Source organism: Ovis canadensis, chromosome 17 (genome assembly GCF_042477335.2).
Source record: "Ovis canadensis isolate MfBH-ARS-UI-01 breed Bighorn chromosome 17, ARS-UI_OviCan_v2, whole genome shotgun sequence".
NCBI classification, from domain to species: domain Eukaryota; kingdom Metazoa; phylum Chordata; class Mammalia; order Artiodactyla; family Bovidae; genus Ovis; species Ovis canadensis.
The window spans coordinates 15,411,091-15,549,053 of record NC_091261.1 but is presented as its reverse complement, the minus strand read 5'-3'; the positions used below and the strand labels follow the sequence as shown (position 1 = coordinate 15,549,053).

Here is a 137,963-nt window from a genome sequence, read left to right as displayed (position 1 = left end):
GTGGCACTAGTGGTACAGAACCCACTGCCAGTGCAGGAGATGTGAGAGACTGAGTTCAACCCCTGGGTCAAGAAGATCCCCTGGAAGAGGGCATGACAACCCACTCCAGGACTCTCGCTTCTGGAATCCCACAGACAGAAGAGCCTGGTGGTGGGCTGTGGTCCATAGGGTCACAAAGAGTCGGACACGACTGAAGTGACTTAGCACATAGGCATGGACAGATAGATAGATGACTGCTTTGTTGTCGTGATAAGCAAATAAGTGATCCCAGGCTAGAAACTTGGATCTTACTGATAGTTTTCAGGTTTTTTCACTATGACAATTTTTTTAAATGCACTGAAAGAATAGTATAACTTCTTTTCATACACCTTCCACCTAGATTCAGTCATGGTTAACATTTTGCTATATTTGCCTTATGTACGTTTTCTGAACCACCTGAGACTAAATTGCAGGCATCCTAATGCTTCATCCTTTTCCTTAGGCAATATTTCAACAGATATCAATTAAGAAAAGACTATACCTAAGCCCAACCTTTAATCAGACCTAAAAAATTAACAAATCTATATCTAAATTTAATTCCCATTTAAATTTTCCTAATTGTCCCAACAGCAATTTTTTCCAGCTTTGGTGGGATATAATTGACAGATAGCATTGTATCACAGTGTGATGATTTGATGTGTCTGCTGCTGCTGCTGCTGCTGCTGCTGCTGCTGCTGCTGCTGCTGCTGCTGCTGCTGCTGCTGCTGCTGCTGCCAAGTCGCTTCAGTCGCGTCCGAGTCTGTGCGACCCCATAGACGGCAGCCCACCAGGCTCCCCCGTCCCTAGGATTCTTCAGGCAAGAACACTGGCGTGGGTTGCCATTTCCTTCTCCAATGCATGAAAGTAAAAAGTGAAAGGGAGCATACTGTGAAATGATTACCACAATAAGGTTCACAACGTCATTACCTCACATAGTTCCCTCTGTGTGTTTGCTGGGGTACTTAAAAGTAGTTTAAGGTCTGCTTTTTTAGCAGATTTCAAGCATAAAATACCAACAGTATTTTTGATCGCTTGTGTCCTGCCCCCAACTTGATCCAATCAGGGTTAACATAATGCATTCTTCAATTATATTTAAATATTTAAATATAAGTATTTTTAGGGAAACTAAAAACTGGACTCTCCAATAGTATTTGGCTTTACATTGTATCATGTTTTAATGTTATACTTTAGGTCCACTAAGAGCATTCTCTAATTTTAGTAAAAGGTGGTCTTTTCTTCAGTGGCTTTTTCACTCACCTTTGACTCCATGCAGCTTTAGTAGTTGGGGGAGTCACTCACTGAGGTACTAAGCACTCCCCTGCCTTCCAAACGTTACCTGTACATTTTCTTAGATGCTGTTTCCTTCCACCTTTGTCCTACCATGCCTCCCCTGGAAGGCCCTGCTCTTTATCCCAGACAAAGCCCTTATTACCTCTTTCTTCTCTCCTTGAATTTGTCCTGTCTTTATAGGCACCCTTTCAAGAGCATCTAACTCTCAGTTCTTAGGTTCTCTTCTTCTCTACCCGTCTTTCAGGTTACCGCAACCTCTGCTTAACTCTACCAGTGTCTGTACCTGATCTTCTTCACCTTCACTGGAGTCCTTTGTAACGGAACCCACCACCACTGCAACCTGTCACCAGTAGAATGTGCTTAGCTTATTATAAAGCAAGGAAGAGCATACTTGACAAGACCCTAGAATGTGCTGTCCCTTCATTTAATCCTCACAAACCTTTCAAGTAGATGCAAGAGGCCCACGTGCCTTTTTCCTCTTCCTGGTCACAAAGGAGAACTGTTTCCCAGCCTCTCTTGCAGTTAGGCTGGAGCCTCGTGATTAGTCTGGCCAGCAGAACATGGGCAGAAGTAATGTCTGTCATGTCCAGGCTTGATCCCTAGTTTCCCATGAGATAATTAGCTCCTCTGTCTATAGGCTTAGAAGCAAAGGATGTTCAGATATTGGCTCACATGCCAGAAGGAGTCCAGATTCCTTAGCTGCCTCTTGGAGAAGCGTTATCTGACCTAAATCAAACAGTGAACAGAGCAAAACATAAAGTTAAGTTGCGGAGTTTAATTGCAAGTCCTGAGAATGCAACCCTCTTTTGTTATATTGTTTGTATAGAAATAGGAGTTCTGAGTTCCAACTCAAACTATAAAATGACTTTTAGGGAAAAGAAAACAAAAACCCTAGGGATTGACTTTTCTGTGAGAGAACCACATATGAGACCATCAGTCCCCTCCAGATAGGTGTTCAAGGCTTCCATTTCAAGGATGAAGCTATCCTTGGGTCCTTCAGCCTTTCATTCCAGGACTGACATTTCTTTTAATAACCAAACAAAATGTTACGACCTACCATCTTATATGTTATGAAAAGTTTAGAGCCAGCTGTCTCCACTGTGGCTGGCATCCTCAAATTATTTCAGTGCCTTGCCCCTCACTTGCCTTTCTCATTTCATCAACATAAGACTGTTACATGCAGCCGCCTTTTAGGTTGAGGGGTGAGTGAATGAAGTCCCTCAGTCATGTCTGACTCTTTGTGACCCCATGGACTGTAGCCTACCAGGCTCCTCTGTCCATGGGATTCTCCAGGCAAGGGTACTGGAGTGGATTGCTATTTCCTTCTCCAGGGGATCTTCCGGACCCAGGGATCAAACCCAGGTCTCCTGCATTACAGGCAGACGCTTTACCCTCTGAGCCACCAGGGAGGCCCAAGAGCCAACATAGCAGAGGAAACAGTTCCAAAACCAGTGTCCCATATAGCTTTAAAACCTGTGGCCAATTGCGACCTGAGTGGGCTTATCAGTGATTATGTCTTTCCTTAGGTCTCTTCCAATCACCCTGAATTTGCTACCCTAACCCCCATATCCGGAGAAGGCAATGGCACCCCACTCCAGCACTCTTGCCTGGAAAATCCCATGGATGGAGGAGCCTGGTGGGCTGCAGTCCATGGGGTCACTAAGAGTTGGACACAACTGAGTGACTTCACTTTCACTTTTCACTTTCGTGCATTGGAGAAGGAAATGGCAACCCACACCAGTGTTCTTGCCTGGAGAATCCCAGGGATGGGGGAGCTTCATGGGCTGCCATCTATGGGGTCGCACAGAGTCGGACACGACTGATATGACTTAGCAGCAGCAGCAACCCCCATATCCCCTTCACATTTCTGCAGAGCAGTCAGTCTCAATATAAGCTTCCTCTTACTTTACTAAAAACAATTCAACTGTCTTGGGTCTCTACCTTTTATTTTAGAAGTCCATCAAACTCATTGTTAATAATGTATACAGATGCAAATAACAGAACCCAACTGGCATAATCAATGTAGAGACTTTACTGTTTCTTTTTAAGAAAAAATCCACTGGTAGGGAGTTCAAGGTTGGCACAGCAGCTCAGTAGTGCTTTCCAGCACCCAGGCTCTTCTCTTTCGTTGCAGCCTCATCGCCATCTGTATCATGTTGACTTTTATCATGAAGCCTGTTGCTTAATGAATCACAAATTGGCTTCCTTGGGCTGTGCTTAGTTGCTCAGTCGTGTCTGACTCTTTGCAACCCCATGAACTTTAGCCCCCCAGGGTTCTCTGTCCATGGAGATTCTCCAGGCAAGGATCCCGGAGTGGATTGCCATGTCCTCCTCCAAGGGATCTTCCCAACCCAAGGATCAAACCCAGATCTCCTGCATTGCAGGCAGATTCTTTACCATCCAGGCCACCAGGGAGCCACATCCACATTGCAGACAGGAAGGAAGGAGAGAGGGTGCTGCCTGTGTGAGGAAAAGCCGATTGATTCTTCTCCAACACTTCCAGCACATCTCCATTTAGGTCTCATTGGTAGAGTGGTGCCTTGGGGCCACACAAAGATCTAAAGAAGACTGAGTAGTATTTTAGCTGGGCAACTTGTCCAAGGAGAGGTTGGCGTTCTGTAAGTAAGGAAAGTGGGAGGATAGACAAGGAGTAGGAAACTAGCAGTGTCTGACCCACTTGTCTTAGTCTGTTCTGACTGCTACAACAAATTACCATAGACAAGGTGGCTTATAAGCAACAGAAATTGATTCCCCACAGTTCTGGAGACCTGAAGCTTGAGATCGGGGTGCAGCATGGTCGGGGGAGGACCTTCTTCCAGGTCGCAGACTGCTGATATCTTGTGTCCTCACATGGTGGAAAGCAGAGGGCAGCCACCTCTCTCCTAACTGTAAAAGGCACTGACCCCATTCATGAGGGCTCCACCTTCGTGACATCATCCGGTCCTCATCACCTGGCACCATCACAGGAGGGAAAGGGGAGGGGGTGGAGGGACAGAATAGGATTTCACCTTGTGAGCATTCAGTCTGTAACTCCCTTAAAGACGTTTTTCTTAAAAGGACCACCTATCCCAGAGACAAAATGCTGATGTCAAAACCCCAGAAATGACTAACTTGGTTTTTATTTCATATAGCAATTTCCCCAGTGCTTGGCATGCAAATATCACTAATATGTAGAATTTTCTTTTTGGTTTCTTATAGTTTAAAAGTTCTAGCAATATAATTCAGGCGCATTTTTAATAAATGAATTTGTGATTTCCAGATGGTTGGCTTTTAATCTCTTACATCTTCATTGCAAAGTGCATCTTATTGGTTGCATTTTAAGCTCTTTTTTAGACCCAAGTGAATTATTAAATATTCATTTCCCTTTTAAAATCCAAAATAAGCATTATTTGTATTTAGTTTTAAACAATCTGAAATTTACAGAAAATTGCAAATACAATACAAATAACTTTTTTTTTTGTCTTGAACTACCATTTGGGAGTAAGCTGCCAACCAGATGCCCCCTCACCCCCAAATACTTCCTGGGATGCTCCGTCATTTTCCCACATAATCACAATATCACCATTAAAATCAGGAAATAAACACAGGCCATTTCTATTACCCAATCCTAACACCCCCTCATTAAATTTCATTTTTCATCCCAATAATATCCTTTATACAAAAAAAAAAATACAGTTCAGAATCGTCACATGTCTTTAGTGTCCTTTAGTCAAACATGCTTCCTCAATCTCTGTTTGACTTTCGTGACCTTGATACTTTGGAGACCACAACTTGTGTGGGGCCCCCTTCGGTTTAGGTGTGTTTGCGTTTGGCAGGAATACCACCCAAGTGATGCTGTACTCGGACGACTCTCAGTTTTGATTTGTCCCATTACTAGCAATGCTCTCTTTAACCGCTTGATCAAAATGGTGTCTGCCCAGCTTCTCCAAAAGGAAGTAACTCCAAAATAAAGTTACAATAAATATTTTTCTGTTTTGAATTAACAAGTATTAATTTTGTGAAGAGACAAGTTGTTGTTGTTTCGTCACTGAGTCATGTCCGACTCTTTGTGACCCCATGGAGTGTAGCCCACCAGATTCCTCTGTCCATGGAATTTCCCAAGCAAGAATACTGGAGTGGAAAGGAAAGTGCCATTTCCTTCTCCAGGGGATCGTCCCATCCTAGGGCTCGAACCCACATCTCCTACACAGGCAGATGGATTCTTTACCACTGAGCCATCAGGAAAGCCAGAGAGATACATTAGCGCTAAGTAAATACTCCATTCCTTATCAAGCCTTCACTTTACTTTTCTTCACACCAGTGTGGGTTCCTGGTTTCCTATTTTGTTCAACAGATTTTTTTATTATTTGTTGTGATGCTTATATTGTCTCATATTCCACCAGTGGGAACCCTTTCAAATTGGCTCATCTGTCATTTTGTCCCATCCTTCTGTATTTTGTTTTTTTCTGGCACAACAAAATGTTCTCCGCTCTTGTTGTCTTTCCCCTGCCCCAGTGTTGCAAGTGGCCATTTCTTCAAGGAATAGGGTTACCAAATATAATAGAGATTAATAAGTTAAATTTGAATTTCAGATAATAAATAGTGAAGATATATCCCATACAATAATTTCTTGTTTGCTTACACTTTGCTTTATTTTCATTTGGTAAATTTGGCACCCTACCAAGAAATCCTGGTTCCCTGAAATGGCAAATAGTATTTAGAAAACCACAATCAGCATAGGTCTGCTGGTTGCAATATGAGTTCACAGCTCTCTTGATGGACAGAGGTAGAGAACATGTCTACACACACACAGGCACATTTACATCTATATTTACATACCAACATTGATGCCAGATAGATATACACACATTGCAGTCCATGAGCTCTCACTGATAACTTCTCATTCCAAGCCTGCAGGTGTATTCCGGGCCCTCCCTTTCCATGTTTGTGACTTCATGCTCTGAGGGCAAGAATCCTTTCTCTCATTACTGTTAACACGTACTTGTTTGATCAATGCCTTGGTGCATCACCGCCCCTGCCCCTCCCCTGGGGGGATGCCCTGTTTGTGCTCAGATTCCCGAGCTGGTTCATCCCTACAGATGGATACTCTCTCACCCACCTCAGCGCAGGCTACCCCACAGTGGGGGTGACCTCTTCGCTTTGCTGAGGTCTGCCGCACCCCCGTGGGGAGTCTCGCCTCTCTCCTGTGCATCCACCCCACCTTGGGCCAATCTCCACATGACTCACACCCGCCTGTGTGTGAACCCTCCTCCCCTTCCTCTAAGGACATCAACATACAGACGATGCTTAAGTAAGAAGTTTGTGTTACTTTTCTTATTCAGGACACTCATAACTCATAACACGGGGTTTTCAAAGTAAAAGAGGCTTTGACAAAGGCAACTGGAAAAACAGGGATATTTTGTTCTTTTGCATTGAGTTGATGGTAATTAACCATTACTTACTGACTAATAGTAAAAACCCAAGAGAAGTCAAAATTAGAAATGCAGACTTCTATTTAAAAACCTATATTTGTCTCCACTTCCTCTCAAAAGCCCCTAAATTAACAGGAAAGGAATAAAAAGGCAGAAGAAATACAGAGAGCACAGGAGGTGAGATGAGAGCAGAGAGGACATTATCAGGGAATTCTAGGAAATAGAAAGATAGACAGGGGATGACTAACTTAGAGAAAGTGAGGCTAAAACTTATGTTCCTTCAGCAGACATTCCCTCAGCAGAGTGTCCAGCAGTAACCAACCAACCCCTGACATGAAACCCTAGAAAATGTCAAAACCCGAAGTCACTGGTTACTCTGACATACAGGATAAAGCGAAAAACAGTCTTATTCTTAAACGTGAATGAGCAATCAAGAATCACCAGACACTTGAGGGAGGTCTTCTATGAAAGCAAAAATGAAAATTAACCTGGAGAAAACTGAGACAAAGCAGAAGAAGAAAAATACCAAAGATAGTGAAAAAAAGATGAGAGTCATAGGATAGTGTGTGTGTGTGTGTGTGTGTGTGTGTGTGTGTGTGTGTAGATAATTAAGACATCTTTAGTAACAGGAACTTCATAGATGACGTCTTGGTTTGAAAAACCGTGACATGTCTGTATCAGTATGTTATTTAGTCACATGTTCTAAGGGGAGAAAAACCTAAAGAGTTAAAAGTGGTTACCTCTGGGGAACCACATTAGATAAGGGAAAGACAGGTGAATCTTGATACTTTCAGAAACCCATGTAGTACTTTGTTAAAAATAAGGATTTGATTTAAAAGTTGTTTGTATAGATTGAAACATCTTTAATGTCAGAATCTGACACCTAGATTCAATTCAGTGAGCACGTCTACGCTTTTACTGTTTACGTAATTCTGTACAGATCTTAATCCCTGAAACTCAGTTTACACATTTATAATTTGCGGATAATCTCTTAATCTGCCTGGGCTGCCGTAACAAAATACCACAGACCAAGGGGCTTAAACAATAGTAATGTATTCCTTAGAGTTCTGGAGATCACAAGTCCAAGATGAAGGTGTTGGTGGGTTGTTCCCTGGGGCCTCTCTCTCTGGAGTTCTCCCTGGGGGGCTAATCGCTAGGGTTGCTTACTCTCCTTATAAGGACAAAAGGCATGTTCCATTAGGCTTACACTAATGGCCTCATTTTAGCTTCATCACTCCTTCAAAGACCTTGTCTCCGAATGCATCCTGAAGTCCTGAAGACCAGGATTTCAGCATGTGAATTGTGGGGGAGCACAATTCAGTCCACTCTGCCTGCCTACTAGATTCATTCACGTGCCAAGATTTATTGGGATTCCTTTAATGTTCCAGCCTGTGCTAGAACATGTTATAACATGTTCCAGCATTCCTGCCAAAGCCATTATTCAAGTCTTGTGTTTACTGACCTCTCTCTCACACACACACTTAAATGTTCATCCTCTGTGCGTGTGTGTTGTTTGGCTGCGTGGGGTCCAGGCTGCTGTGAGCAGGGGCTACTCTCTAGGTGCGTGTGGGCGTCTCAGCGCGCTGGCTTCTCTTGTTGGGGAGCTTGGGCTCCAGAGCGGGCGGCTTCAGTCGTGGTGGCGCCCTGGCTTAGCTGCCCTGTGCACCAAACAATGTGTCATCTTCCCAGACGAAGGTTTGAACCCATGGCCCCTGTATTGACAGGCAGATTTTTAAACACTGGACCGTCGGGGAAATCAATTTTCTGTGTTTTTAAAATCTAAATAGCTTCTGTGTTTTTCAGGGATTCACTTTACCCCCATCAATGTCAGGCCCCTAGGACTTGTGATCATAATTATCTCCCTGTTCTGATTACCTGTTGCTGCCAGCCTGACCGCTAGAATCCTGTTATTCCCATTCATGCTGGGGCAACAGTCTTAATCCAGCAGCAGTCCCCCACCTTTTTGGCACCAGGAACCAGGAACCGGTTTCACGGAAGACAACTTTTCCATGAACCATGGGTTGGGGGTGGTTTCAGGATGATTCAACTGCATTACATTTATTGTACACTTTAATTCTATTATTATTATATCAGCTCCAACTCAGGTCATCAGGCATTAGATCCTGGAGGCTGGGGGCCCCTAGTCTAGAGGACCAGTAATTCTAAGATTCTCAGAATTTATCAGCACTTTCCATATAATATTGAAGCTTGTGCTAAGTTGCTTCAGTCATGTCCAATTCTTTATGACCCTATGAACTGTGGCTCACCAGGCTCCTCTGTCCATGGGATTCTCCAGGCAAGAATACTGGAGTGGGTTGCCATGCCCTTCACCAGGGGATCTTCCTGACCCAGGGATTGAACCCACGTCTCTTAATGTCCCCTGCGTTGGCAGGTGGATTCTTTACCGCTAGCACCACCTGGGAAACCCATTTAGTGAAGGAAGTGCCCTCTGAAGCCCCCACCCCAGGGAACCTTGTTACCAGGTGGGTTCCATGGTATTATGTAATAAGTACAGTCTTAAATCTAGTCTGTTTGAGTAAGTTTACCCCTTCCTCATCTTTCTTCTAAGAGATGCAAGCACCTCCATTCAAATACATTGTTTTCAAGTTTCAAAGAGCAATTCCTGCTATTTACTATGGACAGTTCTAGGCATCCTACCAAGATATTAAGTTTTGAGTCACTAAATAATGCACCCATACGAATAAATTCTCTTCTGTCCAACCTTATAGTCTGTCCTCCCTGATCCACCACCTTTAATATCTGTTTCTAGGCAAATTCTTCCAGTTCCTGGTGGTTCATGACACTGCCAAGTTCTGCAGTACTTTTGGTGAATACTCTCTTTCTTCAAATAGCAGTATTTTTCTGCTTGGCTCACAATAAGGAGCAATAGAGAGAGGCAAGGAAAGATCTTGCAGACATGCATCATCTTGCAAGGCATCTGCCCCAGTGAGGCCTTTGCACAGTCTCCAGGCAGCTGGTTTCCTCTGGCAAGAGGGAGGGCTCCAGAGAATTCTGGCTCAGATTATTCAGAGGAACCTAGGCAGTCAAGTCCTCAACCCCATCTACCCAAAAGGGCTTCTCTCCTTCCCTTTCAGTCTCCTGACTTTAGCATAAGAACCCGTCTGGGCTGTGAACTCAACCTCCTTTTTTTCTTTTTAGCTCTGCTTTATTTAGGATCAAATTTGAAATCTTACTGTTCAGCTCAGTCTACCTTCTGTCTACAGGAAATGAGACTCCCTTTAAAAGATGACATGGAAGACTTCTGACTGTCTTTCAATCCAAATTCTAAATTAATGGTTACCTGGCCTGAGTCTGTTTGTTACTTGCTTCTTTCATGCCTCGTCTAGCAGTTGATAACAAACCAACTCCAAAATCCTAATAATTGCCATTGCCCCCTATTTGGTTCCAAAGCTACTCTATAGTCTGGGACATTTTCTTACACCAGCACATGAGCCCAATTTACTGCAGGTAAGATTCTTAGTAGCAGTGATGCAACTCCAGGCCAGACACTATCCTGGCCTCACTCACCGACAGCAACAGCGTCTCAGCTGTCATCTGACCAACAAGAGGTCCAATTCTAGAACCTTGTTCTGAGAGTCTCCTTTGTTACCTCACTGCTAGGACCTACCCACTTTCAGACGAGTTTCCTCCAAAGCTTAGGGATTTGAGTTTGCAAATAGTGTGTCTGGAGAGTAAAATGTGATGCCAGGAGGTAGCAGGAGAGGAGTGAAGAGAAGGAAGCCACCCGGAGCACTTTACTGAGCAGGTGACAATAGCCAGGGCTAAGCCCACAGGAGCCTGCTGGGAAACATAGGCTGCGCGGCAAAGACGTCCCACCCCGGGGGCCGGCAGGCGGGGAAGTTGGTCCTTCCGCTCCTGCTGGTCATTGGCTAAGGACTGTTTGTCAAGCACGAACCTGTCACACAAACGGAGAGACACTCCCTCAGGCCACAGGCAGGGTCACATGTGCTTCCAGTAAGATTGAGTTGAACTGGATCATTCCAGAATGCCTGCGGAATGTGGGCCCGGCACCAATGGCCAGAATGCCTGCGAAATGTGGGCCCGGCACCAATGGCTGTCAGCTACGCCTTCCTTGACTTCCTATCTAAAATAACACACACCCCATCATTACCCTTTCTCCCCCACTGTTTTCCTTTTCTTTACAGTAGTATTTCTACCTGACATTCTATTACGTTTGTTTACAGTTTCCTTCTTATATACCCTACAATATAGGCCAGAGACTTCATCAGATTTATTCACGACTATATGCCCCATGCCTAGACAGTGCCTAAAACACGGCGTGGACACAATAAGTATTTTTGAATGAGTAAGTGAATGAAAAAAGGTTAACAGCTGCAACATGGCTTGAAAACACTTAGCTTCTGTGGTTAGGAAGCTAGGAAGGAGAAGATTAGGGGTTCAGAAAAGGGGCTCATCGAAGGATGAGCTTGATGTGTTGAAAGTTGTTCCATTCAAAAACTTTTCAGTCTCAGTTGATTCGGAAGAAAGCCAACTAATTCACTGAGGAGGAATCATAGAATTTTTTAAATTAATGCTTTAAAAAAACTAATAAAATGATCATTTCTGGCAAGGATTATCCATGAATACGGATGAGATGTTCACTTGTTGCTAACGTACAGTCCTTACTTTACTTGCTAATTGCAGAGGAAAAATATACCTCATGGAGGAGAGAGCTGGCATTCACCGCCTTAAACAAATGATCAAATTGAGAATCGTGTAGAATCTACTTACCTCCTTATGCGATGTAGTATGAAGTACATAGCATGACTGATGAAATAGTCTTGCCAAACATAAGTCAAGCCTTTAGATTAAACTTCCAAATCATCGAGGTATAAGTTAAACGCCACCAGAAGCAGATAATCAACTAAGTCTTTTTTTGTCTGGCTTCTTTCACTTAGCATGATTTTTTTTAATTCAACTTTATTTTTTGAAGCAGTTATAGGTTCACAATGCAATTCAAAGGAAGATACAGAGATTTCCTACATACACCCTACCCTCAACAGGCACAGCTCCCCCCATAATCAACATCCCCCCATCAGACTGGTACACTCGTTACAGCTGATGGATCTACATTGATCTCTCATAGCCACACAGGGTTCACAGATTACATGAGGGTTCACTCTCGGTGTCATATATTCTGTAGGTTTGGATAAGTGTATAATGATATGTATGCGCTGTCATAATACATACAGAATCTTTTTACTGCCCTAAAAATCATCTGTGCTCTACCCATTCATCCTTCTCTCCCTCTCTCCCTGCTAAATACTAGTAACCAATCTTTTTACTGTCACTATAGCTTTGCCTTTTCTAGAATGTAATATCAGAGAAGGTAACGGCACCCCACTCCAGTACTCTTGCCTGGAAAATCCCATGGACGGAGGAGCCTGGTGGGCTGCAGTCCATGGGGTCGCTAAGAGTTGGACACAACTGAGCGACTTCACTTTCACTTTTCACTTTCATGCATTGGAGAAGGAAATGGCAACCCACTCCAGTGTTCTTGCCTGGAGAATCCCAGGGACAGGGGAGCCTGGTGGGCTGCCAGGTCGCAGAGTTGGGCACGACTGATGCGACTTAGCAGCAGCAGCAGCAGCAGCAGCAGAATGTAATATATTTGGAATCATACAGTGGGTAGCATTTTCAGACTGGCTTCTCTCACTTTGTACTAAGCATTTAAGGTTCTTTCATGTCTTTTCATGACTTGATAGATTACTTCTTATTGGAATGTCCTGCAGTATATTTACCCAGTCACCTACTGAAGGACATCTTGCTTACTTTCCGATTTTGGCAGTTATGAATAAAGACGCTCTAAATATTTGTGTGCAGGTTTCTGTGTGAACATAAACTTTCAGATCCTTTGGGTGAATACCAAGGAGCACAACTTCTGTATCACGTGGTAAAGAAACCACCCCCAAACTGTCTTCCAGAGTAGCTGTGCCGTTTTGCTTTCCCACCGGCAATGAAGGAGCGTTCCTGTTGCTCCACACCCTCGCCAGCACGTGGTGTTCTTGTTGCTCCAGCTTTGAGACTTTCTAATAGGCGTGTCTTGGTATCTTGTTTCAATCTGCAGCTCCCTGATAACATATGATGTGGAACATTTTTTCATATATTTACCTGCCATTTGTATATCATTTTTGGTGAGGTGTCTGTCAAGGTCTTTGGGCCATTTTTAACCTCGTTGCTTGTTTTCGTGAATCCTGTTATATTTTGGATAAGTCCTATATCAGATTGTCTTTTGCAAATATTTTCTTACAGTCTGTGGCTTGTCTTTTCATTCTCTTGATATTGTTTGTGGAGCAGAAGTTTTTTGTTTTGATGAAGTACAGATTATTACTCTTTCATGATCATGCCTTTGGTGGTATATCTAAAAAGTCATTGCCTTACCCAAGGTTATGTAGATTTTCTCTTGTATAATCAATTATTCTGAAGATCTTTTTCCTTTTCCTATGTCAACAATTTGTTCTTTTTCATTGTTGAGTTCCATTGTGTGGGTATACCGCAGTTTGTTTACCTGTTGATGGATATTTGAGTTGTTTTCAGTTTTGGCTCTTACTATGAACATTTGTGAATAAGTTTTTGTCTAGACAAATGTTTTCATTTCTCTTGGGTCAATATCTAAGAATTGAATGACTGAGTCATTTGGTTGGCACATATCTAACTTTTTATGAAGTGGTTCAATTGTTTTCAAACCAACATCCCGTCAAGTTTCACGCACTGTATTTGTTTATTATGGCTCTTCTCTTTTAATCTAGAACATTCCTCCACTTTTAAAAAATACATCTTGTAGAATGAATCATGCTCAGTGCATGCTGTATGATTCTGTACATATAAAACTCTGAGAAATTCAAACTAATCTATGGTGATAGAAAGCAGATCAGCAGTTCCCTGGGGATGGGGCAGAGGGTGAGCGGAAGAAGGGATGCATCCCCTAGGTTTCTAATGTGATGGGACATGCATTGTTTGATCGAGGTGATGGTTTCACGGTTGTGTGTATGTGTCAGAACTGATGAAGCCTACGTTTTAAACTGTACATCAATTACAACTTAACAAAGCTATTAAAAAGTTGGGGGTGAAAAAAAAACAGAACCAAACAAACAAACTGAAGTTGGGGGTGGGCACAGAGTACTAATGAAAGTGCTAGGACAGAAAACTTTGAGCTGGGAAACTTTAAAATTCAGGCTACATAGAAACTGAGTTTATAATCAGTCACCAAGGCTTTATCCAGCTTGTCTCTAGGTTTCTCTCTGATATCCTGTTTTTGGTTCCCTGGTGGCTCAGTGGTAAAGAATCTGCTTGCCAATGCAGGAGACATGGGTTCGATCCCTGGGTTGGGAGGATTCCCTGGAGGTGGAAATGGTAAACCCATTCCAGTATTCTTGCCTGGGAAATCCCATGGACAGAGGAGCCTGGCAGGGTGCAGTCCATGGGGTTGCAAATGGTCAGTCACGACCTAGTGACTGGGCAACAGCAACAAACATCCTAAATTCATTCACATCCTTTCATGCTGGTTTTGGAAGAGGCATATATCTTGAATGACAGTAAAAATACATTTTAAGTTTTAAATGACTTCTATGAAAGTGCTTGAAAATAATTTAAGAAAACATTTAAGATGCAACTTAATTTAAAAGCCAAAAGAAAAAAATTGTCAATAGCTCCCCTTTGCCTCCTGATTTAAATTTGGAGGCAGTTCACTGAAGGATCTAAGTGTCTCCTTTCAGCTTTTTTTCTCATCCTTGCCTTCTCTGTAACCCATTCCCAGACTGCCTGGCCTGCCTGCTATTCACAGGCCACGTGCCTGCGCTCCTGGTGCCCTTGTCCATCTCGTTCTCTCTGTGGGAGATGTCTCTGCTCACATGTGCCCCCCAACCCCCACCTGCCACTGGCAGGCAGAAATGCTACTTATCCTCTAAGGCTTCTGAAAACCTTGCTGGTAACTCTCAGCAAAAATGAGTCTTCATCTTCACTAGGTTTAGCCTAGTGGTTGGTACTGCCCCAGCTGACCAACTCCAGGCTGAAGCAAGTGAGGTGCTCACCTGAAATATACATTGTTAAAAGGATGCCAAAAACTCAGGAATCAAGTATTTTCAGCTGAGTACCCAGTCAAGTTTCACTCTGCATTTGGTTATCTCTTCAGCCAGTTTTTAATCTGTAACATTCCGACCACGTCTTGGAACATGTAGCTTACAAGAATGTACCCTATCTAATACACCTTAAATAGCTCCACTTTATAATATTTATATATGTAACATTTTATGTAAACACTTGGAAAATAAAAATGCAAAGCATGGATGATGATATTTGATGATGTCAGAATTTTAAATAAACACAGGATCAGCATGACTGATTTCTCCTGAACCTTGGGCTCTAGGATGGCTCCAGGCGCTCTGGCTCATTCCCCCTCTGCTCGTCACCATGCTCATTCCCCCTCTGCTGATCACCGTGCTCATTCCCCCTCTGCTGATCACCGTGCTCATTCCCCCTCTGCTGATCACCGTGCTCATTCCCCCTCTGCTGATCACCGTGCTCATTCCCCCTCTGCTGATCACCGTGCTCATTCCCCCTCTGCTCGTCACCGTGCTCATTTCCCCTCTGCTGATCACCGTGCTCATTCCCCCTCTGCTGATCACCGTGCTCATTCCCCCTCTGCTCGTCACCGTGCTCATTCCCCCTCTGCTGATCACCGTGCTCATTCCCCCTCTGCTCGTCACCGTGCTCATTCCCCCTCTGCTGATCACCGTGCTCATTCCCCCTCTGCTCGTCACCGTGCTCATTCCCCCTCTGCTGATCACCGTGCTCATTCCCCCTCTGCTGATCACCGTGCTCATTCCCCCTGTGCTGATCACCGTGTTCATTCCCCCTGTGCTGATCACCGTGCTCATTCCCCCTGTGCTGATCACCGTGCTCATTCCCCCTCTGCTGATCACCGTACTCATTCCCCCTGTGCTGAGCACCGTGCTCATTCCCCCTGTGCTGATCACCGTGCTCATTCCCCCTCTGCTGATCACCGTGCTCATTCCCCCTCTGCTCGTCACCATGCTCATTCCCCCTCTGCTGATCACCATGCTCATTCCCCCTCTGCTCGTCACCGTGCTCATTCCCCCTCTGCTCGTCACTGTGCATCTCCTCAGCACCTCTGTTAGGTCTGGCAGATCCCAGACACCCATCATCTACTGCAATTTTCTCTCCTTCTGTATATTACTTCCCTCATTAAAGGAAGGGTGGTATAGACGATCTTATTTGCAAAGCAGAAACAGAGACACAGACGTAGAAAACAATGTATAGATGCCCAGGGGGAAAGCAGAGGGTGGGAAGAAGAGGGAGACTGGCATTGACACAATATACACTGCTGTGTATAAAACAGGAACTAATGAGTTCCTGTAGAGCGCTCTGTGGTGACCTAAATGGAAGGAAATCCAAAACAGAGAGGATATATGTGTACGTTTCGGGCTTCCCTGGTGGCTCAGATGGTAAAGACTCCGCCTGCAATGCAGGAGACCTGGGTTCCCTCCCTGGGGTGGGAAGATCCCCTGGAGGAGAGCATGCAGCCCACTCCGGTATTCTTGCCTGGAGAATCCCCATGGACAGAGGAGCCTGGCAGGCTTCAGTCCATGGCGTTGCAAAGCTTTGAACACGACTGAGTGACTAAAGAGAGCACAGCATGTATGCGTATAGCTGATTCACTTTGCTGTACAGCAGAAACTGTCACAGCAGTGCAAAGCAATTAAAAGGAAAGGAAAGGAAGGGAAGAAAACAGCAGCAGTGATTACGACATCTAAGGATAGAAGGCTAAAGAAGGAAAAGGAACACTTAACAGGTCTGTAAGCAAAAAAAATACAGATTGTCTCCAAGACAAGGAGCTTCAGCTGCATCCTGCGTGCTACAACAGACCACAAGGGGGAAAACAAGCTATTATTTTAAATAGGCCTCATTTTTAAAGTGCTCTTTTTATATTAATAATAATCATCCTGAGTAATTGAAATCATCATGTCCCATTCTTATCCTTGATACAGAATTTTTTAAGTCATAAACAGATGCACATTCTTTGTATAAAATTAATGTATAAAGCCCTTTTCCAGGGTTTCTTATCTTTCAGTTAAAGATTTCTTTCTTGCAGTAGAAATGAAAAAGATTGTCTGTTTGTGGGCATTCGTGTTCTTTGTGATTTAATAACCATTTTGACAGTCCTCTTTTGTGGGCCTAAGACTGTAAAATAAAATCCATGACAGTACCTGGAGAATCCCGGGGACGGGCGGGCCTGGTGGGCTGCCGTCTATGGGGTCACACAGAGTCGGACACGACTGAAGCGACTTAGCAGCAGCAGCAGCACGCAGTGGCAAGTCGGGTATCTCAGTATAACCATCATGTTTGTATATTAATCAGAGACTTAATTATTCATTTTTTCAGGTATCATTATATCATCATATCCAATCTATTTTCTAACCTGGTTAAAACTTGTTTGGTTCTCATGACTCTGTAAATATACCTTATAGTTCAGAAAACCTCAACACATGAAGAGAAAAAAAACCTAACAAACACTGATCTGCTTGCTGTACATTTTCATGTCCTTAGCAGTAGTACTTCTAATTGTATATGAAATATTGCTTTGTTTGGTAATATATTCTTCTCTCTCTCTCTCTTTTTTTTTTTTTTTAGCATTTTTGGTATTATTAGAAGATAAATATCCCTGCTGGCTCAGAGGGTAAAGTGTCTGTCTGCAATGCAAGAGACCCGGGTTCGATCCCTGGGTCGGGAAGATCCCCTGGAGAAGGAAATGGCACCCCACTCCAGTACTATTGCCTGGAAAATCCCATGGATGGAGGAGCCTGGTAGCCTACAGTCCATGGGGTCACAAAAAGTCGGACACGACTGAGTGATTTCACAATCACAATCAATCGATCAATCTTGCTGCTACCTTCACTGAAAACTTAAATGACTATGAATTTTTATTGGAGTATTATTGTCTACAATGGTGTATCACGTCTGGCTGTACAACAAGATGAGTAGGTCGTGTGTATACACGTGCCCCTCGCTCTTGCACTCCCCTCCCGCCCCACCCCCCACCCACCCCCTGGATCACACTGAGCGCTGAGCGCCCTATGCTGTGACAGCAGCAGACTGCTATGGATCGCGATGGAGGTCGTCTCCTTGGTTCCATCTTAAGAGTGAACAAGAATAAACAAACAAAAACCTTTATTTTTAAATGAAATAGAACTGATTTGAGTCTGGGACTCGATTCCTTATTTTGTTATCCCAATGAGATCTAGCACATACAAGATGCATCTTGCCCATCTCAGGGAAAGGGGCCAGCTCATGAATGTGGAAAATGCCTTACGTTTTCATTGGCATCAATATTATTGGTGATTCATAAATTATCTAAGTCCAAATGTAGACTTTATTACTGGCTATAAGCATAAATAAATTTACATATGTTAGCCGTTTGGTAGGAAAAAAAAGGTCCAGATGTATGCCAGGCTAAGGAAACAGGTGGAGATCACCATCTGAGAAGGGGCGATTGCCTTTCTCCTGCTTCATCAAATTGTGTAGCCAAGAATTAGAACAACATCTACATCGTGAACCAGAGGGACTCAGGCCTTCCCCTGTATGGAGAGGGAACTGGTGAGTAGGGAACACAGTGACCCATTTGTGGGCACCACAGGTCTCCTCCCGGCTGATGATGTAAGCAGATGATTTTCTCAGGGGAGCCAGAGAAGGCCTTTAGTGTGACAGGTGCCGCACCTGTTGCCTTGCTGCGTACTGAATATCTGACAGTGTTGAAGCTTAGGTCAAGGACAGCAGTCTTGCTTGTCTTGTGTACCATAGTACTATTGTTCAGTTACCCGGTCATGTCTGACTTTTTGCTACCCCATGGACTGCAGCACGCCAGGCCTCCCTGTCCCTCACCATCTCCCGAAGTTTGCCCAAGTTCATGTCCATTGCATCATACTTAGCACCTCACCACTCTGCCTGGTGTTTAATACATATTGTTGATAAATTTTTAAGTCTTATAGTCTTGAAAATACATGGAGGAAGTTTAAATGCATATTGCTAAGTGAAAAAAGCCAGTTTGAAAAGGGTATACACTGTGTGAGTCCCACTACACGATGTTCAGAAAAGGGAAAACTACAGAGGCAATAAAAGATCATTGCCAGGGGTTTGCAGGAAGGAAGGATGGAGGGATGAATAGGCAGAACAGAGGATTTTGGGGGGAGTGAAACTATTTTGTATGATACTTTGGCATATATGCCATTATATACTTGCCAAAACCTGGTAGAACAGTACAATGCAAAGACTGAAGCCTTATGGAAACTATGGACTAAGTATATATTACTATTGGCTCATCAGTTACAACAAATGTATCAAACTAAGGAAAGATGTTAATAATAGGGGAAACTGAGGAACTGAAGGAGGTATATGGGAACTCTTTGTATTTTCTGCTCGTTGGTCTGTATATCTAAAACTGCTATAAAATAAGGAAATCTATTAATTTTTCTTTAAGTCTATGAAGTTTTATTCTGCCCCTGACTTACACTCCAGCATAATATAAAAGGAACTACCAGAAACTAGGGGAGTGAATGAATGGGACATTCTAAGGAGGTAATAGTCCTTAGAATATATTTTATTCTGAGTAAATAAATCTCTATTGAGTGCCAACTAAAGTGCTGCTAGGGAGTGTACAGTAAAGAAAAAAAGAAAAACTGCCTATTCTGAGAACTACAAAGAAGAGCTCTTTTATTCTCTCGATCACAAGATTCTTCAGGAGAAGAATTGTTTACCTGCCAAAGAAGGAAAAAGGGAAAAACTCTAGGAAGTGTAACAATTAGCCAGGAATTTAAGATAAATGGATCGGAACAAAGACAAAGGTTCAAAGACTAAGTAAATGTATAAAGACACAGAGAGCACCCTGACAAGAGTGAAGGTGAAACAGTCCGTGTAGTATAGAAACGGGTGCAAAATCGCGATCTCCTGAAGCAGTCAGAGGAGAGCTCGTGTGTGATGTTTAAGTCATCAGAGGAGACGTGATATCATCACCCAGACACACACACACACACTCGGGCTGTATTCTTGCTGAGGATTTCCAAGTTATAGTCTGTTGGATGCAGCCATGAAAAGGAGACAAGGAGGTGTCTTACTTGATGCTTAAAACAAAACAAAGCAAAACACAGGCTTATACAATTAGGACATCTTTCCCGTCACCAAAAAGGCAGAGAGGTCCTACTGCTCCTTCCTGCTTCCGCACCCACTCCTCTGGCTGACCTGTGGCTCCTCCCTTTATTCTTCACACCTGGCCAGGGCACGTGTCTCAAGCTGGTTTTATCTGTCTACCAATTGCAGCGCATCAGGTGATAATGCAAGATGACACGAGGAAAGCAACATGATTTTCCCTAAATCCCGCCACGCAAGGAGAGCCCAAACTTGAATATAGCATTTGGGACCGAATCTCAGAACTCAGCCTCTGTGCTGAATCAGACCTCAGAGACAACGTTTTGAGTGTTTTAATCTTTTGGCTGGGCTTCCCTGGTGGCTCAGTGGCAAAGAATCTGCCTGCAATGCAGGAGATGTAGGTTCGATCCCTGGGCTGGGAAGATCCTCTGGAGAAGGAAATGGCAACCCTCTCCAGTATTCTTGCCTGGGGAATCCCATGGACAGAGGAGCCTGGGGGGCTACAGTCCATGGGGTCACAAAAGACTTAAACACAAATTATTAACTCAACAACAACAATCTTTTGGCTATGCTTCTTGGGCTTACCAGGTGGCACTAGCAGTAAAGATCCTGCCTGACATTGCAATGAGACATAAAACATGCAGGTTCAATCCCTGAGTCGGGAAGGTCCCCTGGAGAAGGGAATGGCAACCCACTCCAGTACTCCTGCCTGGAGAACCCCATGGACAGAGGAGCCAGGCAGGCCACAGTCTAGGGGGAAGCAAAGAGTCAGACACAACTGAAGTGACTTAACACGCACACACTTGGCATGTAGGATCTTAGTTCTCCCACCAGGGATTGAACTGGTGCCCCTTGCATTGGAAGTGTGGAGTTATAATTACTAAACCATCAGGGAAGTTCCTCAGCCATGTGTCCCCCTTTGCCTAGCAAAGCAATAAAGCTATTATTTTCTGTGTTGTGATGTGCTTAGTAGCTCAGTCCTGTCCGACTCTTTGTGACCCCATGGACTGTAGCCTTCCAGGTTCCTCTATCCATGGAGATTCTCCAGACTACTTCACCCAAAACTCTGCCTCTGAGATTCAGTTTGGCACTGGTGCGCAGAGGTCAAGTTTTAGCATCGAGTTAAGCCACAACAGAAGCCTCTCCTAAAATGCAAAGTTTAAATAATAACGCCATGAGAACAGGAAACTTTCTTCCTCATGCAAGTGAATTTTGTTCTCAGAGAGAGCGAGTGAACTGACAAGAGGGGAGCAAGGTCTACCTGATGGCAGGGAACTCTGATTCTAGTGATCAGATCTTTTCCAGAAGTTTTCTCTCTTAAAGTTCACGCAGTTCCAATCAACTGCTCAATAGGATCTTTTTTTTTTATTTCTTAAACTTGGAAGCTCTCCTAACCTTCATATGGAAGAATAAACAAATGAAAACAACATGGATACTCTAAAGAAAACTGAGGCAGAGAGCGAACTTCATCCCTTCTGTCACTAAAACATAAAGCAATAAGAGGGAAAACGTTCTGGGGCTGGTATGATGAATCAACGAATCTCTTATGGGAACGCAACCCAAATGGATACTAGTACGTATAGAATATGAATTGTGTTATTTCACAAATCAATTGGGAAGGAAAGATCATTCCATAAATTGTATTGGGCTGAATAGCTAGCAATTGGGAGAAAAATCAACTCACGTCTTCACCTCACATCATAAATTAAAAATAAATTTTAGAATATGTAAACAGACAAAGAAAAATCAAGCTTTAGATGCATTAAAAGAAAATAGAATTAAATATTTTACAAACCTTGGAAAAGGATGAATTTCTAAGCTTGGAAACAATAAAAGAAATAAAAATCTAACAACATAAAAACAATTTTGAAAGTTAAAAAGGCAAACAGTAAACTATCAATAACTTATGGGAAGACGCTAATAACTTTAAATAATTCACAAATAGATACAAAAATTACAAAGACTTTAATAGATAAATCAGCAAAGGGCGTGGGCAGAACACTTACAGAAGAGCAATTACAACTGTTTGTAAACAAACAAGCAAACAAAAAGCTCACCAGCAGCTGTGACTTTAAAAAGCAACAAATGAAACAGATTTATACCATTCTTACCTTTCTAACTGGCAAACTTAAAAAGTGATGACACTCATTAATGTGCAAGGCACAGAGACATGGACATGCTTGTGCACTCCTAGTGACACTTCATGAGGACACAGCCTTTTAGAAAGGAGTAAATTTGACAAAATGTATCAAGAAGAGAAAAAGATCTCATGCCTTTTTATCCAGGGCCCCTTTTCTGGAGATAAAGAAAATAAAAAGCAGGGGAAAAAAAACTATATGCACCAAGACAACCGTAAAATAATGTTTATAAAAGATTTCAAGCAACTGAATTACATAGCAAGAATAAATTCATTCAGTAATGCATAGTATATTGTATGCATAGTAATGCTGTACATTGTCACCCTGCTTATTTAACTTGTATGCAGAGTACATCATGAGAAACGCTGGGCTGAAAGAAGCACAAGGTGGAATCAAGATTGCCAGGAGAAATATCAGATATGTAAATGACACCACCCTTACAGCAGAAAGTGCAGAGGAACTCAAAAGCCTCTTGATGAAAGTAAAAGAGGAGAGCAAAAAAGTTGGCTTAAAGCTCAACATTCAGAAAACGAAGATCATGGCATCCAGTCTCAGCACTTCATGGCAAATAGATGGGGAAACAGTGGAAACAGTGACAGACTTTATTTTTTGGGTTCCAAAATCACTGCAGATGGTGACTGTAGCCATGAAATTAAAAGACTCCTTGGAAAGTTATGACCAACCTAGACAGCAAATTAAAAAGCAAAGACATTACTTTACCAGCAAAGGTCCGTCTAGTCAAAGTTATAGTTTTTCCGGTGGTCATGTATGGATGTATGGATGTGAGAGTTAGACTGTAAAGAAAGCTGAGCACTGAAGAATTGGTGCTTTTGAACTATGGTGTTGGTGAAGACTCTTGAGACTGTCTTGGACTACAAGGAGATCCAACCAGTCCATCCTAAAGGAAATCAGTCCTAAATATTCATTGGAAGGACAGATGCTGAAGCTGAAACTCCAATACTTTGGCCACCTGATGCAAAGAATTGACTCATTGGAAAACACCCTGATGCTGGGGAAGATCGAAGACGGGAGAAGAAGGGGATGACGTGGATGGTATCACCAACTCAGTGGACATGAGTTTGAGTCAACTCTGGGAGTTGGTCATAGACAGGGAGGCCTGGCGTGCTGCAGTCCATGGGGTCTCAAAGTGTCAGACACAACCGAACTGGCTGAATGCATGAAGAAAGAAAGTGAAGTCAGTCAGTCACGTCCGACTCTTTGAGACCCTGTCGACTGTAGCCCGCCAGGCTCCTCTGTCCAAGGGATTTTCCAGGCAAGAATACCGGAGAGGGTTGTCATTTCCTCCTCCAGGGGATCTTCCCCACCCAAGAACCCACTTCCCTTACAGCGACCTGCACTGGCAGGCGGGTTCTTTACCAGTAGCACCACCTGGGAAGCCCCAAAGTGCAGGTAGAGAGAGACACTCTTCCTTTTGGATGACCTTGGATTATTGACAGCTCTCCCCTCCACTGACGGGATCCAAAGTGCAGAGGGGAAGAAGGAGGCAACATACAAAGAGAAACAAAATTCATTTTTCAAAAAATGTCTCAGGACATCCTCCTGCAGCCATGAAATTAAAAGACGCTTACACCTTGGAAGGAAAGTTATGACCAACCTAGATAGCATATCCAAAAGCAGAGACACTACTTTCTAACAAAGGTCCGTCTAGTCAAGGCTATGGTTTTTCCAGTTGTCATGTATGGATGTGAGAGTTGGACTGTGAAGAAGGCTGAGCCCTGAAGAACCGATGCTTTTGAACTGTGGTGTTGGAGAAGACTCTTGAGAGTCCCTTGGACTGCAAGGAGATCCAACCAGTCCATTCTGAAGGAGATCAGCCCTGGGTGTTCTTTGGAAGGAATGATGCTAAAGCTGAAGCTCCAGTACTTTGGCCACCTCATGCGAAGAGTTGACTCATTGGAAAAGACTCTGATGCTGGGAGGGATTAGGGGCAGGAGGAGAAAAGGACGACAGAGGATGAGACGGCTGGATGGTATCACGGACTCAATGGATGCGAGTTTGAGTGAAGTCCGGGAGATGGTGATGGACAGGGAGGCCTGGCGTGCTGCAATTCATGGGGTCGCAAAGAGTCGGATACGACTGAGCGACTGAACTGATCTGAACTGAACTGAACTGAAGGACATCCTCCACATCCCCGGATGTAGCCCTACCTAAACCCCTTATGCTTCTCACTTACATGAGTTTTCCTGACACATGGTTTAGAATGATGATGCTGATTTGAGTTGAGATTCAGTCCTTATCATGTGTGTCCTCATTTGTGCAGAAATAATTTCTGTGCAATATCTTTGGTGACCAGAATACTTTAAAAAGTCTAGATCAGACATGTCACTTCCCTGTTGGGAATCTTGCAACAGCTTCACATTGCTCTGAGGCCAAGAATCTCCTTACCATGTCCTATGTCCTTTTACACACATGCACACCCACACCATACTGCCAAGTCACGACACAGAACCATGATGAGTTTTCTGTACGTACACGTAAGCTTACATTACGATATGTCAAAAATCAGATACCGTAATAAAAGGTCTTGCGAGTATTTGTCCCAGTGCTACAGCCAAGCACATAAGAAAAAGGGCCCATTAGTTATTATCTGTAATATGGGAGCAGATAATTGAGAATAAAGAGGCTAAAGCATAGGAATTCTACTATTCTTAATTTAAAGTAGTATTTACAATTTTTAAAATTTAGCATACTGCAAAAGCCTAAGGTGATCCTGCCTGGTTTTTAAATACAGAAAAGTCACATTTCTCTTTATTTCCAGTCCTCTCCTGGCTCTTTCATATGTGTAGACCTTGATGCTTCTACTCTCTCAGAGCCCTCACAATCACGCTCCATGGTTTGAGAGTTTCACCGATTTTTCAGCCACCAAGCCTCACTTTGATGGATAACTTCATCCACTTTTTCCACAGATAGTTGTGGAGTGCCTGTATGTATTAGGTCCTGGGCAGAAATAAGGCATCCTGCCCCTCTTGAAACTTGCTGAGAAGAGCAAGCGAAAACAAGGGAACAAACAAAAATTGGTAGGTTCCAGGGAGAAAAAAAACTAGGGTTTTTTTTGCTAAGATGATCAGGGAAGGTCCTTCTGAAAAGGTAAATGGGGACGTGAAGCATGAGGAGACAGTCAGGGGTTCTGTTTGAGGATTATTACAGCTGGAACATCACAAGCAAGACACTAAGGGATGCATATGGTTAGACGATGTCCGATCAAGCACAGCCTTTACAGGTTGGCTTTTATTTAGAGTACAGTTTGAAACAACTGAGAGGTTTAAATGTGGAAAGTGGCATATCTTATTTACTTTTCCTTTTGCTTTACTCTTCCCCTTTATTTTGTTGCTGTTCAGTTGCTAAGTCATGTCTGACTCTTTGAGACCTCATGGGCTATAGCCCACCAGATTCCTCTGTCCTCCAGTATCTCCTGGAGTTTGCTCAAATTCATGTCCATCTGGAGAAGGAAATGGCAACCCACTCCAGTATTCTTGCCTGGAGAATCCCAGGAATGGGAGCCTGGTAGGCTGCCGTCTATGGGGTCGCACAGAGTCGGACACGACTGACGTGACTTAGCAGCTTAGCAGCATGTCCATCAAGTTGGTGATGCTATCTAACCATCCAATCCTCTGCTGCCCCCTTCTCCTTTCGCCTTCAATCTTTCCTAGCATCAGACTCTTTTCCAGTGAGTCAGCACTTCACATCAGGTGGCCAAAATATTGGAGCTTCCTTGCCTTCCAAGGTATTCTCAAGAGTCTTCTCCAACACTACAAGTCAGAAGCATTAATTCTTTGGCATTCAACCTTCTTTATGGATCAAATCTCATATCTGTACATCATTACTGGAAATCAGTTTTCAAAATAATAAGTGGGCTCATTAGTATCAAAAAGATATAAACTTTAAAATCAGTTTGTTCACATTCACAAAAATCTGGTTTAGATTTTCATTGGGATTTTGTTGAATCTATAGTTTGAGAAAAATTGCCATCGTGAGTCTTCTTGAAAACATTGGGTCTTTCTGTCCATGAAAGTAGAATGTCTCCCTCTTTATTTAGATCTTTCATTTCATTCATCAGCGTTTTGTAGTTTTCCTTATATAGATCTTGAACATATTTTGTTAAATTTATACCTAAGTGTTTCTTTTGGTGTTAACATATATGGCATTGTGTTTTCAGTTTCAAATTCATAGCTGGTATATAAGAAACCATTTGACTTTTATATATTAAACTTGTATCCTACAACTTTGCTATAATCATAAATTAGTTCCAAAAGTTTTTAAAATTATTTTTGAGGTTTTCTATGTAGATTGTCATTTAGTATCCTTCAAAAGTTATGGTTTTTTAAAATACATCATCATAAGTTTCACCTTGATCTGTTTCAATATCTTGCAGCTCTTTTTATCAGCATATGACTGTCCCACGTGGGGCCAGTGGGCATCTCTTCGAGTTAACCCTTGAGTCCTTTTGACATGTCCTCAAAAGTCTTAGTTGCTTCACTGATACTGGTATGGCAAGATGTTCCAGGCTAATCTTTCATATTTCTTGCCCTAAACTTGTAAACAGCTTATTCTGCAAGGAGCCCTAATTTTTTTTTATTGGTAGTTCAAGTAGATTACCACACTACCTCCTAACCAGTTTCTCCAATTCCACTCAACTCACTTTCAGTCCATTCTCTATTTAAAAGCAAGATTGAAAAAAAAAAAAACCCAATAAATAAAAGATAGCAAGGATGAGTTTAAAACACACCCAGAATTATTACTTCTAAATACCATTTCCCAATAAAGGGTTCCTTGGAGAAAAAAACTCAAGAAAAACTTCCATGTTTTAGGTGAAGACTGATTGAATGTATTGAGATTAGAATAATGAATATTCTGGGAAAGATTTGAAACAGGATATTAAATCACTATTTCAGATTGCCGGTGGTCTAAATTTTATTTAAAAGACATTGTATAAACAGTGTTTCAAGAAATCCCATACACTTAGTGTTCACATTGCTTTGTATACTCTTCCAGTCTTTGTTGACTAAATCTACAATTCAAGAGTTGCAAACAGTATGTTCATTTTGCTTCATGGCCTGCATTTTTTCACACGGACAGTTTGAAACCTCATCACTTTAAAATATACTCAGTTATATGCCAGATAGTAATTCATTTAATAATTCTCTTATTTGGAGTTGGGTTGCTTCTGATTTTTTATTGCTGTGTCTCAGTTAAGACTCTGGTTATAAGCAACAAAAAGTGATTCAAGCTGCTTTATGTTGAAAGGGTTATTATAAAGATGAGGGGTGTGTCATGGAGTCAAAGGGAAAAAATGCAGTTTGGGCGCTGGAAGAAGCCAGAAAGCTGTCAGTCTGTTCTTTGTTTATCTCCATATTTCTTGCTGAATCTGCTTCATTCTTCTCTCTCCTACCCTGATTATCTCTCCTTATAGAGGAACAGAATTATATCAAGGCCTGCTTCATTTTACCACCCTGACCATCTCCAAAGACTGGCCTGTATTCTGCTTTCCAGTTCCACATCCTAGCTTGCATTAAATCCATCTGGTTGATCAGGAGGTGGATGCCAGGGCCCCTGAGGGTGGGGGGTGGAGGAGTTCCTTGAGAAGAAGGGATAATTCATGGGTTGGGTTGACTCCTAAAATGTGAATAATTGGTGGAATTATTATAAAATTAAATAATTAATCATTAAATAATTTAAATTATGTTTCTTTCTCGTTGGAGCCTGTTCTTCAAAGTGGACTTACTGGGTGTCAGAGTGAAAATGACTTATTTTAGTCAGTGTGATCTGGGCCATGCTGATGACAGGAAGGTCAATCAGGGTGCTGGGAAATCCTGGTCTGGTGCCCTTGTGAACTGCGTGTGAACTCAAGAAGTTCTTGCTCATCTTCATGATATGGCTTTTAAGCCCCTGCCTGTCCCTCCCTGCCCCAGTAAGCACTAGAATCAATATACTTTCTTTGCATTCTTTATTTGGTTAGGAGTTCATTAGTATTTACTGAACTGAAGAAATGAGGGGACAAGACAAAATGGCAATTCTCATGTAATAACATCCCATTCTTTTTTTAATTTTTTAAAGTTAATTTATTTATTTTGCTTTACAATATTGTATTGATTTTGCCATACATTGACATGAATCCACCACAGGTGTACATGTGTTCCCCATCCTGAACCCCTCTCCCACCTTCCTCCCCATCCCATCCCTCTGGGTCATTCCAGTGCATCAGCCCCGGGCACCCTGTATCGTGCATCAAACCTGGACTGGTGATCTGTTTCACATGTGATAATTTACATGTTTCAATGCCATTCTCCCATATCATCCCGCTCTCACCCTCTCCCACAGAGTCCAAAAGCCTGTTCAATACATCTGTGTCTCTTTTGCTGTCTCGCATATAGGGTTATCGTTACCATCTTTCTAAATTCCATATATATGTGTTGGTATACTGTAACATCACATTCTTAAAGGGAGTCAAGAAGTTGCAAATTAATTTCTTCTCACAAATAATACTCCTCCATTGTTTCATCTTTCCCATTGGTCCCATTTTCTAACACTTTCCAGATTTTCTGGACTTTGCCACTCTCTCTCTTTCTCCCCTCAGACTAAAGATCTGAATGCTTTCTATCCAGAATGCAGTTCTAAGAAACACTTACTCTCTTAAACTGTCAATTCCTCTGAGTAAATGTTAACTTTTGAGGATATGAATTACCTCAGTACTTTAGATGTTTTTGCATTTTTAACAAAATTGTAATTTTTAAACTGGGGCCAGAATTTTGATCTGCCTTTCAATTCGTTAATTCATGAGTTTAGGAAACTGGAGTGGAGTCAGAACAAGAGTGCAGGAGGCAGGGGGAAGCATGGGCTACAGGGAAGCAAGACCAAGGATGTCCCAGGGTGATACTGTCCTGGCTGATCAAGCTTGCTGCTGCTGCAGCTGCTAAGTCGCTTCAGTCATGTCCGACTCTGTGCGACCCCATAGACGGCAGCCCACCAGGCTCCCTCGTCCCTGGGATTCTCCAGGCAAGAACACTGGAGTGGGGTGCCATTTCCTTCTCCAATTCATGAAAGCGAAAAGTGAGAGCTAAGTCGCTTCAGTCGTGTGCAACTCTTGCGACCCCATGGACTGCAGCCCACCAGGCTCCTCCATCCCTGGGATTTTCCAGGCGAGAGTACTGGAGTGGGGTGCCATTGCCTTCTCCTGACCAAGCTTAGAAGACCATAAAATAGGCCACATGCAGGAAGAAGCAGAGTGAAGCATATGACTGACCTAGAGTGAATCTAAGCTGGGACCTCTGGGCAGGCAAACTAACTACTGAAACTAAGGATCCCGAGTCGGCAAGAAGGCAGAGCTTGGGGGCCAAGGGTCCAGGTCCAAGGAGTGAATGGGAAGCACATCCAGCTCAGTGGACCAGAGGATGACCAGAGATTTGACTCCACAATCAGCATTGAGGGAAGCTTTCCCCATGCGCTTCCAATACATTATCATGACCCAAACAGCCTTTTTTCTTTACTTTATTGTAATGTTCCCTTATGGCTTATTTAAAATGACTCAGTTCACAAGGGCACCGTCAGAGCACGATTCTTGATTCCAAGTCAGAAGTCCCCCCTGTTTTGTTTTTAAATGCAAGTGACAAGGGCTGACACACCTGGCGGGTGTCCCTTCAAGAGGGGGCTCTGCAGGTGCCATTGGCTGGGGCTGCCGTCCAGTTGGGGCAGGGGCCCCCCAGTCCCTCGGTCCCCCAGGTGCAGTGGGGAGGGCTGGGGCCCTTTCACTAGACCCTGAGTCACCTACACACTCCCACCTCGGTTTACAGGTGTAAAAGAAGTGGCAGCTGGTTTCTGAGTTTGCAGGGAAAAGTGCTAAAAGCAAACAAGCAGTTGGGAAATCGTCTTGAGGTTCATGGAATGAACCAGGCATTGATGTGTAAGAGAGGGGCTAATAACTGTTCCCGGAACACTCCGCCACCACGGTAGAGAGATGCTGGCCATTTGTTTTCAAAAATTCAAAGAGCAGCAAAAACCACTCTAGCAGTTTAAGGGGAATGCTGTGGGCAAAAATTACAAAAGAGGAGTGAAAGGGGGAGTGCAGGAGGGCCATTAAGCAGCTGTCTGTTAGGGGAGATTTAATTTAAAATAAGATAAACATCCATTGTGCTATGAAACAAATACTTCTGCCACATTTCCATCCCTGCCTCCTTACGCAGCTTTCTTTCGGACTTTGCTAGAATGTAGGATGGAAAACCAATGTGAAGCTCAGATGGAATAGGACTTGATCCCCCTCATCAGTACAGAGGGAAGTTTTCGGCATGTGTTTTCAATACATTATAATTCCCTAAAATTGCCTCTTTTCTTCACTCCATTGTCATTTACCCCCATGTTGCTTTATTTAAATTGTATAATTCATAAAAGATTAAGGCTTGCTCCTTAATGAATATGCTCAAATTTCTCACTTAACATAGAATTGCATGTGTTTCTGTCTTTGTTAGTGACTAACCCCCCATGAATACTTAATTCTTAATAAATACTAAGCGGTGTACTTCCCTTTATGTTTTTGGCTAGAAATTACCTAATCAGGCATACTCTCAAATTTTGTACCTTTTTGGATTATGTGCTTTTTGTGATAATGAATTAAAATAGATTTATATTCAAATGCTCCCTTGAATTCAAAATAGGAAGGGATTCTAGGATCTTCAAAACACTGGAAAAATGTGGCTCTTCAATGGAATTGCATCAGATGAAACCTGGAGAGTAAACTGAAGAATGTTCTTCTGACCATAAACCCTGGAAGCAGAGAGAGAGCCTTTAAAACAGAAGAATATCTCAGACAAGGTATTATTCACACGTAAATGATAGTCATTTCAGTTATTCAGGTCATCTATAATAACATGAATCCATCAAAATGAACACAACGGACTCTGATAAACTAGATGGGACTACAGGTTCAAAGCAGTGAACTTCAACTTGTACATATTTAGCAGAATTTTAAAAAAATATGCCACTGACCTACTTTCAGACGTGGACTCACAAATCCCAGGCCCCTAGGAGAGTAAGGAGAAAAGTTACTTGCTTATATTCTGCAATTTATGACACTAATTCATGGTCCTTCAAGTCTGGGCAGGGGATGGGCTGTTCTTGTTTTATAGAAGAACCTTTTTGTCCTTTGTTGGGGATGTTTCCAGAAATTTAACAATTGACTCTAATAGAATCTTATGAATAAAACTAATGAAAACATGAAGAAATGAACTCTAGAGACCAAACATACAGTAGCTTATTGTTCACTCTCTGGAGAATAGAAATACCTTCCCTCACAAGGTTCAATGGTGCAAACAGGAACTAACACTTGGGCTTCAATGAACAAGGCATGCAGGGTCAGGAGGAGGCCAGTACTGCTGACCCGAATCTGGTCAGTAAGAATAAACTCCATCAACAGGTATAAGCAGAGGAGAAGTGTCTTTCAGCTTTTGCTGTGTTCAGATGATTTTCAAAGTTGTTTACAGAGAGAAGCAAGTTACAGATCCAATTCTCTCTCCTCTGACCCACCTCCATGTGTTTTGAAAGGGTGATATATATTAAGCAGTGCTTTCTCTTGCACTAAAGCCAATCCTTATTTTGCCCATTCTCCTAGATCTTAGGGAGTAAGAAAGGAGAGTTGGTCTAAATGAGATACCTAGATGGTTTTTAATCACAACATTCTTCATTGCATCAAGACTTTTACTGGAGTTGCCATCACAGAGAGACTCAGGGCAAACCAACCCCCGCTCCCCCCTCCTGGGTCTCAGTTTTCTCATCTATGAAGTGAAGAGTGCATGGATCAGTGTTTACCCAAGTGGCCACCGGGTGTAGAACAGATGATTTTAGGTGATATGTGAACAATTGCTCTAAGTTATATCTTTATTTACTAACTTTCAAAACCCATGATGTTTATGAATATTACTGGTTAAAGTAGATGCTGAAGTCGGTGAATAGAAAGAAAAATATTAAGTAAATGATATAAAATGGTCATAAAAGAGTGACATGTTATTTTTGAATGAGAAACATCTGGAAAATACTAGACTGGATGATCCCCAAGGTGTGTTTTAGCTCTGACTCTAAAATGTCTATAATTGTTAAGTCCTTGTTCCAAACCTTGCTCACGTTAATGCTACTAAAGAAGCCAAAATTAAATAAAACAGATGGAAGTTAAACAGCAGAAGTGCAGAGGGCTTAGGTAATTCTCAGACTTGAGACTCACTCCAAAATTAAAACTGGATACATTTCCTTTGATTCTGACATGGAATTTTAACAATATTGTCTAAGCAACTCGATGCAACATTTTCATAAAAGCATTTTGCAAAGCCCCTATCTTGACTTATACATTCTGTAGCTGTGCCCCAAATATTCATGGTATGAATGAACAACACTGGTGTCCTAGGAGAGTTGCAAACTCTGCTGTGGTTGTCCTTTAACTGCTTCTTGGAACGGAAACATACATACCGACTTCATTTATTGAGTGCCTAGCAATGGCCTTGCACTTGGTAAACTTTATCTTGTGTAATCCTCACAACAACCTTACAGATTCCTATTTTTAGGTTAAGAAACTGCAGCTCTTCGAGTTTCCTAACTTACCCAAGGGCTCAGAGCTAGTCTGTGCTGAGAATTTTTAAAAGTGCTACCCCAGTCTGTCTCATTTCTAGGCACACACTTTTTCTGCACCATTAAAGCTTCATGTTAGAAATTTAAAGAACATCCCTCTCCCTCTCCCTCACTACCTGTGAAGTAGAGAGGCCTTTGGACTTGATCAAGAAAAGCTTGTGGAAGAACCCACATTCCTGAAGAGCAGGCCAGAGACTCAGGCTGAAGTAGCATGAAGTCGCTCAGTCGTGTCCGACTCTTTGCGATCCCATGGATTGTAGCCTATCAGGCTCCTCCGTCCATGGGATTTTCCAGGCAAGAGTGCTGGAGTGGATTGCCATTTCCTTCTCCAAGTAGCAAGTACAGGGTGGATTATTTCAAAGAAATGTGACCCTCAGCTGTAGAAAACAAATCTGTGGTTACCAGAGGGGGAAAGCGGAGGGGAGTGCTGAATGGGGAGACTGGGACTGACCTACACACACAACTGTATGAAACAGATCACTAAGAAGGACCTGCTGTGAGCACAGGGAGCTCTGCGCCATACTCTGCAATGGCCTGTATATGAAAGGAATCTAATAAACCGTGGGTATACATATATATACAACTGATTCACTTTGCTTACAGAATAAACTAACACAACATTATAAATCAACTATACTCCTACAACAACACAATATTTTTAAAGAAAAGAACTGTGATCCTGATCTCTGCCCTCTCCTTCTTGACAGTTTCTGCCTCCTGCTCGGTCCCCAGATGGAGACCCCCCTCCTCTCTGAGCCTCTGCAAATATCCAGCCCTGGGCCTCGCCACTCCAGCCAGCCGGCGGGAAAGCTGGCATCTTTCGTGACTGTGGTAGAGCCTTATCAGGCCACATCCCATGGGTGAGCCTCTTCTCTCCCCGCCGCTCCACCAGCTGATAACTTTCAGCAGAAAGTGACCACACTGTCTGCCAAACTCCCACAGATCACCCCTTGCCCTTTCCTCCCCTTTTGTCCTCAAGGAATTCTCTTCAGAATGCTCTAAGAAAGACCAGCTCTCCATTCCTTTTCTTTGAGAATTCTCTCTGTCATCCAAAAACAATGTGGGAAAGAGCTGAAGTTATAAGACATGTCCCCTTTATCCTTCTGGGAAAGTTCTCATATAAATTCACTTTAAAAAAAACTACAGTAAAAGAAATATCTTATCAAGTGAGGAAATAAAACTGAAAACATTTACAGTATTTGGAAAACAGTCTTAGTCATAAAGGTCTGAGGAGAGAAGGAAGCTCCCTCTAAGCCTACTTTGTTTCAAACACAAAGGCTTCAGTTACAGCCAGCTGACAGGTGCCCAGAGCAGTTGCTCAAGGGCCAAGAGCCCAGCAGAGAAAATATGGACGTGAGTCTCAGTTTAATCCTGTTCCCCATTGTCTCTGTTATCAGCACCTTTCCCATTTAAGGTGAGTCCTAAAGGAAACAGTGTCCTCAGAAGACCTCTCTAAGGCCCAGCCAACCCATCTGTTGGTCTGTCTATGGGACTGCTGGGCTCCCTGGTGCGTCAGTGGTAAAGAATCTGCCTGCCAAAGCAGGTCAGGTCAGTTCAGTTCAGTCGCTCAGTCGTGTCCGACTCTTTGCGACCCCATGAATCACAGCACGCCAGGCCTCCCTGTCCATCACCAACTCCCAGAGTTCACTCGGACTCACGTCCATCGAGTTGCTGATGCCATCCAGCCATCTCATCCTCTGTCGTCTCCTTCTCCTCCTGCCCCCAATCCCTCCCAGCATCAGAGTCTTTTCCAATGAGTCAGCTCTTCGCATGAGGTGGTCAAAGTACTGGAGTTTCAGCTTTAGCATCATTCCTTCCAAAGAACACCCAGGACTGATTGCCTTTAGGATGGATTGGTTGGATCTCCTTGCAGTCGAAGGGACTCTCAAGAGTCTTCTCCAACACCACACTTCAAAAGCATCAATTCTTCAGCGCTCAGCTTTCTTCACAGTCCAGCTCTCACATCCATACATGACCACTGGAAAAACCATAGCCTTGACTAGACGGACCTTAGTCGGCAAAGTAATGTCTCTGTTTTTCAATATGCTCTCTAGGTTGGTCATAACCCTCCTTCCAAGGAGTAAGCGTCTTTTAATTTCATGGCTGCAGTCACCATCTGCAGTGATTTTGGAGCCACAAAAAAAAAAGTATGACACTGTTTCCACTGTTTCCCCATCTATTTCCCATGAAGTGATGGAATCAGATGCCATGATCTTCGTTTTCTGAATGTTGAGCTTTAAGCCAACTTTTTCACTCTCCTCTTTCACTTTCATCAAGAGGCTTTTGAGTTCCTCTTCACTTTCTGCCATAAAGGTGGTGTTATCTGCATATCTGAGGTGACTGATATTTCTCCCGGCAATCTTGATTCCAGCTTGTGCTTCTTCCAGCCCAGCGTTTCTCATGATGTACTCTGCATATAAGTCGAATAAGCAGGGTGACAACCTTGATGTACTCCTTTTCCTATTTGGAACCAGTCTGTTGTTCCATGTCCAGTTCTAACTGTTGCTCCCTGACCTGCATATAGGTTTCTCAAGAGGCAGGTCAGGTGGTCTGTCTCTTTTAGAATCTTCCACAGTTTATTGTGATCCACACAGTTAAAGGCAAAGTCAGTAAAGCAGAAATAGATATTTTTCTGGAGCTCTCTTCCTTTTTCCATGACTCAGCGGATGTTGGCAATTTGATCTCTGGTTCCTCTGCCTTTTCTAAAACCAGCTTGAACGTCTGGAAGTTCACAGTTCACGTATTGCTGAAGCCTGGCTTGGAGAATTTGGAGCATTACTTCACTAGCGTGTGAGATGAATGCAATTGTGTGGCAGTTTGAACATTCTTTGGCATTGCCTTTCTTTGGGATTGGAATGAAAACTGACCTTTTCCAGTCCTATGGCCGCTGCTGAGTTTTCCAAATTTGCTGGCATATTGAGTGCAGCACTTTCACAGCATCATCTTTCAGGATTTGAAATAGCTCAACTGGAATGCCATCACCTCCACTAGCTTTGTTCGTAGCAATGCTTTCTAAGGCCCACTTGGCTTTACATTCCAGGATGTCTGGCTCTAGGTGAGTGATCACACCATCGTGTTTATCTTGGCCATGAAGATCTTTTTTGTACAGTTCTGTGTATTCTTGCCACCTCTTCTTAATATCTTCTGCTTCTGTTAGGTCCATACCATTTCTGTCCTTTATTGACAGAAAAGCAAGTTCGATCCTTGGGTCAGGAAGATCCCCTGGTGGAGAGCATGGCAACCCACTCCAGTGTTCTTGCATGGAGAATCCCAAGGACAGAGGAGCTTGAGGGCCAGTTTTGTGGGTCAAATCCACCAAATAGCAACCCGACCTATCCTTTCCCTTCCCATCCAGGGAGGGGCAGCCCTGTCTTGTGCTTCGTCTCTACCTCATTTGCTTTCCTGGGACACCTCTCCTGGATCGTTCCTTTGCAGGCCAGCCCCACACCCAGGGGCCATCTTTAGTTTGGACTGATCCCTGCAACGCAGTCTGGGCAGGAGCTCCGCCCTGTGGCCCCTGTCCCTGCCCTGCTTGCTTGGGAGGGGGCTGGAACTTAACCAGGACTGTCTCCTGGGAAGAGCAGGGGCAGGATGTTCCTCAGGGAATCCCTTCCACTGGACAGTCTCTGGCCCCAGAGCCCACTTAGTTCATGCATACCCCCTAAAACACAGACCACCTCGCCACTGCTACACGCAAAGCAGCGCACCGGAATTCTCTGTCTTAATTTTCTTCTACTTCACATTTCTAGATGCTGGTAACTACCCACTGCATTTATTCTGTGGCCCACTAACGGTCATGACTTACTGTTAGAGACATACTCCGAGAAGGCCTTCTAAATACATCCTTTGAGCACGGATGAAAACTCTCCTGAGCGTCACGGTCCAGTCCTTCTGGCCCTGCCCCGCTGCCTCTGTCGCTCTGACTCAGGGTGGTGTCCTGATGGAGGGGCCTTGATCAATGCTTTGCTAACCTTGACCACCCTGGCTCACGCCTCCACTCCCCAGCCCCGAGCCAGGCTTCCTGTCCAGAGTTTCTTGCCCCTTGAAAATGTGTGCTTGGTGATGACATGAACCTGCAGCTTCAGCGGTTCATCTGTTTGCGATTTTAATGATTTCATATTTTAACCCAATTTGGAAAATGTAAGATGTATTTGGTACAGTTTATCTTAACAAATAACACCACCCACAAGGGAGCCCAAGTACGAACATCGTAACTGTCAGTTTTGAAAGAGATTGAGATTGAGAAATGGCAAAATTACACTTCCAAAGTGTAATTCTTCAACATCTGTTCTAGTTTCCATGATTTAAAAAAATCAGATTATTTCTTCATAGCTTTTATTATAGACTCTGTTATTTATTGTTGCTTATTTGATTAATCACAATGTACTCCATGAGTCCAGGTTCAATGAAAGCAGAAACTATTTAGCTCACTCCCCAGTACCTAGCCCAATACTTGCTTTATAGTAGGTTTCAAAAAATGTTTCCTGAATTAATAAATGTATGTTTCCTTTAAGAAGACTTTGGTAAGATTTCTTTCTGTGCAAAGGCTTTGAAATTTGTCTCTAAATTTGTCTTTGAGATTTGTAAACTAAAATACCTAGTGTGAATTTGTCACAGAATCAAAAAATACATGTACAACCCTATGCGTCTGAGTTATCCTTAGACTCCCAATTGGAGCATAATCTTACAACTTCCTAGTAATAATAGCTGCATCTATTACACTCTTTGTGATAACTCTAGGAGGTGGATATTGTTATTACCCCATTATATAGAAGGGGAAACTGAGGCTCAGAAGGGCTTAATCTCAGTCTCTAGATTCTAAGCCACTTGCTTTTATGCCACTCTTTTTATGTAACATCGTGTTATCTTTCTTTAAAAGTGTTTTTTCTCTGTGTCCTTCTGAGAACCTTTTGTACAAAGAGAGCATTAAAAGATGTCATGGAAAAGGAATGAGCTTTAAAAACCAAGTTATTAAAGGAAGGGAACTTGTAATGTCATAATGGAGTGGCTTCTTAAAGATATTTACACACATTTTGAATATGCCATTTGAAAAATGTATCTTTTCTCAATGCAAATAAATGAACCACCTTTCAAAATAGCATCATTATTGCCTGATCTTAGGTTACATTCTTTCAAATATAAATGGATGTCACAATAACTGAGAGAAGTAGCTGGTTCTACAATAAAACAGGTTTAAAAATAAGTAATAAGAAATAATAATTTGACTAGAGTGGGAAAAAAGATGTTTTAAACAGGTTTGTAAAGATAAAGGAGGGAGACTTTATTTGTCTAGAAGTCAATGAATAATTTCTACACTGGAGCATGGAAAGGGTTCTTGAGATATATTTTAATCTGAAAGCTCTCTGCCTCTTATTTTGTCAATTCCTCTAATTGAATGGGTGAAAGCGAAAGTGAAAGTGAAGTTGCTCAGTCGTGTCCGACTCTTTGTGACCCCATGGACTGTAGCCCACCAGGCTCCTCAGTCCATAGGATTCTCCAGGCAAGAATACTGAAGTGGGGTGCCGTTTCCTTCTCCAGGGGATCTTCCCGACCCAGGGATCAAACCCAAGTCTCCTGCATTGCAGGCAGAGGCTTTACCCTCTGCACCACCGGGGAAACCCAGATGGATGGGTAGAATGTGTAAAAGGTTTTCAGTGGGGTTCAGAGGAACATGGTGTAAGTTTTCTAAATTTTACAAAAGCAGGGGTAATTTTTATGACTTTTCTTGAGGTTATTGGTATTTCAGAAAGACACCTATCCAGATACTGTTCTGTCTCTCATAACTGATAACCGCAGTGGCTTGCTTTAAGAATTTGGTCAGCAACAGACACAGTGACGGCTCAAAGTTCACAGCAAATGCTTAGAGGGTGAAAACGGATGTTGCGATTGCCCTCAGCGGGCACCGAGCGCCGGGCTGAGAGGTGTCAGAGACAATTGATCTGCGTTCCTTCTGCCCCTTCTCGTCCCTGGCTCCCAGCCACCTTTGACCTCAGGAACTAAACTGAGATTCTTTCTGCTGGCTCATGACAGGAAGGTGCCAGTAATGAAGGAACAAAGTGTTAGCTGATAACATTAAGGCAACAGCTCCCCTTGACTTCCGCCCGCAGCCAGTACAGCTGGGGCTTGGCCAGCAGCCAGGGAGCCCACGCGGGCCTGCCCCTCAGAGAAACAAACCCCCAGGACCACGTGTAGAGGCGCAAAAGTCACAGAGGGAAATGAGGCAGGGAAGTAATTCAGCCTTGAGATCCAACCCTGATCTTGTCACCAAGAAGAAGGTAGGGAATAAGATGAGAAATAGATTTTAGAGTGGCATATTGGTTATTTGCTAATATTGAAGGAACAGTGGGAAAAGAATTGCACACACTTAATGAATACTTTGGCCACCTCATGCGAAGAGTTGACTCATTGGAAAAGACTCTGATGCTGGGAAGGATTGGGGGCAGGAGGAGAAGGGGACGACCAAGGATGAGATGGCTGGATGGCATCACAGACTCGATGGACGTGAGTTTGAGTGAACTCCGGGAGTTGGTGATGGACAGGGAGGCCTGGCGTGCTGTGATTCATGGGGTCGCAAAGAGTCGGACACGACTGATCGACTGAACTGAACTGAGCTGAATGAAAAATACCTGTGACTGGTCCCCCCACACCGCCTCGATGCGGCTTACGGGCATCATCTGTCTGGCCTAAGGAGTGTTCCTCTACCCAAAAACATATACCCGTGGAGCAGAAAGTACAGAAACCTGAGTTCTTTTCTCTCCTTGTCACATGAAATCCATTTCTTTATTCTTTTAGAAGAAGATAATATAATAGCAAGATAAACATTATAATTTTGTTTAAAAACCATATAAATGCCATAACTGGAACAAAACTTCACTTTTGAACAGTGCCTCCCACGTGAATCGTTCAAATATAGTTGCGCGCATAGTGTATTTGAACGGAGATACTATGCAGAAATGTTTAACAATAAATAAATCCACCCACTTGAACAAAAACCTGTTCTTTGACCTGTTGACTGAAATTTACTATAGATATATTAATACGTTGCCAAATCCTGTATGTCACAAGTTCTGTCTGAATTCTTCTATTCCTCTTTCCTTCCAAGAATGAAGGATCCTACAGGACTGTAGACATGGTGCTTGACTTTTGGACTGGTGCTCTCAGTGGAATTTTAGTTCGTAAACCAAACTTCATACGCAGCTAGACTAGACAGAGCAGTCAGAAGCGCTGGACCTTTGGGCTGCCCCAACTTTCCATGTGGCTTCAGGTTCTACCACATCATTAAAACTTCTCCTTTTGAAATGAGGGCTTCACTCTACCTTCTCAAACACTCTCCTGACTCCATGTCCTCCTGGGCCCCTCCTATTTCCTCCAGCCACCCTTCCTCAGGCTTCTTTGATGACTTCTCTTCATTTTTATTTTAGTTTTAGTTTTTATTTTTATATTGGAGTGCAGTTGATGAACAATGTTGTATTACTTTCAGGTGTACAACTAAGTGATGCAACTATACATACACAGGTATCTATTCTTTTTCAAATTCTTTTCCCACTTAGGTTGTTACATAATATTGAGCAGAGTTCCCTGTGCTATGCAGTAGGTCCTTGTTGGTTATCTATTTTAAATATAGCAGTGTGCACATGTCAACTCCAAACTCCCAATCTCTCTCTCTCTCTCTCTCCTCCTCTTTAAAGGTTGGAGTTTTCCAAGGTTCAATCTGGAGCCCTAATTTTTTCAATATCCTCTCCCTAGGGCAAGTCATCTATTTCCACGGTTTAAATATTTCCCCAATCCTCTCCTCGAAGCTCCCATACTTTCACCTGACTAACCAGACTGCCTCCTTTCTATTTCCCTCGTTTAACTGAAGATTGAAGATGCTGGTAGAAATAATTACAGATGAATCTTAGAGCATTGTCAGCCCTTAAGAATTCAAAACTTTCCTCACAGACACCTCCAACTCAGCATCTCCCAAGCAGAACTCTTGACTCAACCCAATGCCCACCCAGAATGCTCCCTCTCCTCATTCCCCTCCACCTTATTGAGTGGGACCATCCTCCTCCAGCTGCTAAATCAAAAACGCTCTGTAGACCTTCCCCCCTCCCTTCTCCTTTCTCTCGCTTTCAAAGAAACCTTCCACTTCTCCTTCCTTGACTATTTCTCCCCTTCAGCAGTTTCTCTCCAGCCATAAGTCATTCTCTGCTCTTTGCTGGATCACTGGGACAGCGTCCTAACTTCCCTGTTCCCACTCTTGCTTCCTGCCGAAAGATAGAGAAACTTGCTCATGTATTTTCGGGTGTGTGGGGTCTTAGCTGTGGCGCTTGGGCTCAGCAGCTGTGGACTTAGTTGCTCCATGACATGAAGGATCTCAGTTCCCCGATCAGGGATTGAAATGGAGTCCACAGCATCGGAAGGCAGATGCTTAAACCACTGGACCACCAGGGAGGTCCCCGGAGTAATTTCTTAAAAACACAGATCTAATTATGATACACAGCCATGTGGAAACCATACAGAATCATGTTTCCCATAAAATGTAGACTTCTCTCATGGCCTGTGTTACCTGGCCTGTTCCCCTTCCCTATCTTATCCGCTTGTCCTCCTGCTCTCAGCCTCACTGAAGTCCTTTCTCTAACTGAATGCACAACCCCTTTTCTGCTTCAAGGCCTTGCACTTGCTGTTCCTTCTGCTTGGGACCCTGCGCCCCTGCTGGGCTTGTTTCCTTCTCTTCATTCTTCAGTCCTCAGCTTTGGGTGACCTCTTCTCAGGCCTCCCTCTACAGACACACACACACACACACCGTTAGTATCCCGCTGCCTCTTTCCATTTATACCATATTTAACAGTGCATTTTCTCCTTATCTGCTTATGGACCATCAGCTACTTCTGTCACTTATCTTTTCAGAAGTTAGTAGCATGTTAATATTTTTTGAAAGAACAATTTATAAAATGTGAACAGGGGAAGGCTATTTTTAAAAACCTTTATTGGAGTATAGCTGTTTCACAGTGTTGTATTGGTTTCTACTCTTCAACAAAACGAGTCGGTTACACATATACATACATCCCCTCGTCCTTGGATTCCCTTCCCATCTATGTTACCGCAAGGCACTGAACACAGTTCTCTGTGCTATATAGTGGGTAGGGAGGACTGTTTAAACTTCCAAAAATGTTTAGAAGTCTCCACTGTTTGGAGTCCTTAGGTGTATAATTGTTTGAGACTGTAAGTCAGTAAGATGATTTTAAGTAACAGTGCTCGCCACAAACTAACCTACAAGGTGACAGAGTTGTCGACTGTATATTTGTTGGGAGTGTTTAATTGAAGATCAAGAATGCTGGTGGAAATGTTCACTGAAGAGTCGATCAAAGCTCATGAAAGCGGACTTGCCTGGTGGTCCAGTGGGTAAGACTCCAAGCTCCCAGTGCAGAGTCCCAGGTCTGATCCTTGATTGGGGAAATAGATCCCGCACACCACAACTAAGACCATGCAAAGCAATGAAGACCCAGTGCAACCAAAATTAACAACAAAAAGCATGACTGTCCTTAAGGATTCAGAACTTTCCTCTGCTGGTGTTTATGGAAAGAGATAATGTCCAGAAAGGTGTTAGCCAAGGCTGCTCTTTTTCGATTATCAGTAGTAAAAAAGAAATCATTTGATCTGACAAAAGAAGTGACAGGAATGGATTGAGATAAAATATCCAAACATCTGGGATTCTCTCAGAGCTGAGGATCCTTTTCTGGCTTATGAAGAATGCATTTTCTAAAAACATCTGGTTTATAACTCCCTTGAATGTTGTAAAGATTAGTCTATGTTAGTAAAGCGCTTTTGAAATAAAAAGTGATGTAAAGCAAAAAATAAAATAAAAACAAAATCTGGTTTGAATTCCTTCATTTTGAAAAATTGGTAAGCAGTTTAAGAGATCACATAGTGTGAATTAGCCAGTCTATTCGAATATTTTGAAGGAAAGCAGCCTTCAGTAAGTGACATGATGTAACTAGAAAGCAAATTAACTCTACACTATTCTTTTATTTAATAAAAATAAGTGTGCAAATTTTTGATTGTCGGATATTACGGTAGAAATGGACAGGGATATATTCACCACTTGAATGAATTAGGTATCTGTAGTATAAGCAGTATATTAGCATGTACCTACTATATGCAGGAGTGGCTTCCCAGGTGCGCTAGTTGTCAAGAACCTGCCTACCATGGCGGGAGACAGAAGAGACGTGGGTTTGATTGAGGAAGACGCAGGTCTGGGTCAGGAAGACCCCCTGGAGAAGAGCATGGCACCCCACTCCAGTATTCTTGCCTGGAGAATCCCACAGACAGAGGAGCCTGGTGGGCTGCAGTCCACAGGGTCTCAGAAAGCCGGACATGACTGAAATGGCTTAGCAGGCACACAGACGCTGATGGAGGAAGGAAATAGGTCAGATTCAAAACTGAGGCTGGGGAAAGCTGGGCTGAGACACCAAGTGGGCCTTCCAGAGCCTCTCAACTTTTCCTTTATTTATTTATTGGAGTATAGTTGATTTACAAGGCTGTGTTTGTTTCTGTGGTACAACAAAGTGAATCAGTCACACGCATATATACACACACTGTTTTTTTGGATTCTTTTCCCATGTAGGTCATTACAGAGTATTGAGCAGAGCTCCCTGAGCTCTATAGTAGGCCCTTGTTAATTACCTATTTTACATATAGCAGTGTGTATAGGACAATCCTAATCCCCCAATTTATCCCTCCCAGTTCCCCTTCCACATAATCATGGGTTCGTTTTCTGCATCTGTGACCCTATTTCTGTCTTATAAATAAATGCACTATTTTCACTATTTTTTAGATTCCACGTGTAAGCAATATCATATGATATTTGTCTTTCTCAGCCTTCCCTTTAAATGAAATAATCCCCACAGCAGAAGGGCGCGTGTGCCTGTGTGTGGGGTGCACGAAAAGCTCCAGGGAGCAAAGACGCCCAGACCAAGAACACGAGCTGAGCGGAGCCCACAAAGGGCAGGCCAAGAGCAAACCCAGGCTGTTCTCACCCTTCAGGGACATCTGAGCAGGAGAGGAGATTTGTTTTAAGGTAGGACTAAAACTAGAAGTTGTAAGCATCCTCTCTGCTTCTCTGAGAGCTCAGGGGGACAGCTGAACACAGAGCAGAGAATAAGCCGCGAACGAGGGGCGGAGGAGAATTTCCTGGATGACAGGTGGCCCCTGCAGGCTCTTGCGGTGCGTGTGCTGCCAGAGGAAACAGTGCCTTCTGCTCAACACGTAGGCTCACTGGCCCACGACAGAAATACAGCTGACAGCGATTCTGCTCTTAAAGGAGCACTTTGGGCAACTGCAGGTAGAAAAAGAAAATTAAGAAAAACGTCTTCGTGCAAGGAAATAACCATTTTGACGATGACAAGCATGGATGAGGAACAGCATGAAGCCTGGTCAAGGGATTACTTAATGAAAACATCCAGGGCAAAAAGCGGAGAAGAGGCTGCCAGGTCACCAGGTCACAGACACAGTGACCTCAGTGTGATCCTCCCCAAGGAGGGATTTAAAGTTAGCCCCAGAACCATTTGGGATATTTTTGTATGTTTAGTACCTACACATTTTGATTGGGTCAACTATGTGTGTCAACCATTGGGTTAAGTATTTGGTTACCTCTATACTGTTAGTTGCCAGAGTATGAACTCAATCAATCTCAACTTATTTGGGGTGGGGGGGTGGTTCTTTATAAAAGAACTGATTAAAAAAAACAAACCTGAAGCTTTGTTAAAGAAAGAAAACTGTCCTCCATGATGCCAATTTTAATGCAATCAAGGTTCCAGAGTCGGCAGTCTGTCTGCATGCCTTAGACTCTATGCAGTCCACAATTTTTTGGCACCAGGGACCAGTTTCATGAAAGACAATTTTTCCATGGATGGGAGTGAGGGGATGGTTTCAGGATGATTCGAGCACATCACATTTATTGCACATTTTGTTTCTGTCGTCGTATCAGCTCCACCTCAGATCCTCCGGCATTAGATCCCAGAGGTTGGAGACCCCTCCCCTAGAGAGCAGGAGCAGGAGGGCCTTGTCCTGTCAAGATGAGCTTTACTCCACTCTTGCAGGACTGGGTGTTAATGGAGCAAGTGCTTTTGATCCTAAAGAGAGGGGCTGATGAGATAAGGAAAAGGACCAATGGCAGGTTCGTCCTTTGCCACCTCCCTGACTTTCATCTTTTATCTTTCCAAAGACTGTGTTTGTTCGCCGGGTTGCAGCCTCTCCAGACCGCTGGTCGCCGCTGCTGGGGATGGCTCTGAAGGCATCGCCATTCATTCCGAGGACTGGTGACTGAGGTGAGAGTCAGGACTCTGGCCTGGACCTCATGGTCTGTCCTAGCAACCAGCTGCGCGACCCTCTCAAGTCTCCTGATTGGTTCACATCACTCCGTGGTCTAGTCCTGCAGACAACATTCTCCCCCGCAGAGCCAGAACCTTCTCTGGCTTGACTCTACCCAGCCTCGCTTTCTGTGGCTCCTCGACTCCTAAACTCACGCAGAGATCCTCTTGGTGGGCCTGTTTACAAGAAAGTCTCTCTCAGCTGCAAAGCACCTGAGACATTTCTCTGCTCCACGTGTGTGCCCTCCCCCCATACCTGCCTATCCCAGTCCAGCGGCTCCGAGGCCAGGTCAAATCCTGAGCTCACGTGGAGCCCCCCTCGGAACCTCTCAGCGTTATTTCCTCGTCCTCAAGGGTGATTCGTGTGTCTGTCCTGCCTCTCCTTGGCTGCGGCTCCTCAAAGAGGAGGTCGACTCCTCTGTGCCACAGCCCATAAGAGTTGGCTTTGTTGAGTCTACCGAATTGCTCTGAACGAAATCATTCTAAAACTTTTATTAAACAATATCACTGGGAAACATGTAAAAGACCTTCTGTTTAGGTTATTTAATATATTTACAGCTCATTCTGTTTAGTGTTTTAAAAAAGCTCTTTGTTGAAAGCCCTACTGTATAGCACAATGAACCATACTCAATAGTGCAATAACTTATAAGGGGAAAGAATTTGAAATAGTATATATGTGTGTGTGTGTGTGTGTATACATATACATATATCTATGTATAAAGCTGAATCACTTTGCTATATGCTTGAAACTAGCACAATGTTGTAAGTCAACTATGGAAAGTGACAGTGAAGTCGCTCAGTCGTGTCCGACTCTTTGCGACCCCATGGGCTGTAGCCCACCAGGCTCCTCCGTCCATGGAATTCTCCAGGCAAGAATACTGGAGTGGGTTGCCATTTCCTTCTCCAGGGGATCTTCCTAACTCAGGGAATGAACCCCGGTCTCCTGCAGGCAGACACTTTACCCTCTGAGCCAGCAGGGAAGCCCCGAATAGTTGATTGACATCAACTACACTTCAATAAAAATTCCTTTGAGATATAATTCACATACTATACAATTCACCTATTTAAAGTGTCCAATTCAGTGTTTTTAGTATATTTACAGGGTTGTTCTATCATCCCCACCATCTAATTTTACAACAGTTTTATCTCTCCAAAAAGAAACCCTGTGCCCATTACCTATCACTCCCACCCCCTTCTTCCTCCAGCCCCTGGCTACCGCTGATCAACATTCTGTCTCTATAGATTTTCCTATCCTGGACGTTTTACTTGTATAGAATGATAAAATATGTGGTGCTTTGTGATCTAGTCTTGTGTCATTGAAACATTCAGAGGTTTCCTTTTTAAGAAGATAGGCAAAAATAAATAAATAAAGATTGGCTCCTTTAAATAAACCTCAGGCAATATCCACCCTGGAAGGGAGAAACCATCAATCAGGCAGGAGGAGCGCTGAATGACCTTTTTAAGGCTATTTCTATTTCACAGCAAATAGCAACACCATCACACACATAAACGGCTCTTGCTGAAGGGGAAGACACTGCTGCTGCTGCTGCTGTTGTTGTTGTTGTTCAGCAGCTAAGTGATGTCCGGCTCTTTGTGATCCCATGGACTGACTGGCTTCCCTATCCTTCATCATCTCCCAGAATCTGTTCAAAGTCCTGTCCATTGAGTGAGTGATGCTCCCTAACTATCTCATCTTCTGTCATCTCCTTCTCCTTTTGCCTTCATTCTCAGAATCACAGTCTTTTCCAATGAGTCAGCTCTTCGCATCAGGTGCCCAAAGTATGGGAGCTTCAGCTTCAGCAATAGTCCTTCTAATGAATAATCAGGTTGATTTTCTTTTGGATTGACTGGTTTGATCTTCTTGCTGTCCAGGGGACTCTCAAGAGTCCTCTAGCACCACAATTTGAAAGTATCAATTCTTCAGCGCTCAGCCTTCTTTATGGACCAACTGGAAGACACTTCAGGCGAATGTAAAGCACATCATGCTGTCCTCTGCCAAGACTGGCTCTCGTCTCTGGAGTCTGCAGACCCTCCAGCATACCCTGCCTGGAGCTTTTGAGAAAGGCCGAAAATTTACTATATACCTTTCCACGAATAGGATGATGTGCAGTGTTTCAATAATCAATAAAGTTTCCTCCATCATATTAAAGAAACAAGTGTACACCTTTATTACTAGTTTCATGAATCCCAAGATGCACATTTTCCCACATCTAAAGCTTCTTTCAGCTGGGGTGCACCTTACCACGGCTGCAGGCCTTGTGGCAGCGGTGAAGGAGCTGTCTTTGCTGGCACAAGCACAAACCTGTCACAGCTGTTCATGGGGCAGCTCAATTGAGAGGCGTGCCTGGTTGTCACCACTGGTGCTGAGTCCCCAGGCCACTTACAATGTCTTCAAAATTCCCTCTATGATTTGACAGTAACATTCTGCATAACCATGGCTCCCGACCACACAGAGGATGACGATACATGAAGAAACACAGATATTGTTGATGGAGGATTAAAAAGTGATTCAAAGACTCTGTAGGCAAAAAAGTTTTAGGAACACTCTAACCTGCTATTTTTCGTTTTGTATATGCACAAGAATAACATGTGACTTTTAAAAGAAATCTGGGTCTGAGTATGTATAAAGGAGCATTTCCAAACCGATTTTTTTTAAAGCTTGTGTCAGAGTTTAATTAGCAGGTATTTGTTTCTTTCTTAGTGGTACATAAAATAATGATACATTTTACAATCTGAAATTCTGTTTCATAAATTCCATCTGTTCCTGCTGTGTTAGCCCATTCCATCCCACACCTTTTTGAACGAGAGGAGAGTTTGAGAAATGGGCCGAGTTTTCGGCCAGCCAGCGGGGCTAGAAAAATAAGTCTTACGTAAGGAACTTTGGAGGTGGCTTCTCATGCCCCCGTGCTTATACACAGAAGAACAACAACAAAAATCCTGCTAGAGACATGTGAGCCAGGATACACAAGGTCCAAGTGGGCTTTTAGTTTTCAGAGTGCTGGCCGGCAGCCTGGAGACGCTCTATAAGCTCCCGGAATCCTCCAGAGGATCGCAGAAGTCCATAAACTACAGGCTGACATCATCCTTGTCTGGGCAAAGACAGGCCAGCCGCCACCCAAGCACAGCCTTTCAGAATCTCTAATGAATTAATCACCGTAAAGCAGAGCGGGAGAGGAACCAGCTCACGCTGACACCCCTCCTCAGCCCGGGTTCCACCTCCCAGCCACCAATTAACTTCACAGTCGCATCTGCCTCTCCTGCCAAGCTCTCCCATGAAGGAATTTATCACCTTCTGTTCTGCTTTTCTTCCTAAATGTGATTCAGAAACCAACAGTATCATTTAAAAAGGCACTTTCAGCCAATCCAATTATGCTCCCAAGCACCTTTCCATGGAACAAGAGAGCTCTTCTGGGTTTCCTTTTGTGGCCTTATTAACGATGCTGGCGCAGAAGCTCACTGCTAACTGGGGCCAAGGATAATAAGAAACACTTGTTCTGTGCTGGGCACTGTTCTGAGGGCTTCGTACATGTTACCTCATCTAATTCTCATGAGAATCCTGTGAGGCAAGGACACATGTCACGGATGAGGAAACCGAGGCAGCCAGCTCCAGACAGAAGAGATGAGGGCTGAGCCCGGGCAAGGGGCTCCAGAGTCCATGCTGCTGCTTTTCCTGTTTTTGGCTGTGCCTTGTGGCATGTGGGATCTTAGTTCCCTGGGCAGGGATCGAACCCATGCCCCCTGCGTTGAAAGTGCAGAGTCTTAGCCAGTGGACCACCAGGGAAGTCCCCAGAGTCCACGCTTCTGAAACATAATCAAATTCCTCACTTTGTCTTTTTGTAAGCAAAGAATGGGAAGCTTTGCTGGTTCTGTGCTTTTCACAACTTTAAAATCTGTCTTCCTTAGAACTCAATATATAAAGGACACAATCAGAGATGCCCTGCTTGAAAGGGAGGCAAGGCCCTGTAGGCACTGGCCCAGTCTGGCCTGCCTCCAACCCCTGAGGTGGCCTGGGGCATTTCCTGGGACCCCAGGGCTTCTGGAAAACCTCGACCTCAAGGCCTCTATTATGGACAAGTTACCCAAGATCTCAGGGGAGACGCTCCCTGCCCCAGGCGGCGGAGCGTGTCTCAGGCAGACGGTGGGCCAGCCCTGCGCTCCTGCCGGTCTCCCCGCTTGCTGGCCCCCAGCGAGCTGCCTCCGCATGTCGGTTAGCGCTGGCCTCGCTGCACTTAATGAGGACAAACAGATGTGCTCATCGCGTAGAGTTCAAGTGTGAGTGATGCGGTCATCCTGCTCCTGCTTAGCAACCCTTTCTCTGGAAAGATCTGGGGCAGATGCTGAGAGACTTAAACATGAACTCGCAGATAGCAGTGGCGGGCTCGCAGGGCCGTACCCCAGAGCCAGGCGGTACCCCAGAGCAGGGCAGTACCCCAGAGCAGAGCGGTACCCCAGAGCAGGGCAGTACCCCAGAGCAGAGCGGTACCCCACAGCAGGGTGGTACCCCCAGAGCAGAGCGGTACCCCACAGCAGGGTGGTACCCCCAGAGCAGAGTGGTACCCCAGAGCAAGGCGGTACCCCAGAGCAGGGCGGTACCCCAGAGCAGGGCAGTACCCCAGAGCAGGGCAGTACCCCAGAGCAGAGCAGTACCCCACAGCAGAGCGGTACCCCAGAGCAAGGCAGTACCCCAGAGCAGAGCAGTACCCCACAGCAGGGTGGTACCCCCAGAGCAGAGTGGTACCCCAGAGCAGAGTGGTACGCCAGAGCAGGGCGGTACCCCAGAGCAGGGCAGTACCCCAGAGCAGGGTGGTACCCCCAGAGCAGGGCAGTACCCAGAGCAGAGTGGTACCCCAGAGCAGGGCAGTACCCCAGAGCAGGCTGGCAGGATCACTCTGCTCTGGACTTCATCTCAATTGGTCTCATCTTCAGCAAATATTTTTTTTAGACTAAGTGGTTTGTGTGTGTGTTTTTAAGATGTTTTGATGGGGACCATTTTTCTTAAGTCTTTATTGATTTCGTACAGTACTGCTTCTATTTCATGTTTTGATTTTTTTGGCCACAAGGCGTGTGTGATCTTAGCTCCCTGATCAGGGATTAGACCTGCTCTCCTTGAAGTGGAAGGCGAAGTCTTAACCACTGGGAAGTCCCTTCAAGGGAATTTCTCGTCTGGCCGTTACTATTATTTCATCCCAGATGTTGTTTGGAAGTCTAGCCTTCTGACCGATCCCTAATAAGATGTTAATGCTAAAGTCGCTTCAGTCGTATCCAGCTCTGTGCGACCCCATGGACTGTAGCCCGTCAGGCTCCTCTGTCCATGGGATTCTCTAGGCAAGAACACTGGAGTGGGTTGCCAGGGGATCGCCCCAACCCAGGGATCAAACCCCTGTCTCTTGTGTCTCCTGCACTAGCAGGTGGGTTCTTTACCACTAGCGCCACCTGTGAAGTCCCTAGTAAGACGGGGGACAGAAATCCAAAACCACCAGAGACGCTGTGAAGGACTCATTCATGTTGATAGTATCTCCTTTTCTGGGAGTAGAAATCCTCAACTTCTTCTGTATGGATCACTTTGTATTTGCAGAGAGCCCACAAAGCGTCATTGTTTTTGAAAGTGTTGCTGCTTGAAAATGAATCTGTGTCCTTTCCTTGAAAATAAATCTGGTCTTTCCTTCACAGCAGGCACTATCCAGACCTTTCCCGAGGGCTCAATCCAGACAGATGGAATCATTGGCCATGAAGTAATAGTAATACACAATTACCACTCTGTATTTTTAAGTTCATAGAGGAATGATTCTTTGATTGCAACACTTTCCTTTGTGTTAACTGAACATTTGCCACCTGACCTGGTCATATAACAATGTTTTCAGAACTCTGATTATGTGCATAAAAAAGGCAGCCCTGTACCCCTTTCTGGCTCTCTCTGATACTGTTTCGATAACTTCCGTTGTGTAATACATTTACATGAGTGAGGGAAAGGCGCTCAGTCCTGTCCAACTCTTTGCAAAGCCATGGAATGTAGCCTGCCAGGCTCTGCTGTCCATGGAATTCTCCATCCAAGACTACTGGAGTGGGTAGCCATTCCCTTCTCCAGTGGATCTTCCTGATCCAGGGATGGAACTCTGGTTTCCCACATTGTGTAGGATAGAATTTAAAAGAAAAAAAAAGAAATTCAGTTTTTGCTCCACGCTGCTGCTAAGTCAATTCAGTCGTGTCCGACTCTGTGCGACCCCATAGATGGCAGCCCAATGGCTCCCCCGTCCCTGGGATTCTCCAGGCGAGAACACTGGAGTGGGTTGCCATTTCCTTCTCCAATGCGTGAAAGTGAAGTTGCACAGTCGTGTCTGACTCCTAACGATGCCATGGACTGCAGCCTACCAGCCTCCTCCGTCCATGGGATTTTCCAGGCAAGAGTACTGGAGTAGGGTGCCATTGCCTTCTTACAGATTTTAAAAGTTATATTTTCCTCTCTGTGAATAAATACACTATGCTTGCTGCTGCTGCTGCTAAGTCGCTTCAGTCGTGTCCGGCTCTGTGCAGCCCCATAGACGGCAGCCCACCAGGCTCCCCCGTCCCTGGGGTTCTTAGTCAGATGCAATTACATTTCTACCTTCTGCAACTTCAGGCATCTTCAGATATGTCTGTCTTCATCTTTTTTATCCTCAGCCAAATTATTTACACTCAATTCTCTACACTTAATTCTCTCTGCAAGGAATGCCGTATTAATCATTAAGAAATATGAATTCCCTCTCACTCTGGCTTGAGATTGGGGAGCTTTGAGCCATAACTTGGAAAACTGTGGGCAAAATGAGCTGCTCGGTTTTGGAAGACATGATCATGTAGGAGGACAATCCCTCGACCTCATGTTGAGGTGGCTGTCTTCTTGGCCCTTGCTCAAACCTTGAGTCAGTAGTCTGGAGCTGAGAACAGCAGCCAGTAAACATCTTTTGTCTGGGTGCAACCAAGTGTAAAAGGAAAAAAAAATACCATCCTTCGTAAGATATTCTACTAACAATAAATACTATTAGAATCGCCTCATTTCTTCCAATCATTCTTAATCCAATGGCTCTTAAGTGGAGCATTTTCAATATACAGATGTACACTTTCCACTAAACACCTACTAGGTCAGAACCTTTTGGGATGTGACCAAGCAGTGTGTCAAAAAAGCTTCACAATTTTTTTTTTTTTTTTGCTCTGCCTACCTAATCGGCTAAGAATGACTTTTCTCAAATGGTTTATTTTTGTATTGTAATTTTAACATTTTACAGTGTACAAGATGGTGCCTATAACACTGCTATGTGACACGTAGAAAAACTGTTAAGAGAGTAAATCCCAAGTTGTCACAAGGAGAAATTTTTCCCTTTCTGCTCCCTTCTTTCTGTTGTATCTGTGTGAGAAGGCGGATGTTAGCCAAACCTATGGTGGTAATGATTCTGCCGTATATGTAAATCAAACCATCATGCTGTGTGCCTTAAACTTCATACGGTAATGCATGACAATTTATTTCTCAATAAAACTGGAAAAAGTTTAAAGCCAAATTTAAAGTTCCAAGAGGAATGTTTTACAATGTTTTATTGATTTCATTAACGGCAAACTTAATTCGGCTGGTTAAAATGGCACAATTCCAAAGGATGATTTGAAGGGTAAAGTTGACGGCAAATGATACTTGAGGGAAGGCAGATGAAAAGTTGAGGACGTCACTAAGTTTCAGTTTGAAGGCAGCACTGTCGGTGGGGGTTAAAAACTCTTCCCACCTGCTGCTGGCTGTGTGCAGTGACTTGGTCCCAAGCCAGCAGCAGACAGGTGGAGAGGCCTCTCCATCACCAAATACTGACATGGCTGGGTCACCAGTGGCAGTCCTGAGTGTGGAGGCCAAGCCCTGGGCAGGCTCAGCAGGGCCTCTGCCCTGTGGGAGGTCCTCTTTCCTGGGGAGAACCCCTGAAGCCTTGGGGCCGACCTCTGAAGCCTTGGGGCCTGCCAACTGTCCATGGTGTGGACCTCCCAAAGCTGCTGTCCCCGGAGTGTGAGTGGTGCAAGGATGAGAAGTGGTTCAGCAAAGTATAAAGTGTAGGCTGGGCTGTACCAGATTGAGGGTAATATATTGTAATTTCATGTCTATGAAGTCATTTCACACAAAGAGCATTTTCTCCAGAGGGAAACGATACCCTTTCAAAATGGCAAAGCCTAAAATAAGGACTCACAATAGGCTAAATTTACTTTGAGGTATGGTTTTCTTTAACTATAGATGCAGAGGCCCATCGTGAGTAGCTTGTAAAATCCACCACCGTGAGCTTTCATGCATTGGCTCTGCTGATTGTACAAATACATAGTAATGCAGCTGCCTCTCCAGGGGCAGCCTGCAGCCTGACGTTTGCAGAGCCAGCAGAAACAATTTCTTGCAGGAGATAGACTTCCATTGTTTAGCGATATGTCTTCCAAGGGAGCTGCACCCTCAGCCACACACGACGTGGCTGCCCTCCGCCTGGCTGCCTCCCTTCAAATTAATAGGCAGCTAGCAGATAATCAATGCCTTTTATACAAGATGGCAGAGGAGATTCTGTAGGTCTCTGTATTGGGAATATTTATCATGTGAGGCAGACATGAGCATTAAAAAAAAATGTTGGTTTTGCTTGATTATCAGAGTAAATCATGTTCAATACAGAAATGTTGAAAAATAGGAAGACTTGAAAAAGAAAAGAATCATTTTTGATCCATTCAAAGATAGCTGTCTTAGTGTACTCTACAGCCTCTAACGCAAGTAGCATCACAGCCTGTACTCAATCGGTAGCCTGCCTGCTGTCTCGTCTAGTAGTATACTGTGAGTGCTGAATGTTTGTGTGTGAAAGGGGCTCAGACGTGTCTGACTCTCTGTGATCTCATGGATATCAGCCCATGGAATTCTCCAGGTCAGAATACTGGAGTGGGGAGCCTTTCCCTTCTCCAGGGGATCTTCATAACCCAGGAATTGAACTGAGGTCTCTGCATCGCAGGCAGATTCTTTACCAGCTAAGCTATAAGCTCGATATAAGCTGTAAGCTCCTTTTTTGTGTGATGATGAAAGATTTTTCAGTGAATCTTCTATGTAATTTTTAGTCTACTTTCTGATTATTTCCTTCAGGTAGATTCCTAGAAGTGGAATTTCTAGATCAAAGGATAGAAATGAGCATCATGGCATTTAAACAAATGTTTTCTGGGTAAATTGGAAGACACACCACTGCGTTTACTGGTTGTGTGCAGTGGTTTCTGGATCAGGGAAAAAACACCTGCCATCAGTTTTTCTCATTCAACATTTTTTTGACATTGGGTGACATGGAACAACAGACTGGTTCCAAATAGGAAAAGGAGTACGTCAAGGCTGTATATTGTCACCGTGCTTATTTAACTTATATGCAGAGTACATCATGAGAAACGCTGGACTGGAAGAAACACAAGCTGGAATCAAGATTGCCAGGAGAAATATCAATAACCTCAGATATGCAGATGAATACCTCTCAACGAATACCTGGGCCTATGGCCACTAGTTACTGACAAGTCCCTGGACATGGGGGGGGGGGGTTCATGTTTGGGAACGCATGTAAGAATTAAAGATTCTAAAATTTAAAAAATAAAAAACTAAACTAAAAAAATTAAAAAAATATATAAAAAGAAAGTAAAGCACAAAAAAAAAAAAAAAAAAAAAAACTACACAGATGACCAGGCTCCACTTCACTTTGGTTGATTCAAAAAAACCTAGCTCTTGTTGTTTAGTCACAAAGTCGTGCCCAACTCTTTGTGACCCTGTGAACTGCAGCACTCCAGGCTTCCCTGTCTTTCGCTATATCCCGGAACCTACTCAAACTCACGTCCATTGAGTCGGTGATGCCATCCAACCGTCTCATCCTCTGTCATCCCCTTCTTCTCTTGCCCTCAGTCTTTCTCAGCATCAGAGTCTTTTCTAATGAGTTGGCTTTTCGCATCAGGGGGCCAAAGTATTGGTTCTTCAGCTCCAGCATCTGTCCTTCCAATGAATATTCAGGACTGATTTCCTTTAGGATTGACTGGTTTGATCTCCTTGCAGTCCAAGGGACTCTCAAAAGACTTCTCCAACACCACAGTTTGAAAGCATCAATCCTTCAGTGCTCTTCTTTATGGTCCAGCTCTCATATCCATATGTGACTACTGGGAAAACCATCACTTTTACCAGACGGACCTTTCTCAGCAAAGTGATGTCTCTACCTTTTTAATATGCTGTCTAGGTTTGTTGTAGCTTATCTTCCAAAGAGCAAGTGTCTTTTAATTTTGTGGCTGGATGGCAGTCACCATCCGTAGTGATTTTGGAGCCCAGGAAAATAAAATCTGTCACTGTTTTCACTTTTTCCCCATCTATTTGCCATGAAGTGATGGGACTGAATGCCATGATCTTTGTTTTGTGAATATTGAGTTTTAAGCCAGCTTTTTCCACTTTCCTCTTTCACCTTCATCAAGAGGCTCTTTAGTTCTTCTTAACTTTCTGCCATTAAAGTGGTATCATCTGCATATCCAAGGTTGTTGATATTTCTAATGGCAATCTTGATTCCAGCTTGTGATTCATCCAGAGTGGCATTTCGCATGATGTACTTCGCACAGAAGTTAAATAAGCAGGATGACAATATACAGCCTTGTAGTACTCCTTTCCCAATTCTGAACCAGTCCATTGTTCCATATCTGGTTCTAACTATTGCTTCTTAACCTGCATACAGATTTCTCAGGAGGCAGGTAAGGTGGCCTAGTATTCCCATCGTTGAGAATTTTCCACAGTTTGTTGAGATCCACATAGTCAAAGACTTTGGCATAGTCAATGAAACAGAAGTAGAAAACCTTCATTTTAAAGAAGTATCCCAGTGATTCTAATGCTGTTGGTCCAAAGTCCAACACAAACCTCTGGCAACTGGGTCTCTTGGTTGCAGCCCTGAACCAATGCAGTTCTAGGTCCACTTTAGGAATTTGGACGAACATTTTTCACCTAAAATAACTAAAGTATACTGAAATGAAGATATTTGAAAATAAATCACATTTCATTCACATGCACTTTTCTAAATTAAGTTTGCTTTGTATTGGGTTGCCTTCCAAATGATCAGCTTTTTAGGAAGGGAGAACAGGGCATGATTTTCATACCCAGAAATTATCTTCAAGCTGCCAGCATCTAGTCCATTTATCTCCAGGCACAATCTCCTCGCACCCTAACCTTTTTACGTTCAAGATAGGACAGCAGTCACAAAAGGCTAAGATTGAGAAGCTACCAGCAGGCAACCATCATACTTCTAAAAGTTGCTGAATTTGCAATATTTCTCATAGTGTATTTTCTGAGGTATACCAATCCAGCTGTCCTGAAGTGTAACATTAAAAGCCACATCAGACAGCTATTAATACAACAGCATTGCCAGCTTGCCTTGTCCCTCTGGGCAAACAATGGCTGCAAATTTAAGTGGTGTTCAGAGAGAAGTGAGGACTGAAAGCTAAGAAAAATAGGCCTTATCCTCCCCAATATTGTGCCAAAGACAACTATAAATTCAAAGTATTAGATGTTATGATATATTCTTTGCTTATTATCTTATTTTTATTCTCAGTCCTTTGGGGTGATAGTTTCAGGCAATTCATTTAATTTCCCTTGTTTTCAATTTCTTCATCTACAAAAAGGAGAGAAAATGTATTTTGCCGCCCTAGAGAGCATCCAAGATCTCAGCAAATTAAAAACGATTTAGTTTGTGAGTTCCATATTACAAATGAGGAAATGTGGTGCAGAGAGTTCAAATGACAACTTTGAATTCACACTGCTGTGTAGCAGCAGGGTTAAGCTTCAAATTCAGGTCTCCTGAATGTTTTTGCGTTGTTCTTGTTTGTTTTAGATATCCAAATTCATTTTATTTTTTTATAATGGGTAGTTATTATATTTACAATAAAACTATTTATAAAAATATTTTCAGAACTAGAGTGCTGATTGAACTTTATGTTGATATAAGCAATGTGCAAGGATCTCTCTACAGGAGGGCTTTCCCCTTGATTCTACCCAGATAATCACTTTTTGTTTGTTTTGTATTGTTTATTAACATATGAAAGTAAATTTCAGCTCTACTCTATTAAAAAAATTTGTTCTCAAAGCTAAATGCCTGATTTCTTTTGCCTAAATGAATACAGGATCAATTCTTTTTCTGCCCAAATTGATCCCTTTTAAAAAGCATGATCCAGAGAAGGGAAAGAGGAAATCTATAAGGATGACGTGGTTAAGGTCATCTTTTGGGTAGCTTTCGGCAAAATTAAGAGCCTTTTTAAGTGCAGAAACTTGATGGTAAGACTTTCTGGTTCTTATGTTAGTAGATGGGCTAAAATGAAGCCAGCCAGAGGTTTAGAGGAATATAATTAGGTATAAAATGGAAGGAAAACAAGAGAGAAAGCAAGCAAAGAAGAACAGCTGCTGTGAGCACTGGCTTCCCTGGGGCTGCTGAGACAGTAGGGGTGTGGCTGACGTGGTTAGTGCAGCCAGTCAACCCTGAGGTTTTAAAAGATGAAGACTTCCATCCTGAAGTGAGCTGGACAGGAGCGGGGTGCAAAGGAGGTGTGAAAAACACCGGGGCGGCCCTGTGGCATTTGGTTCAGGTCAGACACCAAAAGTATCAGTAGCCTGCAGTCCTGACTGAGCACAGCACAGGCCGCCAAATGTGAACACTCCGCAGGGCTGGAAAGCACCCCTTCTGGGGACTGACGACTTTTCCCAAACTTACCTGCAAACCTTTTTTCTCCTTCATCTTTTTTTTAAATTTTAATTTTTTGGCCATGACATGCAGCATATGTGATCTTAGTTCCTCAACCAGGGATCAAACCCACATCCCTTGCTTTGGGAGTACAGAGTCTTAACCAACGGACCAGCAGAGAAGTTCTCCCACCATCTTCATTGATTGTTTGTTTTTTTCTTCTTCTTCTTCTTTTTGCTGTTGTTCACCATGGTGTTCTGTGGGGGTTTTTTATTTTTATTTATTTACTGGCCACATCTAGCAGCATTCAGGGTCTTAGTTCCCAACCAGGAACTGAACTTCTGCCCCTTGCTGTGGAGACAGAGTCCTAACTGCCAGACCACCAGCGGAGCCCCTCACCTTCATCTTTAAGACAAGAAGTGGAATCACCAAGTTTCCTTCCTTAACTTAATAACCAATAACCTTCATTTCCTAAGCATCTTTCTAGATTCTGCTAGAGGCTGCCCTATAACTGAGTCAGTTGCTTTCCTAATATCCTGAGTATGAACTGTTGATAAATCGAGATTCTAATGTTCAATATTTCAGTGTGATAACATTTGGAAAAATCTTATTTGTCTTTTGAAGAACTTGATCTTAAAACTATCATGATCATGATAGCAAGTTGCTTTTTTGAACCAGAAGTGATTTAAAAAATAGATAACTTCATTTTCAGCACATAGCATACAGCTCAGAAATATACCAATATACCAATATACCAATCAGAAATTGGTTTCTACTGGGGAAGGAACAAAACCCTCCCTTTCACATCAGGCAGTGGTTTAAGAAAGTGTTCTGCAGATTTTCCCAAAGCAAAGACCATACTTTCACCTCGGCAGTGTGCGCAGCCTTTGACCAGCCCCGAGCTGTCACTAAATTTGCAGTAATTTTCAAACGTGTCACACCCTGGCATCGAGTTAATAACTGGAGTCATTGGCACAGGCAGAAATCAGATGCCGGTTTTTGGCAGAAGGGACCAAATGAAATATAGCAATTAGGGTCAGGACAGCTTCCCAGAAGCCAAGGGTAACTTTCACTGCGGTCTTATTGTCAGTTTCGTTTCCTAAGGGTTTGGGGCTGACTGGACAAACGCCATGAGTCCCTTGTGGCTGGAACACCTGAGTGAGCAAAGTCGCCCAGTCGTGTCTGACTCTTTGTGACCCCATGTACTGTAGCCTACGAGGCTCCTCTGTCCATGGGATTTTCCAGGCAATAGTCCTGGAGTGGATTGCCAGTTCCTTCTCCAGGGGATCTTCCCAGTCCAGGGATCGAACCCGGGTCTCCCGCATTGTAGACAGACGCTTTACCGTCTGAGCCACCAGGGAACTCAGGGAATACCTGAAACGAGAAATAAGCATCCTTATGTGCTAAGTTGCTTCAGTCGTGTCCAACTCTTTGCAACTCTACAGACCATAGCCCGCCAGGCTCCTCTGTCCATGGGATTCTCCAGGCTAAACTCCTGGGGTGGGTTGCCATTTCCTCCTCCAGGGGATCTTCCCAACCCAGGGATCAAGCCTGCAACTCCTGCATTGACAGGTAGGTTCTTTACCAGTAGCACCACCTGGGAAGCCCAATGTTCCTTATACTCCCCAGTAAACTTTTGTCGTTTTGATTACAGCAGGGAGTAAATGGCTAGTAGAGTAAGAGTGTGTCTGTGCTGACAGGTTACAGGGTCAGGAGGTGAGAGTCCCAACGGCCAGAACCTGCCCCCTGCGTTGTACAGAGGATGTTTGATGCTGGGTTTACTGTGTTGTGTCAGGACAGGGGTCTTGTTGAGAGCATGGGGTAAGACTCTATCCTGGGGGGGGAAGGAGAGGACTTTTCTTGGCATGGGTGGGGAGGGGAATTGGTCGTTGCCAGGGAAGGAGGCTGGTCCTCAGGAAGGAGCCAGAAGTGGGAGGACAGCGTGGACAGACAGGAAGGGCAGCCCCTTCTTCTCATGAGACATGTTGAGACATATTCAGACATTTAGACATATTCTGCAGCCCCGCCCCTCTAGGGGAGGGAGCGAGGTGGCTTCCACTTAGGGGCCACCTGGGCGCAAGGGGGCGAGGCTCGTTCTGGGAGCCAGCAGATCTTGAATCACTCTCTGCAGCTTCCATTTAGGCTTCATTTTAGCTCACTCATGGCTGAGGCTGTAGGAAATTACAGATAGCTTCGTGTGTCTCCTGGGTCAAGGGGGAGTTGTGCCTTGCTCTCAAGTGGGACGGTCCCAAAGGGCTGGTGGGCATGGGGAGGAGAAGGTGGCATGTGGTCACCAGCCCCAGTGGCACTTTTTCCTCTGCTGCCCATTTGGAAGTCGTTTATCCCATGTTACGCATGGGACTCTTGAGTCAGACTCTGTGGATTTATGTCTTCCTGTCACTCATTGGCCATTGACCTTGGGCAGGTTAGCTGCTCTGGGCCTCAGTTTCACTGTCTATGAAAGAGGCATGCAACAGGTTAGTTGTAAGGATTAAATGAGCTTACTGGATAACGTGTAAATGCTACTTCAGTGTTCACTTTTCTTTTCAGATTAAGGATGCTGGTGGATTTCCTCACAACAGGGTCTTCAGGATTACAGGTGAAATGAGCAAGTGCCTGCAGAAGGCCAGACCAAGGAGAAAAGGAGGCTGGAAAGATGAGCAGAGAAGAGGACGACGTGGCCACCACATGGCAATGAACAGGACATGGTGTAAAAAGACGCCCTGTACTGTCACCTCCAGGAGAAATCGTCATGGCATGCCTGCTTCTGCCCAACCTGGAAAGGACAGAGGTGAGATTTCAGCCTAGACTCAGCATCCTTGATGGTGACGAAAGGGGTTGATTCAAAGAAATCAACCCCCCATAAGATGAAAACTTTTCATATTTTATAGCACGGACTCTAAGGATATTTGGTGCCGCGTCTCATGGAGGAGCTGACGGAAGCCTCGGTCGTAAGGAGAGTCCTCTGGGCTCTGGTCTGCCGGCTGCTTCTCATGATGTGTAAGGTCTGAGGGTTCCCCATGGGCTTAGTTTCCTAGGGCTGCCATACAAATGCCCACAGACTGAATGTGTTCGCTCACAACTCTGGAGGTTGCAAGTCCCAAATCAAGGGTGGCCAGGAGGTAAGAGCTGAAACGCAGGATGAGTAACCCCTCCGAGCGTCCAGCTGCCGATGGGGCTTTCCGCAGGGCCCAAGTGTGCCAGCCCCCGGGTGTCTCTGGTGAGGGCAGGATTTGCACAGAGCAACCTAAGGGCAAATGCTGCCGGGCGGGTGTTGCCTAAGAAAACATACCCTCATCTGTTTGTGCAGCCTCTCCACACCAGACTGCTTCAGCCTCCACCAGGGAATTGCAGCTCCTCGGGGTACCACCGAGAGGAAGCACAGGTCCTCTGCCGTGGACACAGCCCAGCTCCTGGCAGGAAGTGTGGCCTGTTATCAGATGCAGCTGAGCAGGAGATTCCAAGTCACTTTATTTTCAAACAGGCAAGAGCAAATCAGCAGCCCCTCTTTTTCATCTGGCTGGCATTTGCTTCCCACCGCAACACTAAGCAACGGCTTCGCCCCTCCTGGTTGGAGCTGCCACAGGAGAACCGACTCCTCAGCACGGTGAGTCAGCTTGGATGCTGACAACTGTGACCCATTCCAGATGGTGAGGACATCAGTGACCGTAATGACCCTTCCGGCCAGCGTCTGCAGCGGACTGTTCTCAGAACTGCGGGCGATGGACGCGAGCTTGTATCCCGCAGAGATGTACAAGGGGTGCCTGCAGAGTCATGACCCTGATTCCACCAGCTGTGGGTGGGGATCAGTTGTTCTTTTTCCTGCAGAGTCACAGTTCGCCAGAGGGGCCTGAGCCCAGCTCCAACTGTGAGAAGCAAAGAGCAATAAGACTCATTCAGCTGCGTAAGAAATAGGTGCTCAGACAGGGAATGCCACTCAGTGCTCTGTGGCGACCTGAATGGGAAGGAAATCCAGAAAGAGGGGATGCCTGTGTATGTATAGCTGACTCCCTTTGCTGTGTAGCAGAAACTAACACAGCATTGTAAAGCAACTGCGTGCATACATCCTGTCGCTCAGTCGTGTCCCACTCTTTGCGACCGCATGGACTGCAGCCCGCCAGGCTCCTCTGTCCCTGGGATTCTCCAGGCAAGACTGCTGGACTGGGTTGCCAGGCAGATTCTTTACCATTGCGCCATCTGGGAAGCCCCAAAGCAACGCTACGGCAGTAAAAAACATTTTTAAAAAAAATGAAAAGAAACAGGTGCTCAGACTGTCTTGGGGACCTTGCTGATGACAAGAAGGCTCTTCGTGGGATTCTTTGCTACTTTTACCTCAGGAGATTCACAGGCCTTAGGAGACAAGACAGGCATCGAACATGTACATCTTTCAGTGTGAAGAAAAAAAAGCCATCTGCAGTTGCTCATGGAGACAGCAAAAAGCCCAACATATTGGCATATCGGATTTTCAGGGAAAGATATGCTAAGTTAAAGAAAAATAAAGTCAGTTTTTAGAATGTGTGCAAATGACTTCATAAAGCTGTTTGAGTGAAACAAGGCCACCCTCCCGCCCGAACCTGATCCGAATGTCTGGCTTCTTTGCAGAACTGTGAACGTGTACTAAGCACAGCTGAATTTATTTTCACAATTTTCAAGCTTACATTATAAAAAATAATACTGGGTGAAGCCTCATCATCATTATGGCAGAGCGAAGCGTTCATTTCACAATTGGTTTGTTTAAAGTTAATAGTAGATCAAGTGAGCAACTGCTAAAAAGATGATGCATTGGCTTAATTCCGTGTTGTTACAGAGCTCAGCATCCAGAGTTAATATACACACAGAGATGTTGGCAGACGGCTCCTTTTGGTAATAATACTCACTTTTATGAATGGCTCATTTATTTTTTATATGTTCCTCTTTAGCCCTGCTCTCATTTCTCCCCTCTGTGCGGAGTCTGGCTCCCAGGACTCCAGGTAGAGGAGGAAGTATAGATCTGCATTTTAATGAGGCCAGCGAGCAGGCTGCTGCTTAGCGCCACAGCAGTGAAAAACGACGAGGAAAAAAATTAGGAGAGCTAATCCGTGGTAGAAACTGGGTTCAGAAGTGCCAGTCAGCTGGTTATTTCCTGAGTCTTCACCCGGTGCATCTTTGTAGATGTTTCAAATCCAGCCGGTGACTCATCATTACAGAGGCTCTCTCCCAGCCACTCACCTCCTGCAGGAGGAAACTTTACATGCACAAGGCGTTTTATCTTTTTCATCTAATCACCTGAAGACTAAGAAGAGCCTACTTAGGGGGAAAAAAGTACAGCTCTCAAAAGAAAATGAACTAGACCTTCACTCTGAAGGTGACTGAGCTGAGTGGAGAGGGTTGGAGAGGGGCTTGCACCAGCTTTTCTTGCAATTATGTGTTAATAGCAGGACCCCAAAGAGTCTGATTATCCAAGCTGTGTTGCCCCTGTATTTTCTCTAGGCACCAGACTCGGCTTGCCCCAGATTTCTGAGTGTTTGCTGCCAAGGAGGGTACGAGGCTGCCCTCTGTTATCCTCCTGAGCACAGACTCCTCTTTGATTGGTCCTCCCTCTGCAAAGCCCTCCTGCAGAACAGAGATGAGATGGGAAAAAGAAACGAGGATGATGAGGATGAGCAAGCTGAGAAAGGGACAACCAAGGAGCTCTTGGGGTCACGAGCTACAGCGAGGGAGAGCTGAGACGCCTCAGAACAGTGGCAGAGCCAAGTGGAGAACTTCAGCGGCAAGGCCAGGCTGCCCTACCTAGAACCCCGGGTCTTCTGCTTCATAGCCATGACCCTCCACCTCTGGAAAGTGACCACAGTCATAATTCCTCTTGCAGGGGATTGCTGAAAGGCTTACATGAGTTAGTGCAGGTAGATTGCTTAGAATTTTCCCTGGCATAAAGTGAGTTCTAGCCACTGTTGTTATTTCCACACTTGTTCTAAGCAGTTCCTGATTTAAATGCCCCAAAGTGCCTGGTGGTACCTGTCACCCTAGATCAGCAATAAGAAGACCTCGTTAAGGGAAATTAGGTCTCTCCCCGCTGCCTTTCCGGAGAAAGCAATGGCAACCCACTCCAGCACTCTTGCCTGGAGAATCCCACGGATGGAGGAGCCTGGTGGGCTGCAGTCCATGGGGTCGCACAGTGTCGGACTCGACTCCACTTTGACTTTTCACTTTCACGCATTGGAGAAGGAAATGGCAGCCCACTCCAGTGTTCTTGCCTGGAGAATCCCAGGGACGGGGGAGCCTGGTGAGCTGCTGTCTATGGGGTCGCACAGAGTCGGACATGACTGAAGTGACTTAGCAGTGGCGGCAGCAGCCACGGCCTTTCAGATCCTTAAAGAAGGCAGCTGGTCTTTGAAGGTGATTGCTCCTGGGTGCCAAGGGACTCATGCTTGTGTTTTCCTCCTGGGGGAACACCGAAGACACCTCGTCTCCCTGGACTCAGCTGGTCATGCCTCACTTGTACTGTTACCTCCTCAAGTCTTGGGGGAATCACTTGGCACTGCGAGGGGCTGCTAAAAATGTCCGGTATGTCAAAGCAGACCCCGTCATCGGAGCAGTGTGGGAATAGCAGGTAATGTAAGAGGCCCCCTTTGATGAAGCCCCCCAGAGTGCGTGGCGGGGAAGGGAGCACTCAGCCCAGGACCACACTGCCTGCGCTGCAGAGCTCCTTTTCAGGGATGATAGGGGCCTCTCTTATTCCCTTTCTGCTTTCTTCCTCCGTCTTCTCTTCCTTCTTCTCAGAGAATTTATTTGAAATATGCTTTTGAGGAAGACCCAGCACACTGAAGTGCTGGATCTCAATAAGAGCTTACAGTGGATTCCGCAGCATGGCCCTCAGTCTACCCCCTGGAAAATAATCTGGGATGCTTATTAAAACCCCTGATTCCTGGGCCCAAACCCCCTCGGGGACGAAGACAGGACTTGGAATTTTTAAGCAGCTGCTCAGACGCTTTTGGTGCACTGTTTAGTGTGAGAACTGCTGACTTGGAAACGGTTGACTCTAGCGTCTGGATATTGCAGATGGGGACACTGAGGCCAGGGAAGTGAAGCGGCGGTCCCAGAGTCACCCAGCTAGTCAGTGGTAGATGCAGAAGTCGTGGGAGAGGACACTCGGGCTGTTCTCGCCACAGGGAGGGCTTCGGGCTCCCTGGATGAGAAGCCTCCCCAGACAAACTAACACCAGAGTTCTGCTCTCGCTCCAGCTGGCACACAGTCCTGGCCACGGCCAGAGGAGACTTATTGCCATATTTTACAACAGATATGAATTCTGTGTTTCCAAATAAAACTCCAATCCGGTGTATGTTCAGGGAAAACAAATTAATTTTAATGAGGATCTCACTTACAGTGTTTCTGGATGTGGCATGTTTCACCTGGTAATTTAACGCTATTTTACCTGGAGTGTTGATATTGAATTGATGAAGTGTTTTTGTTTTTGTTTTCCTTAACATAGAAAAGAAAAGACCACAAATATAACTATTTTCCAGCATCTTAAATTTGATAAGAATTACTAACGATAACACAAAACGGTGTTAAGCGGCAAATAGTAGATCAAGGCAGAGCTGAGAAATGCCAGTGATGAAGGGGGACGGTGAGGAGGACATAGCTACAGTATGGTGTCTGTATCTTACCTCCAGGTCATGACGTCTGAGAGGCATTTGTCATCATGCTGGAAATAATTCAAGGCCAGAGTCTGGGACTGTTGTCCTCTTTATACTGGCCCACAATCCTGAGCTCAGCCTCATGGAAACAGTCAAAATATATTGCCCGATGAATGGGAGAGGGGGTTGAGGTGAAGATGAAATAGTGGGAGAGGAGATACATGAAGGTAAAAACAGGAAAATTAAATCAAAGTGTGGAGGCAGCCTTTATAGGACTGGTGTGTCTGGAAGGGGATCAGAGTCACAAGGGGCGAGGCACGGTTTGGCAGGCAGGCTGCAGTGGACCCAAAAGCACACAGACAGCAGGGGGACAGACACGGAGAACCAGAAGGATGGAGCGGGGAGCTGGGGCACACAAGACGCTCCCTACCCAGCTTTACACTTGAGATATCTCAGATGGACGGGTGAACCATCCAACGAATTTCACTCATTCATGAGACGCTACCTGTCCAGTTTTACAGTGAAATCATCTCAGAGGGCTGGCTGGCTCTTCTCATCTCATTCACTCATGTTTTACTTGTTCACCAATTCATTCCATGATTCCAAAAAGATTTATTGCTTTCTAATGATAATGATAATCGTGACTACCAAATATGGGGTGCCTGTGTGTGCCATTCCGCCTTCACACAGCAGGGCGTCTGAGGCTCAGAGAAGGTCACACAGCTGAGACGCAGATCCAAGCCCGCCCCCTGCCAGGTCTCCCTTGCTACTGCTGCTAAGTCACTTCAGTCGTGTCCGACTCTGTGTGACCCCACAGACAGCAGCCCACCAGGCTCCCCCGTCCCTGGGATTCTCCAGGCAAGAACACTGGAGTGGGTTGCCATGTCCTTCTCCAATGCATGAAAGTGAAAAGTGAAAGTGAAGTTGCTCAGTCGTGTCCGACCCTCAGCGACCCCATAGACTGCAGCCTTCCAGGCTCCTCCGTCCATGGGATTTTCCAGGCAGGAGTGCTGGAGTGGGGTGCCATTGCCTTCTCCGAGGTCTCCCTTGAGTGACTGTAAAATTGTGTAAAGTGAGCCCTTATTTGGGTGGGTTCAGATGGAGCTGCCACAAATTCCCTGTCTAATGGTCCCTGACTTCCTCCAGGGACTCTGGTTCTGCCCAGCCCTGCCTTCCACTTGCTGTGTGATGTTGGCCAAGTCTCATCATCTCTAGGGGTCAAGTCTCTGCAACAGCCACATGCGCGTACTGACCAGGTGATTCCCGAGTTTCCCTGTTGCGCTAACATCCCATACCTCTGTTACTGGAGACTTGTGCCTCTCAGCAGGGGGCGTACTTATGAAACCACATTTCTCTCGACTGTCTCCTCTGGGCTGTGGTACAATCAGCCCTCACTCACCTGAGAACCATTATTGTTCTTAGTAAAAGAATCACTGACTTTCTTCAAGGTAGCAATGCACACATCTCAAAGGCTACATCCTCAGCTTAACTTAAAGCAAGAGTCACTTCTTGTCTAAGCTTTGGCCAGTGAGACGGAAGTGGACTGGGCTTTCAGGGGAGTCTGTTTCACCTCCTCCTCCTTCCTTCCTGCTGCCAGAAAGACAGCTTTGATGACTGGAGCCCCAGCAGACATCTGGGGCCAAAGGCAACTTTGAGGATCGAATCCACACGCTAAGAACGGTGGCACAGAGAAGAGAGGGAGAGGGCGGGCTCAGGGGCCATGGAGCCGCCAGACAGCCTGGGACTTCCGACCTACAGACCCTTTTAGGGGAGACAGAAAGAAGTCCTTACAAATTTCAGTCTCCGTCTTTTGGATGTTTTTGCTCTTCTTTTGGAGTTATTTGCTGTTCTAAACTAATTCTCACTAATATACCTACACACTCTTCATCCTTTCTTTCTTTCCTTAGCTGTAATATTTCTCTTAAGTGTTAAATGTGCTGCGTCCTGCTGGACAAATTCATGACCTTCAGGCCCTCCAAATCAATATGTACAACGCTGGGTTCATAAATGACTCCTGGCAACCCTTTATCCTGTGCTCCCTTTCACAGCAAATGGCAGCGCCACTTTTTCCATCATTAGCGTTCTAAAGCCTGCATTCCTCCTAATCAGTTATCAAATCTGGTAGCGTCTCCACTGATCTCATGTTTTGAGGGCGTATTATCTCAAGAGATGCTCAGTGCTGGGGTATGAGAGTAAGCCGAACAGATATTTATCTGTTTTTATGATGTGTACAATCAAGGGCAAGCATTTATCTGTTCTCATGGCACTTATCATCAAAGCAAGCGTTAGTTGACTAATCACGCAAACAAGCAAGTGCTACCAAAAAAAAGTGTGCTGACAACACACAGTGGGGGCCAGGGAAGGCTTCAACTGAGCTGAAACCTGAAGGATGCGTGGGACCTAATGTGACAGTGAGCAGGGATGGGACCCCGAGGAAGGAGGAGCAGCCTCTAGTCCATGAGTGGAAAGAAGGCTGTTGGCTGAGGCACCAGAAGCCTCAAAGGATCCAAGAGGCAAGGCAGGAAGCAGGCATGATGAGGACTTACGGCCTCATTCTCACAGGAAGCCATCCCCAGGGTTTTAAGAGCAAAGAAAGGGAGGACATTGCCCTGACCAGGTTCTTCCTAGCTCTTCCCTCCTCTTTTCTTAATTCCTTCTGCTGAAACACAGGCTCCCTAGTACCTGCTTCTCTTCCTGAACTTTTTAAAATTGACTCAGCCTATTTATTAAATTTATTTAACTATTTATTAAACACCCATTATATCTAAGTTGTTACATACTCCTAAGATTGCCTATATGATAATGTATGGGATATAATACAGTGAAGATGCAAAATGTGCTTTTAAACAAAAATGAAAAATTTGATCAGTCAACATGAAGATTTTACTAGGACATTCAAACAATTATGAAGTTAGGATAGATATTATTGCCTGATAGGTAAAATTGTGTGATGTTAATTTAGCAAGTTAGTAGTCATACCTTCAAAGCCATAGTTTGCTACACGTTGATTAAAATGCTACAGTACAGATGTAATCTTGGCACTTCTCTGCAGTAAATACATGTATCCTATGGAGATTCACTGTCTCATGTGTAAACAGTATTCAGTGGACATTTAATGTATCCAAAAACTTATTATGCACTTTCATATTCTTCTGCTATTACTTTTTAAATAACTTTCTTTTTAGTTTGGAAAAAACTTCAACTTTCAGAAAAGTTGCAAAGATAGTATAAAGAGCTTCCACATGAGGACCATGATACATTTGTCAAACCAAGAAATTCTCATTGACTGCAATGATACGTTCCTGAATGACCATCTGTCAAAACCTTCTGTCCTTCAAGATTCGGCCCTGAGTGAGCTGAGGTGTTGCCTGTTCTGCCATCCCCAAAGCATCTTTCGCCCTGTGTCCCTGAGCCCTGATCCGCTGCTCCTCACTAGAAGCGCGGCACTTTCCACCTTTGGGCAAAAGCCTTACCTCCCGAAACAGCTTGATGGGAGGATTCTGGCTTCCGTTCTGCACCTAGCAGGTCACGCTGTGCCCCACTTAGAGCAAGGAGCTCAGTGAACCTCAGCTGAAGGAACAGATGAATGAAACTCAAGGAAGTGGGCAGACAGCAGCCAGCATCACACCTGCAGAGTTCCTACGAAGTCAATAAAAACGGCACATCTACAGGGTGCCCGTGGTGACATCCAGGCTAATTTTGGAGACGGATGACCTGGGTTCAAATCCCAGCTCTACCATACACCACTCGTGTGACCACGAGCAAGTTATCTCTTCTTTCTGTGCCGTCTGTAAAATGGGGGTAATAATATACCTGCCTGAGCAGGTGAGGGAGTTAACTCCCACGAACACTTAGAAAAGTACCTGTCACAGAGGAAATGCTCAGTAACTCTTCATCATCACCCTGTCATACTGACTTAAGGTGAAACTCCCTTCATGAGACCTGCCTTCTGTGACCCAGTGACCTGCAAAAGGCTGCCTGGGGCAGGAGCCCTGGGCAGCATGATTTCCCACAAGCTATTCAGCTGGGGAGCCTCCCAGCAATTCTGTGACCTGACAAAACGAACCTGGCAGGTCTTTCATCTTGCTTCATAGACTTCCGGTTTGTATTGTTTCAGCCTCCTCCTTAAGGACAGAGACCATAAGTGTACCAGCCAGCAACATACAATTCTTAACACTCAGCAGCAGGCATTCCCTGTTCAGAGCATTCATGTGGATCAACTAGTGCGGTCTTCCCAAAAATCTCATGAAGCGACAGGAGCGCAGGGATGCTAAGTGGCCTGCCCAGAGGCACACAGCCAGCATTTCAACCCAGGCAGCTGGCTCCAGCAGCTCTGGGCTCCATCCTGCTGCTCTACCTGCTGCTGCTGCTGCTGAGTCGCTTCAGTCGTGTCCGACTCTGTGCGACCCCAGAGACGGCAGCCCACCAGGCTCCCCCGTCCCTGGGATTCTCCAGGCAAGAATACTGGAGTGGGTTGCCATTTCCTCCTCCAATGCATGAAAGTGAAAAGTGAAAGTGAAGTTGCTCAGTAGTGCTGAACTCTTAGCGACCCCATGGACTGCAGCCTACCAGGCTCCTCCATCCATAGGATTTTCCAGGCAAGAGTACCGGAGTGGGGTGCCATTGCCTTCTCCAGCTGCTCTACCTACCCTCCCATAATAGACACTCAATACGTGTTTGCTGAATAAATGAATCCCAGTGGCATCTTCAGGGAAGACTTCCAGTATTTTCTTTATCCAAAATTTCTGACTGGCTTCCCCTCTCACTGACCCTTCCAAACTCTCCAACAGGAGCCGGTAAGTGTGCCTGCCCTTTTAAGGAAAACTTGCTCCTGCTGGCTGTCTCTAGGGAGTCACCCCATGAACATCCCACCGAGGTCCACCCCAGCCCTCTTCTCACTTCTTCTTTCTTAGAAAGCAGATTTTAACTGGACTTTATTTCCAATAGCTTTTTCCTTTTTCAAAGGTGCGTGCATTCATTGTGGAAACTTGGGCAGTGACAAAAGTACATGAGAAAGGTAATTTTAAATGGAGAATATTTTTGCTCTTTATTCAAAATCTTCTCTAATGTTAAATGATCCTTAGGGCAAGAAAATGAAAAGAACCTGAGTAATTAGATATTATGCATTATGGGGAGAGAAGATATTTTCTGTTCTGTCTTATTCTCATTTAGTTTATCAGGGTCCTGACCACTGCTTTAACCCTCTCTGATCCTGTTGTAAACAGTGACTTCATCCACAAGGCATATACAGATTTCCAGAAGTTTTCCTGCTTCTCTCATTGTCTCTGAAGAGAAAGGGGTAAAATTAACTGCCTGCATTACATGTAGAAAAATCTATATATTCTGCCTTATGGAGCAAAGCTTTGAGGGCCTCTTACTTTTTACGTTTGTTTGTTTTTCAGTATCCTTTCTCCTACCTAGACATACACCTAAATATATTGTCAGCTTTGCAACTAAATTTCAAAGGACATACTGCAAGAACATCAACGTAAAATTAGGATTTTTCTATGTTTTTGTTCTTAATATTTCTGCCTTGATTACTGAAAACGTACCCATTCTGTTCTTTAAAAAACAAAACCTTATATCATAAAGGCAATGGATATTTGCTGCAAAATATTTAGAAAATATTTTAAATGCCCAAAGAATGTGAAAAGCATCAGTAAATCCCATCCTGAGAACCTGGATGGTTCTGACTCTGCATGTAAGTGGATCAGGAAAGAGGAACATGACCAGTGGTGAATAACCGCGTCCTTGGCTGTGCCGGAATGCCCCGGTCTGGTCCCAGAACTCGGATTCCCCTTGGAAACTGCCTCCCCCACATCCTCTTTCCCCCAGCCAACCAAGTCACCAGTCAACCACCCCCTACTCATCCACTCATTCAACCAACCAACCAGTACATGTAGACACATGCACACACTCCAAGGCACGTCAAGAGAAAAATTGTCCATCCCAGTCAGTTCCAACCCCCATTTTCACAAGGTTAGACATAAAGCTCCAGCGGTCCAGTCTAATTCTTTCTGGAGGACTTTTCTTAATCAGATGCAAGGAAAGAGACTCCCTTCTACTCTGATGGTAAAAAGGATGAGCCCTGGAGTCCCTAGCTGTGGAGAAAGCTGGTCTCAGAATGAAGGAAATACAGGAAACTGGAAGCCTGGACGTGGGGCCCCCTGCTGGTGTGCCTCATCACAGCAACACCTGCCTGTCTTCTGCTTCTCCCCAATTTGGATCTGGAGTCCGTATGCTTCTTGCTCTGAGTGGGACATCTTCTTACAGGAACCAAGAGTCTCACTTAAACAAACACAGCAGCGTTTAAGGAAACTAGGAAAAGTATATTTCTTCCTTTCCAGGAGAAGCATCTTCACTTATTTCTGGGCCCTACCCTGTCCACTCCTCACGTCGCCACTCTCGATCTGGGCAGAGACGCAGGTGACCTGCCGCCTCCCTCAGCTGGCCCGTCAGCTCTGACGGGAGTCAGGGGACGTGCCCCGCGCCGGGAACACGAGCCCTCTTCCACGGTCTGCTGTGGATGCGTATTTAACATATACACGGTTAAATATGTATGTATATTCTACCCTCAGCTGCATAGTTTCTGATAAAAATAAGTAAGTACATACATGTGTATAATCCAAATTGCTCATTTAGCAGTGATATACTGAGTATTTCTAAATTTAACTGAAAAGCACAACAAGATAGAACGAAAGAATATTTTCTACATTAATTTTTATATAATTAATGTATACCAATATTGAGAATAAACATTTACAATGAGATATTTACTAAAATGTTGATGACCAAGTATAAAGAGGTGAATTATGCCTCTTTCTCAGCATGCAAAGTGGGAGAAAAAGCCTGAAACCCTCAATCAGTTGTAAAACTTTGATAGCTTTGCAAATCAGTTCTGTTCAGTAGTAATGGGTCCATTTCTTATATGAGGCTTACAAGGTAGAACTTACATATTGCGGGGACAAATGCCAACTGATAAATATGATATATGATGATCTTACTGACCTCTTGAGAAAATACTTTACACGGCTTGTGAGAGCATCCAACAGAATTTTTTTTACATTAATCTTATTTTTAATTTTAAAAGCAGGATACATATATATTAATTATTGCTGCTGCTGCTGCTGCTAAGTCTCATTAGTCATGTCTGACTCTGTACGACCCCATAGACTGCAGCCCTCCAGGATCTCCCGTCCATGGGATTCTCCAGGCAAGAACACTGGAGTGGGTTGCCATTTCCTTCTCCAATGCATGAAAGTGAAAAGTGAAAGTGAAGTCGCTCAGTCATGTCCGACTCTTCGCGACCCCAGGGACTGCAGCCCACCAGCCTCCTCCGTCCATGGGATTTTCCAGGCAAGAGTACTGGAGTGAGGTGCCATTGCCTTCTCCGTAATTATTGCTAGTCTATCATATTGTTTTTTAACTTGTTGAATCATTACCATTCCTGCTGTTTCTGAAAACTGACATTTATCAAACATGCAGTTTTCCCACGTTCCTTTGTTATTTGTAATTTCAGGGATTTCACCTAAGTCAGAGGAATACAGAGATCAATCTCTACTGGTCTTTACACTGGAAAAGACAGCGCTTACTGTTTGCAGTATCTAGAGACTATTAACTGAGTCCACGCAGACCAAAGAAGTAAAAAATGTAAATAGGCTTTTTGTAAGAGTCCAGTTATTTACCTATAACTTGGCTTCCCAGGTGGCTCAGCGGGTAAAGAATCCGCCTGCAATGCAGAAAACACAGGAGACATGGGTTTGATCCCTGGGTCGGGAAGATCTCCTGGAGGAGGAAATGGCAACCCACTCCAGTATTTCTGCCTGGAGAATCCCATGGACGGAGCCTGGTGGGCTACAGTCCATGGGGTTGCAAAGAGTTGGACACGACTGAAGCAACTTAGCAGGCAGACAACAAAGGCCGGTGATAATAATGTGATGGGAACGAAAGGGGATGACTAACTGAGCCTTCTCCACCTGGGGTCCAACTGGTAAGGGGCCCCATCCACCTTCGCTTGTCATAAATAGTTCAACACATATTTCTAATCTTGTAGAACAATGAGATTAAAGCCTTCATGAGACTGTTAACACTTTGCTTTAAGAATTTATCTTAAAATATAATTTCAAAAGGGGCTTAGAGCATCTATCGAGTTGATTTAAAAGGTTTATTTTATATACTTGTATGTATTGCTATCTCATGAACATGATATATTATTTAGAAAAGGACAAAAACCAAAACAAACCAGAAATCTCCCACCAGATATCTAAAAATAACCACCCCCAAAAGGACTAAGAGGAAAGTAAAATTAGGGTGTCAGACAAGACAGTGTCAAAGACAGTGTCAAAGAGCTGTTCAAAAAAATAAATCATTCAGGCAATTGGTTAGTGGCGTTATATAATTATTAACAACCAATTTGATTACTTCCATGCCACATTAATATACCATGATCTTCTGGTTATCGTAAGATAGAAGAAATATAGCGTACGAAGCTACTCTGGATTGTTTATTGTAGATCTAAATGGAAAACCCAGATTCCATCCTGAGTGTGAGAGAACAGCATTATGTACTTCAGTAGAAAATGTCGATGTTTTCCTCACGGTGAGGATTTTAGCTGTCTTCCCAGCGTGAAGCCACATCTTCTCACTCCACTATGTTCAGAATTTGTACGATTCTGATAGAGCTAAACTAATGTGTACACTTCATGTCTGCTCAACGTAAGGGCCTTCTCCCAGAGATGGTGAAAACGGAGAGTTTAAACAACCAAAACAAGCAACGAGACAGATGTATTTTTTAAAGTGTCCCTCTACATTGTCAGAGCTGTGAGGGTGATGAGAGGTGCCCATCACCTCTTGGATGTCAAGTCTGACGTGAGCTGCGTGCTCAGTGTGTGGATAACAATGACCTTCCCAGAGAAAGGAGTCATGTCACTGAGTTTAGACTGAGGTTTTCACACGTTTATTACCACAAGTTTCCTGAGGAGTTCAACAAGGCAACGCTGTTAACCTAACTTGCTTAACACGTTCAAAATGGCAATAACATGTAAACATCTTGAAAATATTCTAAAGCCACATTATGCTCTGATTGGCCACCCAATTAGGGCAAGTTATTAAGATTTTTATTAACAATAATCTAAAACATAAAAATTTAGTTTGGGTTAAAAAACAGTTCTCAGAAGGACCATAACCTATGCCTTTTGATTGGATAGTAAATAAAATATACAGAGCACTAGAGGCGACCCTTGGCTGTTCTGACCCATACTAATGTCATACATCTTGCCAGAATAAACTATAGTTTTAAAAGTGCTTTGCACATTGTGCAATTAGAGGGGTTAGTACATTTTTCAGATATAAATTCAATGACATATTGCTGAAGCTGGCTTCTTCTGGAATTTGAAGTAACTTCACATACTGAATGAGTATTTTTACCATATTATGAAATATTGCTTCATCAAGTGAGATTCCAAGAACCCCCGTCCTTCTCTGAACTGCTAACATCCATTATTTGGTAGGGTTGGGTGATGTTTGCCTACCTAAGCGTTCAGCAAAAATCTTAACACAGCTAGCTAAAGAGAGGAGAGACTCTTCAGAGAGTCAAAATGTTGATGAGAAACAAAGAAATGAAACAGGCAGAAATGACGATTTGGTATAATGGCAATTCTGGCATAAATATCTGAGTCACTGTGGACCACAAGTTGAATACGAATATGCAAAACAGGGGACTTCCCTGGCAGTCCAGCGGTTAAGACTTTGCCTTCCAACACAGGGGTTGCAGGTTTGATTCCCTGGTTGGGAACTAAGATTTCACCTGCCTCTTGGCCAACCATTCCCCCCAACCAAAAGCATAAAACAGAAGCAATATTGTAACAAATTCAATAAAGACTTTAAAAAATGACTCACATCAGAAAAAGACTTTAGAAAATATGCAGAACAAAAATGCCATATTAGGATGTGCTAAAAAGAATCCCACAGACAGATCTGTTGTGGTTCTGTACCGTGAAGACTGTTTTTTGGCCAAAGCTCTGCACAGTCCCGGGATGGCATAAGAGCAGTGGTTAAACACAGCCAGATAGTTCTATTTTTCAGTGGCATGGAAAGATCTCCTTAGCCTGGAACTCTGCTTTTAAAATTGTGGGCAGAGTTCAGAAGGTAAGGGATTCTGGAAAGAGGGAGGGCAGTTTGTGTCACGCCTTATGGTAGCCTTTCAAACACAAGACCCCAAATTCAGCAGCAAATGTTTGGTGACCCTCAACCACCCCACCCCACCCCGCCTCAGTTTATGGGTGGGGAGTAAAAGACCATTTTCATTCTTTGTTTCTTTCCTGGAATAAAATATTGGGTGCTGTGGAAGAGCTGAGGAGTCCTAATTTGCTAGATTGCTTTAAAGGTCAGAATTGGAAAATTAAGGATTAAATGGAGATTGATTTTACATGAGTGGGAGTGATAAATAGGCCCCTCTGATTTTGCGCCGTCATTTCTAGCAGGAGGATGTCAACAAATATCACGTAGAATGTCATCTCTGACGGACGGGTGTTGGCCTCCTGGGGAGTGGTGTTGAGCACACCAGACCTGTCCCGAGGGCAGGAGAGGTCCTGAGTGCAAGCAGAGGTCCCCGCCACCTGCACAGAGACAGCCTACTGCCGTTCTGTTTGTTCCAGGTGACCTTAAAGATCTCCGGGACACAGAAGGTGACAGAAGAGGCCCAGCTGCTCCCATCTACCCACACATCACACGCCAGGGAGGTGGGGCGAGGACAAGGAAGAGCCATGGGGAAGTGGAAATAAGCAGCTGATTCTAGTTGAGAAGGAAGACAGTCAATCTCTCATGGAAAATTCCCATTTCTCTGTCACCTGGCCAACTTACGGTCCACACATCACCAAACAGCATCCCTTTGACTGTATCTCACACTGCGTCTCATGGCAGGCAGGAACAAGCTTACCACCCCCCTGGGATGGCGCACACATTGAAATACTTGCTTCGTTTGCTGTCTTTTCCATGACATAACTCATCTAGAGCAAAGTTCCTGCTGAACGTAACTGACCTATCAGAGGACTTGACTAATCAGAAGAAACTATCCAGCTATTTAGGTCTTAAGGTGACCCAAGGTGACCCAGAAGGAAACCAGAGATAAAGACAGTTTCCAGTTTTGTATTCGAAGGAATGAAGCAGAAAGGTAACAGGGACTCAACATGGCCAGAGTGGTGGTCCAGTCCCCAGAGGTCGGCTGAGCGGAGGGAACACCCCGTGATGAGCGCTGACTGCACCTCGTGGCTCCACCACCCTCAGCAATGGATGGCATCCAGCCTTTGCCCAGCACTTCTCAATCAAGCATTCTTCCAAGTAAAGGTGATGCGTTGGGCGTCGGAAGAGTGGGCGTTGGAAGCAACAGCAAAAGGTTCTTGTGTTTACACTGATTTGAAGTTAATTAAATTCGGATCCCCTTCATCCTCTGTTGGCAGGCCCAGCGGGCTTCCTCTGGGGCTGCTTCTCTTGGAAAGCATTAGCACCATTCAGTTTCAGGATTCATTGTCACTGTGAAAAAGAGAACAACAGTATATTTCCAAGAAGTTCCTGAGAGCTGGTCACTCAGCTATGGAGGTGACTCAAGAGAGTATAAACAGTCAGGGAGCCAACAGTGTCCAGATTACAATTTCCCAAACAAAGGTCGGTTTGGATTTTACATTTGAACCCTGAGGAGGAAATCTAGAAAAGCCAAGACATAATCCCTAGCTCTTGCAGTAATATCCCTCCCCAGGGCTGACACAGAGAGAAGCAGATGGAGCTGGGGTTCCCCCTTTAATTAAATCTAATCCCATTTCTATGAATAGATGCCAAAATGCCTTTTTCTTCCTTTAGAAAAAAAATTTCCATGTGTTCATTTCTCTCAGAGCTTGTGGTCCTGGCATGGTTTCAAAAGCCCGTTTTGCTCACATCCACAGAGGATCTGGAGGGGCCTTCTCGGTGCCATTTAGAATTCAGTCACCAGGCGTCTTGGGTGTGAGCAGGCGTCAGCTATGGACGTGGTATCTGCACGTGGCCGTACTGGCAGGCGCATTTCTGCCTGTGTTTCTAACGTGGCTACCTTGGACATATGTCTGGCTGAGCGGCTCTTTCCCAGTGAGACCACGCTTCCACCCAAGTCTCCTGGAAAGCAGACCATTCAACCTCCTCACCCCCTTCTTTTTTTAACTTTTGTGTCCCTTCAACCAAATTCTAGCACGTCTCTACTTAAAGCGACCTGTGTCTGAACGATGACCATCAGGCCCCGATGTCACCTTTGCTCAGAGGCGTGGGAGGCTGTGAATGATCGTGCTCCCCAGACTCCTACTGCAGTGCTCACCTGTGCAGTGCTCACCAGGTGTTTCCAAAAGGTCAGTGGAGCAACTTGATAGATGACAGATAGATGGAAAATACAGAGCCAACCAAGAAAGGGGAGGGGAGACATGCCTACTTGTGTCTGCGTCTGTGCAGTGAAGGCGGGGAAGAAGCTTGTGACCGGGAGGGCTGATCGAGGGGAAAGAAGGGGGAAGGTGGACGTGGGGAAAAAGACAACTTCTGTAGCAAAACTTATTTCACGGAAACCTGATTGAAAATGAAGACATTCTTTATCTGAAGAGCAGACGTAACAACCCATTTCACAAGCCACCCTGCACACCTCTTAAATTAGGCAAGGAGGCCTCATTTCTTGGAAATTGGGTGGTAGCAAGATAATATTTCTAAGATCCAGGCGTTCATCTCTACCGAGCATAAGTCTCTGGATTGCATGTTTTTCTTTTGCACCTTATCTTGACATTTCAGCTACTCTAAGCAGACCAAAACACAAGGCTGTACAGCAAGGGGCACAATCCCTCTTTTGTCCACATGATTGATCTGTGTCCAGCAGTTACAAGAAAAGTGATTTTTGAAATTAATTATATTGTTATAACTAATATATTACTATAAAACCAATCCATAGTCATTGTTGAAAATAGAAAATACAAATAAACAATATAAAAGTACTAACAATCTCACTACAATTAACATTTTGGTGTTTAAGTTTCAAAATATTTTTCTGTGATAATGATATACATATTCTTATACAAAAATGGAATCATATTATGCATATTGAAATATAATCTGCTTTTTTCACTCTCATTTATCTATAGACCTCTTTCCTGGCTAATAAATATACCATATCTTATAGCAACTACAGAGCACACTTGATTAAAAAAAAATTAGGCATATCCTTATTGTTAAACATCCAAGCTATTTCCAATTTTTAGTTTTCATTTCTTATAAAAATTGCTACATCTTTGCATGCTTCCAGTTGTTGGCCTTGCATAAATATCTAAGAGGAATTACTAGGTTAAAGGTATGCAGTTTTAAAGCTTAAACAGTCCACTGGCAACCCCCTTCCCTAAAAATTTACCTTCTCCTGACACTTTCCTTTCGGGAAATATCCTTTCCCCAACATTCTCTCTAATATTATTATTTTCAGTTTTTGTAAACTGAGTATAATATTTACCTCAATGTCCTCTTGTGTAGTTTTTTTGTGTTACTAGGAAGACTAAAGATTTTTTCAAGGCCGTGTTGGTAATTTTAACTTCTGCCAGATTGCTTATCACCATTCTTTGCTCATACGGGACAACTGCCTTCCTACTGATTTACGTATTAGCAATAGCAGTCATTTTTCTCCATCACACACACTGCACATGCTTTTCCCTAGTTGGGCTTTTTCCTGCTACTTTTATTTATTGTGCTTTTAAAAAACTTTCAAAAAGTAATCTTTATGATTTCTAAAAAGACTGGCTACAGAAACAAAGAGCACTGAGCATATCTGTTTATCTTAAAGTAATGTCATTCAAAGAGCCAGGAAATTTTAAGTATGTTAAATTCTGTTTTTGCAATTTTGACACATTTATTCATGGTTTTTATTTAATGTAGCTATGTCTATTCCTTTCTGCTACAGTTTCTGACTTTTCAGCCAGTCCTCACTTAACAATTATAATAATATTTATCTATAATTTTTCTGAACTTTTCCTTTCTTTTTCACATTTAAACTTATCTGGAGTCTATTTTAATCTAAAGTGTGAGTTCTAAATTTTCCCTCCAAATGTTAGTCAGTTGTCTTAAGACTGGTTATCAAATACTCCACTTGCTACGATTTGCTACTTTTAGAGTATATTAAATGTTTACATATACTTGAGGCTGTTTTGAATACTCTATTCCTGTGAAGAAAGCTGAGCACTGAAGAACTGATGCTTTTGAACTGTGGTGTTGGAGAAGACTCTTGAGAGCCCCTTGGACTGCAAGGATATCCAACCAGTCCATTCTGAAGGAGATCAGCCCTGGGTGTTCTTTGGAAGGAATGATGCTAAAGCTGAAACTCCAGTACTTTGACCACCTCATGCGAAGAGTTGACTCATTGGAAAAGACTCTGATGCTGGGAGGGATTGTGGGCAGGAGGAGAAGGGGACGACCGAGGATGAGATGGCTGGATGGCATCACTGACTCGATGGACGTGAGTCTGAGTGAACTCCGGGAGTTGGTGATGGAGGGAGGCCTGGCGTGCTGCGATTCATGGGGTCGCAAAGAGTCTGACACGACTGACTGAACTGAACTGATTCCACTAAAACTTCTTATTTAGCTCTGAGTGTACACAGTTTTAATTATTGTACATTTTCCCTGCAATTCCACCCACCTATACAGGATTGTTCTTTTTTCTTCTTTTAGAATTATCCTGGCTATTTGTGCCCAAGTATCCTTCCAGATGAAATGCCCATTGGGCTCTTTAAGACACTAAGTTGACTCTAAATGTAGATTTTTTTTAATGTTGAATCTTTCGTTCAGATACAGTATGTCTCTATTCGTTTAAATCTTTTATGTTCCTCCATAAAAATCTGAACACTTTCTTTTTCTAGTACCCCATACAACTTTTGATTAAGCTTTTGCAGGGGATTCCTCTTCTTGGGCCTCTTTCCTGGTTGAGCCAATGCTCACAGGGGCTTTTTGAGCACAGGGTCAGGTGACCAGAGCTTGAATCAGGGCTCAGCCACATCCTTGGCTGTGTGACCTTGGGCAAGCAAACGTTCCTCAGCTCAAATTTTCTGATCTCATCTCGTCTGCAAAACATACTAATAATACCATGTACCTTAGCGGGATATTGGAAAAAAATCAGTGAGGACATGTAGGTAAAGCTCAATACCAAGGGCCTGACCTCCAGACACAGGAACCTATGTTCTGATGGTGAAGATTCTACACTAGTGAATGTTCGTCCATCAAACCTGACCTTGAACAGTGTTTCACATATCCAAAGGCTTTAAGAAACTATCTTCCAAAACAAACTCAATTTCTTTTTTGAAAAAATAATTTTATCTTATTTACTTATTTGACTTTGGGTTTTGCTGGCCTTCATTGCTGGGGGGGTTTCTCTAACCACGGCGAGCAGGGGCTACTCTCCGGCTGCAGTGCATGGGCCTCTCATTGCAGTGGCTCGTCTTGTTGCAGAGCATGGGCCATAGGGCAAAGGGTTTCCGCAGTTGCGGCACTCGGGGTGAGTCGCCACGCCTCACAAGCTCCAGAGTACAGGCTCAGGAGCCGCGGCACACTGATGTAGTTGCTTTGCGGCATGTGGAGTCTTCCCAGACCAGGATTCGAACCTGTGTCTCCTGCATTAACAAGCAGGTTCTTTACCACTGAGGGAAGCCCCCAAACTTGCAATTTCTGAAGAGAAGGTACTTCAGTGTGGTTTGTTTAGAACACTCTACAAGGATCACGAAGACTTAGCATGTGAGACTGTCTACCAACCAGAACCCATTCACTTAAAGCATCAGAGAGCACGAGATTCCATGCATGATATTTACACGTGGAGCTTACGTGGATCTGGGCACTGTGACAGCGTTCCAAGCACGCCACACCAGAGACAGTCCCAGCGGGGATACGCGTTGCTTCAGCTGTGGGGCATCAGGTCATTCCTAGGGTCACAACTCTCACGCAGGATTGCTGCAGGTGTGTGAAGGCCATCCATCCTGTTAGCGCGTCAGCAACCTGGACCTGGCCCCCACCCACCCCCGAGCCTGGAGGCATTATTCTCTCTCCTGCTCATTCCTTTAAATGCGTTCCCTGCTGTTTCTGTGGCTATTTATCGTCTCGGTGAAATGATCGAATCAGCCCAGGCGTTTTCAGTTCTGGCAAATCCTAGAGTTCCCTGTTAAAAATATCTTGGCAGACTGCCACAGAATTGCAACAAACAAAACCAGTGATCCTGCTTCAAACCCCTATTGCTTGCCTTGATGGTAATTCGTATGGTTTTAGTCACTTATCTGTGACAGCGGCATGAGTGAGTGATTTTTCTCGGAGTGTTAGATAGGTATTTTAAGAATGTGGGACAGCTTTCCCCAAAGCTGTATGGTAACAGGCCTCCAAACTCTAAAAACCAATTGAACTGATTAAAAGCATCATCTGGTGATTTTTAAGAAAGCATTTAATGGAACGCCACCAGTCAAAGGAGGAAGCGCAATTCTGACACCTCGTTTCCTAACCGCCCTTCTGTTGCAGTCAGGATCTGTTAAGCCATCTCTGCCCTTCTGACCAGTTTATCTTGTAACAGTCCCTCTTTCTGACAGCGGCCAGTGTTCTATCTCCCAAGATGCAATAAACCTATGCTACACCTTTCTCTAGTTATGATGCTCTCTCATTTGGTTTTGAGGGCGTCCAGAGTTCAATTTTCGGACACGACTGAAGCGACTTAGCAGCAGCAGCAGCAGCAGAGTTCAATTCAGCATGGAATCATGCAACAGTTAGCTCATGCTCTCTTCCTTTTCATCAGTAGCACGTCCCTTCTCCTTCCCGTAAGAGGCCTGGCCTGGGTGGAATTACAGAGACACGCATCTGGCTGACATCAGAGCCAGACCTAGAACTGGGCCAAGACATATAGATCATGCCCACAGTGTAGACATAGTCTGGGCCGCTGTTCAAGCAAGGCTGTGGTTGATTGAATTTAGTACATCTCCTCTCGCCCACCACACACACGTATAAGATGCACACACACACACACACGGGCAGGTTAGCCATCTCATTTGAAGTTAGCATACTGCAGGATTATAAACTGCTACTTTGTACCCCTCATGATACTTAGCTTGGATTTGAGGGAAATCAGTTGGCACTTAATATACTTAATGTTTAATACTTGTTGACTTTTAAATGACTTTTGGGACTAAAGAGATAAAGAGGAAAGAAACCCATAAAGTAATTGGAAGTGGCCACAGAGATTTACGGCAGTGGAGAGCCCAAAAGAGTTCACACAGAACTGCTGCTTTCTTGCAATTCATGGTGCAGTCTTGTCAATGACTGCACTGCACGACGGATTTGTTGGCCACCAAAGACTTTCATTATCAGTCTCGTGGTGGCTGGCTTTCTGGCTGCTGAGGGTTCTTTAAAAAAAAAAAAAAAAAACTCTAATTTGTCTTTTCATTTTTGGAATATCTCTTTTGTTTTAACGAATCAAAGAAAATGAAAATGTGATTTTCAAAGAAATTCTCCTCTAGATAGAGCGTCATCATAAACTTGCTGCGTAAACTTGGACAAATTGCTTAACCTCTTTACGTTCCAGGTTTATTCAAAAGGATTATTTCATTTTTAGCTGGTTGTCTTGGCATGATGTGGACTGTGCCAGGCAAATATTAGGCGCTCAATAAATATATCGTGAAAAACTACATCCATGATTGTAGTTTCTCAAAAAAAAAAAAAAGAAAGGAAGAAAGAAAAACAAAGAGAAGGGAAGAAACAGGAAAAGTTAAAAAAAAATTATCTATTAAGCTAACCTGGATTTTCCTGAGAAATACTGCAGTGAAACATTTTTACAACATTATTGAGCTCAGACATGAATCATAAAATGAATAACAGAATTATTTCAAAACCAGAATATTGTTACTTACCCTCTCTGACTTAGTTAATTTCCTAGGGGGTAGTACCTAGGCATCTGACATCTAGAATAAATGTTTCATTATTTTGTTATTATTGTACTTTCAAAATTATAAATCTGCTTGGATGAAACCAAATCTAATTTCCCCCTAATCTTTCCCAATGCTGTTACTCAGCGTAAAATCATCACTGTGGCCAACAGGCATAAAGGGAAAGACGACAGGCACTTGGCTAATATTTGCAGTCCCTTCTCTGTGATCATTCACTTACGCTTACAGAGACAGAAACACCAAGCTTTCAGGAAATTGTCTGGTTACAAAGGCCTCAGAAACAAGCAAGAGGCTGCCCAGACTGAAAACACCAGGATGAAAGGAATTCTATCTTGCTTTTGCCACTATCCAGAGGTATTCAAAAAAGCATGGTAAGGATGGGGTAGACAATAAGGGAGTGAATTCTTTACAGAGAGTTTAAACAGTAAGGAAACCAACCCAGTGGATCTGTTTGTGTTTTCACCATGCACTGGCAAGGCTGAACAATGTCAGTGATGTAATTCTCTTCAACTCCAGCGCAGACCTCTGCTCTGCCCTGCCCACCCCTTGGACACTGTTGCTCTGACGCTGTTCCCACTTCCTCGTACGTGGCCTGGCACATAACAAGTATGAACTCTAGGAGAGCATGCTAAGGTGGGAACTAAGGAGCTAGAATCCTCCTTCCCCCACAATTCCTTTGCTGTCTTTACCCACTGATTGTTTTGAAAACATGAAAACCATACTGCAAAATTCCCATTATACTTTGTACATCTCTGGCCCTTACCAAAATCCTGTGTGAAATTTGAGATTCCACAGCTTAAAGAAAATGTCCACTCAGTGAGGACAAGGCAAAGTAACAGGAAAAGCTCCGAAAGACCCGAGATTATGGACCCAAACAAGAGGCGGTTGAAGGGTTGAAGTCTTTAACGCACAGTGTAGTGCGTGAAGTGTAGGATGGTGGGCAGATCAGCTCCTTTTCCCCAGGAGCACAGTGGACTTGATGGATCACAGAGGCTCTGTGTCGGGGTGTCTCCCTAGCATCAAGTAAATGACCTCCAGAAGTCTTAGTTGCTCATCCTCCTGCTAATCTAAGCAGGATGGAAAAGTGTGCTTTCCATTCACTTCAGTCTCCAGTGATTTCTATACACAGCAAATCCCCGACATACAAAGCTTCAAGATGCAAACTTTCAAAGATGCGAGCACACGTTCAAATGTCTAACCACATAAGTTAGCTCACATATCTAGCGCATACTGTCAGGTATATGCAACCCCTATAAGAGGCTGTGCTATTGTGCACTTTATTGTACAGCACCGTATAGAGTACAGTGGCACAGGATCTTTATGTCAGGCCGAGGATGTCCGGAAGCAAACACAAAAGCAGTGGTATCTAGGTGATCGGGTCAGTTGGGTATCTAGGCTAACTTGTTGGACTTATGAATACAAACTGGACTATGAACGCACTCTTGGCATGGAACTTGTTCTTACATGGGGGACTTACTGCAGAGGACATCATGAGAAATGCTGGGCTGGAAGACGCACAAGCTGGAATCAAGACGGCCAGGAGAAATATCAATAACCTCAGATGTGCAGATGATACCACCCTTATGGCAGGAAATGAAGGACTAAAGAGCCTCTCGAAGAAGGTGAAAGAGGAGAGTGAAAAAGTTGGCTTAAAGTTCAACATTCAGAAAACTAAGATCATGGCATCTGGTCCCATCACTTCATGGGAAATAGATGGGGAAACAGTGTCAGACTTTATTTTGGGGGGGCTCCAAAATCACTGCAGATGGTGATTGCAGCCATGAAATTAAAAGACACTTACTCCTTGGATGGAAAGTTATGACCAACCTGCTAAGTCACTTCAGTCGTGTCTAACTCTGTGCGACCCCATAGATGGCAGCCCACCAGGCTCCCCCGTCCGTGGGATTCTCCAGGCAAGAACACTGGAGTGGGTTGCCATTTCCTTCTCCAACACATGAAAGTGAAAAGTGAAAGTGAAGTCACTCAGTCCTAGATAGCATATTAAAAAGCAGAGACAGTACTTTGCCAACAAAGATCTGTCTAGTCAAGGCTATGGTTTTTCCAGTAGTCATGTATGGATGTGAGAGTTGGACTATAAAGAAAGCTGAACGCCAAAAAATTGATGCTTTAGAACTGTGGTGTTGGAGAATACTCTTGGGAGTCCCTTGAACTGCAAGGAGATCCAACCAGTCCATCCTAAAGGAGATCAGTCCTGGGTGTTCATTGGAAGGACTGATGCTAAAGTTGAAACTCCAATACTTTGGTCATCTGATGTGGAGAACTGACTCATTAGAAAAGACCCTGATGCTGGGAAAGATTGAGGGCAGGAGAAGAAGGGGACCACAGAGGATGAGATGGTTGGATGGCATCACTGACTCAATGGACATGAGTTTGGGTAAACTCTAGGAGTTGGTGATGGACAGGGAGGCCTGGCGTGCTGCAGTCCATGGGGTCGCAAAGAGTCGGACATGACTGAGCAACTGAACTGAATTGAACTGCATTTTCTGAAGCAGTAGAATCACTTGTATATTGCTTAGATGGTAAAGGAAGAAACCACTGGGGAACTTTGGAGGTAATGGTGTGTCAAAAGAGGCTAACTGTAAGAAAGGTCCCACCCTGCCGAGGGTGTCAACAGTGGGGAGGGCTGTGTATGTGGTGACCAGGGTGTATGGGATTTCTCTGTACTTCTGTTCGATTTTGCTGGGAACCTAAATTTGCTCAAAATAGAAGATTAAAAAAAAAAAAAAGCTGACTGGAAGAGATGGAGAGAACTATTGCCAGAGCATAAAAGAAATCATTTCATTTGCATGGTGCTTTGAAACTTCCAAAATGTTTTTCTCTCTCTTAAGATTCTGTGAAACTAGGAGGACAGGTGGCATTATATCCATTTTTCAAGATAAGAAGATTGAACCTTACAAAATTCAGGTCACTTGTCTTAGTACAAAGAACATATGAGCATCCAAATCAGGTCTTCAAACCAGCCATCTGATCTAAGTCCAAAGATCAATGCAGTCGCCACCTATATCTCTAATGATTCACAACGTGTCAGAGAAAAAAAGGACCTTCTTTCTGTTCTGGATTAGATATTCCAAATAAATGTTTCATCAATTATCAATATAATGAGGACAATTTAGAAAAGAGAGATGTAAATAAAATCATGATGGAAAAGAAAGATTATACAAACTATGAGATAATCCAAAATAGGCACCCTTTCAGACCCTCCAAACTTCTAAGATGGCTATTCTGAAATCATCACCATGAATGGAACCTATCCTGAAAGTGGATGGGGAACTTAGTCTCCAGATCATTCCTAGGGGATTAAATAAATTCATGATTTCTCAGGATTAGAAAGCTCCAAAAAGAAGTCCCCAGGGGAACCAGGGGCAAAAATAATGCTTCAGGTAGTAGATGAGCCTCGGCCTTGGGACACAGGCTCGTTAACCCAAAAGGCAATGAGTTTATGTACATCAATTCTAACTTTTTAATAATAATTAAGAACAACCAACTAAGAGCTAATTTTGTACCAAGGTTTGTTCTAAGTGCTTTGTACTCTTATGGATTTTAGTGAATAACAACTAAATTTGCTTTGCAATATCAAGATACCCTTTGGAGTAATCAGACAGTGTCTCCAACACCAAAGACTGGGGACTTGCCACTTTCAGTTCTATAACTCTGGTCCTGGCTTCATCAAGAAAGAATGAAGTGATGGGCTGAGAGCTGTCTTGTGAATTAAAACAGAAAGCTCTGGACCAACAGAGGAATGCAGACATTCCCTTTAAAAACAATAATTGAGTATAAACCAGCTCTCCAAATAGGTTAAAGCTTTTTGCCTTACAGGTGAAATGTGGTAGAACTCATTTCAGAGACCAGCCTCTCAATGTTTCAAAGAAGTGTTACTTCTATAAAGCTTTTACCATCATACAATTTCTAAGTCTCTTCTGTTGCCAATAATTTCGGAGAACACGAGGCAGGTATATAAAAACCAATGGCATTTCACATCTTTAGAGGGTACCCATCAGAGATTCAATAATAAGATACTTACAGGGGTTTAATGGTGATCTGAGCCCTATACTGGACACACATAGATGTTCATTTTAGGTAAAAATGCAAGGAAAATATTTCTTGGTAATGGGCTTTGTGAAGTCTCACTAGCATATTTTCTTTTATCTGCTTGTTAATGTCTGACAACTCATTTAAATAGGATAAACTCTTTCCTGGACCAGTGATGAGTTTTAATATGCAAGCACCTACAGAGGTAACAATGACATCTACAACAAGATGTAGGTTCTGCATCAGAGCGGAGGTTTGACCCACTAAGACTAAGATGGTGGTGGCCTGACTTCCCAGGCAAGGTTTAGCAGAAGAAGCAGAACAAGCCAGACAAACATCTGACTGCCTCAATCACTGTCTAGTAACCAGTCTTTCCCTGTGACCTGCTGGTTTCAGGAACTGCTTATGAAAGGTGACTACACTCTGGACCCAATTATAGTGACTAGAGTAGGCCCTCGGGTTGACCTGGAGGGAGACGGGGTGGGTATTTACGCTGCTTTGAAAATTTATTCTTATGGAAGTCTGACATCTGTTACGCGCTCAGTCAAGTTCCCTGCTCACTGCTCATCTTAGTCACCCCGTCAACAATTCAGCGCCCCCGCCCCACCAAATCGCAGCCATGCTCTACAGAGCAAGTCCCTGACTTGCTGAACCATCAATCTTATTTCCTACCAGCACGTCCCAAGTCCTGACTGAGAATTCTCTGAGCAAAAACACCCAAACGTGATCATTTCTATCCTCACAAAAGAGAAGTTTGTGGAGGGCTGAAGAACAGGCCTGCCTTGGTGCTCTAAAATTTTCTATCGAGCAGAGCCACCTAGTGGTAGCACAGAATATGGGCTTTTGTTCAGCTCAGTCGCCCAGTCTTGTCTGACTCTGTGTGACGCCATGGACTGCAGCACGCCCAGTCCATCACCAGCACCAGGAGTTTACTTAAACTCATGTCCATTGAGTCGGTGATGCCATCCAACCATCTCATCCTCTGTCGTCCCCTTCTCCTCCCGCCTTCAATCTTTCCCAGCATCAGGGTCTTTACCAGTGAGTCAGTTCTTCGCATCAGGTGGCCAATGTATTGAAGTTTTAAAATTCTCATTTAATTTCTCTCCCCTGGTGGCTCAGATGGTAAAGAATCCTCCTGCAATGTGGGAGACATGGGTTTGATCCCTCGGCCAGGAAGATCCCTTGAAGGAGGGAATAGCAACCCACTGGAGAAGGCAATGGCACCCCACTCCAGCACTCTTGCCTGGAAAATCCCATGGATAGAGGAGCCCGGTGGGCTGCAGTGCATGGGGTCGAGAACAGTCGGACACAACTGAGCGACTTCACTTTCACTTTTCACTTTCATGCACTGAAGGAAATGGCGACCCACTCCAGTATTCTTGCCTGGAGAATCCCAGGGACAGGGGAGCCTGGTGGGCTGCTGCCTATGGGGTCACACAGAGTCGGACACAACTGAAGCGACTTAGCAGCAGCATCCAGTATTCTTACCTGGAGAATCCCAAGGAGAGAGGTGCCTGGGGGACTGCGGTCCGTGGGGTCACACAGAGTTGGACATGACTGAGCCACTGACACCAAGAACAATCCAACCTAAGTCGGGTTTTCTTTTCTTTTGTTTGTTATACGCTCATTTTTACTCACCCTTGTTCAGTTATCCAGTTGAGACTGTCACCTCCATCTGTTTTCTTGACCAAACATCTATTCATCCACGATAAACAAACCTACAGTTTGTTATAACCAGAAACTTAGGACTAAAGCAGATGCCTACTCAACAGTGTCTCTTTAGAAGGCCAAGAAAACAAGTACTAATTTATTTCTAAAGATAAAGAATCACTATGATATTTACTTTGTACTTTTCTAGTTTCCATAACTCACACTTCCATTTCTCCACAAGACACCAATGTACGCCCATGAAAATGGTCACATAAAATTTATAGGCACAGAGAAGGTGAGTGAAAGTCCTCAGCTGTGGCCTCCAACCCCCCTCCCCCACTCACATATGTGGTAGAAACAAGAAATACCTTGGGTTGTTGTGGTTTGGTTCCTTTTCTTCCTCTAAAGTAGGTAAACATTCATAGTCGGCTAGGACAGAAGAAAACCAGGCTCATTATTAGTCACTGAAATTCTACTTTTTATCCACAAGACTCATGCAGTTGAACATCATATCTCTCTGATCTGTTACTTGTGCAGAAATAGCCTCACCAGGGAATTTCAGAGGTTAAAAGATTAATCATGGCAAGGCTCTTGAAATGGAAAAAGCACTAATGGGGCAGATGCAAGACTTCAGCATGTCTCTGGCCTCAGCGGAAAAGGGCACAATTCATCACTGCTTGGTTGTTCAGCCGCCGAACAACCCCCCAGGGGCTCCAAAGACTAGAATCTGCACAGTTCAGGGTAGACGCTGGAATAAAACAGCTTCACCGAGGTTCTGCGGTGGCTGCAGAATGAGTTCAGTCAGGAGCAAGAAGCAGGTAAAGTGGGGAACAACCGACCTTCTTAAAGCCATCAGAATTTCCTCCTGTTACATGCCTGCTGTTTTCAAGGGAGGGAAACCTGCTCGATCTATCACCGACGCGTCAAAACAACTCTCTTCTTTAGTTGTCAAATGAAAATGGTTTTAGTGATTGTAACAGGACCATGACTTGGATTGCAATTATCTCAGCCACAAAAAAGGAAATACACCAAAATATTGAGATTATCTCTGGGTGGTGGAAATTTTTTCTTCATTCTTTTTTTTTTTTTTTGCATTTTCCAAATTCTGCTGTGTATGTACATTACTTTTATAAACTAAAAGCCACAAAAGGAAACTACTCTAAGGATTATCTCAGTGACTCACCCCTATCCTCAAATGCTTTACCAAGCCATTCTTCCCCAAAATTGTCCATGTTAGTTAAGTAGTTTTCATCTTTTGGAATGTTCACCTTGCTGAGCCTCTGGTACAAAAATTCCGATAACAAGTACCTGGTTTTTGAGAACTCCATTGTCCATTGTTGAATCTGATAAATCTCCAGGTTTTTTTTTTTTTTTAGATAAATTTTTTTTAAAGTGGTATGATAATATAAATAGTGGATTGTATTAATTTAATATGAGCATTAAGATAATTTATTGATTTTTTTAGAGAAATTAAAAATAGAAAAAACCCAGCTGTCATCATTTTTAAGTCCAAATATTGATTTAATGAAAAGTGAGGAACGTATGGGCTTCCCTGGTGGCTCAGTCGGTGGAGAATCTGCCTGTAATGCAGGAGACCAGGGCTCAGTCCCTGGGTCTGGAAGATCTCCTGGCAAAGGAAATGGCTATGACTCCAGTATTCTTGCCTGGGAAATCCCACGGACAGAGGAGCCTGGTGGGCTACAGTCCATGGAGTTGGAAGAGTCAGACATGATTCAGCACTAAACCACCACCAGCAGGGAACGTATACTACAATTACCGTCAGATATCCACTGGAAATTAAGTTATAACGGGACACTCATATTACTGTCCCTGCTAGCACAGTCCAGTAGCACTTTCTACAGTGAAGGGCGTGCTCTAGATTTTCACAGTCTAATATAATAGCCATTAGCCACAGGGGGCTGGATTGACTAAGGTATGAAGGTTTAAACTTTTACTTAGTTTTTAAAATTCCAAGTTAAATAGACATAGATGGCTAGTCCCTATAGGGCAGATCTATGTAAACTATATGTGATAAAGTTTTACATCTAAACACACATTAAAATCACAGATGTCTAAATTCTATCATATTTTGGGTAATGCCGGATGCTCACTTTTTCCAGAGTTTGGTCTCAAGAGATTTCCTCACTTGAAAAAAACACAGTCCGTTTTCTTCTTGAAAAACTCCACTGGAGTGGCAACAATTGATGTGGTAATTAAACTATGTATTTAAGGACGGTCAGGCCCCAGCTAACTCCTTGCATGTGCTAGAAGTAAGGCAGGTGGGCTCACAGGGCCCCACCCAGGATCCAACCGCATAGTTACGAAGAGGGAGCAGCCTCCTCTTACCAGAGCACAGAGAAAACCACCTTCCGTATTCCACACCACGTACCATTTCGATTCATGCTGTTCATCCACTTATCAAGCTCTTCCATTTCTATTTCCATCACAGAGGGTGTGTCTTCCTCAAAAATAGGGCTAGAGAGAGACAGTCAAGAGCTTGTTGGAAAAACAAAAGACAAAACCAACATGTTTTGTGATGTGCTAAATTTTGTTTGAGGACAGCCTGGGCTGTTGGCTGTGAGGAAGCTGAACTTGATTCAGCGTCTTATACTCCAGGGTAATCTAGGCATTTGCTCTATTCAAGAGGACCAAACTGTAACAGGAAAAAAGGCAAAAACGAAAATAAACCTTCGCCCATTACTGATGATGGGCTGAGAGGAAGCCCAGGAGAGCTGGCTCCCCCTGAAGGTACTGAGATGAGTCTGAGGCTCCTCCAGGGAGCTGCCACATTCAGCATTTTAGCCTTGCTCAATTTCACTTCCCTATCTTTGGGGGTTTTTGATCAGCGCTCCAGGTCAGGAGGCTGATGGACAGCCGCTTTCACCACCTCGCCCTTCCATTTCCAGGCTTTCGTGCCTAGAAGAAATGGAGCCCTTATGCTCAGAAATCCAGGGCCCTTCCTGGCTGGGGCTCAGCTCTCCTGGGGGAGGGAAGAGGCCCCAGTTAATGTAGGTAGGATTGGGGGAGGGGCCCACCTGCTCTGATCCACTCGCTGCCCCCCTTCAGAGGAGGCCAGCCTAGGGTCAAAACAAGCACGGGGGAGCGTGGGGGGAGGCAGAGACACCGGTGACGGTGCCCCAGGCCACCCCTCCAGGCAGAATCCTCTCCAATCCCCTCCTGCCACCTCCATTCCTCTTCCTGCCCCACTCCCCACCAGGATCTTCTTCTCACCATACAAACTCTGGGTTTCTACTAGGGTTCCCCTCTTTTAATACCAACTAACATCTCTTCCCTGGTGATAAATTTTTTAATCAGAATAAATGAACTGATGTCCTTGAAATATACCCAGGGTCAGAATACTCAGTCACCGATGCATTTGGAATTGATGGCGGTCAGAAAAGGTTCTTTTCTGAACAGAGGACCTTCTCCCCCGTCAGATCCCCTGTCCTGTGGTGAGGTGTGGGGACCCTGGCACATTCTCGTGGGGTTAGGGAAGCAGGAGGGCCCTGCCAGGGCTGTCAAACCAGAACTCTTGGAAATCTGGCCCTTTGATCTGCTCACCACCACCCTCCTCCACCAACATCCTGGTCCACCCCAAAGCTGAACTGGACACGGGCTGGGGGCGGGGGGGACTTACACTTTCACGTTTTCACTTCCCAGTTCATCTAAAAGACAGTAAATATAAAAGTCATGTTACTGTTCAGTATGTGTAACAACTCTTTATTTCCACATCAGCTGAAATCTCCTCTACAAAGCAGGGAAATGACTTCCAAGAGATTACATTTTGAAAGGGGCTATAGTTAACTTCTATGTCAATCGAGGGCAGATGGCCATTTTGAAATGAGGGCCCGTCTATGTGAAATCGTTCTTTTAGATCTAGTGATCCTCTGAGAGCGTTTACACAACTGCTCTCTCATCTCCTTGTGGCACAGCAAACTGGACTCGGTGACCCTGTCCCCTTGTCACGGAGTAGGATGTGGTGCATCCATCCCAGGCTCCCCTCGGCACCCTTCTCTCACCCCGGCTCTTTGTACGGCTGTTCCCCTCACAGCCTTCTGGTCTCAGTGAAACCAGCCCCCCAAGACACAAGGTCCCCTGCCAGTTGATTAATCTCTCTTCCTTTCTTGTTCCGTCTGGCCTCAATCCTGGGCTAACTGAACATGAATCAACCAGAGTCCGATGACTGAAATGGTTGTGAATATGTCATCATTAAAGCACAAACTCAGGTTGTCTCTCCAGGACAAGAGAAGCTCACGGACCCCCAGCCATGGCCCACCTGGCCAGAGAATCATAAGCCAGAGACATCCTGACTCCCAAAGTCATGATTAAGAAATGGCACAGTTGATGATTGATTGCAGCCTCTTTGTTCTTCTCCTTTAAAAACACCCCAGACTCAGCCACCAAGTTGGAGTGGATCTGAGGCTTCTCTCCTGCCCACTTTCATGGCAACCTGTAATAAACCCTTCCTGCGCTGCAGCCTCCCACTGTCAGAGCCTGGCTTCCTGTATGGCAGGCACAAGAGTCCTTTGCCCCACTACATCAGCTTTCCTCAGAGAGGCCTCCCCCATCTCCTCTGTCTGAAACAGGGCGCATCTTTGCCAGCTCAGCTTCTCTTTGCTCCTTGATAGTGTCTGCCACAATCTGCCATCAATCAGGTTCTCTGGTTAACTCTTCATGTCTGTCTCTCCCACTAGACCATACACAGCTCCCAAAGGGTGGGATCATGTCTGCCTTGTTCATCGCGACATCCCCCCTCATCCAGCTTGCACTGTACCCGACAAACACCCGATAGGAACTGAATAAACGAACAGGTCTTCATCTGGATCATCCAACTCTGGGTTTAAATTCGTGCCCAGTGTTTTGGATTTAGCATCTCATAGTAGTGAAACTTCCAACAAGCTTGCTGTTGGTTGCTTTAGTTGAGATGCATCAGGTAACAGTCTGCAAAATGGCTTGGATGCGGATCAGATTCCATATGAACATGTGGCAAGAATGAGAGCCCAGTGCCCCAGTTCAGCCTCTCTTTTGCTTGGCAGGGGAACAGATGCACCCAGAGAAACGAGGCAGTGATGGCGAGTGAGTGGACAGCACAGCCCCACTGCACCTCTTATGATGTGAAGAACCACTGAGAAGCACACGGCTTTACAGAGAGCCACTGAATAGTCCAATGGTCTTGATTCTCAGCCATCAGAGGCCTCCTTTGTCTGGTGGGCAGAGGGGAGGCCCCCAGCGAGGGAGCACAACCAGCAGACACCTGGAACTGAGCTCCTGGCAGCCGGGAGCCGCTGTAATTTCCTGTGGGTTGGCAAGCTTTAATGGCACCACTAACCCCGGGAAGCCGGGCACGGTTGCCAGTTTCACGCCATCACTGCTTCCCTCTGAGGGGCTGTAGGTTGTGTCCTCCCACTCTTGGGCAAGAATCTGAAGCTTCCTGCAGACACCGGAGTCCTCTGGACACTTAGACTGGGAAAGGGAGGGATGTTCACCTTATTTTTATATACATGCATTTTTCATCTAACATTTACAGGCTCTTTTCCTTAAAGGATTTTACTATAAATAAAGCTCCTATACAACCGAACCTCCTTCACAGGTGACCCACAAAAATGCCCCTGTTTGTCACTACCGCCTCCCTGCTCCCCCTCTTTCCCTGCTTAATAGCCCCTTACTAATTTCTTTCAGAACAAACGGCCCCACAGCCCGACTCTCGAGGGGGTGGATTGATCTTTCTAATCTGGGTGCCTGCAGGCTTCGCTGTGAGCTGGAGCTAGACCTGCGTGCAGATGATGGAAAAGTTTAAAAACCCATTACAAAAGTGCTCCAGATGCGCAGAATGCGAAGCTCCTGTAATCAGTATTCAAACACAGGAGCAAAAAGCCTCCTGTGGCTTCATCTCCCCTGCTCCACGGCCATTACCCCTGCCCCGGCCGCCATGGCAACACGAAAACATCTGGGAGGGCGCCCCCGAGCAGAGCATTAAACCGGGAGGGAGACCAATTACCCGTCCCCTGCAATCAGGCCCTGCCCGCTCCACTCCACCTGGCCTCGTCTCTTTATTAACAGCCACCTACTCCCTGTGCGCCCCCGAGGCTCTCGCACAGCCCCCACCTGCACTTGATTCCATTTTGCCTCCTACAGCCCTGCCATTCCCTGTCCTCCTCCGTGAGGACACCTCCTCCCCCGACAGGATGCCCCCTTGGCCCCCGGGGCCCCCGCCGGGCTACTCTCCCGCTGCAGCCGTTGGGAGCAGCGCAGGGTGGGGCCGGGGCCGCAGCGCAGCAGGAGACCGTCCTGCCTATCTGGCTTCCGTGCTCAACGCGAGGGTCTTTCTGGAGAGTGAGCCGAGCCAGGTGTCCTGGAGCCACAGCCTGTTTAAAGCGATGCTTTACAGCCAGCTGTATCCCCTGCAGCTCTTTCCCAGAGAGGCAGCCCATCACGACACCTAATAAATATTAAATAATAACAACTGCAGATCTAATGCCTGCGAGTCTGGGGACTGCGAGTCTGGGGAGAAGGGCCATTATACATCCAGACACTCCATAGCCTTCCCTTTTCCTGGACACGAACAGGCAGGGCCAAAGAAAAAGGGGTAATTCCCCTGCAGGTGAAGTATTCTTTCCAAAATTGTTGGCCAAATGCACCCCAGCTGTCAAATTTCAAGACATTTCTTGGTGTGGAAGAATACATCAGGCTGTAGCCTATTCCTAAGCACAGGACATCCTCTCTGACCTGCCACAAAACGTTCCTTTGAGAACTTTCCAAACAACATGCTGGTCTGACCCAGTATGACAGTTTTATTTTTCCTGGAAAGATAAACAGAAAATATATTTAAATCAAATTCTGTTCATTTAAATAGTCTCCTTCTACTGCCTTGTATTATAATGTTAAATATGAATGGGTGGATTTTGGTGGGCAATGTTTGTGAATTTTTTAGCTGAGGAGAGATTCATCGTTAACCATCTGTACCTATATTAAAGGAATGGTGAGTAAAAGATATTCAAATACCGCTCTCTTGACCTAGAACGTCGGTGATAAGCAACTGCTTTGAAATTCTAAGTTTCCATTTGTGTTTTCTTAAGGTGAGGCACATTTAAAGTAAAAACAATGTGCCAATTTGTGTTAAGAATAATGTGCAAATTTACTTTTACCTCTGAGAATATATTCTCTAAAAAAATTTCTCACATCCTTTCATCAGCTCATCTCTGCAATACACATTTATTGAGCAGCTATTAATGTGTTGGGGAAGGCACTCTGGGAGATAAAGGGGTAAAAATAATTAGCTTCCACTTGCCATATGCCACCTACTGCTTTTTTCTAAGTGCTTTACATAAGTGAATCCACTTAATTCTCCCAACAACTCTATGAGGTGGTACTGAGTTTTGCCCATTTAACAGATGAGGAAGCTGAACCAGAGGTTATAAAACTAGACCATAGAAAAGCCAGTTAGGCAGAGTCTTCCAGAATCTGTCCCGATAACCTTCCTGCCACTCTACTCCACAGGATGAATAAGACAAGTTCCTGGTTCTTTTGGACCTTAAGGAGAACATCACCCAGTAAGGGAGACCCAAAAAAGGCAAGTCACCAGCTGATGACAGTATTCACGACTGTGCAAAGTAAGTGTGAACGCAGTCAAGAGGTGGTGATTAATTCTGCCTGGGGTCTGAGTACTCAGCTCTTCATAAAAGCCTTAGAACTGCGCATTGTAGAATGGGGTGGCAGTCTGCCAAGCAGCCAAGAAGGAAATTCCAGACAGAAGACACAGCATCAACCAGGTACGGAGGCCTTAGGGAAGGGAGCGGCACAAACCCGTGGACCCTGTCCAAGGTCAGTGCTCACTTGTGAATGGCTTTTGAATCTTGAGCGTCTCGAAATGAAGTTTGGTGAAAAATCCCTTTCTGGATTCAGTGCCTTAGAGGATGACCATTTGACTAGTCAACCCCAAACTCCCCCGACCCCAGGACTCTGTTAGCTAAGACCAGCTGTAGCCTACGGTTTGGGCAGGAAATTCTACTTCCCCTACTTTTTTTGTTTTTGTTTTTATTTGGCTATGCTGGATCTTAGTTACAGCATGGGGCTCTCATGCCCTGACCAGGGATCGAACCAGAGCCCTGCGCACTGGGAGCATGGAGTCTTAGCCACTGGACCACCTGGGAAGTCCTACTTTCCTTAAGTTGAAAAAAAAAAAAGATCCAGGCATCTCTGTTTGCTTTTTCTTTTTCTCTGGCTTACAAAAGAGCTCCCACGTGATCACTGTTATTAGGTCACCCCGAAATTGCAAGCAGTGGAAAAACGTGTATTTCCTACTTTCTTGGAATCTATTACATCAGTCCTTGCCATGAAAGGTAATGCACTTCAGTGCTTCCTTCCCAGTTCACGTCTGCCCTACCTGTGGGCATAATGGAAAATGACCATTTACAGCTCTGCGAGACCTTAAAGCTTCTCTTGGTACAAGGACGGTGTGGGGACCTGCAGGCCTAAGGCATGCCCTCAAAGACAGGGGACCCCTGTTAGTGGATGTGAAAGACAAAAAGTGAGTTTTGTATGCACATATAAATATACATCTTATCACCCTTGAGTGATTTTTGGAATGTCTAAAGGCTTCAAATTGAAAATCTAATTGGAGTCATTTTTAGCAACATAAGCCAAAAGAACCCAAGTTGGCTTTGGACCCAGAACCATCCCCAAACCTTGTATTCGAAAGTCCTGCCATTGGAAGTGAATCTTCTCAGAGTGTATCACTGACCCAGGGAATGATCTATCAGACTGGTTTACTACTAATGGTTTACTATTTACATCTTTAGCCGATTAGGAATTTCATTTTAAAAGTGAGCATAGTTTCAATAGGACTAAGAACCATACTTTACCCAGGCTTTTTCAAGATCAAATGGGTGTGTGGCATGGTAGAGAAAACAGTGCCTGTGAGAAAACACAGACGGAAGAATCCTCTCCCTGCGGAGATGGCTCAAGGACGCCAGCCTGGCCACCAGGCCCCCAGTCGAACCAACGGCTTCACCAGCTTGACCATCTCCTCCAAAGGTCAGAAAGCATTCACTGACCAGTTCAGCTCAGTACAGTTCAGTCACTCAGTCGTATCCAACTCTTTGTGACCCCATGGACTGCAGCAGGTCAGGCTTTCCTGTCCATCACGAACTCCTGGAGTTTACTCAAACTCATGTCCATTGAGTCAGTGATGCCATCCAACCATCCCATCCTCTGTCGTCCCCTTCTTCCTCTGCCTTCAATCTTGCCCAGCATCAGGGTCTTTTCAAATGGGTCAGTTCTTTGCATCAGGTGGCCAGAGTATTGGAGTTTCAACTTCAGCATAAGTCCTTCCAATGAACACCCAGGGCTGATCTCCTTTAGGATGGATTGGTTGGATCTCCTTGCAGTCGAAGGGACTCTCAAGAGTCTTCTCCAACACCACACTTCAAAAGCATCAATTCTTCAGTGCTCAGCTCTCTTCACAGTCCAACTCTCACATCCATACATGACCACTGGAAAAACAATAGCTTTGACTAGATGGACCTTTGTTGGCAAAGTAATGTCTCTGCTTTTCAATATGCTATCTAGGTTGGTCATAACTTTCCTTCCAAGGAGCAAGTGTCTTTTAATTTCATGGCTGCAGTCACCATGTGATTATGGAGCCCCCCAAAAATAAACTCTGTCATTGTTTCCACTGTTTCCCCATCTATTTGCCATGAAGTGATGGGACTGGATGCCACGATCTTCGTTTTCTGAATGTTGAGCTTTAAGCCAACTTTTTCACTCTCCTCTTTCACTTTCATCAAGAGGCTTTTTAGCTCCTCCTCACTTTCTGCCATAAGGGTGGTGTCATCTGCATATCTGAGGTTGCTGATATTTCTCCCGGCAATCTTGATTCCAGCTTGTGCTTCTTCCAGTCCAGCGTTTCTCATGATGTACTCTGCATAGAAGTCAAATAAGCAGGGTGACAATATACAGCCTTGATGTACTCCTTTTCCAATGTGGAACCAGTCTGTTGTTCCATGTCCAGTTCTAACTGTTGCTTCCTGACCTGCATATAGATTTCTCAAGGGGCAGGTCAGGTGGTCTGGTACTTCCATCTCTTTCAGAATTTTCCACAGTTTGTCATGATCCACATAGTCAAAGGCTTTAGCATAGTCAATAAAGCAGAAGTAGATGTTTTTTTGGAACTCTCTTGGTTTTTTGATGATCCAACAGATTTTGGCAATTTGACCTCTGATTCCTCTGCCTTTTCTAAATCCTGCTTGAACATCTGGAGGTTCACAGTTCATGTACTGTTGAAGCCTGGCTTGGAGAATTTTGAGCATTACTTTACTAGCATGTGAGATGAGTGCAATTGTGCAGTAATTTGAGCATTCTTTGGCATTGCCTTTCTTTGGGATTGGAATGAAAACTGACCTTTTCCAGTCCCATGGCCACTGCTGAGTTTTCCAAATTTGCTGGCATATTGAGTGCAGCACTTTCACAGCATCATCTTTTAGGATTTGAAATAGCTCAACTGGAATTCCATCACCTCCACTAGCTTTGTTCGTAGTGATGCTTCTTAAGGTCCACTTGACTTCACATTCCAGGATGTCTGGCTCTAGGTGAGTGATCACACCATATCTGGGTCATGAAGATCTTTTTTGTACAGTTCTTCTGTGTATCCTTGCCACCTCTTCTTAATATCTTCTGCTTCTGTTAGGTCCATACCATTTCTGTCCTTTATTGTGCCCATCTTGTATGAAATGTTCCCTAGGTATCTCTAATTTTCTTGAAGAGATCTCTAGTCTTTCCCATTCTATTGTTTTCCTCTATTTCTTTGTACTGATCATTGAGGAAGGCTTTCTTCTCTCTCCTTGATATTCTTTGGAACTCTGCATTCAAATGGGTATATCTTTCCATTTCTCCTTTGCTTTTTGCTTCTCTTTTCTCAGCTATTTGTAAGACCTCCAGAGATAGCCATTTTCTTTTTTGCATTTCATTTTCTCGGGGATGGTCTTGATCCCTGTCTTCTGTACAATGTCATGAATCTGTCCATAGTTCTTCAGGCATTCTATCAGATCTAATCCCTTCAATCTATTTCTCACTTCCACTGAATAATCATAAGGGATTTGATTTAGGTCATACCTAAATGGGCTAATGGTTTTCCCTACTTTCTTCAATTTAAGTCTGAATTTTGCAGTAAGGAGTTCATGATCTGAGCCACAGTCAGCTCCTGGTCTTGTTTTTGCTGACTCCATAGTGATTCTCCATCTTTGGCTGCAAAGGATATAATCAATCTGATTTCGGTGTTGACCATCTGGTGACGTCCATGTGTAGAGTCTTTTCTTGTGCTGTTGGAAGAGGGTGTTTGCTATGATCAGTGCGTTCTCTTGGCGAAACTCTATTAGCCTTTGCCCTACTTCATTCTGTACTCTAAGGCCAAATTTGCCTGTTACTCCAAGCGTTTCTTGACCTCTTACTTTTGTATTCCAGTCCCCTATAATGAAATGGACATCTTTTTTTGGTGTTAGTTCTAGAATGTCTTGTAGGTCTTCATAGAACCATTCCACTTCAGCTTCTTCAGCATTACTGGTCGGGGCATAGACTTGGATTACTATGATATTGAATGGTTTGCCTCGGAAATGAACAGAGATCACTCTGTCACTTTTGAGATTGCATCCAAGTACTGCGTTTCAGGCTCTTCTGTTGTCTATGAGGGCTACTCCATTTCTTCTCAGGGACTTTTCCCCACAGTAGTAGACATAATGGTCATCTGAGTGATGACCAAATGGTCATTCACCCATTCCCGTCCATTTTAGTTCGCGGATCCCTAAAATGTCAGTGTTCACTCTAGCCATCTCCTGTTTGACCACTTCCAATTTACCTTGATTCATGACCTAACATTCCAGGTTCCTATGCAATATTGCTCCTTACAGCATCAGACTTTGCTTCTATCACCAGTCACATCCACAACTGAGTATACTAACCAACACTGGCCGAAATTACATAAGGCCCTCATCCAGGTTACATACAGAGATGGAAGCTGTGTGTTTCAATTTTCAGTTTAGGCTGAAGGCATTTTCTGTTTCTTTTTTTTAAATAGAAAGGTATATGACATTTCTAAATTCTGGAAAATGTCACTGAAACAAGTCATCACTCATTATTTTATGTAGCTGCTTCACTTAAAAACATCTCAGTTTCTCTGCCCACCCCATCCCATCTCCAGGCAGGTGTTAGAATAATACTCACGTGTCTGTAAAACACTCTGAGATCCTTGGCTAGAGGGCTCTGTGTGGAAGCAGAAAGCATTGTGTTTTATCAATTATTCATGAACACATGGAGCAGTTGTCTAGAAATGAGAACAGGCAAAATATTTACCTTGTTTATTCCTTTTCCTTTTATGGTATATTATAAGGAGTATCGCTGATAGAAGCAGGAGAGACAGTAAAATCACTGGGATCAACACCATTAATATAAACTCTAACTGGTCTGTGTCTTCGTCAAAAAGGGTAGAATTTATACTGGTGATGTAAGGTTCTGTGGTCACTGAAGCAAGTGTGCTTAGGGCCTCTGACTCTTCATCCAGGCCTTCCGTGCCTGGGGGCACGTCTCCTGACAGTTCTGTGTCCTCCTCTCCTGTGGGAACACATACAAAATTGAGACTGTCATGGAGACGAAACTAGTACGGTATGTTTTCAATGATCTGAAACTTACCCTCCATGCATCCAGCGAGAAACTTGATCCACTGGATTTGGTCTTCCAGTTCAGCATGACACAGAGTATTGATTGAACATAAATGGAGCTCAAGCTGGGAGTACATTCAACGTGGAATCAGAAGCCAGAGATAAATCTCCCACAAAGGCAGGCGGTTCAGAGGCACTTCAGCAAAGGGCACTGAGAAGCTTGGCAGTGTCTAGCACAATATTCCAGAATATCCTATAGGGTATCCTAATAATATTTCTGAATAAATCTAAATTCCAACTTCCTGAGAGTTAAGCACTCATTACATAACACTTTTAGGTAAAGGAAATGGACTGTGTCCTAATTTTTTTTTTTTTTTTTAGTAAAAGGTTTCCTACCAATGGAAATGAATTCTTTCAAATCTGGGTGACTGATCAAATGTCAATGTCAGGCCTCAGTTCTGCAGGGAACTGAGTCTGCCTCTGAAATGATCTCACAGAAATCCTGAAATGATCTAGATAAAAACACAATGCGTGGGGGTTTCATTGGTGGCTCAGGGGTAGAGAATCCCCCCGCCAGTGCAGGAGACACGGGTTTGATCCCTGACCCAGGAAGTCTCTCACATGCCAAGGAACAACCAAGCTCATGCACCACAGCTCCTGAGCCTGTACTCTAAGCCCTGGGGATGCCACTGTTGAGCCCACTTCCACAACTACTGATGCCCTCGGGCCCTAGAGCCTGTGCTCTGCAACGAGAGAAGCCGCTGCAATGAGAAACCTGTGCACCGCACCTAGAGAGTATAGTCCCTGCCCTCCGCAGCTAGAGAAAGCCCTTGCAGGAGCAAAGACCCAACACGGACAAAAGTAAACAAATGGATGTTTTTAAAAATACCATGTGTATTTTTCTTGTAAAGTGAAATTCTCGAGGGGATGTTCCCTTAGAAACTAAGGAAACTGCACCAACATTTAAATTTACTGCATAATATGACTCTTTAGAACCTGCCCTATTAATAGGCTTATTCTGTTGGGACTTTGGATTGTATTGGAAAACCATCCTTTGGTTCATCACAGGACAGGAAAGGACTAGTAGCTAGGGGATTATTTGAAAAAATCCTGCCTCGCCTGGCTCTGTTGTGACCATGTTCGGCTTTTCCTCCCATCGTGGTTCTACAGCATTGCTTATCATTCAGGTGGGACCCATTGTGAAAAGGAGCATATTAGCTGAGGCTGCACCAATGAGATAATTTACATGAAAGTTCCTCCTAAGGTGAAAGGCACTCTTCAAATGAAGATGTCCACTGCCTGCAGCCACGCTCAGAGCTGCAGGTTAGGCCACCTCCCAGAGAACAACAGACTGGCCACAGCATGGCCAGCTTAGGCCTTAGCTCTCCACATGTCTGCATGACAATCATTTATAAAAATATTTGTTTGATCACAGTCTAATTTTTCAGTTATATAAACACTTCCATTTCCCCAAGACCAGGGGATCCACTTAGTAATCATATCAGGCAATGCCACCCCAAACAATCAGAATCAATTCCAAACTGCTAAGTAACTGGTATTCCTCATGCGTATACACCAAAAGCAGGGCTCAAAAAACATCTACCATTTATTGACTTCTGCCTTCAGGGTTAAGTGACCTCGTTCTACATTTATGTCTTTGAAATAAGGTAAGTCAATAATGTATCTGTTGAAAGATTGGACATATCCCCCTGCTCTTAGAACTAGTGAATCAAGCATCATTCTTCACTGGTAACCTTGGCCAGCGAAGACGGTATGCCGCGAGGGGAACGGTGGGCCACAGGGACAGTGGCACACAGACGCCTGTGGCTGGTGACCACAGCCCCATTCCTTGAGGTCGGCGCTGAGGACCTTCCCCCAATACCCAGAGCTCCTTGGTATTCATTTCCTTCTGCCGCTGCTATTGCTACTGCTACTGCTTCTCACTGACTTTTACAAATGATTTACTGAAAGCCGAGTCTTGTGCTCTGCCTTGTGCCCAGATTATCTCATTCTGTTCCCATCATTTTTTCAGATAGCAGCTGGGGCAGGGAGGTTACACAACCAGCCCACACCCACAAAGTTGTGGAGGAGTGAAGATTTAAACCCTGGAGGGCTGGGAGAAGAACGTGAGCTTGGAACCTCACATGGTGCTTTCCTTCCCACCAGGCAGGAATGGAATGATTACAAATGATGAGGTGGTGACCGAGAGAGGGAGCCTCACGCTCTTGCCCCTCAGCCCACAAGAGGGAGGGGAGGGCTCTCACTGGGCTCCTGGGGCCAGGCGGCTGTGAGCAGAACTGCCCAGAAGGGCAGGATCCTTCAGCCTCTCCACGGAAGGCAGACAAGTTCCCAGTAGAACACTCAGCACTCTGAGTCACATCTGACCTGTTGCCCCAGAAAAGGAGAGAACTGGAAAAGAAATAAGCTAGCAAGAACAATGAGAGTGTTGGACAATCAGGCATGAAAGAGAAATGGAGAGGCTCACAGATGGTCCTGGGCTGTCCACATTTCTTTCTTAGCAGAAGTGACAAGGCTGGTGACAAGCGGCTCTTAGTGGCATTCTGGGGTGAAATTTCCCCCCAGTACTCCTCACACGCACTCTAACACGTTTTCGATTTAACCATCATTTACTCTCTCTGATTCTTTAGCGATTATTTAAATAAATGAGTCAAGGGTTCTCTGTGTGTGCTTTTTCTTTACCCTGCAAGTCTTCATCTTCACACCCTCCTGTGACAACCTTCCTCATACCCTGCCCTCCCCAAACAATACTGTGATAGCTGCAAATAATAAATAACAGTCATTTATTAGATGTTGATAGAGTATGCTGGTACCAGGATAAATATGCACCATCTGACAATCTCCCCAAGTTCATTGTTCACAATACAAACAAAGAAACAGTCTCAAATGTCTCGCCCGGTGGCATAACTCTGATATTTATGCTGGCAGTTCTACTGATACACAGGATTTCTTTTAAAAAACTGTTATTGAAGTACAAAGAACGGCAAGGAGAGATAAGAAAGCCTTCTCAGTGATCAATGCAAAGAAACAGAGGAAAACAATAGAATGGGAAAGACTAGAGATCTCTTCAAGAAAATTAGAGCTACCAAGGGAACATTTCATACAAGATGGGCACAATAAAGGACAGAAATGGTATGGACCTAACAGAAGCAGAAGATATTAAGAAGAGGTGGCAAAAATACACAGAAGAACTGTACAAAAAATATCTTCATGACCCAGATAATCACAATGGTGTGATCACTCATCTAGAGCCAGACATCCTGGAATGTGAAGTCAAGTGGGCCTTAGGAAGCATCACTACAAACAAAGCTAGTGGAGGTGATGGAATTCCAGGTGAGCTATCTCAAATCCTGAAAGATGATGCTGTGGAAGTGCTGCACTCAATATGCCAGCAAATTTGGAAAACTCAGCAGTGGCCACAGGACTGGAAAAGGTCAGTTTTCATTCCAGTCCCAAAGAAAGGCAACGCCAAAGAATACCGCTCAATTGCACTCATCTCACACACTAGTAAAGTAATGCTCAAAATTCTCCAAGCCAGGCTTCATCAGTACATGAACTGTGTTCAAGCTGGATTTAGGCAGAGAAGTCAGAGATCAAATTGACAATGGATCATCGATAAAGCAAGAGAGTTCCAGAAAAACATCTATTTTTGCTTTATTGACTATACCAAAGCCTTTGACTGTGTGGATCATGACAAACTGTGAGATGGGAATACCAGATCATCTGACCTGCCCCTAAGAAACCTGTATGCAGGTCAAGAAGCAACAGTTAGAACCGGACATGGAACAACAGACTGGTTCCAAATCGGGAAAGGAGTACATCAAGGCTGTATATTGTCACCCTGCTTATTTAACTTATATGCACAATTGCACTCATCTCACACACTAGTAAAGTAATGCTCTAAATCCTCCAAGCCAGGCTTCAGCAGTATATGAACCATGAACTTCCAGATGTTCAAGCTGGTTTTAGAAAAGGCAGAGGAACCAGAGATCAAATTGCCAACATCCACTGAGTCATGGAAAAAGGAAGAGAGCTCCAGAAAAACATCTATTTCTGCTTTATTGACTATGCCAAAGCCTTTGACTGTGTGGATCACAATAAACTGTGGAAAATTCTGAAAGAGATGGGAATACCAGACCACCTGACCTGCCTCTTGAGAAACCTATATGCAGGTCAGGAAGCAACAGTTAGAACTGGACATGGAACAACAGACTGGTTCCAAATTGGAAAAGGAGTACATCAAGGCTATATATGGTCACCCTGCTTATTTAACTTCTATGCAGAGTACATCATGAGAAACGCTGGGCTGGAAGAAGCACAAGCTGGAATCAAGATTGCCGGGAGAAATATCAGTAACCTCAGATATGCAGATGACACCACCTTTATGGAAGAAAGTGAGGAGGAACTAAAAAGTCTCTTGATGAAAGTGAAAGAGGAGAGTGAAAAAGTTGGCTTAAAGCTCAACATTCAGAAAACGAAGATCATGGCATCTGGTCCCATCACTTCATGGGAAATAGATGGGGAAACAGTGGAAAGTGGCTGACTTTATTTTGGGGGGCTCCAAAATCACTGCAGATGGTGACTGCAGCCATGAAATTAAGACACTTGCTCCTTGGAAGAAAAGTTATGACCAACCTAGAAAAGCAGAGACATTACTTTGCCAACAAAGGTCCATCTAGTCAAAGCTATGGTTTTTCCAGCGGTCATGTATGGATGTGAGAGTTGGACTGTGAAGAGAGCTGAGCGCTGAAGAATTGATGCTTTTGAAGTGTGATGTTGGAGAAGACTCTTGAGAGTCCCTTGGACTGCAAGGAGATCCAACCAGTCCTGAATATTCATTGGAAGGACTGATGTTGAAGCTGAAATTTAATACTTTGGCTACCCGATGCAAAGAACTGAGTCATTTGAGAAGACGCTAATTCTGAGCAAGATTGAAGGCGGGAGGAGAAGGGGACAACAGAGGATGAGATGGGTGGAGGGCATCACCAACTCAATGGACATGAGTTTGAGTGAACTCCAGGAGTTGGTGATGGGCAGGGAGGCCTGGCGTGCTGCAGTCCATGGGGTCACAAAAAGTCAGACACGACTGAGCGACTGAACAGGTGATTTACAATGTTGTGCTGATGTCTGCTGTGCAGCAGAGTGACTCAGTCATACACACATACATTCTTGTCCACTATCGCTTGGATAGTGGATATTCGCATTGGATATTCGGTGTAGTGGGCCTTCATTGTTTACCCACTCTACGTATAACGGTTTGCGTCTGTTGACCCCACAGTCCCAGCCCTCCCTCCTCCCCTTCTCCCCTCGGCAACCCTCGGCCTGTGCCCTGTGGCTGTGTGTCTGTGTCTCTGTGCGTGAGTGCATGTGCGTCACGGTTTAGATTCCATGTGGAAGTGACATTATAAAATATTTGTCTTCCGCTTTCTGATTTATCTCACGTAAGGCAGTAGATAATCTGCATTATGGATTCACCTATGCTGCTGAAAGTGGCATCTGCTTCTTTTTCGTGCCTGAGTGATAGCCCGTGCCCTCTTTATCCATTCATCAGGGACGGGCGTCGAGGCTGTCTCCACGTCTCGGTCACTGTAAACAGTGCATCTGGGAACGCAGGGGTGCAGGCGGCCCACAGGGCTGTGAGGCTGCCCTCCCTAGAGCGTGGGTGCCAACGACAGTGGGGGTCTACTCACTCAGCGATTATGGGAATTTGGTAAACCCCGTTAATGGCTAAATGTTCTAATCTGTACTCTAAGGCTAGTCTCTATCTCCCCAAGGTCCCCTCTAGTTCCACATCTCTGTGTTGATTCGGAAGCACTGATCTTGTCTTCAGTTTGACTTTTTGCCAGGCATTGCAAACACAGCGCCAAGTTCAGAGGACACTTCACAACATCCTTTCCTCAGCCGCTCAGTTTTCCTCAGAGGTAACCACGCTTTCCTGCCGCCTTCCAGAAAGCTCTCTGCATATACTAGCAGAAGTATCATTTCCTGTTTCCTTTTTTAACACAAATGGTAGCAAAGTTTATATAGTGTGCTGCCCCTTGTGTTTTCTTCTACTTAAGATCAGATTTTGAGGATTATTCCATGTCTGCATATAGAGAGTTGCCTTTTCCTCCCATTATTTGGCTGTATTGCCATCTATTCCTGTTGACGGGGACTTGGGTCCTTTCTTTGTGTTTGGAAGTTTGTGTTTCCCGTGGCCCCAGTTGCACCAGCACACCTGTCCGTTTGCTCGTGAGCAGCGTCATCTTGAGTGGGGAGAGGGTGAGCGTGCAGCGCCAAACTAGTCTTGGGGGTCTGCCCTAACATCTCCTCCACAACACCAGCCCGGTGCCCACACAGTGAGGACTGGCAGAAACTACGTTGGGGAAGGGCTGGTACCCAGGGCATCTCTGATGGAAAAGCGGAAAACATTGCAGATCAGCCCAAGAGTCTGTGCCAAGAGCATCAGATGTCCTCAAAGGCGGAGCTGAAAACCTGGGGCAGGCCACGTATCAAGCCCCTAGCCAGGAGTAAGTCACACGGGGGACAGAGGTGGAGACCAGAGAGGATCCCAAGGCCACAAGAGCAGGGCGGGAGTGGAGCCAAGGAGGGCAGGTCAGGAATTTCCCCAAAGCATGACAGCAGTTCCCCCCGTGACCTGTGGGCTGAGAGTAACTCTTAACCCAGTGGATCACTGTGTGGCCCAGACAGCCCCCTTCGCCTTGCCTTTTCTAGGAAACACCAGGTCAGGCCCATAACCGTCAGTGGTGAGTTCCTGTGGGAGCCATCCTACCATCCCATGCTTCTTGGGTGAAAGTACATTTTAGAAACTCAGAGGTCCACCTCCACTATGGACGAACCCACACTCTTTCCAGAAGTGAGTCTGCAGCGCGTCGCCTGCATAATGTACAGGGCTGGCTCCTGCGCTGAGCGCCGACTGGATGGACGTCTTCTTGCGTCGTGGGGCCTGGAAAGAGCCTCTTCTCCTCCAGTTCTACCTTTCCTAAAAGGCCCCAGAGGGGGCCCCCAGCCCGGCCCACCGCACAGTGATCACATGAAGGGTAGAGGCATCCCAGCTGCGAAGACGCTGTGTGTCCCACAGGGCCCTCCTTCACACCGGCCTCGGAAGCTCGCTGCTCATCCTCCGCCCAGTCTGTTTTCCCGCTCTAGACTGACATGTTCTCTCTTCCCCAGGAGACTCATCTGTCCAGTAAAACTTCTCTATTTTATTGTTGTCTTTCTATCTACAAGAGGACATATTTCAGAAAAGAGGGGTGTGGCCTGCGGGTGGGGGCAGAGTGTAAAACTGAAGAAGCTGCAGAAAAAAAGAGAGAGGTTCAAGCCTGGGAAGGGATAGAGGCAGCCACCGGCAAAGTGCAGAAGAGAAGAAAGCAGAAGAAAGAACTGGACTTGCTGTTGAAACCAGAAGGGCTGTGGGCAGGGCTCCGGGTGTGACCTTGAACCTGGCCAGCGCTGGAGGGGAGGAGGGGGGACTCAGCGCGGGTCTGCAAGGGCTCTCCTCTTCCAGGGGGCTCGGTCGTGTTCTCTCCTGTGACCCCCATGCAAAGTCTCCCCAGGGCGATCTTTTCACCATCTCTCTCTCTGCTCACAAAATGGAGCATTAACAGGAGATGATGGGAATGGTCATTCGAGTAATGAAATTAAGCTGCAATATTCATTTTACTTTTAATCCTAAAATTACCAGATAACTGGACAGTGCACAGAGTCACAAAAGACTGTTGACAATATCCAAACACAGTGGGATGCGTGTCTCAGACATTTGGCGAGGGCCCTGGGAGGGATCCTAATTCACGGGCAAAGGTGGGAAATGCCCGAGGTGAGCCTGGGAGCTAGGTAACCAAGCAGGCACCTCACCCCCTTGTTACCGCGCCACACCTCGTCCCCAAGTGGAAGTGACTCTGCTTCCTGGTGACGCAAACTCGCTAACTTCTCTTTTTGAAAGTGGAACAAATGCACAATCAAGCTCTCGTTTTTAAAGTTTAAACAAAAGTGTTATATAGCAACTGAAAGGTTGCTACACTCGTATTACAATGTAAAATATAACACTGGCGAGAGAATATTATTAAACTCAGAATGTCAGGAAGCATACTGGACCTCAGTCAGATGCCCCGTTCTTTCACTTATGTCGACTCCAACACACAGATGGTTGAAACCATCTTATAATTCAGGTAGTGAAATGAAATGCACACACACACAGCAGGTATCAGGTAGTCAAATATTGTCCTGCTCGGTGGAGAAACTTGATTTAGGATTTCAGGATGCTCAAGAAACCAAGCCCAAGAAGTCTACCAACTTTCCATTAACCCTGTACCTCTGTCTACAGAAAAGAGCCAGATTCATAGGAAGGCAGGGTCAAACCAACTGAGACGTCCTCCAGCTTCTCAGCCTCGGTGGAGTATTAGAGCCACCTGGGGACCTTTCAGCCCAGCCCAAATCATTACATCCGAATACCTGTGGTATTCAGTCTGAACCCAGGTCTCAGTACCCTTTACAGACTCCAGTGTGCAGCCAAGTTTGAGGACTGAGGCTCCAAACCCTGTCCACTCCCGACCTTCCCCAGCCTACCCCTCTTTCTCTATGTTCCTTCTTGGTGAACTGGAGGAGAATCAGGGGGGTGGATTTCCAGCTCCCAGCAGCTGCCCACTGTGTTATAAGAACATGGTCGTTTAAAAAGCATCACTGGAGCCTTGACCCTCTGAGAACCTCTAGCCTGGATATACTAGAGAGAGCTGTGACAATCATGCCTTATTATGTGACTAAGAGGCATTAACAAGAGAGATCATGCCGGAGCTTAAAACCTCACCTCAAGCAAAAGTAACCACTGGACGACCCACACAGCAGTGCACCTGCATTAGTGTGCGCCAGAATCAGCAGGTGGGTCCCCCCGCCCAACGCACACGGCTAGACGTTGTCCCCAGAGCTTCTGACTCAGCAGGTCCGGGATGGGACCAGGAACTTTCACCTCTAATAAAACGCTCATGCTGCTGGTCTGGGGGCCACACCTTGAGACCCAGGGGTTTGAGTGGCGCAGACAACCTCACGGGGTTGAGTTTAGCTATCAGTCACACCCACGGCTGCTCACGGCACTCACTGCACACTGGCAGCGCCTGGTGCTGTTTAAGGTCCACTCGAAACCGGCTCCTGAGGACAGCCGAGGTCGTGGCCTGGGCAACGGTATCTTACTAAAGCTCCCTAGGTGAGTCCATTAAGCATTTATGCTGGGTTGAAAATTACTGAGTTAAATCATAATTCAATTAACTTTAATTTGCTGTTATTCATGAAGACAGTCTATTTGCTTCAAAGATGACTGGAGAACCCTACAGAGAAAGACGTCTTTGGGAGCAAAATTAATAAGGTGCATTCTGACATTGAAATTTGAAGGAGAGAATAAAACTGTCACTACTTGCAGATCACATGATACTTTATATAAAAACCCTAAAGCCTCCAGCTCCAAACTATTAGAACTAATAAATTAATTCAGCAAAGTTTCAGGATACAAGATGAATATGTAGAAAACTGTTGTATTTCTATACACTAATAATGAACTATCAGAAAGAGAAAGTTTTTTAAAATCCTGTTTAAAATTGCATCAGAAAGAATGAAATACCTTGGAATAAACTTAACCAGGGAGGTGAAAGACGGATACACTGAAAACTATAAAACACTGATGGAAGAAATTGAAGATGATACAAAAAAATGGAAAGATATCCCATACTCTTGGATTGGAAGAATTAATGCTACTAAAATGGCCATACTACCCAAAATAATCTACAGGTTTAATGCAATTCCTATCAAAATACCCATGACATTTTTCACAGAACTAGAACAACTAATCCTACTATTCATATGGAACCATAAAAGACCCAGAATCATGAGAGAAATCCTGAAGAAAAAGAACAAAGGTGGAAGCAAACCCTCCCAGATTTCAGAATACACCACAATATATTTTTAGATCTGTCTCCCAAGGCAAAAGAAATAAAAATAAACAAATAGGACCTAATTACTGAAAAGTTTTTGCACACCAAAGGAAACCACCTACAAAACAAAAAGACCACCTACAGAATGTGCAAAAATATTTGCAAATGATATGACTGACAAGAGATGAATATCCAAAATATATAAACAGCTCACACAACTCAATAGCAAAAATACAAATAAGCCAATCAGAAAACGGGCAGTGGACCTGGAGATACTTTTCCAGAGAAGACATACAATGACCACCAGGCACAAGAAAAGATGCTCAATGCCACTAATTATTAGGTAACGCTAATCAAAACCACAGTGAGATACTGCCTCACACCTGTCGGTAGGGCCATCATCAAAAAGTCTACAAATAGCAAATGTTGACGAGGGTGTGGAGAAGAGGGAACCCTCCTGCACTGCTGGTGGGAACGTGCATTGATGCAACCACTGTGGGAAACAATATGAGATGCTCTCAAAACACTAAAAATAGAACTACCGTGCGAGCCAGCAATCCTACTCCCGGGTGCATATTCAGAAAACACGGATTTAAAAAGATGCGTGTATCCCAGTCTTCACAGCGGCACTATTTACAACAGCCAAGATATGGAAGCAATCCAGGTGTCCATCACCAGACAAACAGGCGAAGACGACGCGGTACATACGGACAGTGGGTGCCACTCAGCCGTGGAAGACGAAATTCTGCCTTCTGTGGCAGCATGGATGGGCCGAGAGGATACGATGCTTAGTGAATTAAGTCAGACGGAGAATGCTGTATGATACCGCTTATACGTGGACTCTAAACAGAAATAGATTTACAGACACAGAAAGCAAACTAGTGGTTACAGGTGAGGAGACCAAAGTGAGGAGGGACAAATTAGAGATATGGGGTTAAGAGAGGCAGACTACTGTATAAAATAGATAAGCAGTACAGATAGATTGTACAACACAGGGAATTATAGTGGAGAAAGGGAAAGTGGCTCAGTCGTGTCCAGCTCTTTGCGACCCTATGGACTATACAGTCCATGGAACTCTCCAGGCCAGAATACTGGAGTGGGTAACTTTTCTCTTCTTCTCCAGGGGATCTTGCCAACCCAGAGATCAAACCCAAGTCTCCAGCAGCAGGCAGGTTCTTTGCCAGCTGAGCCACAGGGAAAGCCAAGAATCCTGGAGTGGGTAGCCTATCCCTTCTCCAGCGGATCTTCCTAACCCAGCAATCCAACTGGGGTCTCCTGCATTGCAGGCGGATTCTTTACCAACTGAGCTATCAGGAAAGCTCATTATCTTGTAATAACTTGGAGTATAATCTATAAAAATACTGAACCATTATGCTGTACACCTGAAACTAAAATAACAATGTAAATTGACTATACCTTTACAATAAAAATACCTGTGTGTGTACGTGTCAAAAAGTCTATCTCTTCAGCTCTGGTATCTTTTTTTTTAATCAGTTGTTCAGCATCTGTGACATCTGACTGTGATGTGGTCAGGGAAAAAATGGGAATAAAACAGGAACAAACATTATCAGACACCCCAGGCCCCAGCCGGGCTGTGGGGGAGGATGGCTGTGCTGATGCTGGGGTTACTGATGCCAAGTGGACAGACCGCATCCTTGATGTCGGGGCTCTGGCGTGGACCAGAGGCTGCCGGGGACACCATCCCATTGGGAGCATGGGCAAGTCCCTTCTCTAGTTCACTTGGCTTTGAAATAGTACTCTGAACTGTTTATTATCTGAAGTGACTTCTCCCCTGTACCTGTCTGTTTATCAGCTGTCTCCTCCACCGTCCTGCCCCCCATCTCTCTACAGCACAGGGACCCTGTCTGCCGGGTGGCTGCCGTTCATTGAACAGCTGTTTAGGGAAAGGCCAGATGAGCTGGAGGCAAAGTGCTAGACAGGCATCACGCCTTTTTATCAAGAGTCTGGTATCTTCTTCTTCAATCAACCCCCTTCCAGGAACACACACAGTGTGTTCTTAGAGACAGAAAAGGGATCTACAGCAGTTTTCTCAGAAACGTTATCTGAATTTTAAAGAAAACACTGGGAAATGAGAGAAACTGGGTGAAAAGACAAGAACCTCCAGTGATGAGATTTCATGTTTCTAGCTTTTGGGGTTTTCTTTCTGTGGGTTTTGGTTTTGGAATCAGGTGTATCTTAGGGTTCCCCCCATAAAGTCCGAGTGATTGAACCCTCTCTGGGGAGCAGGACTAGGGGTGGAGGGACTATTAATTCCTCTGTAAGCTCTGTTCACTACATACTGGACAACTTTTAATAAGTGAAAATATTCACTCCAGATGTTTTTTCTGACATTATACTTGAAGAAGAATAAACAGTTGGTTGAACAGACTCAGTGCAAAATCAGCGAAGGTTAGTGGCAGATTGTAAGCACCACAGTCTGGGTAAAGCAGTGTCTGCGTTTCCTATACCCTTTCTCTTCAGCCATCAGATGACCAAAGGTCACAGCGCCTCACGTGGAAGAAACCAGCATCTCTTTCGCTCATTCTGAGGAGGTCATCGATGAAGGCCTCCATGCGACAGTCTGCTCTGGGAAGGCACCTGCGAAGCTGGGCTGTGTTTGACCCCGTTGCTTTGAGAAGCAGCCCTGTGATTGCAATCTACCCTCAGGTTACGACATCCTATCATATGACTACAGATACAGCATGCCTACTCATATGTGGAAACCAACTCTGTATCACAGATGAACTTTTGTTTAGGAAGCAGAAGCAGACTTACAGACTTTGAAAACAAGCATGGTTACCAAAGGGGAGAGTGAGGGTGGGTGAGGGATAAATCAGGAGCTTGGCGTAAACATATGCATGCTACTATACGTAAGACAGATAATCAACAAGGCCCTGCTGCATAGCACGGGGAACTCTACTCGACGTTCTGTGATAAACTGTGTGAGAAAAGCATCTGAAAAAGAATGAATATACGCATAACCGAATCGCTTAGCTGCACACCAGAAGCTAACCCAACATGTGTATCAACTATACTCCAACAAAATGCAGAAAAGAGAAAAAACAGAAAACATGCCCACCACAGGGCCCCCAGTGCTCAGAGGTCTTTTCCATTTTAAACTTTTTATTTGGTGTCTTTTTTAAAAGAAAGTTTACTTGTATCTAAGCAGACGTGTCCAGACCTTAAGGCTGTCTCTGGCTTGAAGTTAACTCACCTGGGAAGCGACATTTCTGACCATCTGAGTACCTTTCATCTTATCCTGGCCTGTCAGTACCTGGCAGTTTAAAGAAATGTATATATTTATATGACACAGAATACACTTGTAACATTTAAAATTTCTTCCTATCATCAGTGGGATGATAGATACAAAAGTAACTAAAAAAATATTTTATATTGGAGTATGGTTGATTGACAATGCTGTGTGAGTTGCAGGCATACAGCAGAGTGGGTCAGTTATCCATACACATATACCAGCTCTTTTTCAGATTTTTTTTCCCATACAGGTTACACAGAGCAGAGTTCCCTGTGCTCTACAGTAGGTCCTTATAATCTGTTTTATACATAGCAGTGTGAAAAGTATTTTTAAATTTTTTTAAAGATTCTTAAGTGATGGAAAAGTATTCAGGTTGGTCATAATGACGATTTTTATTACAATTCTACCTGTCTTTTCTTAGAATCTTATTGATTTATTTTCGGCTGTGCTGGGTCTCTGTTGCTGCAGAGAGCAGGGGCTACTGTTTCTGGAGGCGCTGCAGCTTTTCACTGCGGTGGCTTCTTTGGTTTTGGAGCATGGGCTCCAGGGCAGGCAGGCTTCAGAAGCTGCGACTCCTGGGCTCTGGAGCTCACGGGCTTCGTTGCTCTGCGGTATGTGGGATCTTCCCAGCCCAGGGATCGAACCCGTGTCTCCCGCCCTGGCAAATGGGTTCTTTACATGGAGCCACCAGAGAAGCCCCCTCAGAGTTTTAGTACTGCTGTTGGCCTTCTGATGTGCTAGCCCCACTCTCTTCTGTCCACCTCTTTTCTGCGTTTATTAATATATCCCATGACTTTTTTCTCACTTTGCTTTTAATGAGACTATAATTACGTCAAAATATGCTTTCAAGTTGATCCACCCTTGCAGTCCTGATTACTTCTACTTCATCACCAAGGTTTTTTCTTTGTTTTAATTTTTTTTTAGTGATAATTCCTTGTTATTTGAATGACTGATCTAGGACTCAGTTTAAATATTCTTCTAATATTTGTTAACTGGCTACATAGTCAATATGTCTCTGGGTTTAGTGATGCACCAAAATAGGAGTGGTCTTTGCTTAGCAAAAGGTCATCTAGTCATAAATAGAGTTACTTGATAAAATATGGGACACCTTTTAAATTTGAATATCAGGTAAACAACAAATAATTTTTTAAATATGTAATATTTATATGTATGCTTACAATAAATTACATGGGGTATAGTTATACTAAAAAATTTTTTATTTAAAATTTGTATCTATCTGAGTGTTTTATATTATTTGCTAAATCTGCCCATCTTGCGTGCAGGCAAGCTAAGTCACCTCAGTCATGTTCATTTCTATGCGACCCCATGGACTGTATGTAGCCCGCCAGGCTCCTCTGTCCATGGGATTCTCCAGGCAAGAACACTGGCGTGGGTTGCCATGCCCTCCTCCAGCGATCTTCCCAGCCCAGGGATCGAACCTGAGTCTCTTTGGCCTCTTGCACTGGCAGGTGGGTTCTTTATCACTGGCACCACCTGGGAAGCCTTCTGGCCATCTTGCATGCTTGTTAAGTCACTTCAGTCATGTCCAACTGTGTGTGACCACCTGGACTGTAGCCCGCCAGGCTCCTCTGTCCATGGGATTCTCCAGGCAAGAACACTACAGTGGGTTGCCATTCCCTTCACCAGGGATCTTCCCAACCTAGGGACTGAATCCAGGTCTCCTGCATTGCAGGTGGATTTTTTTTTACCACTAGGCTAGCCATCTTTATCGTAGACAAATAAGCATAATTTTTATAAAAGAATAAATAGATTTTAAATTAATAAACAGTGATGTCAGGTGGAAAAAAAAATCAGCAAATCCTACTAATTACTGGGCTCCTGTTTCTGAAAACCACAATGGAATGGGGAAATAGGAAATAATAATGATGGTTTTAATTCATATAAAATAAAGACTATAGGAAAAATTCAGATTTCAAAAACAAACTAGATTAATTGGTTTTATTTTACGGGGAAAAAAAAATACTACCACCCATCAGACCCTACTCTGGTGGGTATCCCTCCTTTCCACCCACCTCTTTAACTTCTCAGGAAGTCCTTCTGTGATGTCCTCAAGCACCTGCAGCAGACTCTTCCATCCTTTTTATGTTACATAATTTTTTTTTCGTTTTCAAATCAGTTCTTACTGGCTTGAAATTTCATGTCTATGAAACTTATATTCTCCATTTTTTTTTCCAAAAGCACTTCTGTAACTACTTGGATTTTTTGCAAATTGTCATGCCGCTCAATGCTTCTCTCCTGAACTTCCCTCCATATTCTGAGAGGGAGGTGGACAGAAGGCGTTCTCGGAACTACTCACTGATGCAGCCACATAGCTTTCTCCACAGGAGGAGGGAGGAATAGCTATGGCCTGTTTGGTTTGAGGAGCCAGACCTGAACTATTCCCAGACCAAATGATTGGAGAGTTAACATTGGAGAATAAAATAAAACTGGATTGACCAAAAAATCACATGCATCCAGTTTTCACCACATTGCATTACTGAAATGATTATAACTTTGTCAGAAATGCGAGTATGTCTTGGGCGGCTGAATAAATTTCACGCCATTCATGTCCCTGCTAGGCACCAAACCCTATTCTGGGACATAAAGGTGAATGAGACCACTTCCCGGGGAAGCGGTGGGTCAGTAGGGACAACGGCATTCAAATTAATAGTCACATGACAGTTTCATAAGAGCTGTAACAGGTTTGGGTACAGAGCATCATGAGGACTCGGGAGGGGAAGACACTCATTGCATTGGGGCGGAGGGGGGGATTCAGGAGATCTTCACAGAGGAAGTGATCACTGAATCGAATCTCAGGATTTGTCAAGCAGTGATGGCTGCAAAGGCATTCAGCTGAAGCACCGCTAAGGAAAGACTCCATGGCCCAACAGACCTTGGCACATTCAAGTACTTGTATCACAGGATGTGTGGTGGGAAGGGTCCAGCAGGAAAGGAGGTCAGCACAAGCTTAGAAAGGGCCTTGTGATGATGCCAGGGAGACTGGAGTCTACCCAAAGGAAATGGAAAACCACTGAAGGGGTAAGTACAAGAGAAAAATTATCACATTTTTGTTAGAGAAGCGTCACTCTGGAGGTTATATGAAATGGAGTTAGAGAGGAGACAAAGCCAAGAAGACTAGTTAAGAAGTTGATAACGTACCCGAGGTGAGAGCTAGGAAGGGCCTAAACCAGCAGGGAGCAGAGAAAGAGTTCTTTTTCGGCCAGGCTGAGCCCAAGGCCCCCGGGACACCTCCAAGGAGGACAGATGATCAAAATGCAGGACTGGGGCTGGGCCTTCAGACCTGACCGGAAGTGATACGGGGCAAATCATCAGCCAAGGACTGAGATGGAAGCCAAGGAAATGGAAGACGTGGCCCTGAAATGATGGAAGGAGTCAGAGGAGAAGAGGAAAATCATGAAAGGAACAGGTGGGAGAGAAAGATCGCAACCCCAAACCTGAAAGGAACAACCAGACTCGTAGGAGACCAAGGAGAAAAGGACCTCGTAAGAGCCTCGGAAGGCGAGGCTTTCAATAACGGATTAATTACGCTAAGGGCTACAGAGAGAAACCAGAGATAAAGACGGAAATGGGCCCTGTGGGTTCAGCTGTCAGGAGGCGCTGCGGCCTCGGGTAGCGCGGTTGAGTGTTGCGCTTGCCCCGGCAGCCAGATCACAGGGGGCTGAAAGATGAATGGACAGGGGGAAAATGAAGATGTGCTGGCTGTCTTTCAGAGAGACGGGAAGCCATGGAAAGAAGAGAGGGCGGACAGCCAGCAGGGACCCCCGGGAGCTGGGAAAGAACTCACTTTCGTTATGAACATTCACCTACGGAAGAGAACAGAAACAAATATAACAAATAACAGGGGACCCACCCCGATTCTCTTCTATTTCTCCATAATGGCTACAGCAGGGGTTGACAAACTTTTTCTTAGTGGGCCAGAGAGTAAAGGTTTTAGACCTTGTGGGCCAAGAGGCCAAATAGAGGCTATTACCTGGTTTTAGATAACCATTAAAGAACAGTCTTAGCTCGAGGGTTGGAAAAAAACAGGATGATTGCTGAACTGGGGCCATGAGGCCTGGTTTGCCAGACCGCCATGCTTTTTCTGAAAGAAACACAACACTGTAGATAGAGTTGAAGCCTCCTTCCCCTGATCTCATTCAGGTTAACTGCTGTCAAGTCAGCATGTATCCATCCCATACTTTTCAGATATGCCTGTGTCCCTAAGCCACAGAAGCAGAACTTGGAGTGTTTTTAAAACTTTAAATAAATATAATTATTCTGTGCATAATAATCTGCGACTTTTCTTTTCTTTTTTCTTTTTTTTTGGTCAACAGTACATTTGAGACTGATTTATCTTTATACATTTGGCTACAGTTCATTAAATTTACCTACTCTATGCTATCTCATTCTATATCAAGTACTTCATATTTTTCTCGTGTTAATAGACATTGAGATTGTTTCTATTTTTTCCACTTTTACCAACAAGGCTTCACTCCACGTTCTTGGCCATACTTCTTTGCTATACATTTGTGAGTGGTCTGGGGTACGTGCCTAGGAGCAGATTGTTGAAGCTGTAAGGGTATGAGCGTCTTCAGTTGGCTAAATGTTTCCAAACTGTTCCCTAGAATGGTTTCCTTTTCCAATAATCTCATATAGTAAGCAACCTGAAAAATTCTCCCAATACTCAATACCTAGAGGTACAAGTGAAATACAGTAAGTCCCCTCCATACGAACAAGAGCATTCTGAGGGCACATTGATAAGTCCTATTTGTTCATAAGTCCAACAAAGTTAGCTGAGGTACCCAACTAACACAAACGGCTATATAGTACTTACTATAATATGTTTATAATATTTTTTCACACAAATAATAGCTGAGGTACCCAACTAACACAAACAGCTATATAGTACTTACTGTAATATGTTTATAATATTTTCTCACACAAATTATACATAAAAAACAAACACAGAATAAAATAAATGGTTTTAATCTCACATTACAGTACAGTAGCTGGCATACTGGAGCTGCCATCAAGTGAACAGGCAAGAAGAGTTACTGACTCGCGGAGGGAGAGGAGGTGGAAGATGGTGGAGCTGGAGGATTATCAGCGATAGGAGACGGAGAGCAAGCTGCAATCTCACTCATGCCTGACGATGACAGAACACAAGTTTGCATCTTTGAAAGTTTGCAACTTGAAGGTTTGTATGTAGGGGACTGGCTATATAAGAAACTTCTTGAATGTATAAAGAAATCACAAAAGAGCAAGGCAATCCCCAGGGCCCAGAAAACATGGAGAAAGCAAAACAACAGCTTGTAGAGGAAATTTAAATTCACAGCCATACCTGCCTACCTACGGGGACTTCCCAGAACCCCACAGGGATATCAGCGGTTCTATAGTGCTTTCAGGGGTTCCAGTCCACCCACTGGGTCAAAAGTTAAAGCTTAAACACCAGGTCATGGTTGTAAAAACTAAAGAAAAAAAGAAAAGCAGCTGCAGTGATTCTGGCAAAGGTCAAAGTCAGGAGTGCTTCCCCTAGGCTGACCTCACCAACATCCTGACACTGTGGGCCCCCGGCCCATGGCCCGGCTGTGAATTTGGTTCTGTCTGCTCCGTGCTCCTTGGCAGTCTCTTTGCTCACTTTGGTCACCTGCTTCTAGTTACTGGCTTGCCCCTTTAACGAGGTTTTGGCACCTCACACAGCTCTTGGAGGCCGACCCCTGGGGGCTGCTCCCTCCACACCCAAGGGCTGGGGTTTAAGCCTCAGGTCCAAGCCCCTACTCTCCTCAAGCCCCGTGCACATCCCTGTCTGAGTTTCTCCAAACCCTATTTTGCGGTGACAGGACTGCGGTTGTGCCGTGAAAGTATCTACAGTAGCTTGATGACAGGATCAGAAAAGTTGAAGCTCTGTTCAGTAGGGTGGGCCCCGCTCTGCGTGCTGGGCTTTGCCCTCGGTGCCCCCAAGATGTCCATCACGATGGGAGCTGACAGATACAACAAGATTAGATCTACAGAAACGTCAGACAAAAACTCTCAAATAGTTAATAACATGTTTAAAAGACATAAAAGAAGGAATAAAGAACATAAAGAAAAAATAAAACCAAGACATATATGTATGTATACACACACATATAGCCTTGTGAATATTCTATATTCTCGAATTTTCTTGAAATGAAAAGCTTCAGCAGCAGGCGACAGGAGATGACTGCATTAATCTGCCCTCCCACGGGCGGCGCAGGGCTCCGGCTTCTCCACACCTTTGCCAGCAAAGCATACACAGGCAGGCAGATCGTAGGCTGCGTTGCTGCTTTATAGAACTGAGCCCATCCCAGCCAACGTCTTGCCCTCCTCTGGTCTCCTGGGTTTGTCTTTAGACACAGAAGGACTTCAAGCCTTAATACATCTCTCTCTGCTTGTCTTTCCTCGGTTTGCCCCCAGGGCTGGTTGATTCCTGGGGGGTTGGATCTCAGCAGGGTTCTCCCACAGAGACTCCCCCTCACGCCTGACGAAGGCTGTGCGTCCCTCCCCTGCTTCTCATACCCTGTAGCCTCCTACCCGGTGACTTCAACATTCTGTTTTCCCTGCTTCTGGTCTTAACTGTACTAACTTCAGATTCTCTGTTGCTTACCCTGTACCTTTCGGCCCCTCCCTTCCCCTCCACAGGCCAAAGTTCAGCCCAACTCTTCTGTCCCTTTTCCTGTGAGCCCGCCTCCAGTCCAACCAAACACACACAGCCCCAAGTGTGACCGTCTTAGAGCCCAGCCAACAGTCGAGGTGACACACCTACACAGTCAGGAAGGCACCAGAGACAGACCTGAAACTCACACACACAGCCTGGCAGAGCCTGAAAACCCAGAGGCAATGTGGCGTCTTGTCAGAGCATGGACTCATGAGGCTAAACCTTACTCAGACACACTGCTTAGCTGTGTGACCTCGGGCAAGTCACTTAACCCCTCTGTGCCTCAGTTTCTCCTCTGAAAAACAGCAATAATAGTACCCACTATATAACATTTGTTAAAGGAATCAAACGAGCTGGTATATGTGCAGTGTTCAGAACAGGCATATACTGAGCGCTATCTCTGTTGGCCATCATCATTAGCAGTACTTGAAACTGGGACTGTCCCAGGAAATAGCACGTGGCGGCCACAGTCACTGAAATAAGAACAGCTTCAGAGAGTTTAGTTTCATTTATGCAACTAGTACTTTCCTCTATTCTTTCTCCCCTTCTCAAGGTTCATCCAATCCTTATATGACCCTTACTCTTCTGAAACAGCCCAGAAAACCTCCCAGTCCTCTCCATCAAACCCAGTGTTTAACTTTGGCCATCAGAACATTTATAGCTGCCTTCTTCCTGCTCCACGCCTCTCAGTTCTTTTTTTCTGCAGACCATTCTGCAGTCAGTGAAGAATCTGCCTGCAGTGCAGGAGACCCGGGTTCGATCCCTGAGTTGGGAAGATCCCCTGGAGAAGGAAATGGCAACCCACTCCAGTATCCTTGCCTGGAAAATCTCATGGACAGAGGAGCCTGGTGGACTGCAGTCCATGGGGTCGCAAAGAGTCAGGCACGACTGAGCGACTAACACTAACATTAACACTATTCTGCTTTTAGCAGCTAATAAATCCCATGCTTTTGGTATCTGGGAAGTTGCTCTGAACTTTCTGATAGTGTTAAGCTGACACTGGCAGGACACAGGATAAGGAACAAGGTGGCCCTTCCTCCCACAGGCAGAACGCTGCCTTCACTCTGAACTTTCTTAGCATCCGACACTGGCCCAGAGCTATACTTTAACTGTTCTCATCTGTTTGGTCAAAATCCCAGAAAAGCTATTTTCTCATTTCTCCCCTGGTGACTTCTAAGTGGATGACTTCACTTGAGATAGTAATCCATTCTGTACCAGGCTCTATATCTACGTAAAACAAAAGATTAAAAGATGCTGACTCAGCAGTAACGATGCTGGTCTCAGGTAACTGCAGGTATTAGATAATGTCGCCCGTTTGATTTGAGATAAACCTGGATTATGCTTGCGAAGGGGAATCAGGCTGTTTGGTAGACTGCATTCTTCTACCAAACACCTCTGTGATTTTTTTTGAAGAATTCAAGGAACTATTTAGATACAGCTATGACACGTGGCTTCCCAGGTGGTGCTAGTGGTAAAGAACCTTTCTGCAATGCAGGAAGCACGAGACACGGGTTTGCTCCTTGGGTCGGGAAGATCACCTGGACAAAACTGAAGCAACTTAGCATGCACGCAACGTGACACTTAGACACCATTAGCCCAAAAGGATATGTTGTTGTTGTTTAGTAGCTAAGTTGTGCCTGATTCTTTGCAACCCCATGGACTGTAGCCATCAGGCTCCTCTGTCCATGGAATCCTCCAGGCAAGAATACTGGAGTGGGTTGCCATTTCCTCCTCCAGGGGATCCTCCCGACCCAGGAATTGAACCCACGTCTCCTGTACTGGCAGGCAGAGTCTTTACTGCTGAGCCACAGGGGAGCCCCTCAAAAGGATGTATATCTTACTCAATTTTACAATGTATATTCATTCAGTCCTTAATTAAGAACAGCCTTTCCCTTGGCTAATCTCAAAGTAATAAGCTCTGATTATCCAGCTGCTTGCAAGTGGGCATTTTTGCATTTTGAGGCACTGAAAATGGAGACAGAGCCCAGTGAGGGTGGGCTGACCCAGACAAGCCCTGTGCTCCCCTCAAATGCAGCTTTTCACCTTGTCCTTCTCCTGACACCCTAACGTTACCTGCCTTCAGGAGCTCATCAGTTTTAGTGATCAGTCTCACACCCACTATAGGATGATTTCAGTATTTCTCAACAACCACCGAATTCCTAATTTATGCTGACCCTTTACAAGGTTTGAGGAAATCAAAGATGAACAGAAGGAAATCTTCTTTTCCCTGGAGGTGCTCACAGCCTGGAGGGAGGCCTGGGTATGATTCTAAGTGGTTAGCAGCAGCAGCAACAGCAGGTCTATGGGGGCACAATAGGCAAGGTGCCACAGAAGGGGCAGTGAGACAGATACCAATAAGGAGGTAACATTCAGTCTGAGCCTTTTAAGGTTACATAGGCATCCACTTGTAGGGAAAAAAAAAGGAACCTGTCATCACTTGTAGCCAAAGCCACAGAGGCCTGGAACACACGCTCCATTTCATGTGACTGAGGGGCTGCGGCGGGGGAGCAGGAGAGATTCAAGGAGATGCTGTGGAAAGGAGATTGCAGGGAGAGGCCAGGGGCCACGAATGAGGAGCCACCTCTGTGAAGGGAAGGGTCACTGATTACATACAGACCCCAGAGACAGCTCCTGAATTGCAAACACTTTGATTCCATCATTTTCAGCTGCTCAAGAAAACTACTCAGCTAAGGTTAAATATCACTCTCAGGAGCCTGTTTGAGGCAAGTGTGGTAGCAGTGAGAGTTAAAAGCGGGGAAGAAGGATAGCTGGGCCCTGCTCCCATGGGTGCTGAGGGATGCCTGTCAGGGAAAGGAGTGTGGTCCAGAAGTTTCAGCAGGGAGCATGGTGGATTCCCTGGCTGCAGAGGAAAGACCCTGGAGTCCAAGTCAGGAAAGCTGAGTGGCAGTGGGTCTTACTTTTCTCCTCTCAGTCCCTTCATCTGTACCCCCAGTACAGCTGCACCTCCCGCACAGCTAAACACTCAGTACAGTTTGAGCATCATCTGTAAGCTCCCTTCCTGCTCCAAATGGGGAAGGGAGTGGCTCAGACAGTAAAGAATTCGCCTGCGATGTGAGAGACCTGGGTTTGATCCCTGGGTTGGGAAGATCCCCCAGAGGAGGGCATGGCAACCCACTACAGTATTCTTGCCTAGAGAATCCTCATGAACAGAGGAGCCTGGTGGGCCAAGTCCATGGGGTCACAAAGAGTCGGACATGACTGAGCAACTAAGCGCACAGCACCCCTGCTCCAAAACTTTATGCATTAAAAACTCAGTGTCGCCCAAACTCATTTTGAACATAAACCTCAATTTCAACCAAATCTCCCTCCAGTTGGAATGGCTGGCCTTTCCAGTCTCCACCTAGAACGCTAGGGGCCATGCTGGGAACACCCAGGGAAAGGGAGACTGGCCGGGCGGGGTGGCTGTGTGCTGACTTCTAATCTCCAGGAGGTTACTTGTCTGTTAGTAGTGTCTGATGCCCCTCCCCACATCCTATTTAAAGAACCTCAGCTTGAGAACCTTCCTTGTGGGCCCAATACTGTTCTCCGCTAGCAGCAGGAGGTGTCCACCGACAGGAACCACCTGCAGCTAGTTTGTTTACCCAAGAGCGAATCTACCCAAGGGTAAGAAGCAACCGGAGTGACTGTGCTGGTTGTAGCAACTGTCAATTGCTGCTCTTAGCTCAACACTAGGAGATTTAATACTTTGTCTTTTCTGATACCTTTGATTCACTACAATCACATAACTTTTTAAAAACAAAGCTTCATTAGTCACAATCAACGCAAAGAAAATCTCTCCCAAGGTAACAAGATCAAAGGAAAGCTGATGAAAGACCTTACAAGTTGGAATGGATGCCTGGGGATTCCTCAGACAATTTCCTGCTTACTTTTCTTTTTCTTTTTTTTTTTTTTTAACTCATGGTGTTTCTTTAGTCTACTTTCCAGCCCTAAATTTCCATAGCCCAGTTTTTCCAGGACTTTTTGGAACCAGCAGACTTCTCGGCCCACATTACTAAAAGTTAATTCATGATTTCTCTGTTTCAGCTGATTGAAACAATCTTTTCCAGGAACTGCCAAAGAGTTGATCATTTTCTTAATATGCCCATTAAAGCCGGTAAATGACTGGGACCGGTAAATTACATCTTGGAAAACAAAGACTGCGGGGAGCTTAAATTCCACGAGCGAACCGCAGCTGGATCAGCCGGCAGCGAACGAAGCCAAGTCCCTCCTCCCTCCTCCCCCTCACAAAAAGACAGCTAGACTTTCCTCCACTTTTTTCACAGTAAGGCTTAGTTTTTTTCTAAGTGTTACGCTCCCCGGCAGAGATCTGTAGCCTCGGGTACCAGACAAGCCTTCCTCATCCTCCTCGCCGGGAGTGGAAAGCCGAGGGGTGCTTACCCTGCGCCGGGCGGGTGGGAAGGGACGCGAGGACCGCGGCGAGGAAAAGGGCGGCGCGCGGAGCCTCGGGGGGCGCGCGCCCCGGCATCGCGATGCTGCTGCGCGCGGTGTCAGTCCCGCTGAAACGCGAACATTTCCTGTTTCCTGCTTGTTTGGGTCGGTGCTAACTTGAAGGAGAGGTGTTCGCCTGTTTTTTAGGAAGTGATGTAATTCTGTAGGAGCCTGTCAGACCAGCAAGAGTTGCAAAAGAGAGGTTGCTCTTCAAGCACTGATTCAGTTAGCACGCCTCACAAGGCCTTCCCCACCCCGGCCCGCGTGGGCCCCCGCCTTTTGATATCGCCCCAGTAGGAGCAGTGTCCTGCGCGCAGATGTCACTCAGGATCTGGGGCTGGGGGGCGTGGACCACACGCCTTCTGGGTTTGTGATTTTCCTCCATCCCCAGGTCAGCGTGCCGTTCTGCCTAGAGTCTAGAGCAGTGCACTCCAGTAGAACTTTCTGAGATGATGGAAATGTTCTGAATCCATGTGGTCCAGTACAGTAGCCATTAGCTACATAGTTTGCTAAGCACTCGAAATAGGGCTGGTGAGCATTGAATAGTCAGTTTTTGTTTTCATTAATGTAAATTTAAGTAACTCTTTGTGGCTAGTGGCTACCACATTGGACCCCATTCGGCAGGGACACCTGTGCCATCAGGAACTGTGCCCAGCCAGGAACAGGCCAACCCTTCTCTTTGGTCAGGCACACCCTTCTCCCTGGGTCCTGGGTCCTGCGTGCCCCACCCCCACAGCTCATTAGAAGGATAAGGTACAGTATACCCAGGCTCTACCCGTGCCTGAAGGGTGTGCTCTGCTTCTCCAGAGAGAAATCATCTTTTCATGTTTGGTCGTTTGTTTATGAAGACTATTTCTTAGAGCAGTTTTAAGTCCACAGCAAAGTTAAGAGGAAAGGGCAGAGATTATCCCTAAACCCCAAGTCCCCACACCTGCAGCACCCCCTCTACTATCAATACCCCTGCAGAGTGGTACATTTGTTTCAATTGATAAATTTACATTGACACATCACAACAACACCAAGCCCCACTGTTTACTTTAGGGCTCACTCTAGGTGCCATATATTCTATTGGTTTGGACAAATATATAATAATGACATGCATTATCATTATAGTATCATATTGGGTAGTTTCTCTGTCCTAAAAATCCTCTGTGCTCCATTCGTCCATCCCTCCCACCCCTGATAACTACTGATCTTTTTATTGTTGGCATAGTTTTGCCTTTTCCAAAATGACAGATAGTTGGACTCACAAAGGATATAGCCTTTGCAGACTGGCTTCTTTCATTTAGTAATACACATTTAAGCTTCCTCCATGTCTCTTCATGACTTGATAACTCACTTCCTTTTAGTGCTGAATAATATCCCATTGGGTGCATGTACTGCACTTTATTTATCATCATCTACTAGAAGGACCTGGAGGAGGGCGTGGCAGCCCACTCCAGTATTCTTGCCTGGAGAACTCCATGGACAGAGGAGGCTGGCAGGCTACAGTCCGCAGGGTCACACAGTCAGGCATGACTGAAGTGACTTAGCACGCACACACACACTACCGAAGGACATCGAGGTTGCTTCCAAGTTTTGGCAGTTGGGCATAAGGCTGCTAGAAACATCCATGTGCAGCTCTTTGCATGGACATCTATTTTCAACTCCTTTGGGAAAATACCAAGCAGCTTGATTACTGGATTGATAGTCAACAATCTTTTAAAGGGCCCATTTCCGAAGTAGAATATGCTCTCAGGAGGGGAAAAATCTGTATTTTACCTTTCTTCATACTTGAATGACAATTTTCTCAGATGTTGTTAACAACAAACGGTTGGGAGAGTGTGTCATTTCCTTGATTCTGTCTTGCCACAGCAAAGATTGGAAATGGTGGACTAGTGTTACAAGCTGAGTTTTATTCGGCAAGCAGCAGATAATACACCTTGAGGCGTGAGGGTCAGCTGACCCCAAAGGAGACCCTCAACCCATTTTGGCTCCCTCTTTTTATATGCTTGCCTCCCACTCCCTGAGCCTGCCCCATGCCAAGTAGGGCTAGCCAGGAGGGGGCGTGGGTTTTCACCTGGGGGTCCCACTCTTCAGGTGTGAGGTGGGTTTTCCTTTGTTCCCTTTTCACGGGCTTTTCCCTCCTTTGGCTTTTAGCCATTGCCACTTTGGACTCCTTTCTCCTATTCTGACTACCTAACAAAACAAAGTAGAGTGAGTTGGACTAGAAGGGGGTGTGGGAAGCCTGCCCGAATGAAAACACTCAGGGAGGACACCACAGTTTATACCAGTGTTGAGAGCCAGTAGAGTAGGCTAGGAGTTTTGTGTTCTATTGAAGTCCTTTCTTTGGTTTAGGTCTAGGGTCTAAGCACTGCAGAATGGAATTCCACATAAATATTGGGTATTTTATTCCACAAATACCATAAGACTGTTTTTGAGAAATAAAGTTCATAGAACAGCAACAGAAAAAGAATGGAATTTCATCATCATGTTTGCTGTGGTACAAGAGAGACAGGCAGACAGAGCGAGGCTTCAGACACCCATCTCATCTCTAAACCTTTGCCTGCAGCTTACTGTGAGTCGCCAGCTTCCGGTCTGAACCACATGCAGTGGCTCGTGAGTCGCCAACTTCCGGTCTGAACCACCTGCAGCTAACCTCGAGTCACCAGCTTCCGGTCCAAACCACCTGCAGTGGCCCGGCCGGTGTGAGCGCACAAGGTGACTGGCGTCCTCAGCCCCGGACGTCGCCATTTTTCGCTTAGTGCATTGCTGCTCTTCCCTGTCCGTGGTCACGGTTTATCTCAGTTCTTATCCACAGAAACAGGTTGACGATTCATGTAATAATCAGTGTGTTAATGGATTGACACTATGCATTTTAATATTTTTAACCGGCAGTTAAGTCAAGGCCTGATAAAATATGCTTTTGTGCTTTCGGTAACAATTTAGAACAAACAGCAGAAGAAAAGAGTTCAAAACTGGATGATCGACTTGGCAACAACAGGGCTGCTGCTGCTGCTGCTGCTAAGTCACTTTAGTCATGTCTGACTCTGTGCAACCCCATAGACGACAGCCAACCAGGCCCTCTGTCCATGGGATTTTCCAGGCAAGAGTACTGGAGTGGGGTGCCATTGCCTTCTCCGGAAACAACAGGCAAGGACCTATTAATCAAAATCATGGTTGCTGGCTCTGAGCTCCTCTAGCACCGAGTCCGAGGGCAATCATTCCTGTGTGAGCAGGCGTTTCCCCTGCTGCACCGCAGATGTGCCAGAGAAAAGGCCCAGGGCCTGAGCGTGCTCTTCATTTTCCCATTTACACTCTGTTGAAGCCTTCTTGGATCTCAGGCTTGGGGCATGTGGTTGGCAAGGTGTAAGCCTTGGTTTCTTTGATTTAAGATTCGTCTGGCAGGAAGGTCTGCAGAGGCAGGTGTCTGTCTGCAGCTAGAGCGCAGACTCTAGCTGTTCCGCAGCACATACACCGCCTGTGAGTGTCTCACAGTTTCTCCGAGGGTCCCCCGTGTTGCTTCTGAGCAGACAGCACTGCACCACTCAGAACGATGTGCAAAATAAGCTACAGAGAAGCCCTGCACCACTCTAATTTTCTTTTGACCCCTGTGCTCTGTAAGACCCTCAGAGTGATTAAGCTGATCTTAAGGGGGAGAAAATTACCATCATTGATCAGAAAATTGCAGCACCTCAGCGATCTCTTCACTGCAGTTAAATCCCAGGGTGACTGTGTGCGAGGTAAAGGGCTATTTACTTCTGTTTGTTCTAATTTTACCAACTATTCATTTTGGCAGTGGCCACCTGGCCTCAGATTAAATCCTGACACGCTCCTGGCAGGAAGTCAGGGTCCCAGTCGCAGGTAGGTGTGAGGCAGCGGGGAGCCTCCGAGCAAGGCCTGCAGGCAGGGGTGGGGTCAGCATGCCTGCTGTCAGCCTTCAGGGCAGGGGAGGGAGGAGAGATAGGAGGCAGTGTGCCTGGAAGATGCCCTGTGCCTCCTTACGCTCAGGAGGGCGGGAAGAGAAGCTCATTACTGGTTGGAGCCACTCTTTATGACTTTGCACAAGAGTCTGGCTTTCACAATCAACTCTCTGTACTATGAGGTGACTCTCATCCAATTCCTCCTCCCCTCCCTCTTGCCCCACCCCTCCAGCCAGAAAAGGATCATCCCCTTTCAAGAACATCCCAGAAGGGATCATGTTGCAGGGCCTGCAGGGCTCCCCACCCCTACTTTCCCCTCCATCCCCCAGTGTCTCCAACACACAGACACACCCCATACACGTGCTTAACACACGCATGCACTGTGGAAAGTACAGGAAGGCCAACCAGAGAACAAGCACAGGCCATTTATGGAGCGCTTGCAACAGCCAGGGAGTCAGCCCCCATCTCCTGCAGTAGGCAGAGACTCAGAGTCTAGCGGAGGAGTGGGGAAAGCTCTGCGGTGGAAAAAGTAAAGGCTCCAGCAACCTGAGGGGCGCCATGGGCGTGGGGACCGGAAGCCAGTTCAACCGGCGGCTTCCAGCGATTGCTCGGAGATGCATATCTGGCTTCTCCTAGATCAGAAGCAGAGGAAAAATTAGAGCCAGTGTTACAGGGATTAGTGCTCAGCTTCTTGGATTGCTGCCACAGGTAGGGTCTGAGTGCTGTTTTCATGTAAAAAAAAAAAAAAAAAATATATATATATATATATATATATAGAGAGAGAGAGAGAGAGAGAGAGAGAGAGAGAGGTATATACCCTAGCCATGGTCTGTACACTCTCAGCACCCACTCACAGACACACTCACATAAATGTACACGCATGCTCACACACACACACTCACTGACATGCTTGCACACACTTTCTGGGGCACCCCTCTTTCTCTCAGTGCTAGCTGGTGGTAGTTAAGGGTGTGCACTCTGCTTTAAAAGGAGGCAGGCCCTCACACAATGTAACAGTCACATCAGGGGGGGCCTGTAGATCACTCTGAAGCCCGCTGAGCGGGTGGTGCAGGTTAAGGTTGGAGGTTCTAAAGAAGCACCCAGAGAGATGAATGGGCAGGGACTAGGGCTGGAGCTGGGGTGGGACCCCAGGTCATGCTGGGAATCCCAGCCAGGAGAGTGGCTGACAGCAGTTCTTCTGTGTCTTAGTCAACACCAGCTGCCATGCAAAATACCACCGACAGACACCTGTTTTCTGAGCGTTCAGAGGCTGGAATGCTGAGATCGGGGTGCCTGCCTGTGGGGTCCTGGTGAAGACCCTCTTCCTGGTTTGTAGATGGCCACCTTCTTGCTGTGTTCTCATATGGCACTGAGACAAGCAAGCCCTCTGGCATCTCTTCTTACAGGACCCTGATCTTGTTAGGAAGGCTCCACCCTCATGGCCCTACCTAACCCTAATCGCCTTTATCCCCCCGCCACCGCCCGAGACAAAAATACAGATATTGGAGGTTAGAGCTTCAAATCTGAATTTGAGGGGGACACGAGTATTCGGTCTGTAGCACAGTGCCATTGAAGCTGGGAGTTCTGCCAGCCAGGTCCCTACTGACTTGTTTTCAGAACCCTTGGTGGCTCTGCCCCTGCATCTTGGCTGCTGGTCCTGGTCACTCACCCTTCAGCTGGTTGCTCGGAGGAGCTGTTGCGGGGTGGGGGAATTTTAGCAGCTTCCGCCCTCGGCCTCAGCCTGGACCTCCTCCACGACAGAGTCTCCAGGGCCTAAGCGGATGTCTGGTCACCAAAACTGAAAGTGAGAGGGACTGCAGATCGGAGCTGCAGTGACCTGTGGCCTCTAGTCCAGAGAGCCCTGTGGGGAGCACCTGAGGAAGAAGAGGCTGCTGGCCCAGAGAGGCAGGAGTCCTCCTCCCCGTGGCCCGCAGCCCCCCGAGGGCAGGGAGCTTCCCTGCCTTGTTCTGTGGTCTATCCCCTGCATTTAGGACGGTACGTCATAGTTTTGTTTTTGAATGAACAAATGAATGAATGGGTCGGTGAATAAAAAATTCCTTTTACAGCAGTATTTTCTTAGGTGGACTAGGGGTAAAGGGTACATACCCCAGAATCATTTGGGGAATTTGCTAAAATACGTAGCCTTGGACCCCATCCCAGCATGACTGAATCTGAGCTGAGGTCCAGAACTCTGCAGTTTTAGTGATGTTTGGGGGCATTTTCATTCATGATAAAACTAGAGAATCACTATTATAGAGTTTCATTTTTGTTCCTAGAAAGTTATGTCCCCTTTCTCACACAGTAAGAAATAAACAGCATGAGTTATTTTCTGGTTTCACTTTATTGGCCCCAAAGCCTGGAACTAGAAGTAAAGCTTGGGAGTGGAACTTCCATTAGCCCAGGTTTCCTCACCACTTCCAGGAACATTCCTTTCCCTGGCTAACCCTGACTCATCCTCCAGGACTTAGTCTAGGAAGCATCTCCACCAGACAGCCTTCTCAGAAGCCTCCCCCGCCCCCACACTGGCCAAGAGCCCTCCCCCCGCCCCATCCCACAATACCCACCAGAACCTACTAAGAAGATCTCGCTGGTTGGTCTCCCCACCGACCGCCCTGATCTCACTCATCTGCAGCCTCCCATGCCTGTTAAAAGAAATTAAACTTCTTCCCACTGTTGTTTCAGCTTTGATCAGATCATATACTGATAGCTTTTTTTCTAAGTCCCTTCAAGTATTTTTGAAGGACATAGATTATTAACAAATTCAGAGTATCTGTATTAGACTGCACTTTAGAATGATAAACACAGATGAGTGACTTTAATGTTTGTTCTTTTATTTGTTTTCCTGTTTAATTTGACTTTCCAGATTTGCAGTTGATGATGTGCTGGCCAACTAAGTTCTCAACACCCAAGAAACTATCAAATGCAAAAGCACAAAGGCAAGTTATAATAAAGAAAGATACCAGGAGGAAAAACTCCAGTTCGAAGGTATGTGGGCCATGCCAAAAATAAGCAAAAATTGAGGGTATTTGAATCCAGTGGGAGAGTATAATAGGGGAGGCTGGGAGGCAATTATTTTTAAATTGAAATAGTACATTTTTAAATTATAGTAAAAACATTATGTATTTATTGTGGAACAATTCTAAGTGCATAAAAGCAAAACAAAATTGTTCCATGTTTAAACCCTTCCGGATCTTTTCCCAGACAGTAGCTGGCAGTTCACACCTCCTTGCACTTGTAGTACCGGCCATTCATGCCACTATCCTGCCAACAGACTGTAGGTACAAACTCAGGTATGGAAAGAGGGTAATTTGCTCTATTTTTCTATTGCAGCATCAATTTTGACTTTCCGTCCTGGTCGTGGTAAACTGAATACAGTCACAAATACAACCTGTCAGCAGTTCAGTGATTTCTCAGTTATTCAGGATTAACTTCAGTTGCTTTCCTTGTGGCTCAGACGATAAAGAATCTGCCTACAATGCAGGAGACCCAGATTCTACCCCTGTGGTCAGGAAGATCCCCTGGAGAAGAGAATGGCTACCCACTCCATTATTCGTGCTTGGAGAATTCCTTGGACAGAGGAGCCTGGAAGGCTACAATTCATTTGGTTGCGAAGAGTCAGACATGACTAAGCGACTAAAGCTTTCACTTCTCGGTTGTTTCAGGGTCCCTCCCTCCATCCTGCAGTTTTCTCTGATATTGCCTTGTGAATGCCAGAGTTGGTAGGGAGGACTGTCTCCTTCCTCGGGCCTTTAGAAGATCAAAATTGAAGAATTAACTCTTTATCTCTGCATTTTAGCTGAGTCCTCCTTTTCCTAGCACAGATAGTAGCCTCATTTGCTAGTCATGGGGTCTTTAGACAGGAGTATAAATGGAGTGCAGAGCTCCCCAGTCCGCCTATTCTTGGGATTCATCTAGCACCCGCCACAATGTGCATGAAATGGGGAAGGATGGGCATGGTGAGACGCCAGGGGCACACCAGACTGAGAAGCTTCCTTCTGTCAGGAGCTCGATTCTCTGGCCTCTTTGGCTTTATCTGTGAAACAGTGGGGCTGACTAGACAGTCGCTATCGCCCCAGCACTTGTATCCTATGTGTCTGTGAGATTCTTTTGGGGGTGGGCACATTTAAAAGTTCTCAGTGGAGAAAAAGGCCTTTCTAAAGGCCTAAGGACAGGCCCTGCAACAAACCACCCAGCCCATCTGCAAGCCTGTCATTCATCACTGAGCTCCAGAGTCGTAGCAGGTATTGCCAGCAGCATCGCAGCCCTGGGCCAGATGAAAGGAGAGGGCAGAGGACCTCCAGGGCTGCCAGACAGCCGAGCAGGAGCAGCTATTAGCGAGCGGGTTGGAGCAGCGTGACAACTGTGGGGCTGGGGCAGGAGGAAGGAAATAAACAGGCAAGAATACCGCAAAGAAAGATGGCACGTTTCCTTCACTGACTGTGAAGCAGCAGGCCCAAAATTTATCTGAAGCCAGGGACCGAAGTCATCAAGTCTCTACAGTGAAGGCCATTTCAGCTCCAACCACACAGGGGCAGTGACACTGGGGTTTCAGCACCCACAGGCTAGCATCAACTCCACTCCATGGAAAGAAGCTACTTCCTTCTAGGTCTCTCTGTGAGGTTTTTGTCTTTGAGGAAAACGGCAGCTCCTTATAGCTGATTCGATAACTGTTCCCAGTTCTTGACGCTGTCTCTGAATGACATGAATTTCCTCCTTGCCCTGTGACTTGGCAGTCTCTCTCACTCACGTAGGCACTGTTTACTTCCCTGCCTTACTGATCTTGAGCCAGGCCATGTATGACTTGCTCTGACCAAAAAAAACGTGAGTGGAAGCGACAGAGTGGGCTGAATTCTCCGAGCGCCATCATACAGTACGGCTCGCCGTCTCGTGTGTGTTCCTGGAATCTTGCATTTTTGTGATCTGACATCATAAGCCCCGTGATGTGAAGCAGACCTCAACAAGACCAGCAACCTGGGATCCTGCCCGGATCAGCCCAATCTCAGCTGACTGACAGAACCACGAACGTGGACATAATGTTTAAGATTGTAAGCTGCAGAGAGGTTTAGAGCTGCCTTTCACATAGCATCAGTGCAGCAGTAGCTGACTAATAATACAGCTCTTAAGATCCTTCATTCACAAGTGGCAGACCTGAGCAGAAAAAGTCAGAGAAGAAAATCAGAGCTGCTTCTGGCAAAACCGTGAAAGCACGGAGAAATGTGACTGCCACATCACCCTGTAGACAGTAAGGGTAAGGCTGTCCACACCCAACTCGCCACTGTCCTCTTCCTACCCCCACCTGCGGGACCCGTGTTCGATCCACAGCCGGCAGATGTCCATGGATGAGCTGTGCTGTGCCGTCACCCGTGGCCTTTCTGGATTTCTCAGTCCCTGGACTTCTAGGTGTGCCAGAAACACTGTTCACGGCAGTGTTCATTGGAAAACAAGTATATTGGTAGCGTCTGCAGCGTACTAGCCGCCCTCATGACCTTTACCACATTATATTTGCACTTTGTAATGTAGACAATCTCTTTCTTCCCTGAAAGAGAGCAGTATCCATGTCTCAGTCAACTTGATGACTTCCTCCTCCTCAAAACTCTGCCCCCCCAAGACAGCCCAAAACCGATGATACGTGCTGAACGAACAAAGGAATCAAGAGAAAGAGTCTAAAAATGGCCCTTATTCAAATGGTATTTTAAAAAATCTTTCCTTTGCACAGTGACACCTGTATTTGTAAATGGGCACCAGTTACTGAACCAGAAACAAAATAATTCTTACTGTCTCCCAGCCAAGAGTTTAATCCATGAGCCTTTTCAAAGCAGCACGGTCCCTGGAGTGAGCATCAGTCACACCATGCCTAATTCTCCTCCTCTGGTATAGCTACTTTTTGCTATTGCACAAACCTGTCCGTACTCTCTCATCAGGGTCCTTTGCAAAACGTGTTGCTTCTTCGGAAAAAAAAAAAAAAAAAAAGAATGAAACAGAACGGAATGGAGGTCTTAACAAGTAGGTTAGGGTGTGAATACCTGCAGGGGTTCTCCTGGCCATGTTGGGCCACCAGTGTTTCCAGATCTCAGTGGCTGCTCCCATGGGGCTTTTGCAGGAGGGAAATCTGTTTTCAACACCTGGAGAGCACTAATGAAACCTCCTCTTTGACCATCTTCAGCGATGGAGAATTAGTCTGGCTAGGGACAGAATAAGAGAAATCTCATCATCTTCATCTACAAACATTAGCATGTTGAAAAAACAGGAAAGTAATATGCTTCTGGATAGACCACTGGAAGATAAGATCCACCAGGAATTAACAGTTATCTCTGGAGGGAGAAGAGGCTTCCCTGATGGCTCAGACGGCAAAGAGTCTGCCTGCAATGCGGGAGATCCAGGTTCGATCCCTGGGTCGGGAAGATCCCCTGAAGAAGGAAATGGCAACCCACTCCAGTGTTCTTGCCTGGAGAATCCCATGGACAGAGGAGCCTAGTGGGCTACAGTTTACAGAGTCGCAGAGTTGGACACAATTGCGTGACTAACACTTTCAGCTTTTCAACTTTCTAGAGAGAGATGGTGAAAGCTGGGCAGGAGGGGCAAGGAGGAGGAGGGGAAGCCAAGGGGACAGATCTCCTTTAATACATCTTGGTACTATTGGGAAAAAATGTAATACATGTGTTACCTTCTTAATACTAAAAAACAGAACAAAAAAGATGTGTGAGGGAAAAAAAGAGACCCTCAATAGGTCTGCAGGTAGGTTGAAAAAAATGTGTATTTTTAAGGGAGATTGTGTGTCAAAAGTAGAATTGTTTAGTAAATAAAGAAGGATGAGCTAGAAAAGAGGTGTTTTTTGAGTTTAGCACCCAGGAAATGATGTCCTCTTCTGGGAGATTCTGTGGACAGAATCCAGAGAAGCTACTAAGTCTGCACGTGGGTAAGTGCAAAAACATCTTTATAACAGGTTGGCTGAGAGTGGGGAAGGCATTGGACGTGGAATTTTTTAAAAAGCTCTGTTCATTTGATGACCACAAAAGCCTGCAGACGGGGCTGAGGAGGCAGGGTGGGGAGAAAGATGGAAGGGAGACCAGAACCCAGCTCTGAAAGCTCGCCCTACACCCAGTGCTCTCCCCAGGGACGTTTGGCAGTGTCCACTTTGGGTGGCGCTGATGGCATCTAGTGAGCACACATCCACGCAGGCCAGTGCCCCACCCGCATAGAATCGTCCAGCCATCCGAGATGTCAGTAGCCCTGAGGCTGAAAACCCCTATGCTAAACTAATGTGAGAGCTGAGAGTTACTGAGATGTGAATGCCTGTTTTCACATCCATGTATTCTTCATCCCAAACTCTGAAGAAAGCAGGGCAGGCATCCTTATCCCTCAGAGTCAGCTGAGGAAGCAGAAGTCCGGGACCCGAAGCCTGGGACCAGCCCAAGGTCCCTCAGCTTGGAACCCAGGCTCTGGGCTCCAGCTCCATGCTCATCTGACTCTCGTGGAACCCGAGGGACAATCCCAAGTCCTCCTGGAACCAAATGGTCGAGTGAACACATGCTGTCCTCAGGGAACGGGGCTGCCAATGAAGGGCATGGGTGGAGGGTCCCCGTTCCTGGCAGTAATGATTGGAGAAACTGGTGGAAGACCATTCAAGTATCAGTGACGTAACTGCAGAGTCTTCTCCTTACCGTGGTCCTGAAAGGTGGTTGCTGAATGAAAAGACACCGGGATTCTTGGCCTCCGGAGGAGAAGAATTCAATCCGGGGCCAGAGACGAGGCTTGATCGCTCAGAGCCATAATAATAAAGTTGTTATTAAACTTTATTGTGTAATAAAGTTTTATTAAAGTATAAAGGAGATAGAGAAAGCTTCTGACATAGGCATCAGAAGGGGGCAGAAAGAGTACCCCCCTGCTAGTCTTCAGCTGGATGTTATAGAGTCACTAACAGTCAATGAAAGAAAGGAATGTCTTAAAACTCAGAATGGCACCAGGCCCCTCACCCATAAGATGCATTTTTGGATAATCTTGGCACCAGACGATTCATCCTGGGCCATAACATGATTAACTTGAATCTTGTAAAAGGGCAGATTACCATACAAATAGTTTTATTTACATAGATTCATGAAGTTGCTCAGTTGTGTCCGACTCTTCG

The 137,963-nt window shown here is 44.9% G+C and overlaps 1 protein-coding gene and 1 long non-coding RNA gene across 8 annotated transcripts; one reads left to right on the top strand and one right to left on the bottom strand.

The window, feature by feature from the left end:
* Window positions 1–74,261: 74,261 nt before the first annotated feature.
* Window positions 74,262–126,269, bottom strand: TMEM154 (transmembrane protein 154). Of its 7 annotated transcripts, XR_011249763.1 has the most exons (9): window positions 125,886–126,269; window positions 101,319–101,576; window positions 101,190–101,228; window positions 92,614–92,641; window positions 91,366–91,451; window positions 89,345–89,405; window positions 88,965–89,044; window positions 88,570–88,750; window positions 88,363–88,461 (listed from the first exon to the last, which is right to left on the bottom strand). XR_011249763.1 is itself a non-coding variant. In XM_069556693.1 (7 exons), the coding sequence occupies exons 1-7, from the start codon at window positions 125,971–125,973 to the stop codon at window positions 76,842–76,844; spliced, it is 576 nt and encodes a 191-aa protein (XP_069412794.1). In that variant the 5' UTR covers window positions 125,974–126,269; the 3' UTR covers window positions 74,262–76,841. The 7 variants fall into 7 exon arrangements, 4 of the variants coding, with proteins under 4 accessions (XP_069412794.1, XP_069412792.1, XP_069412796.1 ...); XR_011249765.1 differs by lacking the exons at window positions 88,363–88,461; window positions 88,570–88,750 and adding an exon at window positions 81,181–81,306; XR_011249764.1 differs by lacking the exon at window positions 88,570–88,750.
* Window positions 125,012–136,660, top strand: LOC138422160 (uncharacterized). The gene is made up of 4 exons (XR_011249766.1): window positions 125,012–125,111; window positions 128,488–128,636; window positions 132,702–132,823; window positions 133,169–136,660. It is a non-coding gene; the product is annotated as an uncharacterized lncRNA (long non-coding RNA).
* The last annotated feature ends 1,303 nt before the right edge of the window (window positions 136,661–137,963 follow it).

Bases quoted from the DNA above. Each gene is read 5' to 3' on its own strand.
- TMEM154 (XM_069556691.1), bottom strand. From the start codon at position 101,760: ATGTACTCCCAGCTTGAGCTCCATTTATGTTCAATCAATACTCTGTGT. The intron at 101,577-101,654 runs GTAAGTTTCAGA...GTGTTCCCACAG, and splicing joins TCTCGCTGGATGCATGGAGG to GAGAGGAGGACACAGAACTG. The intron at 89,406-91,365 runs GTACGTGGTGTG...CTTCTGTCCTAG, and splicing joins GAACAGCATGAATCGAAATG to CCGACTATGAATGTTTACCT.